General features: G+C 40.2%; 4 protein-coding genes, 1 long non-coding RNA gene, 1 other non-coding gene and 1 pseudogene across 7 annotated transcripts; 4 read left to right on the top strand and 3 right to left on the bottom strand.

The window, feature by feature from the left end:
* The first annotated feature begins 5,938 nt into the window (after window positions 1-5,938).
* LOC121769691 lies at window positions 5,939-12,831 on the top strand (annotated as a pseudogene).
* A 40,134-nt stretch (window positions 12,832-52,965) lies between these two features.
* Window positions 52,966-73,950, top strand: LOC121771368. Its single transcript, XM_042168154.1, has 2 exons — window positions 52,966-53,745; window positions 73,738-73,950. Exons 1-2 carry the CDS (start codon window positions 52,977-52,979, stop codon window positions 73,842-73,844), a joined length of 876 nt encoding a protein of 291 aa, XP_042024088.1. The 5' UTR covers window positions 52,966-52,976; the 3' UTR covers window positions 73,845-73,950.
* Window positions 73,951-85,220: 11,270 nt separating this feature from the next.
* Window positions 85,221-86,570, bottom strand: LOC121772738. Its single transcript, XR_006044390.1, has 2 exons — window positions 86,002-86,570; window positions 85,221-85,822 (listed from the first exon to the last, which is right to left on the bottom strand). It is a non-coding gene; the product is annotated as an uncharacterized LOC121772738 (long non-coding RNA).
* Window positions 86,571-91,211: 4,641 nt separating this feature from the next.
* Window positions 91,212-93,512, top strand: LOC121770090 (probable serine/threonine-protein kinase PIX13). 2 transcript variants are annotated; one of them, XM_042166893.1, is made up of 6 exons: window positions 91,212-91,519; window positions 91,737-92,053; window positions 92,277-92,412; window positions 92,481-92,641; window positions 92,751-92,874; window positions 92,951-93,512. In XM_042166893.1, exons 1-6 carry the CDS (start codon window positions 91,435-91,437, stop codon window positions 93,307-93,309), a joined length of 1,182 nt encoding a protein of 393 aa, XP_042022827.1. In that variant the 5' UTR covers window positions 91,212-91,434; the 3' UTR covers window positions 93,310-93,512. The 2 variants fall into 2 exon arrangements, with proteins under 2 accessions (XP_042022827.1, XP_042022828.1); XM_042166894.1 differs by having other exon boundaries at window positions 91,213-91,519; window positions 92,499-92,641.
* Window positions 93,513-99,552: 6,040 nt separating this feature from the next.
* On the bottom strand, window positions 99,553-106,277 carry LOC121770403. Its single transcript, XM_042167136.1, has 4 exons — window positions 106,110-106,277; window positions 105,546-105,956; window positions 104,418-105,020; window positions 99,553-99,903 (listed from the first exon to the last, which is right to left on the bottom strand). The coding sequence occupies exons 1-4, from the start codon at window positions 106,275-106,277 to the stop codon at window positions 99,553-99,555; spliced, it is 1,533 nt and encodes a 510-aa protein (XP_042023070.1).
* An 11,228-nt stretch (window positions 106,278-117,505) lies between these two features.
* Window positions 117,506-117,611, bottom strand: LOC121773101. Its single transcript, XR_006044674.1, has one exon. It is a non-coding gene; the product is annotated as a small nucleolar RNA R71 (small nucleolar RNA).
* Window positions 117,612-118,044: 433 nt separating this feature from the next.
* On the top strand, window positions 118,045-119,373 carry LOC121770402. Its single transcript, XM_042167135.1, has one exon. It carries the CDS (start codon window positions 118,045-118,047, stop codon window positions 119,371-119,373), a length of 1,329 nt encoding a protein of 442 aa, XP_042023069.1.
* The last annotated feature ends 24,806 nt before the right edge of the window (window positions 119,374-144,179 follow it).

Below are 144,179 nucleotides of genomic sequence, written 5' to 3'. Positions count from 1 at the left end.
CACAATACATACCATAAAACTAAAGTAGCAAGCCAAATGTTCAAAAAACACCAAATCTAAGTAAGATTTGAATCATCATAAAAACAACCAATCAAATATGCGTAAATGCATAAATATATATAGGGATGTATTCAGGTTAGAACGCTAAGTATTGTCAAAACGTCCGATTAAAAATGTCATAATTGATTTTGATTTTGGGCGTACAATATACCAAACCATGTTCTTTTTTTTTGTCAATGGATACTATTGTTGAGGGGTTGTTCGCCAAAATTAGGTGTTGTCTTGAACTGTACAGAGCATGTTTATGGTACATTTTCGGTCTAAATTGTTTGTGTTTTATACACTGGCTTCTATAAATCATTGGATTTCTGTATTGTTCTACATTATTCGTTGAATGTTGTTGGATTCGGCTCATTTGATGTTTGTTTAGGTTATTGTTCAGCATTCATTCTTGTATGTTCGACGAGCTGGGACATTATGATTCTAGAACTGTCCTATGCTGTAAAAATGGAGAATGAGAAGGAGAAGCATATGGGCAAGAGGAAATTTTGATTTCTCTTCGTTTTTTAGACTACGTTTTGAGCATACATTATTCAGTTATTTAGTTTTACATTGTTTCATGTGGGTTGTACATTATAATTTTATCGCACATGATATTATGTTAATTCTACATTAATATGTGTCAAAGAGTTACATTACCATTTTATTGGGTCAACTTTATTTGGGTACATTATGCTACTACTGTGATACATTATTTTGTGTTGTAGTATGTTCTGTAAGCTTAGTTCACTTGTTAAGTTACATTATATGCTTCATAATGAAAGATTATCTCCTTACATTAGACTGTGATGCATTATTTATGCAAATGTTGACATTATTTTATGATAAAGTGCCACATTATTGTTTGCTGCAATATGATCTCTTAGATTGATACATCTATTCAGTTATATTATCTATTTTTTAAGGTTACATTATATGCTTACATTAGGCTTTGATACATTAGGGTATGTAAACAAATTAGCATTTTATGAGTTACATTATCTGCTTCATACGGTTCCATTAAATCTGTTTACATTAGGCATTCAGACATTATTTAAACAAACTTTTACATTATTTTAACAAATTTTTACATTATTTCCATTTGATATGCTACATTATGGTGTGTTTGTATACTCTGTTACATTAATATAGTATATGTGTTACATTATCTTCTTCATGATGTTGGAGTATACTGCTTACATTAGGCACGTGCACATTATTTAACCAAAGTTTTAAATTATTTGATGTGATAGATTATTGTGTGTTGTACATTTAGAATGCATTAATACACTTTTTTCGAGTTACCTTGTTAATGTAAGATCTAATTCGTTGGTAATGTAATTTTGTAGTAACTAGTAATGTACTATTTTGACTAATAAATGTATATTATATGAATAGATACAAAGAGGGCCAGAGTCGATTATGATGACGATTTCAACGATGATATGTCCATTGCATTATTGCACTGGCTGCGGCAAGAAATGCGTGAAGAAATGGAAGAATATTTTCATTGCATTAGCGCACCGGCTGCGGCAAGAAATGCGTGAAGAAATGGAATAACCTACAACTTCTCGTAGGGAACCCTAGTGGATCGAACTTAGTTCCCATTCCCTGGGGGTAGGGCATGGTACCAACTCAGACATCAAAGTTCGTGTTTAACTTAATGTATGAGCATCACTTAAATAATGTAGCATTTCTAAACAAATAATGTATGATATTAATGCCAAATTTTACAGAAATACGCACTTACTAATTTGCAAACATGCATCTAAATTACATTATATACTGACTTCAATTCTTCAGAACTTTCATGTACAGCAAAAAAAGTAAAAGAATACTTGAATAAGTTTGACATAAAAAAATTACTAATCAAATAATATACATTATTATGTAAGGTTATCATACATTATAACAAATAATATGGAAAATTCTTTGCAGTGAAAAATGAAAATCTATTGTGGAAAATATATTGTGAATTGAAGCATCGTGGTTTTGAATGTTTTTTAGTTAAGGAAAAAAAATCAATCAAATATATTATGCAACCATAAAAGAGTGAAACAAGGAATGGGAATAAGCGTGTAAAATATTAACTCCCAACAGTTCCCCCCTTTCAGTTTTTATAAATATTAATTTCAGTTACACCTGGCACAGTAAGGGACCATAAGATTATAAAATCCAACTAATTGGGAAGTGTTTTATGCTTTAGCATTATTTAGCATAAAGATGTGAATACATCCTTTCCCTATATGCTGATACCAAATTCATTCTTCCTAAAGAGGTGACGTCCAATTCTTCATAAACAACCAAAATAAATTCATTGTTAAGTGATTTATCAATTCACTATATTCATAAACCCCAAATAAACACAAATCTAGGTCTGCGTGAATTATTATTCCCAAATCCGTACTCAATACAAAAACCTAACTTGCGGCGGCTAGAATACATATACTTTAATTTGAAAATTTAAACCTAAAATCAAGGAATTCGATTCCTTGAATTCCAAAGCACGAACATGATAATAAATCCTTAATTTTCCTTTCTCCAATTATCAGATAATCAGAATGACTCTGATACCACTTGTTAAATAATTGAGTGAACAATTACATAAACCTCTCCATGATGATTAATCAAGAACTACGAAGAAGGAGCAGAAACTGTAGAGCGGAAGCATACTTTGAATTGAAAGGTGGATTGCTTTGCAGCGGCTATGTATCTTCTAGACAATCAGAGACATTCTTCGCAATAGTCGGCCGAAAGAATACATAGATATCGAATGTTCTTCTGATGTCGGGACCATAACCTAATCTTATATTTATATAAATATAAGACTCTTTTATTTTCTATTCGGTCCCTAAACAAATAGAAAATCGCAAAATGGTAGCTATACTTATTTCTATAACAAATAAATACACTTTAGCCTAAACTTTAATCTTTATATGATCAATTAAACTTTAATTGGACAACTCAAAGATAGACGCACATTAAATTAGTTAGGTGGAAGCCCAAATTTCTAACAAATACACTATCGGATTTATTCATCAAATTTCCAAAAGTAAATCGTCGGAAAATTCTGAAATTTGATCTTGATTTGTACTTTTTCAATTTTTTCAGAAGATTTAAACTGAATGAAATTGTTCTAGTGTTATATCTAAAAAATTTGACAAGATTAATACCATTTGTACAATTTTTTAACACACAATTAGCAAATACTCAATCCGTCAACAAAAAATTTTCTATCCAAAAAAAATATTCTCATTTATAGATGGTACGGGTATTAATAAGAAATTTAAGTAAAAGAAAATGTGAAAAAATAGATAATGTAAATCAGATAATTGAGAAAAAGTGAAAATAGAACAAGAAAGAAACTTTTCGATTTTAAAATTTAGAACGAGAAAGAAACTTTTCAATTTTAAAATTGGTACTATTTCTTATGGATTCTCATAATAGCAAAATGAGACCATTTTTTTTGGATGGAAAGAGTATGTCAATTATGTCATCAATATGAAATATGTGTGTACAAATAGAACATTAAAAATTTCATTATTTGACCCGACACGTGTTTTAAGAAATGTAATAGAAAGTGGTTGGAAAAAGTTAGTTGCATGTGAGTTTTTCATTTATATATTAGTAGTTTTATAATAAAATATGCATATATATTAGTAGTTTTATAATAAAATATGCGTGAGAATGATAAGTGACAACTTTTTAGAAACTATGATGGCAGTATTATTTCTTTTAGAGCATCCGCAATGGCGCCCGTCCCAGCGGACGTCCGCGCGAGACGTTCGCCATTGCGTTGACTTCACGGACATCCGCGCGAACGTCCCGATTATTTTATTATTTTTTTTCAAAAATTCTATAAATACGGCTCGTTAAATTTCATTTCCGCTGGGACGGGCGCCATTGCGTTGACTTCACAGACGTCCGAGCGGACGTTCCGATTATTTTATTATTTTTTTTTCAAAAATTCTATAAATATGGCTCGTTGAATTTCATTTCATCCGCCCTACTTGTATTTACGAGTATCTCTCTTTCTAAATACTTTTCTTTCGAAGATAAATGGAGCACCACGATAGTGATTCCCCCGCCACGAGCGAGTCACAAGGACCGATCTTTCCCATTGGCGGAAATACCCCAATGTCCGCCACGATGTCCGGAATGGCGGGGATGATGCCCCAACCCCAAATGACGGCGGGGATGATGCCCGGGTACTACAACATGTACCCGTCTTGGTATGGGATAATGCCCCAAATGCCCGGGGTGAGTGCCGGAATGACCCCAATGCCGGGGATGATGCCCGTAATGCCGGGGATAATGCCGCCCCAGATGCCTGGGATGATGATGTTGGGAATGATGCAGGGCTCGTTTGTCGCTGCGGGGGAGAGTATGCAAAGGGTCCCCCAATCACCGGTGGACAATGTCTATCGCCCCTATATGGATTTACTGTCGACGGAAAACCCCCCGAGTATTCCTCTCGAGACTCAGTTCACTGGCATCGAGACGTTCTCGATGGAGGAGTTGGGGCAATCTCCGATCCGGGATTCTCCCACAGAGGCACCAACGGCGGCAGGGAGGAGGGGGAGGACAGGGAGGGGGAGGGGCAGGGGACGGGGCACTACCTCGCCTGCGGCGGGGTACGATGGTGAGGCGGTGGCTGCTGAGGTGGGGAAGGGATACAGCGGGAAAAAGAGGGTCATCTGGAGCCCAGAGGAGTGCATCGCACTTGCGAAGGCGTGGATCAATATAGTGGAGGATCCATATATCGGGGCTAACCAGCATATCGACAGGATATGGTGGCGCATTAGCCAAAGCTACCTCCAATTCAAACCGCCAGGGAGGAAGCCTCACAACGGAGAGCAATGCCAGAAACAGTAGGAGCGGCTGAAGAGGCAGCTCAGCCGATTCGCCGGCATTTACACAAACAACCTCCACTCGGCAGGCAACCAGCGGCATGTCTGCCGAGGATGTGAAGTTTCTGTCTCACCATCAGTTCATAGACGCTGCGGCGGGTTTCGGGGAATTCAAATATTGGGAGGTGTATCTTGTGGTGCAGTCTTCGACCAAGTTTACTGCGGGTGTTGAATCTGGCTGGCCGAAGCGGACGAAGATCAGTGCCTCCGGGGAGTACAGTAGCAGTGCTGGTTCCCACGAACTCCCCCCGCCAAGGCAGAGTTCCCGACACCTTCATCGTCGGCCAGCCGCCGTCGCTCGGTTGGGCAAAAGTCCGCGGCGCGGATGGCGAGTGGAAGCGCCAGTGGGTCCGCCGAGGCCCAATCGGCAGGTCCTACCCAAAACGATCCCGAGCTCCCCTCACTCGCCCGCGTCGCGCAACATGAAACCTTGTTACGTGCAATGGTTGAATGGCGGACATCGACCGATCACCATTACAGGTAGTCGCTGAAGGATATCATCAACAGTATGCGGGGCGATTTGGGGTTGGGAGACATGGCGGAGAGTGGCGACGAGGGGACTACCGGCGGGGGCGACGAGGGTAGCGGCGGGGAATCCGAGGAGTGAGACGACGGTTTTTTTTAACTATGTAATTTATTTTTAATAATTATGTATGTTTTTTTTGTATTGTGTATGTTTTTTTTTAAAATAAAGTGGTTGCAATTTCTCCGTATTTGTGTCGAAATTGTTTAATTCCGTAAATTGTTTAATTTGGTGAATTTGTTAATTTTTTATTATTGTGGGAAGTCTGTCGGGATGTCCTTGGGATGTCCGCCACTGTACAGTGGGATGTCCTTATGACGTTGCAGTGCAGTGGGAAGTCTTTATGACGTGGCAGAAGGAGTTTTTGGGATGTCTGACGGGACATCCGCACCATCGCATGATGTGCTTTCCAAAATATGGGGTCAAAGTGAGGGTGTATTTCAGTAATAAATCCGCCAACGCCGAATTGGTTATTGGTATATTTCCGGCTTATAATTTCCCCTCGCTTTCTCTCGTCGAGATAAAAAAAAGACTCACTTTGATCCGACGTTTCTACTCTTCACAACAGCGTATTCAATTCTGTGTTCGCCGCTGCCATGTACGGCCACAGGGGGTGAGGACCTTGTCAATTTTCAAATTATTTGTATAAACGATTGCCTATCTCTTGATTTATATGCGACTGATTTGCGAATTTATATTCTCTGGGTGTTTCCGTTGTGAAAAAGGATTAGGGTTTATTTTGATTTTGTTGATTTATGATCGAATTGTATTGGCTTCTAGTGAAATACTCCGTTTTCCTTTTTATAGATGCAAGGGTTTTTTCCCCCCCAATTCTGGTGAATTTGGGTTCTGCTTTCGTATAGTTGTACGTTTAATGGTTTGAATCTGGATACAAAAGAAATTCGATTTTAGGGCTACTCAAGTTGAGGATACCTATTGATTTTCTAAATCCGATTGCACTGCTGTTTTTGATTGATATGTATCGATATAAATATGCAAAAGATGTGTTTCCAAGTGCTTCCTGAGCTAGGTAAGATGCATTATCTGAACTGGTGTTTTGCTTGGTGAATCATTGCTATCATGTATGTTTAACTTGAAATCCTTGCTTTTCAATATCAATAATATCTATTTCTGCGACTGGGTTCATGAGTTATCGTTATTCTTTAAGAGCTTGAGATGCAAAAGAAAAACTAGAAGGGTTGGGATTGGCTTTTATTAACGAGGTTGAGTGGGGGGTTTTTCCTTCCTTGGGTATGGATAATTGAAGGGCGATGTTTGGGAGCGGGGGGGTGTCGTACGGGTACGAGATCGGCTCAAAGAGACCAAGAATGATGGAATCGAGTCCCTACTTCGCAGTGAGGAGCAGCGGCGGTTCAGGCAGTTACCAGCCACAAGGCTACGACAGCAGATATCCGCCTTCTTCCACTTTCCCCGTGGTTCGTCTGAGGGGCCTCCCGTTCAACTGCACCGATGTCGACATCTTCAAGTTCTTTGCGGGACTTGATATCGTGGATGTCTTCTTGGTGAACAAGGAAGGGAGATTTTGCGGGGAGGCATTTGTTCTCTTTGCAGGGCGTATGCAGGCTGATCTTGTGTTGCATGTGATCTTTTAAGCTTGCAGTGACGTGGCAGGGAGTTAGTTGAGTTAGTTAATAAAACTTGATCGACCAATGAGAGGGGAGGAACACGTGTGATCAACCAATAGGAGCAGAGCTATGACGTGTACAACAATCCGACGTGGAAGAACCGAGGCGAGCTAAGATGAGCTAGGATGCGAAGTATAAATAGCCATAGTTACTCTTCCTTTTGTTCTGTTGTTAGAAGTTGCTTAGTTGAGAGTTAATCAGCTCAGATCGTGGATCTGGAGCTCCTCTATGCTTGTTCATTGCGATTGTGGACATTTTATCAATTCATTATCAATTCAATCATTTTTCATTGATCATTCAAGTGTTGTGATTGCGTCTTATCGCGGAATCTCGGTGGATCTGAGCTAAGATAGGGAGGTTGCGAAGTAAAATCGTAACAATTGGTACCAGAGCAATCGATCTCCGGACGTGGGGACGGTGACTCGAGGTGCGGAAATGGAGAAAAAAATGATGGAGATGATGGAGCAAAAGATGCAAGAGATGAGAGAAGAACATGCGAGCCAGATTAGGGAGCTGACACAATCAATTGCTGCGATTAATCTGCAGAATCAAAAAAATAAATCAATGGAGAATAGCGAAGGTAGTAGCAGAGGATATCAAGGTGATGGAGAATGGGGAAGATCGACGCGTTATGAATTCCCCAAGTTTGATGGCGATGGATTCGAAGGCTGGATGATGAGAGCTGAATACTTCTTTCAAGTAGCTAAAGTACCTGAAGAGGAGAAAATCAGAGTAAATGCAATCCATCTGGAAGGGAAAGCATTGCAGTGGCATAGAGGTTTTGAGAGTCTGCATGGAGATATGGCTTATGCCGACTGGACGTGCTATAGTTCATCGTTGGCTGCACGTTTTGGTGCTCATGCTTATGAAGATCCGCTAGCTGATCTCAGAAATCTCAAACAAAAAGGTACGCTACAAGATTATATGGACACTTTTGATGAATTATATCCTAGAGCTGGAATTAGAGAAGATCAAGCTCTAAGTTTCTTTTTATCGGGATTGATTGATGAATTGCAAATGCCTGTGCGTATGTTTCGACCTAAGACTGTAGCTGAAGCTTACTCCCTAGCTAAGCTGCAAGAACTTACTGTTAGAGCCTTAGGAGTTAAGGCCAAAGGAAATCAGAACACTATGCAAGCTAATAGTGGCTATTATTCGAGTAGCAGACCAATGTCAGTAACTGCTACTAATAAAGTGGGAACTATGAATAACTGGAATGGAGGAAACAAGGAGAATAACAGAATTGGAGGGGTTAGAGCTAGTACCAATTTAACTCCTAAAGAAATAGATGAAAAAAGAGCAAGGAAGGAATGTTTTTGGTGCACTGAAAAGTTCACTCCAAATCATCAGTGTAGCAAAAAGAAATCATATGTTGTGAAGCTATTAGATGTAGGTGAAGTAGAATGTAATGAAGAACAAGGGGAGACGGATGAAGAAATTGAGGAGGAGAAGTCTGAACTACAGCTTTCATTACATGCGGTTTGGGGTAAGGATGGGCCTCAAATAATGAGGATTAGAGGAAAATGTCAGAAGAGGATCTTAAGAATTTTGATAGATACTGGCAGTACTCATAATTTTCTAAGTGCTAAAATGGCTAAAAGAATTAGCTGTAAGTTACTTCCTGTTAACTCAAAGGCTGTGGAAGTAGCCAATGGACAGATTTTGCAATGCACTCAAAAGTGTAGTAAATTAGAATGGGAGATGCAGGGGTCCAGATTTCATGCAGAAGTTTATCTTATTCCTCTGGAAACTTATGATCTTATCTTGGGTGGAGAATGGTTGTCTACTTTGGGTGAAATCAAATGGAACTTTAATAATCTCAGTATGAATTTTTATCTCCATGGAGAGGAAGTGAAATTATAAGGAGAGAGGTGGGTACCAAAGGCTGAGCAGTTGAATTTTCTACACATAATGAATCCAGAAGAAGAGGATGTAAATCAAAGAAAATTGAATCAGTGCATACCTGCTGTGGAATTTGAAACAGACTACTGCTATGAAATCAGTGTTGAGGAAATTTGGCCAAATCTCAAATTGATTCTGGAAGAATTTGCTGAAGTATTTGAGGAGCCAAAAACACTACCACCACAAAGAGAGCAAGATCACAAGATTATACTGAAGGATGGAGCTGAAGCAGTGAATATGAGGCCCTATAAATATGCAGCACATCAGAAAAATGTTATTGAAGCAATGATTGAGGATATGCTTAAGGCTGGGGTTATTAGGCATAGTGAGAGTTCTTTTGCAAGCTCAATTGTGTTGGTAAAGAAAAAAGACTCTACTTGGAGAATGTGTGTGGATTATAGAGCCTTGAATGCCATAACTGTCAAAGATAAATACCCCATACCTGTGATTGAAGAGCTGCTGGATGAGCTAGGAAAAGCAGCTTGGTTTTCTAAAATCGATTTGAGGTCTGGATATTGGCAAGTGAGGATGAAGCCGGAGGATATCCACAAGACTGCTTTTAAGACTCATTCAGGGCATTATGAGTTCCTAGTTATGCCATTTGGCTTAACAAATGCTCCTGCAACATTTCACAATCTGATGAACACTATTTTCAGGAATTATTTGAGGAAATTTATATTGATATTCTTTGATGACATTCTAGTATATAGCAGTAGCCAAGCAGCTCATGAACAACATTTGAGAGTTGTCATGGAATTGATGAGAGAACACAGCTTGTTAGCAAAAAAGAAGTAAGTGTACTTTTGGGTGTAAAAAGGTGGAATATCTTGGCCATGCTATCTCTGAAGATGGAGTCTCAACTGATGAGGGAAAAATAGAGGCAGTGAGAAATTGGCCTCAGCCTAAATCTGTGCAACAAGTGAGAAGTTTCTTAGGTTTGACTGGTCATTACAGGAGGTTTGTGCAAAATTATGGGGTGATAGCTAGGCCTCTGATAGAAGTGATTAAGGGCAATGTGTTCAAATGGACTGGAGAAGCACAAGAAGCTTTTGATAAACTTAAAGCAGCTATGACTACAGCTCCTGTGTTGGCTCTACCAGATTTTGGCAAAGAGTTTGTAGTAGAAACTGATGCTTCAGGGTTTGGGATTGGAGCTGTGCTAATGCAAGATAAGGACCCCATAGCCTTTATTAGTAAATCCCTATCTCCTAAATATTAGACTCTATCAGTATATGAAAAAGAACTGCTAGCTATTTTGATGGCTGTGAAGAAATGGTATCACTATTTGCAGAGAAAAAAGTTTATCATCTTGACTGATCACCAGAGTTTGAAGTACCTGATGGATCAGAAATTAACTACTCCTACTCAGCAAGCTTGGATGACTAAGCTAATGCACTTTGACTATGAAATCAGATATAAGAAGGGCTGTGATAATTCAGTGGCAGATGCTCTCTCCAGAGTTCCAGAAGTGATGACTTATACCTTGACTTCTTTTGTGATTCCTCTTGAGTTGATTGCAAAAATCAAGGAGTCATGGAAGCAAGATCCTTTGATACAAAAGATTCTACAAGCAAAACAGCAGAACAAGGATTCCCACCCAAAGTTCAGTTGGAATAAAGATGAACTGAGAAGAAAAGGCAGGTTACTGGTGGGAAATGATGTGATTTTAAAAGCTCAAATCTTGTCTACTTTTCATGGAACTGCTCTGGCTGGTCACTCAGGAGTCTTAGGCACTTACAAGAGGATATCTGCTCTCTTATATTGGCTAAAATTAAGAAAGGATGTCAGGGAATTTGTTCGATTATGTGTTACTTGCCAGAGATATAAGCCAAGTAATTCCTCTCCATCTGGATTATTACAACCTCTTCCAGTTCCTACTGCACTTTTTACAGATCTCTCTATGGATTTCATTGAAGCACTGCCAAGTTCACAAGGTTTTGACTCTATATTTGTGGTAGTGGATAGATTGAGTAAATATGCACATTTTATGGCTCTCTCACACCCTTTTACAGCAAAGAAGGTGGCTGAGGTATTTCTTGACTCTGTTTTTAAATTACATGGGATGCCAATTAAAATTGTAAGTGACAGGGGAGCCATCTTTGTGGGAAATTTCTGGAAGGAATTCATGAGTTTACTAGGAGTGGAGTTGTTATATTCCACTGCTTATCACCCGGAGACTGATGGACAGACTGAGATAGTTAATAGGAGTCTACAATGCTATTTGAGGTGTGCTATGGGTGAGAAACCACACACTTGGGTCCATTGGTTAGGATTGGCTGAGTATTGTACAATACTGCATATCATTCTAGTATTCAAATGACTCCTTTTGAAGCTCTATATGGTTTTGAACCTCCTTTACATGTTCCTTATCTACCGGGTGATTCTAATGTTGAAGCAGTAGATCTGGCATTAAGAGACAGAGAAGAAATGCTGAGCATACTTAAAAGAAATGTACAAAAGGCTGCTGATAGAATGAAAAACAAGCTGATCAGCACCGAATTGATAGAGAGTTTGATGTGGGGGAATGGGTTTGGTTGAAGTTGAGAGAGTATAGACAAAGATAAGTACGAGGGAAACATCATAAGTTCGAGCCTAAATACTTCGGTCCTTATCAAATTACAGACAAGATTGGAGCAGTAGCTTATAAGCTTAATCTGCCAGCTTCAGCTACGATCCACAATGTGTTTCATGTGTCCTTGTTGAAGCCCGCCTCTCCACCAGCAGGTCCTATTATTGATCTTGTGTTGCATGTGATCTTTTAAGCTTGCAGTGACGTGGCAGGGAGTTAGTTGAGTTAGTTAATAAAACTTGATCGACCAATGAGAGGGGAGGAACACGTGTGATCAACCAATAGGAGCAGAGCTATGACGTGTACAACAATCCGATGTGGAAGAACCGAGGCGAGCTAAGATGAGCTAGGATGCGAAGTATAAATAGCCATAGTTACTCTTCCTTTTGTTCTGTTGTTGAAGTTGCTTAGTTGAGAGTTAATCAGCTCAGATCGTGGATCTGGAGCTCCTCTATGCTTGTTCATTGCGATTGTGGACATTTTATCAATTCGTTATCAATTCAATCATTTTTCATTGATCATTCAAGTGTTGTGATTGCGTATTATCGCGGAATCTCGGTGGATCTAAGCTAAGATAGGGAGGTTGCGAAGTAAAATCGTAACATCTTGCTCTCCGGAGGGACCGGCAAAACATGGGGAGACGATATGTGGAGGGTTTTAGGTGCAAGAAGCAGGACTGTTACCACGCAATAGCATCCGAGGTTAAAGAAGGATCTTATGGTAGTGTTGACCACCGTGGTTCTCCACCACCTGCCCGACGCAAGAGGTCTCCCGAGAAGGAGAGGATGGAGTATACAGAGACTTGAAGATGCGTGGCCTTCCTTACTCTATGAAAAAGTCGGAGATCTTGAAATTCTTTGAAGATACGGTCAGTGTGAAGGAGGAGAAGATTCACATTGCGTGCCGATCAGACGGGAAAGCAACTGGGGAGGCGTACGTGGAGCTTGGTTCGGTCGAAGAGGCAAGGAAAGCCATGTCTAAGGACAAGATGATGATCGGATCAAGATATGTGGAGCTGTTTCCTTCAACACCTGAAGAATTGAAGCGAGCTGCATCAAGATCACGTTAGTGAATTTTAATAGAGTTCATCCTCTTTGGCTCTGTTGTTAAATTGTTACTACATTGAAACTTGAGGTTTGAGTTAATTGTGTTTTCCCCAATTCATTGAAGAGATGCTTGAAAATTATCAACACTGCCATTTTACTCTGTGAGATGTATCTATTAAATCAAATTTTTATGATATATCGTCATAAGGAGAAAAACACCATTAATATCATTGATTATTTGTTTTAATGACATTTGTCGATTTGATTGTTGATTTATGTTTATTAGGTAACAAGTAAAATGTTTTCTTCTAGTTATAAAATAAAACATAAATTTATTACAGTATATTATTGTAGTAATATTTGAACTCTGGGACAGGTTTTGATCTGTAAAGCAAAGCTTCTAGAATGTTAAAATCTTTTATTCGAGGGTGTCTTAATATTCAACGTATTATAACAACTTTTGATCATTCACTAGTGATTATTTTATGTATCTTAATCATTAATATGAATTCAGTATATAAAAATATACAAATGACTACCTTCTGAAGTCTTTGAATATAATTTGATGAAAAACATGGGAGCATGTCGTTAATAGAATATTATTAAGTCAATATATTTTCGTTAACTTCATAATAAACAGTAGTAATTGCATACATATTGACTACATCTAAATAGGCATGCACACGGTTTGAAAACCGCCGGTTCCGACATGCACACGGTTCGAAAACCGCCGGTTCCGGGCATGCACACGATTCGAAAATTGCCGGTTCCGAACCGGAACCGGCGGTTCATGGTTCAAGATTTCCTTGAACCTGAACTGGCCCACCAAGGTCCCCGGCGGTTCCGGTTCCGATTCCGGTTCAAAAAATTGGCGGTTCCGGCGGCGGTTCAAAACCGCCGGTTTTTTGCTGAAACCGCCAGTTCCTTGCCAGTTCGGCGGTTCGTAATTTTTATTTTTTTGCATTTTTTTATTTATTTATCTATGAAATGTGCGTAAATAAAATTCAAAAATCACGATGAAAATTGCAATTTTATTGAGATTACAAGTTACAACAATTACAAATCACAAAAAACTTGAAGTCTTGAAGTCTTAAACAAAAAATTTAAATACAACGAGACTACTAGTCTACAACGAAGCTAATTAGAAATTACAAAAAAAGACTTGAAATTTTGAACAATAAATTTATAAGAATATATACTCTTAGTCGGCGAAGGAGATGTTTCTACATAATTAAATTGAGGACACCTTTAGCAATTCAACCTTAAATGTTGAGTTTAGTTTAACAATCAACCATTATAGTAGAATTGTCAAAAGTTTCCCGGATTTAGCCTTATAGAGAAATCTATTTCACATACTAGAGTATATACAAATACAATTATTTAATTGTATTTGCATATTTTTAAAGTAGAAACAAATGGAAAAAAAGAAATAAAGGAAAAAGGACTTGAGCTCAACTTAAATTTAAAATTTAAGTTGAGGTGTCTACGTATCCTCAATGCTTATTTGCATTAGGGAATCAAAGCCCACGTAATTCTCTTACCTTACTTACCTATTTGGGTTGACCGACGATTGACAGTTGGCCTACGATTCATCCCCGGTGAATTCTTCTTGTGATTCCTCCTGACGAGCATCCCAATCATTTTCTTGTTCTCTGACGTCAGGTTTGGCCCAATCATCAAGTAACATCATGGCTTCCATATTTTTTGCGGAGAGCTTACTTCTTGATTCATCCAACACACGTGATCCAACACTGAAAGCGGACTCGACGGCGACAGTGGAAGCCGGAATCGAAAAATCTCCTTGGCCATTGACGCAAGTATGGGAAAATCTTTCTTGTGTGTTCCCCACCAATCGAGGACGTCGATTTGGGCGGGAGGAGTATGACCTTCATCACCAAAGGAAATGAGTGAATTGAAATATAAATCTAACTCACTTACCATACCTGAGGACGACCATCCGCCGGTGCTGTAGCTGTATAGGTCGGCTAATTGGGATTGCGCGTCGGGGTTATCATAATCGGTTTGAAATGCGAAGCCAAAGTTATGTTGTTGAGGAGGGGTAGGTCTTCTGACTTGGTGGGTACTGTTATACTTGGTTTCATATTCGGTGTACAGAGCATGCAAGTTAAACTTGAAGGTTTGTTGGATAATTGACCGGTCCGGGAGGTTTATTTGAAATGTTTCGGTTAGGTTTACTCCTCATTGGTCATTGGTATCTACTTGCAATGCTTGAAGTGGAACAAGATCAATAGAACTCAAATTATTATAGTAAAAATCTAAAATCCTGGAAGTACCGGCTAATTTCCATTTTGGATCCAAGACCTTTGGAATCAAAAACACCGTTGGAATCTCACCAAAATACTTAAGCCATTTTTCAATCAATAATATAAAACACACATCAATTCAGGAGAAGAGGAAGCATTTTTCATCGCAGTTTTAAAACCAAGTGATATATACATGCAATGCTCTAAAACACGAACAATAGTGCAATAATAAACACCCGATAATTCAACAGTTGCATTTTTGAAATATTTGAACAATTTAAATAAAGCCACGCTATGATCCCAACAACTATGCGACAGATATAAATCAGAAACGGGACTGGTTCTAAAAAATCACACAAAGATTCTTTATGCGTCAAAGTAGAATTCAGACAATCATATGTCGAATTCCATCTATGAGACACATCCATGGTAAAATTTGTATATCTTACCTTCTTTTGATGGCAATACTTCTTCCACGCTTTGCCAATAGGCGGCTTTTGATGGATTAATCTAACTGCAGTTCTAATAGGACTAACATGCTTTTTTCATAATTCAAGCGCATCTTGTACACATAAATTCAAAATATGACATATGCATATTTGATGAAAATACTTACCACCAATAACTGGAGCACAAGCCGCAATCAAGTCATTAATACTTGCAGTGTTAGCAGTTGCATTATCAAAACCAACATAAAATATCTTATTGCATAATTGAAATTCATTCAAAACTTGAATAATTAAAGAAGCAATTTCGGGTGCAGTGTGTGGTGTCTCAAATTCTCTAAAACCAATCAAACGCTTGTTCAAAGTCCAACTATTGTCTACAAAGTGAATCGTAATGCACATGTATGAATGTATATTAAAACAATCAGTCCATACATTTGAGCAAATGTTCACTTTGTGTCCCAAGTTGAGTAAATAACGTGATAATTCAATTTTTTTCTCCAAACATTGTCGAACGGTAGATCATTGAACGGTCATACGACCTACTCTTTTGACAGCTACGTTCAAACCACTTTGCATAGTAACCTCAAATTTTTTGTCATCATAAACATTAAAATGAAAATGCTTCATTGCAGCCCATCTAGTCATAACGTCAGCAAAAATTTTAGGATCATATTTAAAAAGAGGCCTACCCGACGAACCTGAACCACCTGGTTGGAAGTTTAGTTAAGTTTGGATAGAGGCAGTGCCACATTCTACCGGATGCTTTGTCACCAAATGACAACGGAGGGTGCCATAACCCCCACCACTCGCAAATTTGTAGACTTTATCACAATAGTTACAATATGCATGAAACGCCGATGTCTCTTCTTGAGAGAGCGGGTCATTAGGACTTGGAATTACCACCGGGACCTTCTTGTAGTGTTTAACAAAAATATCAGATTTCAATGCTTTTTTAGTGGATGGAGGGGGAGGCATGTCCTCATTTCCGCCGGTGCTAGAAGGAATATGAGAATGAGATCTATCATCATTGTTGTCCGAGTCCGACGATATAGACACGTCGTACTCGTCATCTTGTTGTTGGGAACTACCACCGCCCCTTCCCCCACCTTGATGCATTTCAGTGAGTAGCATGACCATCCTATGTTCTTCTTCTATCTATAAATATTATATAAGTTGATGTTTTAATTAGGAACACAAAAAAAAAATTAAAAAACTCAATCTTATGAAATTATGAATTGTAAAAATAATTTTATTTTTTAGAACTTACTTGCATGTGTTCAGTCGCCACTAGGGAAACCACTTCCATAACTTCTCGACGACTAGGTCGCTTTGATCTTTGGGGACGACTACTTTGATCTTGGGCAATTCCTTTGCCCCGATCACCACATCCCGGTCCACCACGAGAAGAAGGCATAATGCAAAATGAAAGTAGTATGGAATATGGAGTATTGAATAAATGGTAAATTACGAACACAACAACAAATATAGTAGTAAACAACTTGAGCAATTAGAGAGAATGAGTATGGAGAATAGAGAAATTGAGATTGAGAAGGAAATCTTTGTTAACACAAGAATGGGGTGAGTAAAAATCATGGGGGAAGTGGGGTATTTATAGGAGTAAAATTGGAAGAAATAAAGAAAAAAAATTCAAAATTCAAATTTCGGTCGTTTTACCGCCTGAACCGGCGGTTCAGTCCACGGTTTCTGACGAAAACCGTCAGTTTCTAGCCGAAAACCGGCGGTTTCTGACCGATTTTCAGGCCTATACACTGCCACCTGAAAAAGGTGTTGAACCATCGGAAATCGGCGGTTTACGTCAGAAACCGCCGGTTTTCGGCAGAAATCGTCGGTTTCTGACGTAAATCGCCGGTTTTTCTGCACACCTTGCCTGAAACCTACGCTCTAGCCGCAATCCTACCGTTGGAACCATTGAACCGCCGGTTCAAACCGGCGAACCGCCAGTTACGGTTCACGCTTTTTTTGAACCTGAACCGGCCCGCTTGAACCGCCGAACTGCCATCCGGTTCGAACCGTCGGCGCCGGTTCCGGTTCCGGTTCAGTTTGTGCATGTCTAGAAATGTCTTAATCTTAAGGATGTCAATAGGATGTCAATTCAATCCGAATCTGATGGCTAAACTGGTTATATCGTTAAAATTAAAGAGTTGGGGCTGAAATATTATTATCTAATTAGAAATCGGCCTAGCCCGTTCAAGCTAGAGGGTTGGCGCGTTGGCCCAGTGGGCTGCACAAAAAAACAAATATTTTTTACTTATTTAACGTTTGCCTTGTGTCACACCATTTCATTTAAATCATTCCTTCATATGTTCTTCTTCTTTAAAAATTATTAACCTTATGAAAAAAATGGACGAAAAAATTACAATTGTCTCAAACTAAAAAAGAAAAAAACATACAAATTTTTTATATAAATATATGTGCTTGGGAAATAATTATATTTCCTTGTGTTCTTACGAGTTTAATAGTACTTTTTTATATTATCTATCTTAGATTTTTATTTTCTATTTTTAATGTGCTAACTCTGTTTTTATTGTTGATTTTGTTAATGATGCATATGTATATAATATTTATAAAAAAATAAAGAACCTTTACGATTAATCAACGGTTTGTAGCTCAATTAGCCAAACTCGAATAGAATTGGCCCGAAATATGTTGATGCAAACCGGTTTATCTTTACTTATTTTGTTAGTAGAAATTTAGAACTCCGCATTAATACGGTCAACTGTCCGTATTGTCAGAAAATCACGAAGTCTGCAATTCTAGTTCTATCCAATCGCAAGCCTTCAATTTTAGTTCTCCTTATGACGTTGGTGAGTTGGTGATAAATAGTATTATTGTTCTCCTACCCCAACTAAAAGAGTAATTTTGGAATTTTGTTAAAAAGGAACACAAGCTTGTGTAGATATGCCCAACAACTAATTAAAACATTATTTATGTCGAAATTTCATATTATGGCTGACTTTCCAGAATTTTAGGTTAAATTTACTCATCTTTCATGATATGAAAGATATTTCTATCTTTTCCTTTTTTTTTTTAAATTCCTATACTTATTATTTTCCCTCCCAAGATATATGTTACCTTAAAATACCACATAAGAAAATATTAACATCGAATCTTTTATACAAAGTATATAAAAATAGCTATGTTAGATATTGGTCTCTAACCCAGAAGTTTTACTCGAGTTTTGATATCTTTCATAAATTTTGATAGTGATAGTAAACAAAATAGCACAAACTTTATGAATGGTGTTATTTTGTATAATTCGAAACCAAATACGTCATCCGTGCCATATAAATAGACACTTTTAATTAAGATAATACGAGTTTTAATGTAAATTTAGTAAAGTATGAGAGGAATATAAAGAAAACATGATTGTAGTATTGTTTAGAAAGAAAAATTTACCATAAACAGAACGACTATTATTATGGGACTTATCAAATTGAAAAAAAGTGTCTATTTTTATGGGAAGTATAATCTTTCAACCAAATTTACCACATGGCTAGCCGTGAACAATGTCATTTTACACCCTAAATATTCAAATTACAACTAATTATGCGAACACTATCATTTTACGCACTAATTACTTTTTGTAACTTCAAATTCCTCTAGCTTGAAAGTCCCCTTCATCTTAGCAATCTCTTTTCTTCATCGTTTTTTGTCTTTTCACCTCCACCGCCACCACCGTCGTGATCGCCCTGATCAGTGGCGCTCTTGAAGCCGTGCTCGGTTAAATTTTTCGAGGCAGAGTCTTCCTGTTACACACTTCTTAGCAGATTCCAGACTGAAGAAAATTCTTAGCATATCCTTTCTGTGTATAGACAAAGATATATCCTTTCTGATATGATGAAGGAGATGTCATTAATTCCTAGCAATATTCTTAGATAAAACTCTAGAAGCTAAAATAATATAGACGAATCTAACGAAGGAGATTGTCCGAATCCTTTATGTGCACGCACGGATGAGGCATCGCGTCAAATTTTTTTTCCGTTCATCAATAAATGTCTTATTTTACTTTTATCAATTTTGGCAATGAACCTCACATTCTACAAACTTACTCTACTCACATTTTAATATAAAATTAATATAAAAAAGTAGGATCCACATTCCACTAACTTTTTATACAACTCTCTTTTATAAAGTCAATTAATTTTTAAAACCTGAACCGGCCAGAAATGGGACATCTATTGGCAGACGGAGGGAGTAAGTTGTGATACCTAAGAGCATCCCCAACCCTAACTCCATTCCATCTCCAATTCATCTCATCTCTACACTATTCATGGGCCTCACACCACTTTTTATTCTATCTCTTCATCAAGAGATAACACTTGCAACCCTCCATCTCAAAACCAACTAATCTCTAAATATTCATGGGTCCCACTATTTCTATTCATATTCAATTTTTTTTCAGACAAATATAATTAAATTGAGATGCAATTTTATTTTTTAAAATAATATTCATATTTTTTAATTGAAAATTTCGAAAATTACATAATTAAAATCCTAAAATTACAATCTATTTAAAGCGAAAAAAATAGTTGCCAAATCCTAAATTTAAATAATTTAAATCTCAACAGTTTCCAAATTGAGTTCACATGTAACTTTTGGGAAATTGGAAAATTTCAATAATTTTGGTATTTCTTTTAAATATTTTCTGATTTTTTTAAAAAAATAAAAAACGATAATAATCGACATCCACTCGCGGGCTGGCAAGTAGGTGTCACAACCCAATCAAAGCTGGCCATGTGAGAGTGTGTGGGTGGGGGGGTGCGAGCTGTCTCCAAATTTATCCCCCGGTGAGATTTTATGGAGCTGGGAGACTCCCAACCCGGTCTCTTAGCCATTTCGTCGCGGCGTTGGGGGTGCTCTAAGAAGCCACCTACAATGAGTTGTGCCAAATAGGATGTAAAATACAAGTGTTGGAATAATTGAGTGAACAATTACATAAAATTCTCTATGATGATTAACTGAGAATGACGGAGATGGAGCATAAATTGTACAGCGGAAGTGTACCTTGATCCATCTAGAATAGAACAACAGAATTGCTTTGCAATAGTTATGGATCTTCCAAACGATCAGAGACGTTCTTCACAATAGTTTGTAGAGGGAGTACATAAATATCGAATCGTTCTTCTGACGTCTGAGGATCATAACCGTAACTTATATTTATAAATAATATAAGTTCCTTTATTTTCTATTTGGTCCCTCAACAAATAGAAAATCACAAATTGGCATCTACACTTATTCCCATAACAAATAAATACACTTTATCCCAAACTTTAATCTTTATAGGATCATTATAATTGGACAACTGAAAGATAGCCATACACATTAAAGTAGTCATGTGGAAGCCCAAATTTCTAACAATATCCCGCTTGGGCAACACATGACACCAAATAAATGTGTATAAATCCAATGAGCGCTCAAATATGCTATCGCGTAGTGTATTCCCGAACAATCTTATTATCAACCATATCGACATAGGACTAAAGAGGCAGTCATCATATTTTTTCATGATTATACCCATCAGTAATCACATATGCAAATACAATTAACAACATATCAATTATGGAGTGTAGCATGGAAATTTCATACAAGGTGATCATACATGCCTATTTCCAACTGGTCCTCCAAAAGTGAGATCAAACCAAAACCAAATTACACAAGTAATGGGAAAAACACAATACTTTATTTCTGCAGAGAATAACATGAGTTTTATAGCTTCATGTTTTAAAACACAATATAGAGCAATAACCAAAACTACTCCCACTAAACGGAAGAATCCTCAAATGACATAACACCCCCATTGTGGCTACATGCCCATGAAAGACCACGGGTGATAGTCCCTTAGTGAGCAGATTTGCTATCATCAAATTCGTCTCCTTATGCTCTACATATATTTGTCTATTCCAAACCCTTTATTTAACAACAGGAAGCTCATGTTGTTTTAGAATAAAATATCATAGAGTTATTGTCACAACATAATATAAGTGGTCTTTCAATACCTTTAACAATATGCAGCGTATTGGCAAAATTTTGCAGTCATATTCAATAACTAGATGCCAAAAACAAGTTACGAATTCTGTTGTCATGGCAGAAGTAGCTACAAGTGTTTGCTCAACACTTCTCCACGAAATGACTCCACATCCAACAAACAAATGCTTCCTAATGATCCATATCGAGTTATTGAGATATCTGCCCAACATATAAAAAATTAAAACCAAATTGGTTCTAATACATTTTTGAGCACACATTAGGCTCCCAATAGCCAAAGCATATGAAACCTTCTGCATTTTCTAAATCTCAAGATTTATCTTAGGGCACTGAATGAGACTAAATTAGTCTCCCTTAGCCATAGGGGTAACTCTTTACTTGCAATTATGCATCTCAAACATTTTAGGCACTTTTTCAATATATCCCTTTTGTGACAACCGAAGAATATCTCGAGAGCTATCTCGATTTATTTTGATTCCAAATACAAAAGAGGTTCCCTAAGATCTTTCATCTCAAATGTCTTCAAGAGAAAATTCTTAGTATTAGTGCAACATATGCAACATATCTTTATCATTAATGACAATCAATATGTCATTGAAATATAATACCAAGAAGATGCATTTACTACCACTGAACTAGGGATACACAACCATCAATAGCATTCTTTTTGAATCCAAATGAAAGAACTGCTTCACAAAATTTATGGTACCATCGACGAGAATCTTGCTTGAGGTTGTTGAGGTTGATTTTGGATGACCTCATTAACATGAGATTGAATGTTTACAACATTACCATACTGAGATTCTTGATCTGTTTCTTCTTCAATGATAGAAACTGATCCCTAAACATTTTCAGAAGCAGTATTAGGTGTCAAAACAGACTCCTCCTCAAAAGTAATGCCCCTTATTACATTCTTCCCCCCAAACTCAACATCCTTAAAGAATACTACATTTCTCGTCCCAAACTAAGTTCTTTTTGTGGGATCACAAAATTTAAAAAACCTTTAATTCTTCTATATGACCAAAGTGAGAATATACGGTACAGTCTTTAATGCCTCTCCCCAAAGCGAATGTGACAAGGAAGAATGAGAAATCATACTCCTTCACATATCTTTAAGAGTTCTATTTCGTCTTTCAGCTACACCACTGATGCTAGGCAATAATGGCATGGTGTACTAAGAGACGATCTCACACTCTTGTATATAGAGGGCAAAAGGTCTTTGACATTGTTCGCCTGTGCAGTCATTTCTGTCGTAGTATTCACCACCACGGGCCAGATTTGACTTTCTTAATGCCTTTGTTGAGTTAAAGCTCAACATCAGCCTTGGATATTTTAAACTTGTCTTACGCCTCAGACTTTTAATAGATTAAATGTAGGTGCCCAAAAACAAGAATATTCGTCTATGAACGATATAAAATATTGCTGATCATTCCAAGAAACCGAAGGGAATTAACCAAAAATGTCTGCATATATCAATTCTAAAATGTATAGCTCCATTGGCACCTAATTTCTTAAGTTTGGTCTGCTTTCTTTCGATACATTGAACACACAAATCAAGTTCTGAAAAGATAAGTGTATTCAATACAACATCTGACACAAGTCTCACAATCCTTCATTTTGAGATATAACCAAAACACTTGTGTCATAAATTAACCAAATTTTTATTATTTAATATGCTTAGTCCCTTTTGGTTTAATATGTAAAGCTTCTGAATATGAAGTAATATAACTGATCATGTAGAGATTGTTATATGCACTTAAGGAAATAGTGCCCACAATACTAGAATTATTTGAAGGAAGAACCATAATATTTTTGAATGAACAAGAGAAACCAAATTTGTCTAAAGCATAATAGAAACCAAATTTTGTCTAAAAGACAGTAAAATAAAGTATCTTTCAAAACCAAAAAAAACTTCTAGTCTTTAATACTCCCTCCATTTTATAAAAATAACAACTATTTCCATTTTGGGTCATTCCTTAAAAATAGAAACTTTAGAATCTTTCTATTTTAGGACTTGGACCCCACAATCCACTACTACTTTCACTACTTTTTCTCTTCCCCTCTCTTATTTTTACTCATCTTTCTTTTCCTCTCTCTTACTTTACCAATTTTTTTCACTTAATTTACCAATTGTGCATTAAAACCCCCGTCGTTTCAAATGTTTCTATTTTTTGAATACGGAGGGAGTAACAATCAATAATGCCCAATAGTCTATACTTCCACCGATTTGTCATATCACACATAGATGTATCTTTCACCATTAATTGACTTTCGGCAGTTCAGACAACCTTATAACTTTATGTGAGTAGCAGTATCAGAATATACCCACCAAAATATCATTAGGGACTGAAGCCAAATTAACTCCCGAACAGACCAAAATAAGAATTGTAACTTTCTTTGCACGCCATGCGTGATATTTACCACAATTCTTCTTTTTATATCCATGTTTACTACAAAAGAAATGACTATCATTATCCTTATGTTGTTTCTTTTGTGATGAACCCTTATCCATAGCATCATTCTCAATACATTTTTTCTTAATGCCCTTTACATTATTTCTTGAGATATTGACCAGATGTGCAACACCAAATGCACAAGCAAGTTAGAATTCAAGTTTAAGTAAAGCAACATGAGACATTTTCATAATGTGCCCCCTTATGTTGCCCTTGCCTTTATACTTTATTGAGATCAAGTACGCTTGTCTCAGCCTTATCATTTTTCGCAAAACGTTCCTTAATTTTGGCAAGGTATCCACTGACCTTAGTAATATTCTCAGATGCAGTGCCTCGAAAAGGCTTCTAGGATGCTATACTTAATGATCATTAGACTTACGCGATTCGAGTGTTCCTACTTCTCATAGTTTCTCCTTATTAGAAGTACTATTGTCGATAGGAGAAGTAGGTTGCTCAATCCTTAACGTGTAATCTAGACCATGCAACATTAATATATTGTTTATATTTTCAAAATATAATATTTTCAATCCTTAAAATTTGACCCATTCAACATTAATATATTGTTTATATTGGAAGAAACTGTAGAAGCAGACATCATAACTGAATAGAGAACAAAAATTCAAATAAGAAGGTAACATCTCTAGGTACCGGCACAATATCCATATCATGTCTTTGGACCGTAATATGAACTTGTATGTGGCAACCTCTTTATAGTGATCAAAACACTGACATTAAGATCATGTCAAGTAATGTCCACCTTTGGGCATCACAGTTACTTACACGAAAATTGGATAATTGTCACCCATTTATCACCACAAGTATATGTGGTATATGTGTATCTCGTGCCAAATATTAATCTTCCTTTGGGCCGACTAATATCCGCATTAAAATTCACACACACCATCGTCCTAACATTCGCAATAAAGAAATCTAGACAAAAGAGGTTACTTTTGCAACGTCTTGCTTCGACTAATTGATAAGGCCCATTTCATGAATCGGTTTAGGGTTAAAATATACGCTACTTGATCGGTTTTATCGCGCAAGGCAAGTGTTAAATGTGCAGAAATGCCGCTTGACCAAGGCAACAAGGCCAAACTGATCAAGCAAGTACAATAGGCGAAAAAGGCCAGAAAGCGGGGGAGTTGATCAAGGGGGGTAATCAAGCAGTCAAGGAGGGGACCACTGGCTTCTAGAAAAAGGACATGTGAGGCAATGAGCTGGATGGTGCGTATCATTCTGTTATCAAGGACAACGTTCTAGAAGGGGACACGTGCTGATATATGAGACGCAAGGACGGAGCTGAGTCATGAATCTGTTACTGAAAAGTGTCGTCATTCTAGAAGGAAAGCACGTAGCAATCGATGAGTCGCTCACTCTCAGCGTGAGTGAATATTCCCTGCTAAGATCGTTATCCAGCTGGAGGTCGTTGCCGAGCTTATAAATAGAGGATGTGCCACCACAAGAAGAAATCAGATATTTTACTTTCCGTCTTTAGTTTAGTTAGTTCTCTATTTTAGTCCAGTCCTCTAGATAGTTTAGATAAAGTAATGCTTAGTTAGAGAAAAGGGCGACCGAAGGGAGCGCTACAGAATACTCTATGTCTGTCAGCATTGTCTCAAGTTTCCTGCCGAGGATCTTCTCGGTTTACTTACTTTCGTATTTTCCAATGTGTTAGCTTAGTTTAATTTCAAGTTGCTTTGTAGTTAAAGTTTCGAGCTTTTTGTATTCCTCATGTTCGCTGCACTCGTTTGGATTCTGAATATAAAATCGAAGTTGTTCAGTTTTCGTCATCATGTTTACTGTTTCAAGTAGTTAATTTTCATTCCAGTCTGAAATTCAATTGACCCAGTAGTTAAAATTCCCTTGAGCAAGTAGTTAGTTACTTTTATGTCTATAGTAAAATCAGTAGTTAAAAAACTCCCAAAAGTTAAAGCGTGGCAGCAGCCAACCCCCTGTTCACTATTCATACACTTGATACATGAGCTTCTCTGTGGGATAGACCCCGAACTTGCCGCTTTAATGTTAAAGTAGTGCAAAATTGGGAGTTTATAAATTACATTGGTGGCGTGTGAGAGCGAGATCAACTTGATCAAGTAGCAACGACATTTGCTAGCTGATCCATCCGGTTCAGTTATCTCTTCCATATAACTTTAATCAAAGAAAACCGCAAGTCCGCCAAAATGGCGTCGTTGCCGGGGAAGCATGGTGTTATTTTATGTTTGTGTGTAGCGCATAGGTGTATATAATTTTGTTTCGTTCTTTTCTCATTTGTTTTTCTTTCTGTTCATGAGAAGGTACCAACGCGGTGGACACGAATCCAGGAAGCCGGTGTTGCTAACACACGATACCAAGCCACACTAGCAGCAGCAGCAGCAGCCGCCGCTGAACAACTGACCAACGAAGAAGAAGGAGAGCAGAACATACCACCCCTGCCACCACCACTTGAACAAGCAAAAGCAGAGATGGCCCTCGTCGACAACGACTCAGAAATTGGCTCTCTGCAAGCTCATGACGAGAAGGAGCCCACACATTCCATTGTCGTTACTCCTGGGATGTGGACCATCGCGATCAAGTCAGGAGTACTGGCTGTTTTATCTCATTTTTACGGCCTTTCAAAAGAGTGTCCGTACGCCTTCCTGGAGGAATTTTGCCGATACTGTGATATCCAGCCCGTACCGACTGGATCTACGTCTGAAGGTTATAGGCAGAAAGCCATCCCCTTCGTTTTGAAGGGTGATGCTGGAGTATGGCTGTCGAGACTGCCAGAAGGGTCCATCAAAACATGGGTCGAGTTCCGAATGATAATCTTTGATCGCTTCTTTCCAGCATAAAAAATAAGTGCCCTCAAGCAGGAGATTACAGAAGCCAGACAGAAGTATGATGAGCCCTTCGGCCAGTACTGGGATAGATTCCAAGGGCTGCTTCAAGCACCTCAACTCTCGACACAGAAGATGCAACCCTCTAAGGGGCAACCCAACTAGCCAGCCCGAAACTAGGAGATGACAAATAACAGAGGGATCAGAATGTAGGGAGGACAAACAGGTTGGTCAAGCGGACCTCAAGGGAACTGGTCCAGTGGAGGGCAGCCAAACTGGTCAAACGGACAGAATGAGGGAAACTGGGGGTACAGACAGTAAGGCCCCCAGTCAAGCAACCAGGGAAGGCAACCGAACAACCTAATGGTGAGTTATGTCCCGCCACACCAGAGAAGCAACCAACAACATACCCATCCGCAATACCAGCAAGAGCATTATGGGCAATCTGACTACCCGCAGCCCAACCCTGGTGGGGGACCACCGAATTAAAGATACAACCGACACCCCAACGATGGCCAATGAGATATGATAGTACCGCACCATCCTAATGATGCGATGCAGGAAATCCAAGAAGCCCAGAGAGAACAGAGGGCTGCACTGGAGATGCTGACGAAGCAGTTATCACAGGTCGCCATGTCGCTGGGTGAGCTGAGGAGAAATGAAGGAAAGATTCCAGCTACAGTGCAGCAACCTACTGGGCGAGAGAATGTCAATGCAGTATCTCTAAAATCAGGAAGAGTTTAGCAAAGCCCATCTGCGAGTTCTCCAGCACCCGGAGATGGACCCAATCATGAAGAAGGCTCTGAGTCCAGCGCCCTTGATCAAGTCACAAAAGAAGGAGAGTCTAGTACCCTTAAACAGGACACTGAGGAGGGAAGGATAGTCGAAGCAGAAAATGTAACCGTGGCAACCTAACCAAGCGATCTTCCACCAAAGAAGACTGACCTTGGAGTGTTTATGCTCCCAATTTCCATCAGAAACGTTTTAATGGAGCGCGCAATGTGCGACCTAGGGGCTTCCATCAATGTTATGCGATATTCTATATATGAAAAGCTGGGTGAAGCTAAGCTTGTCAAAACCGGTATGATGATACAGCTAGCAGACGGGTCTTACATTCACCCAGAGGGAATTCTGGAAGATGAAATCATCAAGGTAAACAAGTCCATGTACCCCGCTGACTTCTTCGTCATAAAGATGACAGAGTCAGGAGCGGAGGAGTCTATTGGAGTCCTTTTGGGAAGGCCATTCCTATCTACAGCCAGCACAGTCATTGGCGTCTGCCATGGGACGATGAATCTGGATTTTAATGGAGAACAACTTACATTCGACATTGATGAAGCTGTGAAGAAGCCACAGGACAGTGAGAGCATACAATCGGTAGATACATTGGACCTTGAGAGCAAAGGTATCTAGGAAAGGAACTCTTCAAAAGACCGTCCACTAATTCCATTGAAGATGAACAGCTTAAGAAGGAAGCAGCTGAATGGTTCGATGCAACGATGACTGGGGAAATGGATGATCAAGCCATTGAAAGGGCAATTATGGATTTCTGTAAGCCGCCACGACCAGCTGAGTCCAAAGAGATCACTCAACTGGCAAGGGCCAAAAAACCACCTGACCAAGCCGCCCCTTTTAGAAGAATGCTGAAGGAGAGTCCCGCGCCTAAAAGGAAACTATTGTCTTTACCTGCATCGCTAGTTACCCTCAATAACCTGTCCAACCAGACGCATCAAAAACCAGTCAAACCACTCTGCAAGGACAGGGAGGACAATTGATGGAGGAGTTGAGGCTGGGTCAAGAGGTAGTCAAGTGGAAAACAACAGACTTGATAGAGATTAACCCAGATCTGTGCATGTATCCCGCCATGTTAGAAGAAGGAGTGACACCCCACCTTGATCGATAACGCAGACTCGACCCCTCTTTGAGAAAAGAAGAGCTCATAGTGGGGCAGAAAGAGCTACTCTTCCAGTGTCAACTCAAACTGAAACCCAGGAGGCGGAATTCAAAATGGGCAGACTCTCGTACCATCATGACAATGCACACACAGGAGGCAAACATACTCCAAGGGGACCCCCAATTCGTTCTCCCTCATGGTAAAGATTCATCGGGTTGAGCCCTACAGAGACAAGACCGAAGCGGGCATAGTGGAAGAAATTCCACTGATCCTGCATAATCTTATCCAGTGAGCAGGTAAAAGGAGTGATCGGGTACTCATGGGTAGTTTGCTTGATCAAGCAACAAATTCTTAATCTATTAAATTGATCAAGTGACATCCCAGGGGAACTCGGTCAAATCCTTTGTAGTTTGTGTAAATAGTTTTTCATGTTTTTTATTTTAATTTTAGAAATTAAAAGTCGGAAGTAAGAACGGAAGCTGATCAAGTGGAACTATTTGAGTTTTCATCTGGAATTAATTGTCCACTTGATCAGAACAATTCGAGTTTAATTGGTGGTACAGTACTTTCGTTGATCAGGGCAGGTGATGAAAGGACGTGCGCAGTGACTGAAAAGGTGTCAGGAAGCGCCAACTACCGCATTGGATAGAACGTCCTGGGGAGAGGAAGGAAGCCTATCGGATAAGCTAAGCCAACTGGCACTCTGAAAAGGAGCGTCTGTACTTGAAGAGTCGCAGAGATTTGAACAGTCGCAGGGATCTCAACAGTTAGGAATCCCAACAGCCGTGATATCAGTATGATAGGCAGATCTCAGAAGTCGTATTGCACTTTTAACCAAAGCAACTACAGTGCATTCCATCTACTCTCCTATATCGCTCCAAGTTACAAACCCTTGCCCAAATCATTATCATCTTCTCCACCAAGAACCACCCCAGTAAGAATGTTGATCGAGCAACTCCCAACTTCATCTTCATCCTTCGACGCCGGCACCAAGAGTGGTGACTGGGAAACTCCAACCACCGCTTCACCACAAACCAGCACCGCCACTCAACGTTCAGAAGTGGATAAAGAGGCTCTGAGGCGCCTCGATAAAATCCTCCGGAGTATACCCTCCGAGATGGACAATGTGACGGCCTACGCCACACTTAAAGCTAGACTTGGGCTGTCCCGCTTTAAGGACCCTGCTCCTTCCTTTTCCCCTAGAACAGAAACACCATCCGCTCCTCCTACATCACATACCCCAAGTCCTACACCACGAAATTCTCCACCATCTCCTATAGCCCAACCTTCGCCTCCCTCTCCAACACTTACCCATATCCAGCTAGAGCAACACAGCGGGGAAGCCTCTGAGGAGGAAGGATGGAGGGAGGACTATGAACAACCGTTTGCTATTCCGTCACCAGTAAGGGGTGGCGGCTCCATTTCAATCCATGAGCCGCATTTGTCTGAAGGTAGCGAAATCAACGACAAAGAGGTGGAGGATTTCTACCCGTTGTTCGTCTATGAGGAAGATGAGAAGGAGAAGGAGCCGCTGCACCGTCAAACACGCCGTATGACAATGGACCGAATCTTGGAGGAAGCAGTAGCTCTAAAGACCAGAGAAGAAGGGGAGACGATAGAGCAGACGCCCCGCGTAGTACGGCGGCTGGTGGACGAGGAAGAGCCAGAGTATCAAGGGGTCAGGGAGGCTGAAGAGGAGACGGAGGCTGAGGAGGACAGCCTAGTCAGGGAAGAGAGAGAGAAAGAGAAAGGGGAAGGGGAAGAGTGTTCTTCCTCCTCCCAAGAAAACCGCCCTACTAACATAGGGATCGTCATTGCAGATGCTTCCAAACCCAACTCCCCACTGCCAAGAGATAGAGATGAGGGCAGTGATACGGAGGAACAGGAGTTGCGATGGACACCGGAAGCTCAGACTTGGAAGACAAGAGTGTGTCCTTTAGGGTGTTTGGCCAGGACCAACTGATGAGCCTCAATGAATTCTCCATCCGGATGGACCTCTACACAGAAGGCCAGGTGGATTATAGGGACTGGCTTGGGCGCGATATCGGTCTCCCTCATAGGAAACCTGATTTTGATCAGCAGGCCGTCTGGATGGCCCTATGCAACGGACGTGCCCCTACCTTTACAGCCTCTAAATCCAGAGGTCACCACATTGCTGATCTTGCCCTCCGCCTAGCCCAGATCTACCTAGCCTGTAATCTTCTCGGACAAGCCAATACGCATTCAATCATTACTATATCCGAACACTACCTTATGTGGAGTATGAGAGAGGGGAGGAAGGTCCATCTGGGATTTTGGTTGGCTTACTCCATAAATCAAGTTGCTACCCACGTTGCCCGTCATCTAAGCGTCTGCCACCTCCTCGGAGCTTATTTGAGGAGGAATTGGATTATGCAGTGTACCGGACGTCCCACCCTTTGCCCCAGTCCTGAATTGTTTAACCTTGATTTCTTTGTTAGAACTCAGGTACTGGAGAAGACGCAAGGAGGGTGTCTTCAACTTTATGCCGCCGGTCGGCGGGAGCAACAATGAAGCCAACACAGAAGGAGAACGAGGCCTGAGCAAACCCCAGCGACCCCTGAAGAAGAAGATGAGGAAGGTGCAGAATGGGTGCCCCACCGAGGATGGAGCGTAAGGAGGCTGCGCGTGCTGAAGATGCATGGAAGCTCCAAGTGGAGCGAACTTTGATGCAGCTAGTGGAGAATTCAAATTCTCAACTGGTCCTACTGGCCAGGTTGCTGGGAACCACCCACAATCAAAGCCCTGCCAGCCAACCACCACCTCCCTCTACAAGCTCTCCTCCGTCTCGACGCCAATCATCCTCCCGGCCACCCTCACATCCCCCGGTCAACCTCCCCGGAAGCATTAAGTACAACCCCCCATCTCAGCTCATTTCAATCTCAAAACAATTTTAATTTTATTTGATTTTGGTTTGTGTAACTGATTTTCTGCTCCACCCCATACTTAGACCTGTGTTGGGTCTAAGTGTGAAAAGTTATGCATGTTGTTTTTGTTTGTGTTTGTTGGTATGCCTATATCTGTTTTGATTTTTGTTTTTCTGTTTTGGTTGGCATGTTTGACTGTTGGCACTATTTCACACTTAGCCTAGTGTCTGGTCTAAGTGTGAGAAGTTTTCCTTGTTTTTTCTGTCGTGCCATTGCCTGTACCTAACCCTTTTCCACTACATCCAGTCCCTCGAGGACGAGCTCATATGCAGTGGGAGGGGGAGAGGGTTAGTTCCAGAAAAAAAAATCATACATGTTAAAATTTTGAAGTTTGAAAACACAAAATATCAGTTAGTAATAAATAGGCAATATGCATGAAATTGGATAAGTGGAAGACTTGATTACTTTGGGAAGAGTTAGAGAAAGGAATCAGTATGTTTACATGCAGAAACTTGATTGCAAAAAAACTTGATCAGTTTGAACGACGCAAGTATGATGAAAATGCTCAACTTTTAAACTTACTGTGAAGCCTCTCTATATGTGAGTTATAAGCCAAAGTAGAACACTTTCTACTATTTTTACAAAAAAAACAAAAATTTACGAGAGGCTGAATTTTTTATATTTAGATGAAAATTGCACAAGTAGTAAGGACTAAAGGCATTAGGACTTAACCAACTTGAGCCTTCTCTTTTTTCGCTCCACGAACCCGCCTCGTCAAGCAAGGCAGCCCTTAGTTAACCAAGTTGAGCCCATACACTTTGACCCGTTCTTTTAAAACCAGAACCCATATCCATACACTTTTCTTTTTCTTTTACAAACACGTGAGGAAAAGAGGTCAAGAGATGAGTCATTTCAAAGTAAGGGGTAGTACGATACAAAGTAAAAATAAAAGGGTAGCCGGGTTGAGCGAGTTAATCAATCAGGTTGATCAAGTCAGAAATCAAGTAAAAAAAAAGAGGGCAGGAAAAAGTTGTAACCTGACCCGGTAAGTAGAATGTTAGAAAAATAAGCCAAAAATTTAAGGCTAAAAGTCGCCACTTGATCAAGTGAGGTATCTAGTGGCAAAATAAAAAGTTCAAATCTTTAGTCTCTTGACTCATGTGTTTTTTTTTTCTTTTTACAGTTTATATTTTTAAACTTAGAACCCCTAGGACCCTACCTTGATACACCACTACCCTTAAGCCCCATTACACCCGAAACGAAGACCTTAAGGAACTATCTTGTGCAATCTGATTCGAGGTATTAAATTTGTGGCAATACCGAGTGAACAGTCCTAACATCTCTGGTGAGAAATGAGTGACCGAGTGAATCCAGCAGTGGTTTCAAAATTGAGCAATCTTGTCGAACTGACACCTTGATCAAGTAAAAGCGAAAAGGAAGAAGCATAAGCTGCTGGCAAATGGATTGACCTCGACCTCGGGTATGATTATTGAAAATTTATTCGATCTAATGCATCTATGTGAATATGTGTTTTTATTTCGAGTCTTGTTTTCTTTTTCATCTTCTTTTACTTTCTTGAAATGAGTAAACCATGCCTGAAATTTGCCTTATCTTTTTCTTTTCTTTTTATTTATACTTGGGGACAAGTATGTTTTAAGTGTGAGCAGTTTGATAAGGCCCATTTCATGCATCGGTTTAGGGGTAAAATGTACGCTACTTGATCGGTTTTATCGCGCAAAACAAGTGTTAAATGTGCAGAAATGCCGCTTTACCAAGGCAACAAGGCCAAACTGATCAAGCAAGTACAATAGGCGAAAAAGGCCAGAAAGCGGGGGAGTTGATCAAGGGGGTAATCAAGCAGTCAAGGAGGGGACCACTGGCTTCCAGAAGAAGGACATGTGAGGCAATGAGCTGGATGGTGCGCATCATTCTGTTATCAAGGACAACGTTCTAGAAGGGGACACGTGCTGATATATGAGACGCAAGGATGGAGCTGAGTCATGAATCTGTTACTGAAAAGCGTCGTCATTCTAGAAGGAAAGCACGTAGCAATCGATGAGTTGCTCACGCTCAGCATGAGCGAATATTCCCTGCCAAGATCGTTATCCAGCTGGAGGTCGTTGTCGAGCTTATAAATAGAGGATGTGCCACCACAAGAAGGAATCGGATCTTTTACTTTCCGTCTTTAGTTTAGTTAGTTCTGTAGTTTACTCAAGTCCTCTAGAAAGTTTAGATAAAGTAATGCTTAGTTAGAGAAAAGGGCGACCGAAGGGAGCGCTACAGAATATTCTATGTCTGTTAGCGTTGTCTCAAGTTTCCTGCCGAGGATCTTCTCGGTTTACTTGCTTTCGTATTTTCCGAAGTGTTAGCTTAGTTTAATTTCAAGTTGTTTTGTAGTTAAAGTTTCGAGCTTTTTATATTCTGCATGTTCGCTGCACTCGTTTGGATTCTGAATATAAAATCAAAGTTGTTCTGTTTTCGTCATCATGTTTACTGTTCCAAGTAGTTAATTTTCATTCCAGTCTGAAATTCAATTGACCCAGTAGTTAAAATTCCCTTGAACAAGTAGTTAATTACTTTTCTGTCTAAGGTAAAATCAGTAGTTAAAAAACTCTCAAAAGTTAAAGCGTGGCAGCAGCTAACCTCCTGTTCACTACTCACACACTTGATACACGAGCTTCTCTGTGGGATCGACCCCAAACTTGCCGTTTTACTGTTAAAGTAGTGTAAAATTGGGAGTTTATAAATTACATTGGTGGCGTGCGAGAGCGAGAGCAACTTGATCAAGTAGCAACGACATTTGCTAGCTGATCCATCCGGTTTAGTTATCTCTTCCATATAACTTGAATCAAAGAAAACCGCAAGTCGCATCCGCGGTCCGCCACTAATCTACTTTAAATATTAGTATAACATCTTGAGGTACCGAGCACAACATTCACATCAAGTCTTTTGACAGTAATATGAACTTGTAATTGGTAACCTCACTATAGTGATCAAACACTGACAATAAAATCATGACAAGTAATGTCCACCTTTTGGCATCACACTACTTACACAAAACTGAATAGTTGTCACGTATTTATTACTAAAGGTATGTGTGTATCTCGTACGAAATATTAATTTTCCTTTTGGCCGACTAATATCCGTATTAAAATACACACATCAATAAAGGAAATGTGAGATGCACCAAAATTATTGAATTTAAAACTTTAATTGAATTCTTAAAAGAATTCTTAATCCCCAATTAATTGGGAGACTTTATGTGAATTGATTATTCAATTCATAAACTCAACGTTAAAATATAACGTACACAATAATACGCATTCAATTGAATCATCAATTCCTTTAACTTTTAACGTTAAAAAAACGTCCATAATACACCATCAATTGAATCATCAATTTCACATTCCATATTATAATATGTATGCATAAAAAAAATATTATGGAAACAGAAATTTCTGTTTTATTTCTCTCTAATTCAATTAACGAAAAGCGTACAAGCCTATAACTTTTAACGTTAAAAACGTCCATAATACACACCATCAATTGAATCATCAATTTCACATTCCATATTATAATATGTATGCATAAAAAAAATATTATGGAAACAGAAATTTCTTCTAAATCCGACTAGAATTAAAACTCAATCAATAAAATATGCAAATAGGTATTGGAATGCGTGCAAATCATGATAAACACAATTCTTATTGAAACATGTTCTCGGCAACTTAGAGCATCCGCAACGCGTCTCGTTGCGCTCTCTATCTCGTCTCGGAGAGACGAGACGGACCGAGACGGCGTTGCATGGGCGCGTCTCGGTCTCGTCTCGGCGGGTGTCTCGTCCCGGAGGGACGGCTGGCGCGCTCTGGCGCTAGGCGTGACGCTCATTCGCTGACCCACGAGTGGGCCTCGTCACGCTGACACAATAAATCATTTTTTAAAAAAAAAATCGATTTTAATTAAAAAAAAATTAAAAATATAAACGGTAATGTTACAGTTTTTTTACCGTTTTCAACGGTATTTTCTTTTTTAATTTATTTTCTTTTTTTACTCTATAAATACTCCTCTTTCATCCTCATTTTATACACACAAACACCCATCTATTCATCTCAAATCATCTCTCTTTCCTCTCCAATTTTCATCTCACATCTCCAATTTTCATCTAAAAAATGTTCGGAGACGGAAACGAGGGCGGCTCCGGCAGATATGACTTGAACGCGTTGGCGACTGGGGGGCATGTACAATGCTGTAGCACCCCAGAAAATTGTGACTTTTTTTTATTATTTTTATTTGATGGCTTATTTTATTTTAATTAATGTGGATGTTGAATGAGAATTTCTTTTGTGGAAATTGAGTATCTATGTGTTTGAGTTAATTATGTGAAATTAGTTGTTGTGAGTTATGTGAGTTAATGTGATTAAGCTTCCAATGTGTGAATTAACTCAAATGGGATAATGCATAATCATTCTAGCCATTTTATATGAAATTTTCGGCCCTCCTATTTATTGGAAATTGGCGAGGATTAGGCGAACGACAAGTGCGAATTCAGACCAAGTTATATGGAAAGATAACTGAACCGATTGGATCAGTTAGCAAATGTCGTTGCCACTTGATCAAGTTGATCTCGCTTTCGCTCGTTTACCCACCAAAGTAATTTATAACTCCCAATTTTGCACTACTTTAACAGTAAAGTGGCAAGTTCGGGGTCGATCCAACAGAGAAGTTGGTGTATCAAGTGTGTGAATAGTGAACAGGGGGTTGGCTGCTGCCACGCTTTAACTTGATAGTTTTTAACTACTGATTTTACTCTAGACATAATTAAACTGACTAATTTGAACAAGGTAAATTTAACTACTGGATCAAGTGCATCATAACGAAACTGAAACTAAAGCAGTAAACGCGAGGATGAAAACGAAAACAACTTCGATTAAACTAAGCTAACACTCTGGAAATTACGAAAGCAAGTAAAACCGAGAAGAGCCTCGGCGGGAAACTTAAGACTTCGCCGATAGATAACAAGTATTCGGCAGCGCTTCTTCAGTCGCCTTTTTCTAACTAAACATTACTTTATCTAAGCTAAGCTAAGCTATTCTAGAGAACCGAACTAAGCTAAACTAGGCGGAAATTAAAGGATCAGATCTCTTTCATGTGGTGGCACATTCTCTATTTATAGGCTCGGCACGACCTCCAGCTGGATAACGATCTTGGTAGGGAATATTCGCTCATGCTGAGAGTGAGCGACTCATTGATTGCTACATGCTCTTCTTCTAGAACGACGACGCTTTTCAGTAAAAAAATTTGTGACTCAGCTCCGTCCTTCCGTCTCATATATCAGCACGTGTCCCCTTCTAGAACGTTGTCCTTGATAACAGAATACTGCGCACCATCCAGCTCTTAACCTCGCGTGTCCTTCTTCTGACCTCCAGTGGTCCCCTCCTTAACTGCTTGATTACTCCCCTTGATCAACTTACCCCGAAATCTGGTCTTTTTCGCCTATTGTACTCGCTTGATCAGTCTGGTCTTGTTGCTTTGGTCAAGCGGCATTCCTGCACATTTAACACTTGCTTTGCGCGATAAACCGATCAAGTAGAGTACATTTTACCCTTAAACCGATGCATGAATTGAGTCTTATCAAACTGCTCACACTTAAAACATACTTGTCCTCAAGTATAAAGAAAAAGAAACGAAAAAGATAAGGCAAATTTCAGACATGGTTTACTCATTTCAAGAAAGTAAAAGAAAATGAAAAAGGCAAAACAAGACTCGAAACAAAAACACATATTCACATGTATGCATTAGACCGAATAAATTTCCAACAATCATACCCGAAGTCGAGGTCAATCCATTTGCCAGTAGCTTATGTTTCTTCTCTTTCGCGTTTGCTTGATCAAGGTGTCAGTTTGTCAAGATTGCTCAATTTAAATCACTGTTGGATTCACTCAGTCACTCATATCTCACCAGAGATGTTATGACTGTTCACTCGGTATTGCCACAATTTTGATACCTCGAATCGGATTGCACAAGATAGTTCCTTAAGGTCTTTGTTTCGGGTGTAATGGGGCTTAAGGGTAGTGGTGTATCAAGGTAGGGTCCTAGGGGTTCTAAGTTTTAAAGATATAAACTGTAAAAGGAGAAACACATGAGTCAAGAGCCCAAAGAATTAAACTATTTATTTCGCCATTAGATATCTTACGTGGTCAAGTGGGGACTTCTAGCCTTGAATTTTTTACTTTATTTTTTAACTTCCGACTTGCTGGGTCAGGTTACAAATTTTTCCTGCCTTCTTTTTCTCAAACTTTTCTCAATATACAAATATATATATATATATATATATATATATATATATATATATATATATATATATATATATATATATATATATATTTTATTTTGCTTGATCAACCCGGCTACCCTTTATTTCGACTATTTATTGATATCCCCCTTTTCCTTTGAAATTGACTCATCTTTCTGACCCATTTTCCTCACGTGTTTATAAAAAGTATATGGATGTAGGTCTTGGTTATCAAAGAAAGGGTAAAAGTGTATGGGCTCAACTTGGCTAACTAAGGGGTGTCTTGCTTGACGAGGCGGGTTCGTGGAACGAAGGAAGAGAAACGACTCAAATGGCTAGGTCCTAGTGCCTTTAGTCCTTACTACTTGTGCAATTTTCATCTCAATATTAAAAGTCAGCCTCTCGTAAAAAAATATTCTTTTGTAAAAATAGTAGAAAGTGTTCTACTTTGCCTTATAACTCACATATAGAGAGGCTTCACAGTAAGTTAAAATTTGAGCATTTCCATCATACTTACGTCGTTCAAACTGATCAAGTTTTTTGCAATCAAGTTTCTACATGTAAGCATACTGAGTGTTTTTTCTAACTCTTTCCAAAGTAATCAAGTATTCCATTTATCCAATTTCATGCATATTGCCTATTTATTACTAACTGATATTTTGTATTTTCAAAACTTTTGACATGGAACTTTTGACATGTATGATTTTTATTTTTTGGAACTAACCCTCTCCCCTCCCACTGCATATGAACTCATCCTATAAAGTCGCAGTGTGTCGTCTTTCTTCTTCAAAAATATTATTAGTAATCTCTAAGGTAAAACATTGAGTCATACATATCTCTTGTCTGACAAGTAACTGTTTCTTCAACTCCTGAAATTCTAATGAAGACATTTGATAATGGTGAATATAAATAAATGCACTACCTGGTAGTAACTCAATAGTGAAGTTTGTCTCTCGATCAGGTGATAAACCAGAGAGATTTCCACTTTGAATAAATTGAAAAGTCGATGTAGCTAATATAAGACAAGTTGCAATTGGTCGATACCATTAAATATCACTCGATCTCGTCTCGATGATTATATTACCATTTCTTTAACATGACAAGCTGCCTTAGTTCGATGAAGTGACAACCAATTTATACCCGTGATAATATCAAATTCGTGTATGAACAAGAGAATCAATATTCGCTGGCAGCTCAACTGAATTAACTCGCACCACGTAGTCTAGATAAACCGTGTATACTGAAACAATGTCAGCTCGTAATCAACAACAAACATAGTTCCTTGTTTAGAGACAAAAACTCTCTTTACTTCTCATCACAATACACTTCTTTACTTCTCATCACAATACACTTCTTGCATATATTTATCATTAAATTCTCTAGGAAAATCGTTTGAACTAAGTACCAGAGGTTGTATCATAGCTTGTGGGACTGTTTCTCACCAATAGTAAGTATTGCTTCAAAGAAGAGACACTATGTAATCAAAACGCTCATCTGACATACAACTCATCTGATTAAACACATATTCTATCCTTTTCAACCATATCTCAGTCACGGCTGGATCAGTAGTCTCATAAAGTTAACAATTCTATTTTTCGGTGCTATTTAATGTTTCTACCTCTTTGATTCATCCTTGGTCCATGTACTTTTTGTTCTAAAAAGCCTAGATATCCCCATACATGTATATGAAATGCTTCTACAATTAATTGACGATGCAGGGCGGCTGACCCTTCTCTCCTCAGTGAGATATGTTCATGACAATACAAATGCAAATGAAACTTATAACATATCATATGATATACATGAATACTATGTCCCAGCGGGATTCTATCCCCGCTCTGATACCACCTAAACTGTCACACCTCAACCCCTTTGACGTATGCACTTACTAATAAATAAATCCCTTATCATAAAAGCAATCAAATATTCATATCATATTCGACTATCAAAATCAAATAATTCATAATCATATCAATTTCACACCATATAATCCATTAATTCACTCCAATTCAACATATAACAATCAACCACATAACACATGTAAAACTAAAAGTGTGATTTATACACACCTTTACGATAATTAATCTAGTCGGGAACTTGTTCCTGCTTCTCGCTCCACAACACGTGATGCTATTTGCCGAAAGCTTTCTTCCCCTTCTCGTTCTTTTTGTTATTTTTTTCCTTCCACTGAACTCTCCTAAAAATCGCCTTTCTTTTTATATATATTTATGCATAAATGTGAATAATAATTTACAAACATTCACGTCGGTCACTTGCCGACTCATGCATATAAGTTTGATAGTTTAACTCCAAATGGCATGTTCTTAGTTAAGTACTAGTGCTACTGTGTCACTTATATAATTAGTGATGAGGTGAAGATTACTAAAAAAAATATCATTTCATATATTATATATAAATATATAAACATATCTTAGTAATTAGAAAAGTACTCCTAGTTTAACACGTACATATACATAAACATCTAACACATAAATCCATTATTCTAATTTAAAACTCAAATACATGTAATTATGTGATACATAATTGCTAATATCATGAAAGTATATTTCTAGATACAAAAAATTATAATTAACTTAACCTCTCATAGTTTACTAAACACCATATGATATAGCAACCCACTCAAATCTCTATAATATTTCATGTAATTATGCAATATGATGTATGATTTGGGTTCGAGATGTCACATTAGTACTGTTATTCTAGACTAAGGTTTTGAAGGAAGGTTCTTGGGTCCAGAGATAAAGAACGGTGCTCTAATACCACTCTGTCACGACCATAACTCCCTAGTAATAGAAATTATAACTCCCTAGTAATAGAAATTGTAGCTATTTCGCTACTAACTTACTAAAAGGTATCAAGCCCATCATAATTAAATACTCAATTCAAGGGAAGCATAGTCTAAATGTGAGAAGGGTACAACCACATCGAAATCAGAGTAGTTCACTAGCGCATAGTCTTTTCTAAAGCAGTTCTTAACTTTGCAGCGGAAGGTGCCAAGACGAAGTAATATGTGTGAAGACATATTAAATAAGCTACCTCACTACTTATTTAATTTACTTTCCCCAACACCTCCTCTGCTCCGACCACGATCAACCTGCACATTAAGAAAACAATATGCAGGGCTGAGTACTTGGTATACTCAGTGGGCTCATTGCCAAAAACTTTTCTTATTTAGTTGTCAGCCAAACTTGAGTGAGCGCGGGGTTTTCTTGAAATAATTCTCGGTCACTAAAATTTTTCTCTTTTCAAAAGGTTGACTGCGCAGTCACATAACATCTCATGAAATACCATATCTAATCTGTGTGAACTGGTAATGTGGCCACATTCCACGACAGTCACTGGACCGGCCAACTCTAGCGCTAGCACACGGTCCCTATGTGTACACTAGTCCGAGTAGGGTTTGCGGCCCTACTGGGACCCGAATTCGATTTAACTTGCTTGGCATAGCCAACAGATAGATAATCATAAATAAAACAAGGCATGACAACTCATCTCAAAATATTCACGTTTTCACATAAAATCACGTTTTGAAAGAAAAGCCCACCTGATAGACTTATTATTCAAACTCAATTTCTCGGTTTGGCCTCACTTGCCCTTGAGCAATTTATCCCTTATCATTAAATAGTGCAGTACACTAATTAGTACTTGAAATTATTTCTCTTGCGAAATGAATGCATGCATCCTATTGGATAGCACCGTTATCCAAGTCTCTTCTTATATGACTTTTCTAATTCCTGACTTGGTTTCACAGCTATGTAGAACGTATTTATTCACTCCACAAACTTTGGAGGGATTTTATTTTCTTTTAAAAAATAATTACTTGGGCATTTGTTATTGATTCTTGTTACATATATTTTTTTGAAATTCCATTTCTAAAGTTCTTTTCTTCGGGTTTTTCTTAAGGTCGTCCATGGCGTCGCGGGGCGACGTCGGTCTGCCCATTCGCGTCTCCAACCGTAATACTTTTCATCTTCGGTAATTTATCTTTATCTAGGAATTAAATTAATTGAGCTCCAACTCAAATCTTTAAATAAATTTCATCCAAGCATAATTACTTTGACCCTACTCTACAATGTATGATTAGTGTGGTTCACGCCACATAAGTAATCGGCCTGCTTTCATTACTAAATTAAAATCTCCTTACTTTCTCTAATTATTCTTTATCTTATCACTCCAATAAAGAATAGTACTTGGCCCAACTATTTAAATTTCGTCGGCCCAAGAGAAATTAATTGAGCATGGCCCAGATTTTATTCTTCTTTTCTTCTTTTTTTTAAGTGGGCCTAATTCAGGGAGGTCCAATTCATTATTTTCTCTTGTGGCTAAAAAATAAACAAGAAGAAGGTGGCCCAAATTTTAAAACAAATCTGGCCCAATTACTACTCCAAATCCGTCGCCCCCCTCCCTCTCTCTCTCATTTCATTTTCAAAATCAAACCCCAAACCAGAACCCTAGCTCCTCCTTCTCTCTCTCTTCTCTCTCTCGATGGAGACCACCGGCGCTGCCATCGACCAGTCCCAGTGCCGCCACGAGTTCACCGGCACGCATTTCCTCCCTCACTTCTCACTCCGATTCTTCTTCTCACCTTAAATTTTATCCCCAAATTTCACAATTAGACAACCTTAGTTGGGGATTGCACAACAACGGCGATCCTTCCGTCTTGGAGTGAGGAGTCGCGGCGGACTCCTCTCCATCGAGCTCTTCCGTCGAGTTCCCCTTATTCCAGTGACTTCCGCCAATCTCCGAGGTTATCGGGCGTCTCTCTCGGCACCACCGAGCTGCCGGCCCTCTCGCCGCGTCGGCTCCATCGCCATCGGAGCAGAAAAGAGGCATCACCCCTCGGGGCCGCCGTCGAGCTTGACTCGGCTACTGCCCGGCGGCTTCAGGCTGCTCTCGCATCTCTGGCTGCTCCCGCCGTCTCCGGCGCTGACTTGTACTCATGAGAAGAGTTTTCCCTTTCTTAAGCCTACTTTAGCTTACTTATTTTTGCAGATTGCAACTTTGAGAAATTCTTCTTACTTGTTGGAAGTTATTTGGTTGTTTATTGGAATGTGCTTTGTAAACCGATACTTGACTGTGAGTGTTGAGCTTTAAGCTATAGAAGTTGCTACTGTCATGCTATTGGCTTTTGGTATTGTATGCTCTACTTAAGTTGCTGAGTTTGAGTGGAAAGGCAGCTATGTTCTGTTCCTTTGTTTACGTTGTATAAGATGGCTCTAAACTTCCTTATACTTGTTTCTTTCTATTGGCTTGCTTGGAGTTTAGCATGCTAATTGTGGTCCCTAATGATGTTGTGGTTCATGCTTGAGTTTGAGGAGAAAGAAAAGAGTGTGGAGGTTACCTTCCTGCACTGCCCTTGATCTCCACTCCTAGCCTCGGTCTCTCTCACACTCTCTAACTCACTGGTTGCTGACTGAAAATGTTGTGTGGGAAGGAGTGAAAGACGAGGGTGGTAATATATAGAGGATATATAACTGAAAGCCTGCAAGACTGCTCATGTGTGCAGACACTGGGGTCCTTAGAGCATCCACAATAGCGCCTAGCGCACCGCCTAGCCGAGCGCCGGCGCTAGGCGGTGCGCTAGGCGAACTATTGCAGCCGCCTAGCCGATTTCGCGGAAAAAAACCGCCTAGCGCTCGGCGGTTCCGCGGCGCTAGGCGGTGCGCTAGGCGATCCGCTAGGCGCTATTGCAGCGTCCGGATCGCCTAGCGCACCGCCTAGCGCGAATTTTTAATTTTTTTTTTCCGAAACACTATATATACGCGACTTGCCCGTCATTTTCATTCGCACCACTTGTATTAACGAGTACTCTCTCTATCTTAATTTCTGTACAAGATCAACACCTAGAAATGAGTAACGCCGGTGGTAGTGGTGGGGATGCTGAGGAGTACGAGTGTATAATGAACGAAGCGCTAGAGGCCTATACGAACCGTGAGATTGATCAATGGATGCAGATGGCCTTGCAGCCGGCGGTACCTCGACCTCGACCAGTGGTACATCGCCGAGCGGTGATTGATCGTGATCACGTAGCTGCACATCAGCGCCTATACGAAGACTACTTCGCACAGGAGCCGCGGTTCAATGTCAACCTTTTCAGACGTCGTTTTAGGATGCGCAGGTCCCTGTTTATGCGTATTGTTAACGGATTGGAGCAACGATATCTGTATTTCCTCTTTAGGCACGATGCGGCTGGCAGACCCGGCCACACTCCTATTCAAAAGTGCACTGCGGCAATCCGGCAGTTGGCCTACGGAGGCGCTGCAGACATGTGGGACGAGTACCTCCACATCGGTGAGACGACTACCCTGGAGTGTATGAAGTATTTCTGTCATGGCGTGATTGAAATATTCGGTGATCAGTACCTTCGAAGCCCTACCCCCGATGACTGTCGGGATCTGCTGCGGATGCACGGGGAACAACATGGGTTCTCAGGGATGTTAGGCAGCATAGATTGTATGCATTGGGAGTGGAAGAACTGCCCCGCCACCTGGAAGAGATGTACACTACCGGCTACAAGGGAAAGAATCTCACGATGATCCTCGAGGCCGTAGCTGATTACCGGCTGTGGATTTGGCATGCGTATTTTGGGATAGCTGGTTCGAACAACGACCTCAACGTCCTCAACTCGTCGCCACTTTTCAACGAGCAGTGTCAGGGTGTCGGTCCGGCCATCAGTTTTGTCGCCAACGACAACCGACATGATATGGGCTACTACTTGGCGGATGGGATATACCCTAGGTGGCCCGTCTTTGTGAAGACGATCCGATGCCCAGGAGATGAGAAGATGGCCTACTTTGCAGCACGGCAGGAGTCGGCGCGCAAGGACGTGGAACGCGCATTTGGTGTGCTCCAGGCTCGATGGGCGGCAGTTAAGGGGCCAACGCGTTTGTGGCACGTCGACTGCATTGCTGATATAATGTACGCCTGTATAATCATGCACAACATGATTGTCGAAGATGAAGGTGGACAACTGACTGATTGGGCCAACGACGATAATGAAGCTGGTCCAAGCCACGGCGTAGCCGCCCCTAACGTACGGAGTGGGGTACCCCACGATGAAGACGGCCGCCTCCAAGCACATGCCGACATGCGCCAAACGTAAGCTCATATTCGACTCCAAAAGGATTTAATTGAAGAGTTATGGGCGCGGAGGACTGCACGACGTTAGTTTTTTTTTAATTATGTAATTTTTTTTAATTAATGTATTTTTTAAATTTTATTAATATTAGTGAATTTTCTCGTTTTTGTGGCGTAAATTTAATTCTGTATATTGTGTGATTGTTAATTATTTCATTTTGTATATATTTGTTAATAGTGATTTGGATAGTATTATTAATGTTTCCCGTATATGTCTTGTAAATTAAATTCCGTATATTGTGTGATTGTTAATTATGTCATTTTATATAATTGTTATTAGTGATGTGGCTATTGATGTGGTTGGGCTATTTATGATGTGGCTAGGCTATGGCTGGGCTATTTATGATGTGGCAGGAGGATTTTTAGTGCTGATGATGTGGCAGTGGCTAAGCTATGGCTGAGCTATTGCTGGGCTATTCCTATTGTGGATGGCCTTAGGCAGATCTTGATGGTTATTCCCCTGCAATAATGCAGGGTGTGTACTCGTGACATTAATGTGGTTGCTTTATTCTTGTATTCTCTTGCTGCACATTTTCACCGCACTTGGCTCTATGTGGGGGTTTAGTACTTGATTCATTTATGAAATTTCGTCCCATATAGCAGGTGCACAAAGAATGGCAGGAGTTTGCCACTGAAAACACTGCTGTGGCCGTTAGGAGGAGCTGTACAGCTGCTTTGCGGCCGCCTCTATTCAGCCTGAGACCACCTCCATCTGTGACAATGGATGGAGGGTCACCCATATAGGACAAAAAACAAATAAATAAAAATAATTCTAAATTATATTAACCCAACCCAACCTCCCCTTCCATTGTCAACCTGCCGGCCCTTCCAAAAAGTGGATGGCATGTACACATGGCACAATCCTATTGGTTAATATTGAAATACTTTTACTTTTATTTATTGATTTTATTACTAGTTGTACAAATTTGGTTATTGTATAAATTTGTACTTATATTTTTATTGCAATAAGAAATATGTTTATCCATATATAGATTTACATTTTTAATCTTGAACATTTTACACTAAATTAATTTTTGCTTTTTTTATTACTTTTAGTTATGAATTTGTTTTATTCAATTATTATTATATTTATCCATATATCCTTCCAATACTCATTGTGAAACGTTCTTCCAAAAAAGCCATTTGAATTAATTTATTTTAGTTATTTATTTAATTTATTTAATTATTATTATTTTGTCTTTATATATCATTTCAAAACTCACGTGAATTATTCTTCCAAACATTCATGTGAGCCCCTCTTCTGAAAAATTCACGTGAACTAGTTCATTTTATTATGATTAATTATTATTTTTTATTATTTCTTTATTATTTGCTACTTTTTTATTGTGCTTCATTTTTTCTATATATATCCCACTAAGCATTGCAAAACTCTTCACAAACAAACTAACTTTTTTTTCATTCTTGTTTTGATAAATTTGTTTTCATGGATCCAAATTATCCAGACTATAGTCCTTTTTTACCAAACTCCCAATTTTTTTCAAATCCGGAGTATTCACAAAACCTTGAATTTTCTCCAAATCTAAGCCAAATTCCTACATCTACTGAAATTCCCACGTCTGGAAATATCACCCGCAATTTGTTCGGAGATGTCCAACAAGCGAACAAAAATCAGAGGAGCTCAAAAAATGTGAGTTGGGGTGTGAGGTCTATGCAAGTGAAGATAGTGTGCGTGGTAAAAATCAGAAGGGAGATACATTATGGCTAAATGTCCATAAATTGTATCATGAATGCCAAGCAGAAAATCCAGATGTAATTAACAAAAGAAATATGGACTCTTTGAAGGGTCGATGGAAACGACTTAACGGAAACGGCAACAAATGGGTGGCTGCTTGCAGAGCTGCCAATGCCCGAAAGAGGAGCGGAATGAGCGACCAGGATGTTGAGAATGAAGTTCATAGCATCTACAAAGGCGACGGAGGCAACGACTTTCAAGATTTGATAGTGTTTAATGAAGTCATGAGTAAACATGAGAAGTGGAGTGTTCATGCTGCAACACAGGTATTTCCTGACAATGAATATTTTGCTAATGAACAGGATGATAGCAACTCAAAGAGGACAAAGACTTCTGAATCCGGCGAGTATACTATTGTCACGACCCCACTTCCTAAGGATAGAAAATACGGTGGATCGCGACTAATGGGGGAATTAAGAAGCGGGGAAGAAAGGGGAAAACAATCAAAGGGGTACGAAATGTAGATCAAAAGACGAACTTCATTAACAAATCATAGTCTTAAATCATGAAGCAACATAGTTCGAATAAAAATTTTTGCTTTTTTTATTACTTTTAGTTATGAATTTGTTTTATTCAATTATTATTATATTTATCCATATATCCTTCCAATACTCATTGTGAAACGTTCTTCCAAAAAAGCCATTTGAATTAATTTATTTTAGTTATTTATTTAATTTATTTAATTATTATTATTTTGTCTTTATATATCATTTCAAAACTCACGTGAATTATTCTTCCAAACATTCATGTGAGCCCCTCTTCTGAAAAATTCACGTGAACTAGTTCATTTTATTATGATTAATTATTATTTTTTATTATTTCTTTATTATTTGCTACTTTTTTATTGTGCTTCATTTTTTCTATATATATCCCACTAAGCATTGCAAAACTCTTCACAAACAAACTAACTTTTTTTTCATTCTTGTTTTGATAAATTTGTTTTCATGGATCCAAATTATCCAGACTATCGTCCTTTTTTACCAAACTCCCAATTTTTTTCAAATCCGGAGTATTCACAAAACCTTGAATTTTCTCCAAATCTAAGCCAAATTCCTACATCTACTGAAATTCCCACGTCTGGAAATATCACCCGCAATTTGTTCGGAGATGTCCAACAAGCGAACAAAAATCAGAGGAGCTCAAAAAATGTGAGTTGGGGTGTGAGGTCTATGCAAGTGAAGATAGTGTGCGTGGTAAAAATCAGAAGGGAGATACATTATGGCTAAATGTCCATAAATTGTATCATGAATGCCAAGCAGAAAATCCAGATGTAATTAACAAAAGAAATATGGACTCTTTGAAGGGTCGATGGAAACGACTTAACGGAAACGGCAACAAATGGGTGGCTGCTTGCAGAGCTGCCAATGCCCGAAAGAGGAGCGGAATGAGCGACCAGGATGTTGAGAATGAAGTTCATAGCATCTACAAAGGCGACGGAGGCAACGACTTTCAAGATTTGATAGTGTTTAATGAAGTCATGAGTAAACATGAGAAGTGGAGTGTTCATGCTGCAACACAGGTATTTCCTGACAATGAATATTTTGCTAATGAACAGGATGATAGCAACTCAAAGAGGACAAAGACTTCTGAATCCGGCGAGTATACTATTGTCACGACCCCACTTCCTAAGGATAGAAAATACGGTGGATCGCGACTAATGGGGGAATTAAGAAGCGGGGAAGAAAGGGGAAAACAATCAAAGGGGTACGAAATGTAGATCAAAAGACGAACTTCATTAACAAATCATAGTCTTAAATCATGAAGCAACATAGTTCGAATAAAAATTTTTGCTTTTTTTATTACTTTTAGTTATGAATTTGTTTTATTCAATTATTATTATATTTATCCATATATCCTTCCAATACTCATTGTGAAACGTTCTTCCAAAAAAGCCATTTGAATTAATTTATTTTAGTTATTTATTTAATTTATTTAATTATTATTATTTTGTCTTTATATATCATTTCAAAACTCACGTGAATTATTCTTCCAAACATTCATGTGAGCCCCTCTTCTGAAAAATTCACGTGAACTAGTTCATTTTATTATGATTAATTATTATTTTTTATTATTTCTTTATTATTTGCTACTTTTTTATTGTGCTTCATTTTTTCTATATATATCCCACTAAGCATTGCAAAACTCTTCACAAACAAACTAACTTTTTTTTCATTCTTGTTTTGATAAATTTGTTTTCATGGATCCAAATTATCCAGACTATCGTCCTTTTTTACCAAACTCCCAATTTTTTTCAAATCCGGAGTATTCACAAAACCTTGAATTTTCTCCAAATCTAAGTCAAATTCCTACATCTACTGAAATTCCCACGTCTGGAAATATCACCCGCAATTTGTTCGGAGATGTCCAACAAGCGAACAAAAATCAGAGGAGCTCAAAAAATGTGAGTTGGGGTGTGAGGTCTATGCAAGTGAAGATAGTGTGCGTGGTAAAAATCAGAAGGGAGATACATTATGGCTAAATGTCCATAAATTGTATCATGAATGCCAAGCAGAAAATCCAGATGTAATTAACAAAAGAAATATGGACTCTTTGAAGGGTCGATGGAAACGACTTAACGGAAACGGCAACAAATGGGTGGCTGCTTGCAGAGCTGCCAATGCCCGGAAGAGGAGCGGAATGAGCGACCAGGATGTTGAGAATGAAGTTCATAGCATCTACAAAGGCGACGGAGGCAACGACTTTCAAGATTTGATAGTGTTTAATGAAGTCATGAGTAAACATGAGAAGTGGAGTGTTCATGCTGCAACACAGGTATTTCCTGACAATGAATATTTTGCTAATGAATAGGATGATAGCAACTCAAAGAGGACAAAGACTTCTGAATCCGGCGAGTATACTATTGTCACGACCCCACTTCCTAAGGATAGAAAATACGGTGGATCGCGACTAATGGGGGAATTAAGAAGCGGGGAAGAAAGGGGAAAACAATCAAAGGGGTACGAAATGTAGATCAAAAGACGAACTTCATTAACAAATCATAGTCTTAAATCATGAAGCAACATAGTTCGAATAAAAAATAGTCCAACGGATTAAAGAAAACATCAGAGTTCTAAAACTTGACATAGCGGAAGCATTTGAGAGTTAGCTACTACTATGTATGAAGACATAATAGCAACCGGAACATTTATTGAATAGTCTTTGTCCAAATGCTCAACATCCTCCGTCCTCGTCAACGCTCAACCTGCACATAGGGAAAACATATGCATGGGCTGAGTACTTGATGCACTCAGTGAACTCATGCCCCAAAAACATTTTTATCATTTAAGTTATGCCAGCCATCGTTAAGTTAAACTCGGGTTTTACTTTAAAATGCCGAGAACCACTAAAATCATTTCCATCAAAAGGTGCATGCGCATGCAAACATCATCATCATTCCCCATCATGTACCATATCTGAACCATCATATGTGAAACGAGAATGTGGTCACAAACTCGATCACTGGACCGGCCGACCACAAAGAACGGCTCACGATCCCCATCAGTGCACTAGCCTAAGTAGGGACTCACTCCCTAGTTAGACCCGAATTCGTTAACCATCAAAGTCTAGTAGGGACTCACTCCCCAGTAGACAATCAGATAGGCATTTCAAAACATAAAATTCGGCATGACATAACATTTGAAACCACCCTTATCTCTCCATTTCATATACATGCAAATAATAGAGTTTAAAGAATAAAGCCCACCTCGAGTGCTTAATCCGAAAACACTTTCTTTCCCTTGCGATCACGATTCACTTGCGATGTTTCACCTTTAAAAATTTACATAGCACATATATTAACATATTTTCCAATCACATAAATCACATCATAACATACATCTTTGCATATCCTATCACTTCATCACATATATAATTTCATTTGAAAACTGGCAGCACTGCGCAACGATTTTATAAAAATCATTTAAAAATCATCCGACTTCCGTTGGGGCTAAAACTTTACCACAATACAGAAGACTCATCAAAGGACTTCCAGTTAAAATTTCATGTCCAAATACCCCTTTTAGGTCAGTCAAAACAACCACGTAACCTACTGGTCGAGAAAACATTTTCGGCAGAGTTGCGCAGTTAACTTCAAAAATTCACCAAAAATTCATCTTTAATCCAAAAGGGTTGAAATTTACACACAACGTAGAAGACATCATGAAGTTTACTCAGGAAAAAGAATTGGTCAAATCGGAGTTCATTTGGTCGGTTAAAAACGTGTCGGAACTTACTGTTCGGAATTCGTCGAGCAGACGAGCGGTGCCATCGCTGTTCGGCCCGTTGCTGCACGTTGTTGCTGTTGTTGGCTGCTGCACAGAGCCGGGAGACGCTGCTGTACGAACGTTGCTGCTCCGCCGTCGCTCCCTTTCCTCTTTCGACCACCATCACTCATCTCTCTATCAATTCGTTTTGTTCCATCACTGTAAACTCTGCAACTCACGGTCCAGATCGGTCGTCGTCGGCTACTGCCCGTTGGTCAGCCTGTTCGCCGCCGACGTCGCCGCTGCTGACTCCGATTCGTCACCCGTGTCCACCACAGACGCTCGGCGCTGCTGCGTCGTCGCTGCTGTGCAGTCGAAGGTCTCGCAGCGTCGCCGTCATTCGCAATTAGCCACTGCATTGTCTGTTTGCTGTTCGGACAGCCATCGTTCCTCACCGATTCAACCTCGAAACGACACGGCAGCCCCTGAAACATCTCCGAACAGCCCCGAACCAACTCCGAACCGCCCCGAAAGATAAGTTCTCCTTCAAAAATATGTTCTTTCGTTTCAGTTTTCAAAACGCAGCAAGGGGGCCACTGTTCGTCGCCACTGCTGGATCGTTGCCGCTGAACTGACGTTGCTGCGTTCGATTGAACCGGAGCCCTCACGCTTCTAACGTCGCCATTTCTCTTCCTCATCGCCGCTGCCTCACTCTTCTTCTCCCCTCATCTCTCGGTTTCTTCTCCTCTCTCTCTTTGTTCTTGTTGTAAAGTATAAAGTGAGAAGAGAAGTGAAAGGGTGGATGTTTAAATGGGGTGTCTTTTGGTTGTAGGATTAATTGAGGGAGTTGGAAGGTGGAAGATGAAGGGTGGAAGGTGTCGTGGGGTTGAGGAAAGGATGCATGTATAGAAATCATTAATCTCTAATTGGGCTTCAAAGTGTGGTTTCCAAATAAAATGAATTGGGCTTGGAAACTTAAAGTTCTTTGATGAAATTGGGCCCAACATGTAAATTGTAGAGTTTGGCTAAGTTGGTTAAAGAATAAGAAAATTTGGATGACCCAACACTCTTAAAATTAATAGCCCAAAGCCAAATTGTAAAATTATTCTCTCGACAAAAGAAACAAGGTCGAAAAAATTTTCAAGTGTACAAACGACGGTCCTTTCAAGAACACAATAAAAGAGTAGAAAAAGTCGGGGTGTTACAACTATCCCTTCAAATTCGGAAACTCCCACATCTGGACATTCAACTAGTTCCCGACCTATAGGCAGAGACAAGGCAAAAAGAAAAGGAAAAGGCAAGGTAACACAATCTGATTCTATTAATGCACAATGCGCTGCAGATCTTCATGCACTTAGGCTAGCTAAAGATAATGAGAACGAAATAGCAAGGGCTCGACTGCAGCTAGAACGTGAAAAGCTGGATAGGCCCGCTATGAAGATGTACCAAAAAATGTTGCTTAAGTTGTTGGAGACATGAAACGCAACCTAACAGCGATTGTGTTTGGAAAATGAATACTTTTAGTTTGAGATGAGTTTGGTGTGAGAATAAGTTATGTAATATTAGTTTGGTGTGATCTTAGTTGTAGTAATATTTGTATGGTGTGCTTTTAATTATGTAATGTTAGTTTTGTGTAATCTTAATTTGCTTCATTTGGTGTGATCTTTGTTTGCACTTTATGTAATATAAATTTACGTTATATAAATTAGTGTCACATGCATTTTCTGCAAAAGTTAGTGGGATGTCACAAACATCATTTTTGACCACATGCATTTTCTGCAAAAGTTAGTGGGATGTCACAAACATCATTTTTGACCACATGCATTTGTAGAAATGATTTTGATATCACATGCATGTACCCGTAAAAATAATTATTAAGGTGTTAGGAACATTACTTCTCTATCACATGCAAAATTAAGTGGGATAGTAATTTCTTTATCACATGCATTTTCTGGCAAAAGTGATTGATATGTTACAAGCGTAATTTCTTTATCACATGCATTTCCTAGCAAAAGTGATTGATATGTCACATGCATTACTGCAAGTGTGTCTATCACATGTGGAGGTGAAAATATGAATTCCGTGCCACTTGTAAACAGTATTTAGTTTATAAATAGCTTGTGAGTTCTTTTTTAAGATAACACCAAATACTCACTCTATTTCCAAAAAATGTCTTCCAGTGAAAACTCATCACTTTCATCAGATTCAAGTTCTGTTGATTCAAATACCACTGCAGTCAATCAATGGGAAGAGCGAGTTTCTCAACAAAATCATCAAATTTATACAACTGTTGAGAATTTGTTATCTAACATTCCCAATCTAACTGCAGGGGTCCAAGCTTCTAGAGTCAGAAAAAGGCATTGTGAAAGGCAACACGAGATTGGTGTTGAGCGTTTGATCAATGACTATTTTGGTCCCAACCCGACGTACGGACCAGAGGTGTTCCGACGCCGATTTCGCATGCACAAATCCGTATTCCTTCGGATAGTTGAAGCTGTAACTGCTAACGATGAGTATTTTCAGGAGAGACGCGATGCTGCTGGGAGACAAAGTTTGTCCTCTTTACAGAAGTGTACAGGAGCTATGCGGGTGTTGGCGTATGGGACATCATCCGATGTCGTCGATGAATATTTGCGGATGAGTTCAACGGCGACAAGAGATTCTCTAATGCATTTTGTTGATGGTGTTATTTCATGTTTTGGTGCCACATATCTTAGAAGACCTACTAAACAAGATATGGCTAAACTTATATATGTAGCAGATCAACGTGGTTTCCCAGGCATGATAAGGAGTATATACTGCATGCATTGGCAGTGGAAAAATTGTCCTAACGCATGGGCTGGACAATATACAGGGAGAAGTGGAAAACCAACGATCATTTTGGAAGCTGTGGCATCATACGACTTATGGATATGGCATGCATCCTTTGGGACTCCAGGTTCGTGCAATGATATTAATGTACTCCATCGGTCTCCTGTTTTTGATTATGTCTTAGAAGGTCGAGCACGATATGTTAATTACGTTGTGAATGGTCATCAATATAATAAGGCGTATTATCTTACTGATGGCATATATTCTGCATGGGTTACATTTGTCAAGTCAATCACTTCTCCACAAACTCAAAAGCATAAGTTGTTTGCTCAACACCAAGAGTCTATTAGAAAAGATGTTGAGCGAGCATTTGGTGTGACGCCCCGGATTTTTAATCCTTGTATTTTGATTAAGTCAGATTATTAGCTCGATTAATTCTCGTTTAAAGGGTGTAGAATTCTTCGTTGTAATTCCCGACGTCGGAATAAATTAAATATTGGGTGGAGAGAAACAATTTATGCAAAATAGGAAAGTGAATGGTATACTTTTCTTGAAGAACAATTTGTGGGATACAGATTGATGAAATTTTAAAGACATTAGTGGTACATACTACAAAAGTAATGGAGACTACACATATCTACACTACATCCTACATCCTATCAACTCTAGTAGGGAGAACTAGAAGATAGCTATTTTGGCAAGAGAACCAAGTAGCTATCAAGGAATCTTTTTCTTCTCTTCTTCTCTCCCTCTTCTCGATTTTTTTTCCTGCCCCAAGCTCCAAGAATGGACAGCTTTAGTACCTACACAATTACACCAAATTGGGGTTAGAGAGAGATTCTTAAATAAAGGGATGAGAAAGGCAAGCTAAATTAAGATGGTGGAAGTAGAGAGGAGCCAGGCTGGATGGAACAGCCGAGAGGCTGCCCTCCCTTGGCTAGGGAGGCAGCCATTTGCCACATTTCCATCTTACACCAAAATAGGAGCCAAGACTTAGAGATAGAGGAGAATGAGCCCACTGTTCATGCTCAAATTGGGAGGAATTCAAACCCCTCTTTTCCGTCAACAAGACTAGGGGAGACTGCCAAGTATGCAGCCCCAAAGCCTTCATCTTTTTGGCATAAATCACAGTAACACAAGCTGAGAAAGGAGCTGGGAAAACAGCCCAGAATAGCATCACAACTTCCCAAGGATCTGGCACAAAATGCCAATATTTAGGAGCTATAAAAGCAGCCCTCACCTTCTCCATTCCCTCCACCCTCTAGTCACTATAAGCTTCACCATATCAATCAAGGAATTTCAGCAAAGATCAGGGAGAGGGAAGGAGCAAGGAGGGCAGCCGCATAAACCGTCGAAAACGTCCAAACCAAGGTAATTCCCCAACACCATCACACCCTTTTGCATCATATAGAACAAGACCATGGGGGAATAGAACTTAGAATCATAGCAGATCACAGAATGAAACTTAGGAGCAATTGAGGCTCAGCAATCAAATTATCACATAACATTAGGGGCTGCTCGAACCAAGAACGATAGGAGAATTTCAAACACCGCAGTAAAGAACTTCACATCACTCCAGTAAGCTAAGTACTCCCATAAATCATAACTCATAGACTTTGAGTAAGAAATCAAGTAAGGGGAAGGGGGAGGATGACTTAGCTTAGTGTCTAGGGCTGCCCGACGGGAGCCGAATGACGACGGAGCCCCGAAAATCCTCGCCGAGACTGAAGGCGTGCGCATGGCGGCGATAACCCGGAGCTCCCCCATGCAGCGCCAGGAACGGCCAGCCGCAAAGGAAAAGGGGAAGCCTTCTGTCTTCCCGATCCGACAGGCTCCGCCGAGCTCGACGAGGGAGAGAACTCGTCGTAGATGGAGGGAGACGCTCCGGCTTGAATTCGTCGGAGGAATTGAGGGCAGTAGCTGCTGCGTTCTTTCTAAAAAATTAGGGATTTGGAATTTTGGGGGAAATTGGAGAAGAGGGGGAGGAGTGAACGGTGGAGACGGCGATTTCGCCGGAAAACGCGAGGGAGAGAGATGGGCGCCGCTGCCTCCATTGAAATTTCCAGAATTTGGAATAAGGATTTGGGGGGGGGGGAGAGTTCACGTCTGGAGAAAGAATGGGAAGGAAAGTGGCTTGGGCCACTTTAATTAATTTTGAACTTGGGCCACTAATATTTTTTTGTGTTGGGCCAATTCAATTCTAGTTGTGAGCCTATTTTTTAAATAGGAAGTGGGCTGCCTCACCTTGGATTAATTAAGAAAGCCAGGCCAGTAATTAATAAGTTGGGCCGATTAAATGGTAGCTGGGCCAAATTTGAATAATTGGTATAGTCCCCAATTAAAATATGAGCCGAAGGATTTTATTGGAGTGGGCCACTTATTAAAATTAGTGGACTTGGGAAATTAATTGTGAAGTGGAATTAATTTAAGAAATTGAGCTTGAAGCTTAATTAATTCCCGAATAAATTTTTGAGTTCCCGATGATGGAAAATATTAAGGCGGAGAAGCGAGGGCCGACCGGCGTCGCCCCGCGACGCCATGGGCGGCCTTAAGAAAAATCCGAAGAAAAAGGAATTTAAGGAGGGATTTTAAGAATCCAAAACTATTGAGAGAATAGAATTTCTCCAAAGGAAGTAAAGAGAATTATTAAGTGCTACAGAGCAGTAAAGCCGAGTTAGGATTTAAGAAAAATCCTATAAGCCGAGACTAAGAGATAGATGCTATCCTGTAGGATGCATGCATTCTTTTCAGAGAAATAGTTCAAGTGCTAATTAGCGTGTTACGCTATTTTCAAGGGAGAAAAATATTCAGGGGTAAGTGAGGCCCAGCGAGGAACTTAAGTGAAGATAAGCACAAGAGGTGGGCTTTCTTTTAATATCCAGCACTATAGTGTGGATATAAAGCAAATGTTTTGAAGTATGAAATATCTTTTTCTGAAAAATGAAAATGTGATCATCTCTTTTAAAGTTGTTGTCATGCCAGAAAATATTTGTTTTTGAGACCTGTCTGATAGGGCTATATGCCGAGACTTTTGGCGATGCCAAAAGGTTAGTAACGAATTCGGTTCCCAATAGGACAGCAAATCCTATTCGGAATTAAGTGCACAAGAGCTGTGAGCCATCCTAGAGAGAGGTTGGCCGGCGAGGGTGTTCGTTGAAGGTGGCCACCTTCACGACACACTAGTTTCTCAGACATGGCAGAATACAAAAGAACTTAGACTGCAGTCGGACTTTTAATATCACAAAAGAATTTAGTATGCTCGGGGCTTTTAAGAAAAACCCCCAGGTGATACTGTGGATGGATGACAACTTATATTGTATGTTTTATTTCGGCACGTGTTCACTGAGTACTCCTGTACTCAGCCCTGTATGTATTTATAAACGTGCAGGTTGAACGTCAGGATGGAGAAAAGATTGATCGGAGTCGATGCTATTAAATAAGCCTGTGGATATCTCGACGATTCGTGTCTTCATACACGAAGTCGTTCAGTTGGGACCTATTCCGCTGTGTTTTGTTGAAAGAGAATTGTATTTGTCTCATCATTGAACTCTGATTCAGTTGACATATCAAACATCCTATTTTGAGATTGTACCAAATACTCGACTGTTATTTTGGTAATATCACATTTGTCCTTCGACAAGTTCTTCAGATTTTACTCATTTTCTATCCCCGCTTCTTTAATCCCCCATTAGTCGCGAATCACCCATTCTTGTTATCCTTAATGAGAATTGGGTCGTGACAGAGTGGTATCAGAGCAACAGTTTCCTTCTTACTCTGAGATCCACACACTCCTTCAGTTAAGATCTAGACTTGTTCGCTAGATCCTTCCAAGCAATCGACTCGATCAATACTCCAGGACGTTCAACCAAGTTGAAAGCCGAAAGAGAAAGAAAACTCTTGAAATAACTACACAAAGTACGACGAGGATGCCCACCTCGTAAGGCAAAGGGAAAGGACTGGGAAAGGCTAAGAACTTTCCTAGAGAATGTAGTTCGAACTGGAACTACAAGGGATGAACCATAAATCCTATTATTGCTTTCCTGAGCAATTTGTTTTCAGAATGATAGAAAGACAAGGTTGAGTATGAAAGTGTGAGCCAAGGAAACACGGGTTTTCACCAGAAAAGCCAACGCCCAGTGCATAAGAGCACAAGAGGGGCAACGGTTGAGACAGAAAGTCAAGGAACGGCGCTATAAGAAAAAAATAGCACAAGATGGAATGGTATGAGATAGATCCTCACGGTGACCAAGTCACTCGTCTAAATCCAAAGAAATTGGTGTTCTTCACCACAAAAGCTTTATGGAACAATAGTTTGAGATGAGAACTTAGTCTGATGACTCTAGATCACGCAGTATAGTGGCCCTAGAGGATGAACCCCTTAGACTCGCATGCATCGCTTTACGTTGTGTTTTCGCGTTCTGTTCTCTTGCGTTGCCTTCTCTGACTCGAGACGTGTCCTTGTGTAGATGGCTCGTCGTCGTTTTACCGCCCGAAAACGGGTGAGGAGAGGTGCTAGCCCCGAGGAGTATGTGAGGGCCTACTAGACCTACCAGAGGTGCTATGGTGACTCACTGGGCGAGTTTTTGGCGCACTACCAGCGTCTATGGTGGGATGCGGCCTTCCATGGCAGCGTCACCGGATACGACGGCATAGTTCGTCTGCTGAGTCTGCTCCCCGATGGATGGAGAGAGTGGGCTACCATGGTGGCCGATAAGTACATAATCACTGCCTACCCTGCTTATGACTTGGTAGGGGATTTTCCTAGATTCCTGTTAGCAGTATTCACTCGCTTTGTGTGCTACGGGTCGGTTTCACCCTTGTTGATCGACTCGCCAGCACCTGAGGTACAGGACCGTCCGGCGCCAAGGGAGCCAGGACGTCCCAGCCAGTAGGAGTCCGAAGCAGGGCCATCTCGGCGACCAGTTGGGAGCAGGACTCCGAGGGCACCGCCGGCACGCCCACCTTCTATGCGGGACCCCACTTTCCCCATGGAGGCAGAGCGTGAGGCGCAGGAGGCTGCCCGAAAGGGGAAGGCCCCTGCGGCTGACTTAGAGGAGGATGAGGAGGAAGACCCGCCAGTGGTCGCACCAGTCGGAAGCTCCCGTCTACAGGCTATCACAGTTCCGAGCAGTTACTCGCACATCCGCTCGGCAACTGAGGCAGACCACCCAGACATGGGGAGGCGTATGGTGCGTGTGGATGATATATGGCCGCACCTCAGGAAGGCCGGGAATGAGGCCGTGCCCCCAGCCCTCGCTGAGGAGAGCAGGGAGGACCCGCACCTCCTCTGGGAGTGGGCGTGCGGAGAGGACGAGAACAACCCCATACTCGTCAACAGTGAGGAGGAGCGAGTGCCAAAAAGGGAGCGCTCACCGGACAGCGATAGCGACAGCGACAGTGATGATATCCGGGATTGTGGCTACTACACCCCTTCTGGGAAGTGGGTTTGGTACTAAGGAGTGGTAGGAGGATTGTACCATCAGAAACGTCCTAGTATGATGGCGTTCTGATGTAGTGTTTTCTTTTGGAGATTTGAGCAGACTGTTTTGATTAGCACGTAAGGCCCGAGCTGTTAGAAGGGCAGTGGCTAAGTGCTTTTGGTGATGTTCCGTGGTACCGGGACTTTATGATGCGTACTTGGATGTGCGTTCTTTCATAAAAAGACCTCTCGAGGCAAACTTCTTGATGATGTACTCGATTTACGATATATATGAAATCTCGTTATCTTGAAAAGCAGTGTTCATTTATATCTCGGAAAATCCACATTTTTCTGTTTAGCCATCGCGAATGTTGTGCATTTATTAAAGGAGTTTCATAAACCACCAGGATGCCACCACGAAGAGTTGGCAGGCCACGAGGCCGAGGACGTGGAAGGGGCCGAGGACAAGCCCAAAACAACCTTCCGGTTTATGAAGGGGAAGTACGAGAGGAATGGGATGAAGTAACACCACCTCCATCGCCAGTTCCACCACCGTCACCACCCCCACCACCACCACAACCACAGGATCGTCGGGTTGAGGAAATGTTTCTGAGATAGAACCCACCAACGTTTAACGGGTTGGGAGACCCAATGGTGGCAGAAACATGGATCCGTGCACTGGAACGCATATTTAACTTTTTACACTACACGGACCAGGAGCGGTTGTCCTGCGTGACTTTCCAATTAACTGGACCCGCAGATTTCTGGTGGGAAGCAAGGAAAAAGACTATGGGTCCAATGCATGTAGAGGAAATGACTTGGGAAGAATTTAAAACTGAGATCTATGAGAAGTATATTCCCAAGAGCTACAGGAAGAAAAAGGAGGTTGAATTCTATCATCTGAAGCAAGGACGAATGTCGGTGACAGACTATGACCGAATGATCTGTGAGATGGAACGGTACGCCATAGATCAGGTAGATACCGATGCCAAGATGGTTGAGAAATTCTGTACTGGTTTGAGACATGAGATACGCATGACGCTGGCTAGCCATGGAGGACTGTCCTACACTGAGGCTCTAGGACGAGCACTGGACATCGAGGCAGCCATGCCAGGGGAAAAGACTGCCCTAACCGTGAATCCTACTCAGTCCCAACCATCTAGGGACAAGAGAAAGTGGGAAGGACCACGAGCTCAACCTGATTTAAAAAGAGGAGGTTACGGACCAAGCAGGCCACAATATGGCGGATACCAAGTTAACCCTGGATCATTCCAAGGGAATGTGGCAGGACCCAGTCCGTGTCCTAGATGCAACAGGCTGCATGGAGGCACCTGCAAGGCATGGGCTGATACCTGTTTCAACTGCGGGAGAGCTGGACATTTTGCTAAGAACTGTCCAAGCAAGAACTCAGGGACAGGAGCAAGACCTAACCCGTCAGCTCAGCGCCCGCAACTGCGCGCAATGAATGTCCAGGATGGATCAAATTCACAGCAGATACCAAGGAATCAACAACAGAGGCCGAAACTCCCAACACAGGCTCGAGCTTATGCAATGAGGCAGAAGCAGCCTGAGCTGAACCAGAGAAATTTGGCATGCATGGGTAAGCTTCTCAACACACCCGTTATGCTTCTGTTTGATACTGGTGCTTCACATTCTTTTATATATGCTCATTGCGTAACTACTCTGAAACTCGATACAAAAGAATCTGAACATAGGATGAAAGTAGTTTCCCCAGTAGGAGGACGGATAGAAATATCTCGTACTTGCTCGAACTTAGAAATCTCTCTGGGTGAACTTAAGGTTGTAGCAAACAACCTCAGTGTTATGATTTTGTGGGACATAGACATAATCCTAGGAATGGACTGGCTGGCTGAAAACCATGCCACCATCTTATGCAAGGAAAGGCAGATTTCCTTTAGAAACCCCGAAGGAGAAACCACTCGTTTTCACGGAATCACCATGGGAACCCGAAAGTCTGTAGTATCAATGCTGCAAGCCAGCAAGTTGATAAAGAAGGGATGCCCGGCATACCTTGTATACTTGAACAGAGAAGGGAAAGAGGAGAGAAAATTGAATGAAGTCGAGATCGCCCGTGAATTCCCGGATATATTCCCCGATACTCTGCCTGGTATACCGCCAGACAGACAAGTGGAATTCACGATAGATCTAGAACCAGGATCCACCCCGGTGTCAAAAGCACCATATCGAATGGCTCCAAAGGAACTGGATGAACTTAAGGTGCAGCTGCAAGAACTCCTGGACCTGGGATTCATCAGACCCAGCGTCTCACCATGGGGAGCACCTGTACTGTTCGTCAAAAAGAAGAACGGAACCATGAGAATGTGTGTAGACTACCGAGAACTTAACAAGTTGACTCTCAAGAACAAGTACCCATTACCCAGGATCGATGATCTGTTTGATCAGCTCAAGGGAGCCAGTGTGTTCTCCAAAATGGACCTGAAGTCAGGATATCACCAACTGAAAATTAAGCCAGAGGATGTGCCCAAGACGGCCTTCCGAACCAGATACGGTCACTATGAATTTACTGTGGTGTCATTTGGACTAACGAATGCACCAGCAGTATTCATGGATTTGATGAACCGCGTTTTCCACCCATATCTCGACAAGTTTGTCCTAGTCTTCATTGACGACGTGTTGATATACTCTAAAAACAAAAAGGAACACGAGGAACACCTGCGGCTTGCCCAAGAAACACTACGGGCAGAAAAGCTGTATGCCAAATTCAGCAAGTGCGAATTTTGGCTCAAGGAGGTGAATTTTCTCGGACATATTGTGACAGCAGAAGGAATCCGAGTGGATCCTGCCAAGGTAGAGGTAGTACGGAATTGGAAGGCGCCGACAACGCCTAACGAGATCCGAAGTTTCCTCGGACTAGCTGGCTACTACAGAAGGTTTATTGAGGGATTTTCCAAAATCGTCAGGCCAATGACTCAGCAACTCAAGAAGGGAACCAAAGTCTCATGGTCTCCCGAGTGTGAGGAAAGCTTTTAGCTACTAAAGGAAAAATTGACCAGTGCACCCGAACTAGCCGTCCCAGAGACAGGGACGGATTACGTTGTCTATACGGATGCTTCCAAAAGTGGACTTGGGTGTGTGTTGATGCAGAATGGAAAGGTGATTGCTTATGCATCACGGCAGCTCAGACCACACGAGCTCAACTACCCAACACACGACCTAGAGCTAGCAGCAGTGGTTCACGCGTTGAAAATTGGAGACACCATCTATATGGAGTTAGGTGTGAGATTTTCACGGACCCAATAGCCTCAAATATTTCTTCGAGCAAAAGGACTTGAACATGAGACAAAGAAGATGGATCGAACTAGTAAAAGATTACGACTGTGGCATAAACTACCACCCGGGCAAGGCTAACGTCGTGGCAGACGCGTTGAGCCGTAAAAGTCAGCATCAATTAGCAGTCCTGTTCACCCAGGAAGAAGAACTGCTAAGAGAATTTGACAAAATGAGTTTGGAGATGGTGCAAGCGCCCGAAACAATGGGAAGTGTAATTTCGACTCTAGTAGTTGTTCCCGATTTAAGGGCCAGGATTGTGGAAGCCCAGAGACGGGACGAGACTCTAGAGAAATGGCGTTTGAAATCGAGAACCGGCAAACAAGAGAATTTCCAGGAGGAGGCAGACAATGAGCTCCTGTTTGAAGGGAGACTGTGTGTGCCCGACCAAGAGGGGCTCAGAAATGAGATAATGAGCGAGGCGCACGATACCCTATACACCGCCCACCCAGGGAGTACGAAAATGTATCAAGACTTAAAGAAGAAATTCTGGTGGGACGGCATGAAGAGAGATATAGCTTCCTACGTCGAGAGGTGTCTTGCCTGTCAACAAGTTAAGGCACTACACCAGCGACCATATGGAAAGCTACAGCCGTTGGAAATTCCCGAATGGAAGTGGGAACACATAGCCATGGATTTTGTGACGGGACTGCCAAAGTCTCAGAGAGGAAATACTGCAATTTGGGTAATAGTCGATCGTCTCACTAAGAGCGCTCACTTTATACCAATCCCTATCACGTACGGATCAGAGAAGTTAGCCCAGATATACGTGAAGGAAATCATTCGCCTGCACGGTATACCGGCAACGATCACGTCGGATAGAGATGCCAAATTCACATCCCGATTTTGGAAGAGCTTACAGAAAGAGCTGGGGACACAATTGAATTTTAGCACGGCATTTCACCCACAGACCGACGGACAGTCGGAGAGAACAATTCAGACACTCGAGGACATGCTGAGAGCAGTAGTGCTTGATAGAGGAAGCAATTGGGAACAAGTACTGCCACTAATAGAGTTTGCCTACAATAATAGTTATCAGGCAACGATTGATATGGCTCCTTATGAAGCACTGTACGGGAGAAAGTGTAGATCACCCCTCTATTGGGACGAGGTCGGTGAGAGGAAAATTTTGGGTCCGGAAGTAATTGAAGAAATGATAGAAATTGTCAGAAAGATCAGAGAAAGAATCAAAGAGGCTCAGGACAGGCAGAAGTCCTATGCAGATGTCCGACGGACTAATTTGCAGTTTGATGTGGGAGATAAAGTCTTTTTAAAAGTATCACCCTCAAAGGGGATAGCTAGATTTTGAGTCAAGGGAAAACTCCGACCCCGATATATAGGACCGTATGAGATCCTAGAAGCAGTCGGACCGGTAGCTTATCGATTGGCGTTACCGCCAAGCTTTGGAAACGTTCACAACGTTTTCCATGTATCACACCTTAGGAAATATGTGTTTGACCCGAAGCATGTGATTCATCAGGAAGAGATGGTATTAAACCCGGATTTGAGCTATGAGGAAAAGCCGAAGGCAATTTTGGACAGAAAAGTACAGCAGTTAAGAAACAAATCCATTCCTTCAGTAAAAGTACAATGGGAACACCACGGGCAGGAAGAGGCCACGTGGGAGTTAGAGAGCGAAATGAGGGAATGATATCCCGAGCTGTTTGAGTAAAACCGTGCAAATTTCGGGACGAAATTTCATTTAAGGAGGGTGGAATGTGACGCCCCGGATTTTTAATCCTTGTATTTTGATTAAGTCGGATTATTAGCTCGATTAATTCTCGTTTAAAGGGTGTAGAATTCTTCGTTGTAATTCCCGACGTCGGAATAAATTAAATATTGGGTGGAGAGAAACAATTTATGCAAAATAGGAAAGTGAATGGTATACTTTTCTTGAAGAACAATTTGTGGGATACAAATTGATAAAATTTTAAAGACATTAGTGGTACATACTACACAAGTAATGGAGACTACACATATCTACACTACATCCTACATCCTATCAACTCTAGTAGGGAGAACTAGAAGATAGCTATTTTGGCAAGAGAACCAAGTAGCTATCAAGGAATCTTTTTCTTCTCTTCTTCTCTCCCTCTTCTCGATTTTTTTTCCTGCCCCAAGCTCCAAGAATGGACAGCTTTAGTACCTACACAATTACACCAAATTGGGGTTAGAGAGAGATTCTTAAATAAAGGGATGAGAAAGGCAAGCTAAATTAAGATGGTGGAAGTAGAGAGGAGCCAGGCTGGATGGAACAGCCGAGAGGCTGCCCTCCCTTGGCTAGGGAGGCAGCCATTTGCCACATTTCCATCTTACACCAAAATAGGAGCCAAGACTTAGAGATAGAGGAGAATGAGCCCACTGTTCATGCTCAAATTGGGAGGAATTCAAACCCCTCTTTTCCGTCAACAAGACTAGGGGAGACTGCCAAGTATGCAGCCCCAAAGCCTTCATCTTTTTGGCATAAATCACAGTAACACAAGCTGAGAAAGGAGCTGGGAAAACAGCCCAGAATAGCATCACAACTTCCCAAGGATCTGGCACAAAATGCCAATATTTAGGAGCTATAAAAGCAGCCCTCACCTTCTCCATTCCCTCCACCCTCTAGTCACTATAAGCTTCACCATATCAATCAAGGAATTTCAGCAAAGATCAGGGAGAGGGAAGGAGCAAGGAGGGCAGCCGCATAAACCGTCGAAAACGTCCAAACCAAGGTAATTCCCCAACACCATCACACCCTTTTGCATCATATAGAACAAGACCATGGGGGAATAGAACTTAGAATCATAGCAGATCACAGAATGAAACTTAGGAGCAATTGAGGCTCAGCAATCAAATTATCACATAACATTAGGGGCTGCTCGAACCAAGAACGATAGGAGAATTTCAAACACCGCAGTAAAGAACTTCACATCACTCCAGTAAGCTAAGTACTCCCATAAATCTTAACTCATAGACTTTGAGTAAGAAATCAAGTAAGGGGAAGGGGGAGGATGACTTAGCTTGGTGTCTAGGGCTGCCCGACGGGAGCCGAATGACGACGGAGCCCCGAAAATCCTCACCGAGACTGAAGGCGTGCGCATGGCGGCGATAACCCGGAGCTCCCCCGTGCAGCGCCGGGAACGGCCTGCCGCGAAGGAAAAGGGGAAGCCTTCTGTCTTCCCGATCCGACAGGCTCCGCCGAGCTTGACGAGGAGAGAGAGAGCTCGACGAGGGAGAGAACTCGTCGTATATGGAGGGAGACGCTCCGGCTTGAATTCGTCGGATGAATTGAGGACAGTAGCTGCTGCGTTCTTTCTAAAAAAATAGGAATTTGGAATTTGATGCATGGAAATAAGATTAGTAGAATAAAAGCCGAAGACGAGCTGCCGAAGACGAGCTGCCGAAGACGAGCTGAAATGACACGTAAAAGACGAAGACGAGCTGCCGAAGACGAGCTGCCGAAGACGAGCTGAAATGACACGTGTACACTCGAGGGAAGCTGAGAGAAGATTGACACGTGGCATGAAGATTAGTTAGGCACGAGTTAGTTATAACTGCCAATTCAAGTAGTTAGCTAGCTCATAGCTTTATAATCTGTAGCTTCTTCAATGTGTAATTCATTCAGAAATTAATGCAATACTCTTCTTCTCCCATTCCCTCTTCACCTCCGACGAGTTCTATCTGTATTGGTGTGATTCCGGTCGCCGTTCTCAGCTCCGGCAACCCCAATTCCGCACCAAGTGGTATCAGTGGTAACGATCCTTCGCCTGTCATGGTGGAAACGCGCTCCGGCGACATGCGTCGCGTAGAGGATATTATCGCGACTGCGCTGGCCGACTTCTCGGCGAAAGTCTCCGAATCTGACCGCCGACGTGAGGAGAAAGATTCAATCCGCGATAATGCGGATAAAGCTCGTGATTCAGATGTGAGGGAACTACGTGAGGCTATTCTCGCTCTGCAACTTCAACATACGGAGGTTCTCAACCGATTCATACCGAATCCGCATGGAAATCAACCTGCTGGAGGTATTCCTCACAATCAATTTGGAGGAATTGGACCTCAACGCCAACCTTACTTCGCTACTCGACAATCGAAGGTCGGTTTCCCTATTTTCTCGGGTGATGATCTGGCCGGCTGGATCATGAGGTGCGACCACTTCTTCACCGTAGATCTTACTCCGGAAGAAGCGAAAGTTCGCTTAGCTGTCATCAATTTTGAAGGCCGAGCACTGCAATGGTTTCAAAATTGGTCACGATATCAGGATCACGCCATGGCTACCCCGTGGCCTATGTTTCTACAAGCAATGGAAGGACGATTTGGTGATCAACTCCTCGGCGATCCTATGACTGAGCTGCTTGCTCTGAAGCAAACAGGTTCTTTCTCTGACTATCATGACCGCTTTGAATTACTCTTAGGTCGTGTGTCTATTTCTGAAACCTATGCGGTGAGTCACTTCATCAATGGCTTGAAACCTTATGTGCAAAAAGCGGTTAGAATGTTCATGCCTCAAACACTTGTGCATGCTTATGCTTTGGCTCGGTTACAAGATATGGCTACACCGTTTAAAGATGGTAGTAATCAGCCTAGTAAACGGTTTAACACTCTTGATGCTAAAACTTCACAAGCATATAACTCTGCTCCGTTATTACCTACTCCTATTACACCTGCTTTTAAATCTAGACGACTCTTAACTGAAGAAGAAATGGCAGATAAGAGAGCTAGAGGCTTGTGTTATGGTTGTGATGAGAAATTTGAAAGAGGTCATAGGTGTGCTAGGAAGCAACTCTACTTGCTTGAGATAGACGATGGCATGCTGTCGGGTGAACTTGAATCTGATGAAATTACTGAAGATTTAGGAGATGAGGAGAATCCTTTGATCTCTATTCATGCTATTAATGGTTCATCTGCTAGAGGTTTCAGAACTATGCGTGTCACGGGCAGAATTGGTAGAAGACCTCTCCATATTCTAATTGATTCGGGGAGTACTCATAATTTTCTTGATTTACAAACGGCTAAGAAGCTCGGCTTATTCCTCACTGCAGTGAACCCGGTGTTTGTGGATGTTGCCGATGGAAATAAATTGGAATGTAAGGCAATGTGTAAAAGTTTAAAATGGTCATTGAGAAGCACTACCTTTATCACTGATGTGCTCCTCTTACCTTTGGGTAGCTGTGACATGGTTTTGGGTGTTCAATGGTTGGAAACTCTTGGTGATATCCAATGGAATTTCAAAAATCTGACTATGGACTTCACACTTAACGGCAGAAGACATGTACTGAGGGGAGGTAATAATGAGCAGGTGGTCCAGGCTGCATCTGAGAAAGAAATGAACAAAATTCTTAGCTACAATGAAGGGGTCAAGCTTTACTGTATTCAGATAAATGGTGCAGATTCCCCTGAGTTGTTTACGGTGCAAGGGAATATGGAAGACCAACTTAACCATTCTGACTCTATTCAGCAATTTCTGGAGACTCATCAGTCAGTATTTGCTGAACCTACCACCTTACCTCCTCTGAGATCGCATAACCATCGAATCTCTCTAATACCTGGAGCTACACCAGTCCATTCCAGACCTTACAGACATTCAGCCTTACAGAAAAATATAATTGAGAAGCAGGTGGCTGACTTACTGCATCAAGGCTTCATCCAACCAAGTTCAAGTCCCTTTTCTTCACCAGTGGTGCTTGTTAAAAAGAAAGATGGAACTTGGAGAATGTGTGTGGATTATAGGCGATTGAATAAACTTACTATCAAGGACAAATACCCCATCCCTCTTATTGATGAACTTTTAGAGGAACTGAGGGGTGCAACACTCTTTTCTAAGATAGATCTGCGGGCCGGCTATCACCAAATTAGAATGGAAGCACAAGATATACCTAAAACAGCTTTTAAAACTCATGATGGACACTATGAATTTGCTGTTATGCCTTTTGGACTCACAAATGCTCCTGCTACATTTCAAAGTCTAATGAATGACATTTTCAGGCCGTTCTTAAGGAAATTTGTGCTCGTTTTCTTTGATGATATATTGGTGTATAGCAAGGATATTGACTCCCATTTGATCCATCTTGAGAAGGTCTTTCAGAAGCTCCATGAAAATTCTCTCTTTGCTAAAGCTAGCAAATGTGAATTTGCTAAGAGGCAGATTGAATACTTGGGACACATCATATCAGAAGCTGGGGTTTCTACAGACCCTAAGAAAGTGCAGGCGATGCAAACTTGGCCTATTCCCTCTGATATTTCACAATTGCGAGGCTTCCTTGGTCTAACAGGATATTACAGAAAATTTGTTAAAAATTATGGAGTTATTTGTAAACCACTTACTGATCTACTCCGAAAGGATGCTTTCCATTGGGATTCTACAGCTGAGGAGGCTTTCTTGAATCTAAAAAAGGCTATGATTTCTCCACCTGTTTTGGCATTACCTGACTTTTCTTCACCTTTTGTAGTGGAGACTGATGCTTGCAGCTACGGCATTGGAGCTGTTCTAATGCAGAATAACCATCCTATTGCTTTCATTAGCAAGGCTTTATCTCCCAAAAACAGAGGACTTTCAGTATATGATAAAGAACTATTGGCGATTGTTTTTGCTGTGACACATTGGAGCCATTATTTGAGCCACATGCCTTTTGAAGTTAGAACGGATCATAAGACACTGAGTCATTTGTTAAAACAGAAACTCTCCACTCCGGGGCAACTAAATTGGCTCTCTAAATTGATGGCTTTCGATTTTGAAATCACTTACAAGAAGGGGGTAGAGAATAAGGTTGCTGATGCCTTATCTAGAGTACACTCATCTGAAATTTTTTGTATGGCTATCACCACTGTGGCTACTGATATCTATCCCTTAATTCAAGCTTCTTGGGAGTCTGATCCAGATCTACAATCAGTCATCACTGAGCTCAAACAGAATCCTAAGTCCACTTCTAAATTTTCATGGCTGGGAAATCAATTAAGAAGAAAAGGCCGTTTAGTAGTGGGAAAAGATGAAGCTTTGCGCTTGAAAATCATTCAGTTATTTCATAACTCAAGCTCTGGAGGTCACTCAGGTGTTCTTGCCACCTATAAACGATTATCCTCTTTATTCTATTGGGCTAACATGGAGAAGCAGATCCGGAATTTTATCAGAGAATGTGATATTTGTCAACGCTTTAAGTATGACAATAGTGCATCACCAGGGTTACTTCAACCTATACCCATTCCCGAAGCAGCTTGGTCGCAAGTAAGTCTTGATTTTATTGAGGGACTCCCACTGTCACAGGGGAAATCTACTATATTAGTAGTGGTGGATCGGTTAACTAAATATGCACACTTCATGCCGCTTACTCATCCTTATTCAGCCCTCACAGTTGCTCAAGCTTTCTTGGATTATGTGTTCAAACTCCATGGTCTCCCAGTTATACTAATCAGTGATCGAGATAAGATTTTTCTGAGCAAATTCTGGTCCGATTTCTTCAAGTTACAAGGCGTGGAACTTCACATGTCGACTGCCTACCATCCTCAATCCGATGGTCAGACCGAGGTTGTCAACCGTTGCTTGGAGACTTACCTTCGTTGTATGTGTGGAGATCAGCCTACGACTTGGAGCAAATGGCTTAGTCTTGCAGAATTTTGGTACAACACTTCCTTCCACACGGCTATTGGTACAACACCTTTTGAAGCTCTTTATGGATACCCTCCCCCGTTGCATATTCCTTACTTTAAGGGGGATTCGACTGTGCATGATGTAGATGAAAGCCTGGTCGCTAGAGAAGCTATGATGGATGTTTTAAAATTTCATTTGGGACGAGCGCAACACAGGATGAAGCAACAACATGACAAGCATCGTTCGGACCGCAAGTTTGTTCTTGGTGATTGGGTTTATTTGAAACTCCAACCTTACAGACAAAATACTCTCCGTGATAGACAATTTCACAAACTTAGTCCACGCTACTTTGGTCCTTTCAAGGTGATAGACAAGTTCGGCGAGGTGGCATATAAACTTGCTCTACCACCGGATGCTCGAATTCACCCGGTATTTCATGTCTCTCAGTTAAAGAAGAAGGCTGGACCACTTTCTCAACTACATGGCACCTTACCGGTCATTGGAAACTCGACTTTTTTGGAACCTGTCAGAATCTTGGATCGTCGCTTGGTTAAGAGGGGAAATCATCCAGCTACGCAAGTGCTAATTCATTGGGCCAATTCCTTTCCCGAAGACGCAACTTGGGAGTTTTTGCATGATATTCAGGAGAAATTCCCTCATTTTCAACCTTGAGGACAAGGTTAATTGAAGGGGGGGAGATTTGATGCATGGAAATAAGATTAGTAGAATAAAAGCCGAAGACGAGCTGCCGAAGACGAGCTGCCGAAGACGAGCTGAAATGACACGTAAAAGACGAAGACGAGCTGCCGAAGACGAGCTGCCGAAGACGAGCTGAAATGACACGTGTACACTCGAGGGAAGCTGAGAGAAGATTGACACGTGGCATGAAGATTAGTTAGGCACGAGTTAGTTATAACTGCCAATTCAAGTAGTTAGCTAGCTCATAGCTTTATAATCTGTAGCTTCTTCAATTTGTAATTCATTCAGAAATTAATGCAATACTCTTCTTCTCCCATTCCCTCTTCACCTCCGACGAGTTCTATCTGTATTGGTGTGATTCCGGTCGCCGTTCTCAGCTCCGGCAACCCCAATTCCGCACCAGAATTTTGGGGGAAATTGGAGAAGAGGGGGAGGTGTGAACGGTGGAGAAGGCGACGCGGTGGAGACGGCGATTTCGCCGGAAAACGCGAGGGAGAGAGATGGGCGCCGCTGCCTCCATTGAAATTTCCAGAATTTGGAATAAGGATTTGGGGGGGGGGGGAGTTCACGTCTGGAGAAAGAAAGGGAAGGAAAGTGGCTTGGGCCACTTTAATTAATTTTGAACTTGGGCCACTAATATTTTTTTGTGTTGGGCCAATTCAATTCTAGTTGTGAGCCTATTTTTTAAATAGGAAGTGGGCTGCCTCACCTTGGATTAATTAAGAAAGCCAGGCCAGTAATTAATAAGTTGGGCCGATTAAATGGTAGCTGGGCCAAATTTGAATAATTGGTATAGTCCCCAATTAAAATATGAGCCGAAGGATTTTATTGGAGTGGGCCACTTATTAAAATTAGTGGACTTGGGAAATTAATTGTGAAGTGGAATTAATTTAAGAAATTGAGCTTGAAGCTTAATTAATTCCCGAATAAATTATTGAGTTCCCGATGATGGAAAATATTAAGGCGGAGAAGCGAGGGCCAACCGGCGTCGCCCCGCGACGCCATGGGCGGCCTTAAGAAAAATCCGAAGAAAAAGGAATTTAAGGAGGGATTTTAAGAATCCAAAACTATTGAGAGAATAGAATTTCTCCAAAGGAAGTAAAGAGAATTATTAAGTGCTACAGAGCAGTAAAGCCGAGTTAGGATTTAAGAAAAATCCTATAAGCCGAGACTAAGAGATAGATGCTATCCTGTAGGATGCATGCATTCTTTTTAGAGAAATAGTTCAAGTGGTAATTAGCGTGTTACGCTATTTTCAAGGGAGAAAAATATTCAGGGGTAAGTGAGGCCCAGCGAGGAACTTAAGTGAAGATAAACACAAGAGGTGGGCTTTCTTTTAATATCCAGCACTATAATGTGGATATAAAGCAAATGTTTTGAAGTATGAAATATCTTTTCTGAAAAATGAAAATGTGATCATCTCTTTTAAAGTTGTTGTCATGCCAGAAAATATTTGTTTTTGAGACCTGTCTGATAGGGCTATATGCCGAGACTTTTGGCGATGCCAAAAGGTTAGTAACGAATTCGGTTCCCAATAGGACCGTAAATCCTATTCGGAATTAAGTGCACAAGAGCTGTGAGCCATCCTAGAGAGAGGTTGGCCGGCGAGGGTGTTCGTTGAAGGTGGCCACCTTCACGACACACTAGTTTCTCAGACATGGCAGAATACAAAAGAACTTAGACTGCAGTCGGACTTTTAAGATCACAAAAGAATTTAGTATGCTCGGGCCTTTTAAGAAAAACCCCCGGGTGATACTGTGGATGGATGACAACTTATATTGTATGTTTTATTTCGGCACGTGTTCACTGAGTACTCCTGTACTCAGCCCTGCATATATTTATAAACGTGCAGGTTGAACGTTAGGATGGAGAAAAGATTGATCGGAGTCGATGCTATTAAATAAGCCTGTGGATATCTCGATGATTCGTGTCTTCATACACGAAGTCGTTCAGTTGGGACCTATTCCGCTGTGTTTTGTTGAAAGAGAATAGTATTTGTCTCATCATTGAACTCTGATTCAGTTGACATATCAAACATCCTATTTTGAGATTGTACCAAATACTCGACTGTTATTTTGGTAATATCACATTTGTCCTTCGACAAGTTCTTCAGATTTTACCCCTTTTCTATCCCCGCTTCTTTAATCCCCCCATTAGTCGCGAATCACCCATTCTTGTTATCCTTAATGAGAATTGGGTCGTGACATTTGGAGTCCTACAAGCACGTTTCGCATTTTTGCTAAGGCCGTGTCTTGTATGGGATAAGATTTTGATGGGAAAAATTATGATGGCTTGTATCATCATGCATAATATGATAGTAGAAGATGAACGTGATACATATCAAAATTATTATGATGCCACTGAGTTTATTCAAGATAGGCATACAAGAGTACATGAAGAAAATGTTGATGCCTTTCGCTATTCCACTCAACGGATCGGGAGCTTGTCATCATATATGACTAATTGAGCTCAACTTCGCAATAGAGAAGCTCATATTGCTCTTCGAGAAGATTTGATTGAGCACATTTGGATTAAATTTGGCACAAACAATTAAATATGTACTAATGTTTATCTTGTTTAAGCTAGCTTTTTTTTAACTCTTCATTTGTATTTTGGTTTGTTTATTTCTATTATCGCCTTGTATTTTTTAATGAGTGTAATTTATTATTATATTATTCTTTAATTATTTGAATATCTAATATTTTGTGTTTTAAATTTGAATCATATTTTTTTTATTATAATTTTTAGACATTATTTAATATATCTAAATTAACTGTAAATTAAAATATTAATATAAAATATATGAAAAAGAAAATATTTAATTGGGTTGGGTTGGGGTCAGTGATGGAAGTAAAAAAGTTGATGGGGGTTGAATTGGGGGAGAGTTGTGTATGTGGAGGATAGAGAAATGAATATTTTATTAAAAAGTTGATTGGGGTTGGGTTGGGTGAGTGTCACGGATGGAGATAGTCGGAGGGATGTTGGAGGCACAGCCCCTCATACTTGCCTAATTTGGGAATTCTTTGGTCTTTATCAAAAGTGGCATTGCCTCCTTTCCTTAATTCAAAAATTTCCAACAAGCTCTCTTGTCTCTAGTAACTCATATGATCTGTCTTGGTTTGTAGGTGGGGCATTCGGTTGCCATTACTGTTGGGCTGTGAAGTGGGCCTACTATTCTAGGCCGAGAATCCGTGCTAAAAGAGGCCCGAAGCTAGTTTTCTTTCCTCTATAGTGTAATAGAGTAGTTCTATTGTAATTTCCCTTTCTTCTTCTTTTTTTACTATAGTTAATGTATTTCGTTTTCTTTGTTTTCATCGTCAAACGATTGTAACCTAACACTTAGCTTGAAACTTGTATAATGTATTCCGTTTACTTAAGAAATAAACATTACACTTTCGCTTCATTTGATCCATCCTCGTTCTTTAAATTTTCTTGTTTTGTATCCCTTCGAAAACGTTTTCTTTTTCCTCAACCACAGTTTGAGCATCGTATTCTCATTGTACACAAATAAATTGAAAGGATGTGGTTGTTCTTCGTTCCAACTTTATTTCATAAATCTCGAAATTTTAGCTCGCGGCTATTACATGAATACAATAAAAAAAAATATATAGGCCAAAATTATTTACTTTTAGCCTTCGTAAATTCATACTCTCTCCGTCCCCAAAGAATATGCACTTTGGGTTCAATGTGGGTTTTAATGCAAAATTAGTAAAGTAAGAGAAAGGTAGAGAGAAATAGTAATTAAAGTATAGTTAGTGGGAATGAGTCCCACCAAATTAGAGAAAAGAGTTTCCATAATTGAAAAATATATATTCTTATGGAACGGAACTAAAAGGAAAGAATGCATATTATTGTGGGACAGAGGAAGATATACCAAAATACGTTTAGATACGAATTTACATGTTTCTTAGTCAGATCTTCTCAAAATACGTTTAGATACGAATTTACATGTTTCTTAGTCAGATCTTCTCATCTTTCTCTCTATTTATTCTTCAATTCAAAGCACTAACTATATCTTCAACCAATGAATCATTATGTCCCTATCTTTCGTCATGGCTAATATTAAGTGACTATAAATTTCTAGTGCTATCAAAAGAATGCTTTTGCCTCCAGAAAGGCTAATTTGTAGAGAGCAATTGCATAATATTTGAGTGACATAATTTCATTGATGTCTACTCAATAATGGTAGGTTTAGTTCCACCCATTTACTTATCATTATTATTGCATACCAAATGCCAAATTCTTCATCTATATACAAACAAACAAAATTTCTATCTATTTTTTTGACATAAACTTTGTAATGCATGGAAGGAAATGCATGGATATGGAGTTCACATAAGATTAAGTGTTGCATGGAGTGTCTTTTTAATTACTAAAGGTTAAATTGATCCATGATTTTTCGAGATTAATTTTGTTATGGGGGAGATCGAGATTCATAAATTAAACCTTATCTCTCGCCATGTTTTTCCAAATTGAATAACAGAAAAATTCACCTAATGTAACAACATTCATAATATTCATTCATGTTTAATTATAAAAAACCATGATAATATTACCTAGTTAAATGCTAATATATCATAAAAACTGATGCTCTATGACCAACACGCTTACAAGATTATGACCAAATTGTAGAAAGTCAAATATTTATGAATGAAAAGAAAGTGACACGTGGTCCATTATAATGGGAAGACAGTTCCACATACACGTAAAACTAAAGTTGGCAAACACTTTGACTAACATTTGTTCCACTATATGTTCACATATGGGATTGACTCACGACTTCTTTTTGTGTCGCATATATATGATTTAGAGTTACTTTTCAATTAATATTCAAATTTCTAACATTTTTTTTTATTTTTCTCTTATTATTTTTAAAATATGAATACACAAACTTTTCATTTTTTTTATTTTTCCCTTAAAAGCATATCCAATGAGTGAGGTAATAAGAAGTAAAGTTTTATAACTACCACATTTAACTTTTTTTATGAAAATTCATTATCCGATGAAAAATATATTTGAGAAGATATTATACGAGCATCTCCAAAAAAAAATGTAAATTGGAAGGTATATTTCTCATTTACCTTCTCAAAAAGGTAATTATACCTTTTTAAAAAGTATTGAACTTCAAGAGAACAAGGTAAATTGAAAGGTAAACAGAATTAACTAGTTACTTTTTACCTTTTACGTGAAGAAGAGGTAAAAATACTTTTTTAAAATTAAAGAAGGTATAATAATACCTTCTCAAATACCTCTTCCTTTGGAGAATGAATTTCTATGAATGAGAGGTAAATATGCTAGTTACTCCTCCTTACCTCTTCATTTACTTTTTCCTTTGGAGATGCTCATAGGTATCTTTACCTCTACATCAATGGAAAGGTAAAATTTTATAACTATCATATTTACCTCTTTTTCTTGAAAAATCATTCTCCAAGGGAGAAAGTATTTGAGAAGGTATTATACATTAATGTTTTGGAATGCATCTTGTACTATTTTTTATAATAAAAGATAATTTACCTTGGAATGGTATATTTCCTTTTTTAGAAGGTACATAAATGATATATATTTTCTTTATGACCTAACCCCTTAGAGATGCTCTTATTTAAAAAATCAAACATTGTGTAGAAAATTAAAGATTATGTGACTATTAAAACGATATAGTTTTATTTTATTAATTCAAAAATAAAATAATTTTTTTGCGACAACTATCTCTCCCTATTTCTTTCTCTTTATCTTTATATTCAAAAACTAAATTGAAAGAAAAAATTAATAATTAGAAATCCATATATTTTTAAGTAAATAATTCTATAATTTTTGGATAGTTTTTAGTGGGTATGAGCTGATAATTATGATCATAAGCAATAGTGAGGTAAATAATAATTAGCCGAGCAATAAGCATAGTGCATAAGATATGAGCTAGTTTGGAATTGGATATAATTTGACACCAAACTTGATAACTCATTAATAATATATAAATTTCAAAATCTAATACTCCATTTGTTCCAATTCAAGTGATTAACTAATTAATTCAAGTGATTAACTAATTTTTGATACGTGTTTTAAAAAATTTGTTCCAATTCAAGTGATTAACTAATTTTTAATACGTGTTTTAAAAATGATAATAAAATAGTTAAAGTAATTAAAGATAAAGTAAAGTAAGAGAAAAAAATGATATAGAGGAAGTCCCGATGGACAATAGAGTTTTTACACTTGCAAAATGCAAAAATTGCTTCCCATATGCAAAATATCTGAAATTTAGATTCATCATATATTTTCTTGTAGGACGAATGAAGTATTTAATAATGTTCATAAAGTTTGTTGGTGCATGCATTATTATCATAAATACAAAGGATACTTAGTACTTAGAAAATAAATTAGGAAATTTGGAAACAAAATAAAGTTAAAGCATATTCTAGTATAATTGGATCGTTGTCACTATTTAATGTAGTCAGTGCATGCATTATTATCATAAATACAAAGGATACTTAGTACTTAGAAAATAAATTAGGAAATTTGGAAACAAAATAAAGTTAAAGCATATTCTAGTATAATTGGATCGTTGTCACTATTTAATGTAGTCAGTACGAGATCATTCCATATAAAAAGTACCTATGATTTCATCACTAAAAATAAAAGTATACTAACTCTTTAATAAGAGCAACTTGACCACATATAATCAACTGGGACGATGGAGTAATAAATAATACTCCATTCACCCGCAAAAATAGACTATTTTTTTTTATTTTGGGTCGTCTCTTAATACTTATTAGACAAAGTCTAAATAATGAAAGTTTTAAACTACTAATAATGTAGACCCCACAATCCACTAACATAACTTCCACTACATTTTTCCCCTCCTCTCTTAGTTTACAATTGCACATTAAAATTCATGTCATATACAACTTTGTCAATTTTTTTAGGAATGGAGGGATGATAAGGCTCATTTCATACATTGGTTATGGGGTTAAATTCTATAATTTCAGTGAACTAATAAGTGTTTGTAAGTTTAGGTGCGTGAAATATCTGCTAGGCCCAGGAAATGCATACAAATCAACCGGGGTAGACGAAAATGAGGAAAGTGAAGTGAAAAAGCGCCAGCAATTTACTTGACCAAGGAAATGATGAAAACGCTGGAAGGAAGCAAAAGTGAACAAGGAGCAAATTCTAAAAGATCCTTTTTCGTAGGGGAAAATTGACAAATCATGAAGAATGGAGTGCTCTAGGGGTCTGAGCCTCAACTATAAAAGGGGAAACTATCTTGAAGAGGATTATCATTCTACACCAGCTTTCACACACTCCTTAGTTTCACTTTTAGTTAGCTCATTTCACACACGCACTTGGCATCAATGGGGTAATTCTGGGCATAATTGGGTCGGTTTAGCTTATTCTGTGGTGTAACACCGTCCCCACGGGACGAAGATACAATCATTTTACTTTTCTGTCGTTTTATCCTCGCCGTGAACTTCTTTGCCTGAAGCTCGACGACTGCTTTTGTGTTTGAACCTATTTTCTGCAGCTATGGAAGTTTGTGTTTTCTGTTTATGTTGGCTTTGATGATGGATGTTGGTTTTTACTGATTTGGATGCTTTTCGCAATTGGTTATGGCTGTTTTTACCGTTGCTTTCGATTTGCTCGACCTGGTAGTTCAAATCTGGTAGTTTTTAGCTTAAACGTAGTGTTCGAGGTCCGATCTAAGTTTGCTCTGTTTTCGGTGTTTGATGCTCTGTTTCGTTCATGTTCATGTCAAATTTGCTGAAGAAGATGAAGATCGTTGGTAGTTAGACGCAGATCTGTTTGTTTGTTTGCTTTTGCAGCTTTATCCATCGTAGTAGCTAAATCGAGAAATCTGTCCCATTGCCTTTTCTTACATCTTTGTCTTACTGTTTTGGAAAACATTTTTACTTGACCTGGTAGTTTGCTTAATTCTTTCTTAGTTAATTTTACGTTTGACGAGTCATGCATGTGTACGTGTTTTTCTAGTTTCTTAGGTCTAGTAGTTAGTTTAGTATTTTCAATTCTCTTCTCTCCAGTAGTTTTAAAGAAATCTTAACCCATGAGTTGCGTGGCAGCAGCCGACCTTTCGCAAACCCTCTGAATGCTTGCTAACACCTCCGTCTCTGTAGGATCGATCCTTACTTCCATATACTAGCCAATAGTATGATGGGTTAAGGTTTTGAAGCGGAAAAAGCATATCCAACGACCATTTCTAATAGACTCGTGATCTCCTAGACCCTGTGATCTAGTGAATCCTCTAGACCTATTGGATTGTGAAACAACAATTGCACTCGCTCTTTCTAGCTACTTCAAGGGAGTATATCACAAAAAACATTAAACGTTACATATAATTAGTTATATATATATATATATATATATATATATATATAGGGTAGTGATCAAGATATAACTAATCTTAAGTGTATAACTAGAGAACAAATCTCAGCCACACATCTTAATGGAACAAATATTATTTATTTTAATTATATAAAATAGGCCAAGGGTATTTTGGAAATTACAATATGAAATTTAAATCTGCGTAGGTTTCCTTTCTTTCTCCTTCAAATCTGCGATCAAATATCCATTGATTTCCTTCCAAATCTGTGTAGGTGCAGCTGCTGGCGTAGCCGCAATGCTCGCCTTGCTTCCGTGATCGCGGGGGTGGAATTCGTGCGTGGAGAGCATGACGGCGGGGTGGCGATCGCGGCGTGGCCTATGCATTCCGACCAGCCGAGCAACGCCGCGCTGGTTGCAGATGTTTTGAAGACGGAGATTGTGGTGAGGGAGTGGAAGGATAGGGCGGGAGTAGTGAAGGCGTCGTTGATTGAGAGTGTCGTGAGGAGATTCATGGCGTTGGAAGAAGGGTGTCGGATTAAGGAGACGGCGGAGAAGCTGGGCGCCGCCGTGAGGGAGGCGACGGAGGCGGGCGGCGTTTCGAGGATTGAGTTGGATTCGTTCATTGCTCATGTCATTAGATAGGATGCATGCCCCATTACATGTCTAAGTAAAATCAGAACAAGAGTGATGTGTTTTGTAAACAAGAGTGAAGTAAAATCATAATAAGAGTGATGTGTTCTGTGAACAAGAGTGAAGTGTTTTGTGAACAAGAGTGAAGTAAAATCATAATAAGAGTGATGCGTTTTGTAAACAAGAGTGAAGTAAAATCATGGTAAGAGTGATGTGTTTTGTAAACAAGAGTGAAGTAAAATCATGCTAAGAGTGATGCGTTTTGTAAACAAGAGTGATGTGTTTTGTAAACAAGAGTGAAGTAAAATCATAATAAGAGTAATCTGTTCTGTGAACAAGAGTGAAGTGTTTTGTGAACAAGAGTGAAGTAAAATCATAATAAGAGTGATGCGTTTTGTAAACAAGAGTGAAGTAAAATCATGGTAAGAGTGATGCGTTTTGTGAACAAGAGTGAAGCGTTTTCTGAACAAGAGTGAAGTAAAATCAGAATAAGAGTGATGTGTTTTGTGAACAAGAGTGAAGTAAAATCAGAATAAGAGTGATGTGTTTTGTGAACAAGAGTGAAGTGTTTTGTGAACAAGAGTGAAGTAAAATCAGAATAAGAGTGATGTGTTTTGTGAACAAGAGTGAAGTGTTTTCTGAACAAGAGTGAAGTGTTTTGTGAACAAGAGTGAAGTAAAATCAGAATAAGAGTGATGTGTTTTGTGAACAAGAGTGAAGTAAAATCAGAATAAGAGTGATGTGTTTTGTGAACAAGAGTGAAGTAAAATCAGAATAAGAGTGATGTGTTTTGTGAACAAGAGTGAAGCGTTTTCTAAACAAGAGTGAAGTAAAATCAGATTGATCAAACACCTTCTAGCATCAGCATTTACAAATTTCTCTCTGATCAAATAAATAATTAAGAATGAAAATTTAGCCGAATTAGAAGAGGATGAACTTCAATTACTATTATTACAAGAATTTCCGTAGCTCAATTCGCCGTATTTATAGCTGAAACCGATCGCCACCTTTGCTCGGGCAAATTCTAGCTTTGATGAACAGAGCTCCGAATTCTTCAATAATTCTTGAATTCACATACAACATTCAGCAACCTAAGAGTAATTAAACTCAATTTCGAGCCGGAATTCCCATACCGGATGATGATTCCGGCGAGCAGCGACTTGTCGATCACCGTCTTCAGCTTCACATTCTTCAGCCCGGTCAGCTTCTGCGTGCGCTTCGCGATCTCCGCCAGATGCTGCGGCTCCAGCTCCACCACCGACGCCACTGTCGCCACCTCCGTCTCCGACAACCGGTTCGCGATCAGCTCGAACTCCGCCGCGATCTCCTTGATCAGATCCACTCGCTTCATGTCCGTGAAGTTAACCTTCAAATGAAGTAAAAATTTACATAATCTAATTTTTTTGTGCAATGACAATAATACCCCTGACTTGTTATTATGGAGTAAATTTGTGATTGAGGGAGCTAATATCTCATTAAATTCGAAAATTAATATTAGCCCTTGATTTTTTTGATCTTGTGGCTATTATTTGTTCTCTAGTTATATGATTAAGAGGTGTTTGCCATAGATCACTACTATATATATATATATATATATATATATATATATATATATGATTGTGATCAAGATAGAACCATTCTTAAACGCAGAACCATTCTTAAACGTAGAACAAATGCCAAACGGAGGTCGTTAGATCTTTTAATCCAATGGTGTTGATTTGCACAGCAACTTCCCATTACAACCAAAACTATTATTAATGGGTGAATGCAGAGAAGTGAAAAAATAAAGCATGCATGGACTCTTCTTCGTTTCATTCATTCTTCCATCAACATGTGAGTTTTTTCACATGTTGAGTCCGGAATGTCGTGAAAACATAGTCTAATATGTATGATTTTTAATCTTGACCGTCATTTTTTCCTCATCCAATGAATAAAATATATAGAGTTCTAGGTTCTACACTTAAGAATGGTTCTATCTTTAACGCAACCCTATATATATATATATATATATATATATATATATATATATATAGGGGAGCGTTATTCTCCTTTTCACATCTTAGATCCTTTTTCCTTCTTAATATTACGCGTTAGATCTAAGGCATCAACGGATCAGATTGATTCTATAAAACTGGTTCCGTGTTGCATTATAGAAGGTGGTTGTATGCATTACAGGGTTATTATTGACATTAGACGGAAAAGTAACTGCCACATTTTGGTATCTGCGAATAATGCACCACATGGTCACGAGTAATGCATATAATTGACTATATAATGCACAATATGTGAACTGCAATGCATACGAATAAGATGTACCATGTTATGATGTTTGGACACATGTTTCTTGTTTCCCCTAAGGGTTTAATAAGCTTAGGGGCTAGGGTATAGTACGTAGACACGTATGTACTCTTCACATGGTAACGAGTAATGGATATAATTGACTATATAATGCACAATTTGTGAACTGCAATGCATACGAACAAGATGTGCTGTGTTATGATGTTTGACACACGTTTCTTGTTTCCCCTAAGGGTTTAATAAGCTTAGGGGCTAGGGTATAGTACGTACGCATTAATAACAAATTATAAAACGATACGAATAATTCACCAAATTGTCACGAGTAATGGATGTTATTAACTATATAATGCACAATATGTGAACTGCAATGCATACGAATAAGATGTACCATGTTATGATGTTTGACACACGTTTCTTGTTTCCCCTAAGGGTTTAATAAGCTTAGGGGCTAGGGTATAGTACGTAGACATTACTAACAAATTGTTGTTATTGGAATATACGTATGTGCATTATTTGGTTTAGGTAGTGCATTATGTAGCTCTTAATTGTCATTATCTCAATATATTATGCATTATTAGAGGTATTGTGTATATGAGTTAATCAACGGATTGAAGATTACATACGTGCATTTAGTAATGTCTACGTACTATACCCTAGCCCCTAAGCTTATTAAACCCTTAGGGGAAACAAGAAACGTGTGTCAAACATCACAACATGGTACATCTTATTCGTATGCGTTGCAGTTCACATATTGTGCATTATATAGTTAATAACATCCATTACTCGTGACAATTTGGTGAATTATTCGTATCGTTTTATAATTTGTTATTAATGCGTACGTACTATACCCTAGCCCCTAAGCTTATTAAACCCTTAGGGGAAACAAGAAACGTGTGTCAAACATCATAACACATCACATCTTGTTCGTATGCATTGCAGTTCACAAATTGTGCATTATATAGTCAAATATATCCATTACTCGTTACCATGTGAAGATTACATACATGTCTACGTACTATACCCTAGCCCCTAAGCTTATTAAACCCTTAGGGGAAACAAGAAACGTGTGTCAAACATCATAACACAACACATCTTGTTCGTATGCATTGCAGTTTACATATTGTGCATTATATAGGCAATTATATGCATTACTCGTGACCATGTGGTGCATTATTCGTAGCGGTTTCCAGCCATTATTAGATTACTATTGTACCCTCATAATGCACAAAATAGGACAAATAATGCAACACAGGATTAATTACCCAATGTTGATCTTGACCGTCCATTTCTCTAATCTAATGGCTGATATTAAGAAGGAAAAAGGAGGAAATATAGGAAAAGGAAATGAATACATCCATATATATATATATATATATATATAAAGAGATAGTAATCAATTGCAATGCAATTGTATCTTTTGTACAAATTATAAATTAAAATATTTAGCATTAGATTTCTAGATTTGACGGTATTAATGGATGGAATGGAATGTCTCGAAATCGATCCCTAAAAGTATATCTATAGTTGGGGAGAGACATCATGTCAACAAATTGACGAAATTCATATTTTCGAACAAACTCAGCAGAGTGTTGGATTAGTCGAAACCAACTCAAAGGGTCGTTGTGCGCGTTTTGAAATTCCTATTTTATTTTGGCAGACCATTGGGTTGGTCGTACAGCGAACCTTGCGAATTGCTGAAAATTCTATGTGCCCTTACCGATTTGGCTGACCATTGGGTTTGCTTCTATGGACTCAGTAGACAGCCCAATTTGTAAAAGTTGTGATTCTGATTTCAAACTCGGCATGTTTCGTTGTTGTCCTCTTTTAATAGCATCTCCAACCATTTACGCTAAACTCAAACTCATTCTAGTGTAAATATCCTATCAAATATGATTTTACTCCTACCATTTACACTAATGTCACGACCGCATTTTCTAAGGATAGAAAACACGGTTGATCGCGACTAGGGGAGGATTAAAGAAGCGGGGAAGAAAGGGGAAAACAACACAAATCGACCATAGCTCGAAACAAACGGGAATAGCTCGAATTAAAATCAGAGTTTTGAACAAAATAGACTTGAGTCTTTTAAGATGCACAACGGAATCAAATGAACGCGGTTCCATGTATGAAGACATGAACCTCCGAGAGTCAAAATATGACTGAATTAAATTTCTTGTCTCAATAGCACTTCCTCCACCACTTCGCTGCTCAACCTGCACATTTAGAAATATATGCAGGGCTGAGTACAAAAAGTACTCAGTGAACACATTGCCGAAAATTACACATATACATTTGAAAATATTGTCAAGCCATCATCATAGTAACACTCGGGGTGTTGTTGAAAAGACCCGAGCTTACTAAAAATATCACATTGGACTGCAGTCCCTTTATCCTGTACTTAGCCATATCTGATCACATTGTGCCGTTGAGATGGTGTTCTCACACGGTCACCTTACATACATGTGCCGGGAAGGTGGCCACCTTCCACGGTCACCTTCTCTGCCCAACATGTCAGAGGTATCCTTGTGCCGGGAAGGTGGCCACCTTCCTCGGTCACCTGCTCTGCCCAACATGCAGAGGGAGCTTGTGTACACTAGTCCGAGTGGGGACACCACCCTCACTGGGACCCGAATTCGACTTATATCATCATTCATAATTCACTTAGCCTTAGCCAAACAGATAGGCATCATACACAAAACATTTATGGCAAGACAACATCTTTAAAACATCCACGAACATGTGTTTGTGTTTTCACAAAATACGATTTGTATTTTAGTATAAGAAAGCTCATCTTGATCGCTTAAATTCCTTAACTTGAATCTTTCGTTCCGACTTTACTTGCGAACGTACCCTTTTGAAAATATCACAATATAATAATACACTAATTAGACTCAAGGACAAAACTACTTAAATTAGAATGCATGCACCCTCATTAAAGTCTTTTATCTCGCTTCTCGATTTTCACGTATTTTATTTATTTATTTTTTTATTATTCAGCGGCCGCCCAAGGCGTCGCTTGAGACGCCGGTCGGCCGCTTACGCCCATAATTCCTCCGTTGGCTCCTCGTATTTCCCTCCACGATATCGAAATAAAATCCTCAAAATAATTTAAAAGTGCATAATTAAATTATCGCAACCATTTCCCCTCGAGCTATATTTATTTCGGACTTAGGATAAAATTATTTATCCTTCGAAATATTCCGGGATTAATTAAATAATTCCCAACAATTAAATTATCGGTCCAAGTATTAATTAATTTGACCCAAGATAATTGTTATCTTAGCCCACCTTATTTCTCCAATTAAAACTTGAGCCCAACACAAAATAAAAGAGATCCCAAAACATAAGTAAATTTCGAAATTGGACTTCCCTTCATTTATTTACTGCACCCCAATTGTTAAAAGGAATTGGGCTCAAAATTAAATTCTTCCCCTCCCTTAGCCCAAGTAACTAATTTATTAGTCCAACAAAAAAAAACAAAACCCACATACTCCACCCCCACTATCGGTTTCTTCCTCTCTCAACACTATTCACACTTCTTCCCCAAATTGGACAAATCTCTCTCTCTCTCTCTTCTTTCCGTCACTCTCTCTCCGGCTCGACGCTGCCGTCGGAGCTGCCGCGGAGGAAGTCGCCAGCTGCTGCTGCCTCGCCGCCTCTGTCCGTCCGCTGTCGCAGAGTCGCCGGGAGAAGCTGCTGCCGCAGCGAGGAGGAACGCCGCTGTCGCCCGCTGCAGCTCGCCGTCGGCCACCGCTCCGGAGTGGAGGAATCTTTGTAGTCGCGGTCCAGATCCTCCACCATCGCGTCGATCCTCACACCGGCGGCCTCTGCTGTTTCTCCGTCGCCGTCGGGTTCGGCCACAGCGGCTGCGGTCAGCCACTGCCCCGAGTCGTCGCCGCTGCTGTCGGCTTCTCCGCCGGTTCCGTCGCCCCGATTTACCTCGAAAGATGAGTTCTTTAACCAATTTTTATGTTAATTCATATCTTCGCTTAATTATGATTGTTGATTTAATTCCGAGTACAGCGTGGGAGTGATGTATGATGTTATGTTGAGAGCAAAAGCATATGTTCAAGATTTGAAATTGAGAATGGAACTGAGTAGTTTGAGCTTTGAATTTGTGAAAAGGAGTATACCTTGAACAGAGTTTGAGAAAACAACCGATAGCTCCGTGTTTCAAGTTTGGTTCACGGTTTCTTGAATTTGATTGAGATAAGTCTTGTTCTTGTGAGTTCTTGTTGCAGAGAATTGAAATTAGGGAAAAATCGATTGTGAAGGAGTATTATAGAGAGAATAGATGGTGTGATGGTGATGTGGGTGAAAGGAAATGAGTGTGATATCTACGTAGATGTATAAAAGATGGAGGTGAAAGTGGCGTGGGTAGCAAGTTGTACATATTCCTATCTCAAATTAAATGAAGCATTTAATGTCTCTGAAAAGTTGATCCTCTAGGATCTGCTCTATCCCTTTGTTTTTTTTTGTTTTTTTTTATTTAATTATTTAAATAATTAATTGGTATTTATTTAATTGTTTATTTAATTTGATGTAGATATAATCGGTTCAAGTTCGTGGCTGGCCGCGCTGAAGTACCCAATTTGCTTAGAACGTACGATGTATAGATTAAATTTTGTTGGACTTTTGTTGGATGTATCGGACATCAAAATTTTAAATTTTGGGATCTTATTTATTTATTATACATATATTTTTTTTATATATACTTGACTGACGTTAGAAACAACAACGACACTCGATCGTAAACAACCCTCTATCGTAGTTCGAAATTAATTACGCAAAAAGTCACTTATATGTGTATAATTACGCCAACATTATTGTTTCTAATAATATTGTTTTAGCGGGTCGTTACAACTAAACTCAAACTTAAAAGAATATTCTCTATATTATGTATTTTTACTCACAAAATTTGAAAAACTTTTGGGTTTGAGTTTAGTATAAACCTAAGGATAGACATTTTTTTCCCAAAAATAAAAATGATAGTATTAGTTTTGCAGTACTATTGGAGCTAATTACTTATCCCATTTTAGATTTTAGTATACACTTGTAGATGGTCTGAATCATTTTTTACTTTTAAAACTCCACAAATTCAGTAATAAATCAATTGCTAGTAATATAGAAAAAATGACGCTAAAATTACACAATAATCAGTCAAAATAAATCAAGTCTAACCCTAAATGCATGTAAAATCCATGTTTTATCACTTCTTCAAAGTATCAGTTTGTTAAAAAAAACGCCATTATGTCAAAATGAAAATACAATACTCCCTTCGTCTACCCCGGTTGATTTGTATGCATTGGTTGATACTCCCTCCATTCCTAATAATTCGTCACCATTTGACTTGACACGAGTTTTAAAAAATGTAATAGAAAGTGAGTTCAAAAAGTCGGTGACATGTAGGTCCTACTTTTATATAATAGTTTTATAATAAAATGTGAGTGTGAATGAGTTAGTGGAATGTAGGGTCCATTAAAAAAATGGTAAAAGTGGAAGGTGACAAATTTTTAGGGACGGACGAAAAAGGAAATAGGTGACAAATTTTCAGGGACGGAGGGATTAATTTTTTTGTTTTAAAATTTATGTATCTTAAATATATTATATTAAATAATATAAAAGTTATACCAAAATATATAATTTTTCATCCTCTATAAATAGATACCACATTTGCTATAGTTTGCATTAAAAAAAATCATTTTTTCTCCTCCTATAATCCTTCTTCTTTCATATAATTTCATATTCCTTTAATTTCTTTTGTTGCTAACTATAGAGGAGGATTAGAATAATAAATGTTTCATGTAGTAATTCTATAATTGAAAATTGATATAAAAATACATATATAATTGTTTTTAGTTTCCTTGCTTACCATGAGAATGACGAGAATAATACATTCTTCGATTCCCAAAATTTCAATTTTTTATTTGTTTATTTTTATAAATTTTAGTTTGTCATTTATTGTGTTTTTTTATAAATGTTATTTTGCAAAAATAAATATTTCATGTAATAATTATTATTAAAAAATAATATAAAAATAAATATATAATGACGTAGTTGGGTGGTCATTGATAAACCATTAAAAATGGTGTGGTTGGGTTGGATGAATGTTGATGATGTGGAAGATGATGTGAAAGAGATATAAATAAATTAAATATTAAAAAAGTGGGTGGTTGGGTTGGGTTGGTTGGTTGCTGATAAAAATAGTCATAGTGAATAGTGAGATCTACATTATTAAATTGATATAACTTTTAAAAATGAAATGAACATATTTTTGTGGGACGGACGAAAATGGAAAGTGCAAATATTTTTATAGATAAATGAACGTATCATTTTCCCTTACTAAAAGTATCATTTTCTTGAGAAACATCAGTCTATCGAAAATAACAAACAAAATATCGTTTTTCCATTTTCCTTCTACTCATTATTACTGAAGACCAACATTATTTTCGCACTTTTAGAATATCAATTCAATAAGAAACATAATTCCATTAAAAGCACAACACACTTTAATTTTTTGTTGAACTCAATATCATTTTCCATCCATAGGAATATCATTTTCTTAACATCACAAACATCATCAACATAATATCAATACGATATCATTTTTTTAAGTTTTGATATTATATCATGCAATTAGAATTTTGTTATAATTCATATAAAATTATCTGCAATTAGAATTTTGTTATAATTCATATAAAATTCTCTTTAGTTTTATGAATACTTTCAAAAAAAATTATTTAAATCAAAAAGTTATGCAATAATTTAAAAATATGAGTTATCCTAGAAGAGAGGGGTATTGATTTTCATAATATTTTTATATGAAAATAATTGTATGAAATCTTTATAGTACTTTCATTTTTATTAAGAAAAAATTGGTAAACCAAACTTAATTATGAACGCTGCATCGCAATGATAAGTTATAGTACTTTTATTTGAGAGCCATAACTTATGTATTAGTATGATTTTGTTTTTCGTTTCTAAACACACATGGAAGAGAAACTCCGCTATTTAAAATCATATTTAAAATCATATTTTATTAATGTGTATTTACTGATGTTAATATGTAAACGTAACTGATATTACCCTCATTAAAATTGATGTTTGATCTGTTTTTTAAAAATAGAAATTTTCTATTTTAATTTTTTTTTATAAAGTGAAACTTATTTTTCTTCTTCAACTACTTTTCTTTTTATATCTCTTTTAATTTATTAACCATGTAATAAAATTTATATCGAATCAAAAGTTTTTTCTATTAAGAAAAGACAATACTATATGTTTTTGACTTTTTTCCGATGACTCTAAGCTTTGATGACCAATTACAAATTAGTAACGACACTGAGTTTTACAATATAGATTAACAAGTCCTGCAATTTCACAATAAATAATTTTCTTTAGTATCTGAGAAATTAATGATAACAGCTGGCAAATCTCTTTGACATATTCACAAAATTTTGTCTCAAAGAGAAAATCAATAGGAATTTGAATCAGTCAAAGAATAGCAATATGTATTCGTTTTTTCTTTTTATATGTTACCCACTAGATATAAATGTCAATCCTACCAATGAGAATTCTTTTTTGGATTAAAATATCAAGACTAACCTAAATGCATTCGATTTCGAGTTAGTCCATTAGATCATAATATATAAAAAAATATTGATATATATTAATTTTACTATAAGTACTCCATTTTATTGCATGCTTCAATATGAATTTTGCCAAGAAGTATATAAAACTCCAAGACGTAACACACGATCCTATTCATCTATAGTTTTTTAATCGCAAAATACAATCATTATATTAATATATTTTATTTTATTAAATCATTTTATTTCATTAGAATCCTTTATAATTTTTTGTTTGTTAAATCCTCACCCTAATGCATTTGAATTTAAAATGTTTTGATACTTATATTTTTAATTTAATTGGATCTATGTTTAATACAAATTTAATTAACTTTTCTTGTAGTGGCAATTTTTTTCAAGTTTTTTAACTTGAAATTAATTATGCAGCAATATCGGCTCAAGAATCACTACGAAAATAAAAATTTATTGATATTTACCATTATCAACTTGTAAATTTATCATTTTTAAATGATTATTGACTACATATTGCATCTAAATAAATTTTAAAATAAATAAGAAAAAAAGAAAAAAAATAATTAACACAAGAGATTTAATTAATTTATGAAAACCGTTAAACAGAGATTCAACCAAAAACCTATTAAATAAAAATGCATTAATTTAAAATCCCCATGAAACAAAAAAATTTATAAAAATGAATTAAACAAAATATTGGTACAAGAGCCTAATGAATCAATAATATTGTATAATGACATCATCGACATTTCTTATAACACGCTAATATATATATTCTCTTTTTTTAAGCTCTGAATTACTCTATTACTCCAACGAAAAATAATCATAGCAGTGGACAACATAAGTTTAAATGTAATATGATAAAGTAAAAGATAAATAGAAAAAAAATATTACTTCCTCGTCCAACTGTCCATTGTAGTAGAGACACTTATTTTTTAACACTCGTTTTGAAAAAAATGATGACAAATAGTTAAAGTGGAGAGAAGAAAAAGTAAGAGAGATAATATTGTAGAAAAGACTGATATCTATTACTCTATTAAATCTCCACTTTAAGTATTTATTATCATTTTTCCTAAATTATTGCTCAAGATAAAATGTCTCTATTACAGTGGGACAAAGGGAATATTAAAATATTACTATTAAAAGTAGACTCATCCGAAGAATCTATTATCAATAATTGAAACTAATTTGGATGAACAAAGCAATAAAGAAAAGACTATTTTTCATGGATATAGGTAGTGTAAATTTCACAAGAAGCCCTCAGCTTAGAGCGGCGGCACCATAAAATAAATGCATTTTTAAAAGATATTGGCGCGTACAAAAATACAATACATGCTTAAACAGGTTATGGAAATATTCAAAAATACCATACGTGCTTAAAAGGGTCATGGAGATATTCATTCGAATCATATAAACAACATCGAAATTTCCTAGCAATTGATTATAAAAGTCCAACACTTATTTGCATCTTGTAATCGTTCATGTATCTCTAATGTAATTTATTCTAGTAAAATATTTCAAATATGCATTTGTATTAGCCGGATATAATTTTTGTAGTTCACTTTATTATCAAATAAAAAAAACCGTTTTTTTATGGAATGAGCGTGTAAATTTCAGAGGAATCCCTCAGGGCAGGCCGGCAGCGTAAATGCATATTGGCGCGTACAAAAATAGTGTATATGCTTTAAAAGGTCATCGAGAAATTCTTTATAAATTCATGCACGAGTCATTGAATTAGAAACATCATCGTCATTTCCTAGCAATTGATTTCAAAAGTCCAACACTAATTTCCATCCACACCCTTTTCCAATTTATATATATACATAAAAATATCATCTTTATTCCAAAATCTGTAATTCCTTCACACCAAATTTCACTCTTTAAGTTGGAGGAGCTAAGTCAATTGTGAGGGAGGAGGAATTGCTTAATCTTTGAGCTATTGTGGGAGTTGGGAGTCAAGTTATTCAAATGGGAAATTGCTTTGGATCTCAGCCAGCTGCGGATCCAACCCCTTTTCCTGCTATTAATAATTCCAGTGGACCATCCACTCAAGGTTTTACGCTCGTTACTCTTTCTGGGCTTTTGAGAAATTTGTTGGGAGTCCTCAATTTTGGGTAAAAGAGGGGAAAAAGGGAAACTTTGCTACTTTTCTTGATTTCCTGATTTGGGTTCTTGTTTTGGGATCTATTTTTGTTTAGTATACAAATGAATTGCTGCTCTTTCTTGATTTGGAAATGGTGTGGTTGACTTTGGGGTATTTGTGATTGTAGCTACTCATAGCAACGGTGGAACGACAGACAGCAGCAGAGGGTTTAGCCAGATTTCGAATGGTGTGAGTGATGATGGAGGTGTTGTTAATGGAGAAATACTGCCTTCTCCTAATGTCAAGGTGTATAGCTTTGATGATTTGATGACTGCTACCAGGAATTTCAGGGGTGATATGAAGTTGGGGGTTGGTGGTTTTGGGACAGTTTACAAGGGATGGGTGGATCAGCATACTCTCCTCCCGTTGCGACACGGGACGGGGATGATGGTTGCCATCAAGAAGCTCAACCAGGAAAGCACTCAAGGCTTTGATGAATGGCAGGTAATACAACTCAACTAGGTTGGATTAGGTTGTTTTGCTCTCATTAATCACATGATATGGAGTGTTATGATTATTAAGAAAGGAATAATATTGACAAACTAGGCTTTGTCTTTTTGTGTGATTTGTACATTTGATGATTCTGATCATAATTCATGTGTTTGCACTAATGAATTTACAAGAAATTAGTCAAATTTCATTGACTGTTGTTGATCTGAAAATGCAGGCAGAAGTGGACTTTCTAGGCAGGCTTTCACATCCTAACTTGGTGAAGCTCTTGGGATACTGTTTGGAGGATCCGGAGCTATTACTCGTTTATGAGTTTATGGAGAGGGGGAGCCTCGAGAACCATCTTTTCAGAAGTAAGAATACAGTTTGAAACGAAGAAAGTGAGAAAAGAAAATATACACTATTCCATTTCAATATCTAGCCTTTTCTGGAATTGCAGGAAATGCTGCAAATGAGCCTTTATCTTGGAACATACGGCTCAGAATAGCTATCGGAGCAGCAAGAGGCCTCGCCTTCTTGCACTCCTCTGAAAAGCAAGTCATCTACAGAGACTTCAAGGCGTCCAACATTCTGCTCGATAGCGTATGTTTCTCTGCGATTGTGCTTCAACTAGCCTGATTTTATTGCAAAGTTAAAAAACCTACACTTTATTTCTTATGCATTTGGTGATGATTTGTGTTGGCGTTTGTAGAATTACAACCCAAAAATATCTGATTTCGGACTAGCAAAACTGGGGCCTGCAGGCGAGAATACTCATGTAACAACTCGGATCATGGGCACACACGGATACGCTGCACCCGAGTACATTGCGACGGGTGAGTCAGCGTTTCGTTTATTTGATTATTATCATCACAATGTGATATATAAATACATGATATATACCACCAACAGGGCATCTGTATGTAAAGAGTGATGTGTATGGCTTTGGCGTCGTGCTGCTCGAGATGATGACTGGGCTGAGGGCGCACGACACTAGACGGCCTACTGGGCAGCAGAGCCTGGTTGAATGGTTGCAACCGGACCTCTCCCATCGCCGGAGGCTCAAGGCACTAATGGATCGTAAGATGGAAGGGCAGTACTCGTCCAAGGCCTCGTTTGAGGCTGCAAAGCTCACACTTAGATGCTTGGAATCGGAGCCCAAGAAGCGACCCTCAATGGAGGAGGTCGTGGTGGAGTTAGAACGTATTGCAGCCATAAGTACTTCTCATCGGCCACCGAGGACTCATCATGCCGGCACCGGGGGAAGATGACCACCATTGTCCATTGTGATTGTGGAATGGTTGGTTGACAGTCTGCATTGGTTGCACCATTTTGAGTGTATAATATATAGTGTATGGAATTTTGTTTGTTAGATTGAATTTTGTTTGTAAGCTTGTAAAAACACATCAAAATTGAGATTTAAGGAAATGGATAAATATTCAAAATACAGGGGAAAAGTAATTATGGAAATAAATATGGTCCCCTTGGCTACAACTGCAAACTTAAACTTATTATAACATCATCACTAATTTCATTCCTATATATCACTCCTTATAACATCATCACTAATTTCATTCCTATATATCACTCCTTAGGTTGGGTCCTTTTAAGTAAATATCACACTTTCATTTTTAGAAATATCATATAATTATATTTTCCTTTTCAGAAAAAATTCTCTCTCGTGTCAATATATAAAATATATTTTCTCCTTCAATTAACAACAAATAATATCTGCTAAAATCTCATATCGTCACTCACGTATGATATCGATGAGACGGAGTGAGTACTAATATAAGACACAATAGACTGTAATTGACTAAATTCTTATTAAAATCCGTGCCCACACTAAATATGATTCCTATTCGGAGGCGGTAATTATTAATTGTCGAGCCCTACAGGCGGTCCGAGTTGGAGCTTAGCTACGGCGGTTCCTGGACACTACGACGTCACCTTCCAAGAATTAGTTAGGGTTGGAATTAATGAAATATTCAAAGAATAGAATGTTGGGATTAGCCATATAACAGAATTGTGCATGAATCCGAAATTAAGGTTAAAAATCATCCACTTTGAAGAGAGTACATGTAGAAATTACATTGAATATATAAAGTATAGCCATTTTGTGAAAGAAAATACATAGTAAAACAGAAAAAACAATTTCATCTTCTCTGGTTTCATCTTTTCTGCAATCCCATTGGGATTGCATGCCCCTCTCTCACTCTCATAACTCAAATCTGTATAGTTTGATTGTAGCATTGTGTGCACGGTTTGCATTGTGTCCATGTTAGATGGCTTCCCGTGTCGCCTACGGCTAACTTCTTAATCGTCATCATAGCACAGCAACTATGGCCTCTGTGGATGTCGAATGCAACGAGGATTTTGTTGCCATTGCCGGATGATTCAACTGAGTAACAAATTAGTGGAGCATTTGTGTTTCAATCTTCGATAATCAAATTCAATTATGAGAAGCATCATAGTAATTTCACAGATAATTTGCCATCAAAACAACCATCACTCATCAGATAGCATGATCATAAATTGCTAATGTATTAAAAAACTAGTGTATGTACAATGGAAGGATCAATATATTGGATTGGTCATTTTCACTTTTTCAAAACATATCAACCTAACCTTGATAACGTCCAAGGCGCTCGACTGCTTGTTGAAGGTTGCTTGCAGTGGCAATCAGTGCTCGGATGTTTTCTATGGTATTGGAGAAGCCCATTTCCTGTAAGCGGGCGAGTTGAGTACGTCCGTATTCATGGGGATCTGCGATAAATCACCAAAATAAAGCACCGGTCCTGAAGAATCACCAACTAGAGTTATACAGAGATGTAACCTGCTCGAGGAAAAGTTGGAATCATGCCAGCACTTATTGCAAGGTTAGTGTAACATCACATTTCTAATCCGAGGGTTGGAAGCAAGCACGCTCTTTAGCCTTGGGGTGAAGCCAAAGAACTAAGATCCATATAGGAAGGAGACAGATGAGTTTAATATATAAGTATCAAAGTTAAAGAGAGAGAGAGCTAGCTAACCTGAATCAGAAATCGAGGATTCTGTAACATGTGTTGGATCGCTTCGTCAACCATGGGGTCATACTAGAATTCGTAATAGCTAGTATAGACGCTGGCAACCCCTCCAGATCAAGTACACCAGATGAGTTTCGATTCGTTCTTCCATCTGCAAATTGCATTTATAAAAATGATAAAGATATTTAAAAGAACTCAACCACAATTACAAATTTGAGAATATCTAGAAAACCATGTGATAGAGATGCAACCTGCTTGACTTGAGCTTGCAGTTGGAGGAAGCAAACCAGCATGAGTTGCAAGATCACGAAACATGTCTATCAGCTTCTGCAATGTCTCCAAAGAAGTCATTTCACCCTCACCTGTTATTTCGTATGCAATTGGTTACTTCAATCTGTTTTCTATGAGCAGTTTTAGCTGATTGTGTCGAGTAAAGTCATTCGCAAGGCAAAATTAGAAAAATGAAGTTGAACCAATATAAAGAAAATAGCTCTTCAACAATCGTGTTTGTATGTAGTACGAGTATCAAAGGGACGAACTGTCTTTTGTACCTGTCCATCCATCGGATCTTTTTCTATCTTCTCTGCAACACACAGCTTATGAAGTGAATTAACCAAGCCACAGACTTATGTTGAAGTAAAGAAGCAACTTTTGATATAATTTTTCGTAGAAATGAACCAAGGAGCAAAACAGAAGACTTACTCGCTCGCCTGATTATATAAAGATTTTTGACAAACCAGGATTGCCTGAAAGGAGATAAGAGTACAAGTAGTCAATGTGATAAACAGAGGGTTAATGTTTCAAAACTGACTTTTAAAAGGACAAATCACAAATGACTTTAAACTCAATCTTCAATTCCAGTAGCTTGAATATAGTGAGGGTCTAACATCTTACATTCACAATATGAGGGGCAGATAACCGACGAATAAACTCAGGATTTTGCATCACATATCGAATCAGAGGGTCGGAATCAATCACATTCCTTAGCCTTGCGTTGACGCCAAAAAACTAATATCCATATACGAAACAGATAAGTTCATCACAAGTAAAGTAAACAAGGAAAATAGTCCAGCTTGATACGGGAGAGAGAGAACTAGCATAACTTCGATCAGATATTGAGGCATACGATGCATACGGAGAATCGTTTCTTCAACCATTGGACATTACATATACTCATTAGAAGAAGCATAGGAATTTGGAAGTGGATTGGCCACTGGACCAAATCTTCTATGTGTTCTTACAGCTGCAAAGTGACCAAGACTGCGAAAAGTGGGCCAAAATTGAGAGCTGTTCCAGTTTATAGGAGCAGAAGCATAGGAATTTGTATTTGTAGCTTCATGTCTAAGTAAGGCCTGTTCCAGTTCCTCAGACAAGTCTCTAAGATTGGCGTCAGCAGATTCAACCCTTCTGGCTTTGTCCATTGCCTCACGGATCATCTCATGCATGATATCACGGTTTAGTGCTGCGTTGTAGGATCATTAAGTATGAATGCCACTTCCGGGTTATGATCCAAAATATCGCTCAATCCCTGCTTATTCATGAGCATGTTGCAGACACTCGGCGGATCATTGAATAAATCCCGAATAACGGGTATGTAGAACATATATCTAACCAGTATAACATCATCAACCATCTTTTGCAACTCTTCACGCAATATATCAAGTCCGCTATCTAGAATGAGAGGCTCGGGTGCAGAACCTCAAACCACATAAACAGTTTGATTATGATCCAAACCTATTACAAAGATTACCACAAACAACATTCAAGAAAACCACAAATTGATAATTTCTTTGGAATTCTTTCGAAATCATTTAAAGAAATGAATGAGAGCACATTACCGTAGCTGCTTTGGGTTTGATCGTCCTTCATTACGCGGCCTTTGTGGATGAGACGCTTAGCTAAAACACCGCATTCCCGAGAAACGATTGACTTGAAATCCCGAACAGTCGTATTCAACTTCACACGGATGTAGATTTTGGACTCGCTCGTGCCACGGATTTTTACCGTCACCTCGCGGTGGCTGGAACTGGCGCCGTCGTCGGCCGTTCCAGTAGTGATTGTATGATCTCAAAATCTCAATCTCACAGTGGGAAAATGAAAGATCGTGCAACAAATCCTTATCTCGCTGCTTTGCTATCATGAATTCAAACTAAATTTCTGTGCTCTGCAACTCTCTGAGCTGAAAATCAGTTGAGATTTTGTATAACCAAGTAACTGCTTGTTTGTACCCGCGCAAATTCAATTTCAATTCTTCTTTATTTAATTGACCTTTCAGATTCCATTTTCAAATATATTCGTTTCAGTTTTATGTACAAACTTACTACAACTTCCGTCCCTCATAAATACTCCCTTCGTTTCTGCGATAACAGAGATATTTCTTCGACGCGCAATTTAAGAAAAATTATGGTAAGTGAGTTAAATGATACTCCCTTCGTTCCATATTAATGGAGGCGTTTCTTTTCGGCACAGAAATTAAGAAAAATTGTGTTAGATGAGTTAAGTAAAAGGAGAATAAAGTGGATAATGAAAAAGGTAGAGAGATGAAGAGATAAAAAAAAGTAAGAGAGAGTAAAGCAGGTGTGAGAAAATGTGTTGACTTTTACTAAAAAATGAAATGACTCTATTACTATGGAATGTACCAAAATGACAAAATGACTCTATTACTATGTGTTGAAAGGCTTATTTTTATTCATTCAACTGCTTGCTTTACACAGTGAGGCGGAGGCCAACTAAATACACAAAACAATCTCTATACATGGTAAAGATTTGCCCTAGTATCAATTAGCACTAAAGGCTAAGTTCCCTAATTTATGAGATCATATCAATATTGATTGATTTCTTTCCAACACTCCCCCTCAAGTTAAGTAATGAGATCACCCATTCTTAACTTGTCTAATACTCCATAGAAGCTTCTTGAATCTACAGCCTTTGTGAGGATGTCTGCCAGTTGGTCTTCAGATCTAACAAAAGGAATTTCCACTATCTTAGCTTCAGTGTTATCTTTGATGAAGTGTCGGTCTACCTGGACATGCTTCGTTCGATCATGCTGGACAAGGTTCTTAGATATACTAATTGCCACCTTGTTGTCGCAGAACAGTTTACATGACCCATGTGACACCAAGTCCAGCTCTGTCATCAACCTCTTCAGCCATAGGATCTCAGTCAGCCCACTCCTAATCCCTCAAAATTCAGCTTCAGGACTCGACAGGGCCACTACTTTTTGCTTCTTGCTCCGCCAAGTGACAAGATTCCCCTACAAAGGTAAGATATCCGACAGTCGACTTTCTATCATTCGGATTTCCAGCCCAATCAGCATCAGTGAAGCCATGAATTTCCAGATGTCCATGTTTTTCAAACATAATCCCATGTCCCGGTGTTCCCTTTAGGTAACGAACGATCCTCAAAGATGCTTCCCAGTGAGTCGCTTGAGGTGCATGCATAAACTGGCCAACCACTCCTACTGCATAAGCAATGTCAGGTCTGGTATGGGACAAATAGACCATCTTCCCAACTAGACGTTGGTACCTTGTGCGAGGGGTTGATTCGGCCCCTTCGATTATTTGGAGACCATGGTTCTGCACCATAGGAGTGTCGGCCGGCTTGCAATCAAGTAGACCCGTTTCTGCCGGAAGATCGAGCACATACTTCCTCTGGCTGATGAAGATCCCTTTTCTTGACCTTAGTACTTCTATCCCCAGGAAATACTTGAGTAAGCCCAAGTCCTTCATCTGAAATTCGGCAAACAAATTCTTCCTCAACTGATTGATCTCATCCTCATCCTCTCCCGTGAGTATCATATCATCAACATAAATGATTAAGCAAGTGATCTTCCCTTCTCTTTTGTTCAAGAATAGTGTGTGATCTGAGTTGCTTTGCTTGTACCCATATTTCTTCATTACCTCCGTGAATCTCCCAAACCAAGCTCGAGGTGACTGTTTGAGCCCATACAAAGTCTTCTTCAGCTTACACACTTTTCCTCCCTCGAATTCTCACATAAAACCCGGCGGTGCCTCCATGTAAATAGGCTTCGACAATTCCCCATGTAGGAATGCATTTGGTATATCAAACTGGTGTAGTGACCATTCACTGTTCGCCGCTATAGAGAACAATACCCGAATAGTACTCATCTTTGCAACAAGCGAGAATGTCTCAGCATAGTCAACTTCGTATGTCTGGGTGTATCCCTTTTCCACCAATCTTGCTTTATACCGTTCGATCGATCCATATGGCCTCCTTTTTATGGTGAAGACCCACCAACACCCCACAGTCCGGACTCCATCCGGTTTCCGGCATACTTCCCATGTTTTATTCTTCATTAGAGCTTTCATTTCCACTAGGATCGCCTCTCTCCAATGGGCAACTTTCATGGCTTCTTCCGCTGTTCGAGGGAGCTCCTCTCTTCATAAAGGGCTGCTGCAAACTCCCTCGCCATCTCACTCAAATTAGCCTTAGCCAGATTCGCCACCGAATATCGGCTTCTCGAGCTACTCATCTTAGGGCTGTAGCGCTTAGCCGGTATCCCACGAGTGCTTCTTGGTGGAAGTATGTACCGCCTGTGTCACAGTCAACTGCTGCATTTTCCTTTTCACCTGAGTCGTTAGGAATAACAATTGTACTATTTGAGCTGGTTTCAGGAATTACCTTGGATATCACTGGAGGAGGACTTAACTGCGGTGTAGCCGGCTGAGGAGGCTCCACAGTAGACGAGATAGGCTCGGCGGTGACACTAGCTTGCTCTGTTAGTTCCACTGTTGAGTTGCCTAATTGTGGTGACGCAGCCCAACTAAGGGGTCTAATGCTATCACTCGAATTCTCCCCATGGCTATCAACACTCTCCCCCTAAACCCGAGTCTAGGCTTGGAAAAAATATTCATATTCTAGGAAATTACAATTCATGGTTGTTATTATTTTCCTAGAAACCGAGTCATAGCAGCGGTACCCTTTCTGGTTAATCCCATACCCCAAACAAACACATTTAAGAGAACACGCAGAAAATTTACTTCTTTCATGTTTGGGAATATGCACATAAACAGAGCAGCCAAAGACACGGAGGGGAAGCGTGAGGGGTTCGGGAATTTTAGCTAGGGCTGAAAGAACCTGTAAGGGGGTTTTCATTCCCAAAATTTTTGTAGGAAGCGGTTTATTAGATACACGGCAGTGGCAACAGCTTCTGGCCACAAAAGTTTTGGAACATTTGAATCGAAAAACAGAGCACGAGTGACTTCCAAGATTAACCTATTTTTTCGCCCTGCCACTCAATTTTGTTCAGGGGTATAAGGGCAAGTTGTTTGATGAACTAAACCTTTACTCCTAAAAAACTCAGCCATCGGCTTATTAACAAACTCCCTACCGTTATCAGATCGAAGAATTTTAATAGGAGTTTGAAATTGTGTTTGAATCATAGTGAAGAATAGGACAAATTTTTCAAAAACTTCAAATTTATTTTTTCAAAAAATATATCCAATCTAATATCGTGCAATCATCCACAAATATGAGAAAGTATCTAAAACCGTGATCACAAATAATAGGCGCATAGCCCCACACATCAGCATGCACTAAAGGAAAAATATCTTGAACTCGAGTCTCACTAGACTTGAAAGACTGCATGTGGCTTTTCGCCAAAACACAAGATTCACACAAAGTGTCTTTAAACATATAAAATTTGGGAAAAAGAACTTTAAAATAACCCGAGGAAGGATGTCCCAATCTGCGGTGCCACAACCAGGCTTCTCGGTTAGCAGATCCGTGAGCAAGTATCACGGTGCCACCTTGTTGAGTAATCTCATCCACGTATTAAAGACCTTGATTCTCAGTGCCACGCCCAATTATCCTCATCGTCCTGATATCATGTAACACATATAAATTAGGATGCATCAGTAATGTACAATTGAGCTCTTTAGTCACATGGCTAATGGACATAAGTTTATGGAATAATTTGGGCACATAGAGGCAGTTGGAGAGTTTTAGGGTCGGCGAAATTTCTTTGGTCCCACTCCCACCAACGACAGTTAATTCCCCATCGACGGTCTGGATTGAACTTTTAGTTGCCTCATCCAACATTGAAAAATCATTTTTATCATATGACATCGTATCTGTAGCCCCACAATCAAATATCCATCCACTCTCCTCAGGGTCGGTTCTACTTTGAGCCATACAAGAAATTGAAATTTTTTCTAAGGGAGCAAAAGGATTTGGGGTGACATATTATATTTCAGGCAATTTGGGGACTGATTTTCGAGATTTAACATGTTGGTGGCCAATTTCGACACAAGGTGTTGTACATGGGTCAGATTGGACATTTATCACTGAAGGGCTACGATCTGGTAGTAGTGTGGTTTCACACGGAGTAAGCAAGTGTGCACAGAGAAAACTAATGCAAGTGCTCGGTCAAGACACCACGCTCCTTAAATCCACTGGATCACCAGGTCCAGGAACTCAAGAGAACACAGAGTGTTTTTGTCGTTGGACACACTCGACTCCCCTTCAAAAATAAATCCCTCAATCTGAATACTATAAATTAGCATAGGGAAGCAGGGTCGATCCCACGAAGATGGATTCGTGAAGTAGTGCTTAGAGACTCTGGAAACAAGCGGCTGCTGCCACGCAAAAGGGTTGAGAATTTTAACTACCTCTAGATCTAGGCACGAAATGTAAATGCTAGACCTAAGACACAGAAAATGTAATAGAATCAGACTTCAATACTGAGAGACACATTTTACTTCCTAGATTAAGTAAACGACTAACTAACTAAGACTAGACAGGGAAAATAAAACAGTGGGGACCATGACTCCAAATATAGCAAGTACGGCTAAAGCTGCAAATAACAAACTCATGCTCCAACTAACAACGGCATGCAATTTCCTAACCGATTCAAGCACGCAAATTGAGAAAACAGAGCATATATCTAGATTCGAACAGAATATAAAGATTTGGATGCCGAAAACTTGCTATGAACCAGAAATACATCAGATATACGTAAACTAGGCGAAATGAAATGAAAACACGTAAACTAGGCATAAAATTAAATAAATCTTGCTCAGATTCACGTCGGGTGCTTAATCCACTTTGGATCCAAGCGATCCGAACCCAACAACAAACACAATCGACTCCATAACTCCGGTTTTCACAGATCTGCTCTGATCAACTCCGAATTCAAGCAATCACAGACAACTCCACAACACCAGCGAACTCAACCCTCCGATTCATCCACAAACAGAATCCGATCACCCAGATCCAACCACAAACCTGCATAAATTCAGAAAACAATTGCGAAACGCACCCAACTCGAACAATCCAACTCTAAAATTCCGAAAATCAACATACAGACGTAACAGATAATCAAACTTGCATTAAAATAAGAGAATATGCGGCAAAAGCAAACAGAGGTCCGAGCTTCGAACAACGAAGCTCGGCAAAATCAGCAAAGTATGAAAGCGGAAATTAAATTGTTTCTTCGCCCCCACCGAAGGACGGTGTTACAACCCAATCGAAAATATATGAAAGCTCAAAGTAAACCCCAGTGCATGACCCCCCTGAATCTCCCCACGAAAAGAACCCAAGTGTGTGAAAAGTGAACTAAGCTATAGGCTGTTAGCGAGGCCTCCAACCGAGAGGATCCCTCCAGCGTGCATGCTTCTGCCTTTTATAGACGCGGACATAGCCTTCTAGAGTCTTCGTAGAAATCTCTATTCTACCCTTCACCTCCGAGGCTTCCTCCGTCAAGCAATTTTCTGCGTAATATCCACTCATTCGCCTATTTCCTAGGTCCACGCAACTGTCCTCCTCCTTTACTGGACCTGGCGAAAATCTACACACACCTGGCTTAAAACGTGCGTTAGAACTAGAAATTTTACGAATTAAAACCTTAGACCTATGCATGAAATTAGCCTTATCAAACTGCTCACACTTAAACAATGCTTGTCCTCAAGTATAAAGACAAGAAAAAGAAATAAGGCGAATTTCTATGCACGGTTCCCAAGAACGACTCTACAAACAAGATACTAACACAAAAACAGACTCCTAAACCTAGACAACTACAGACTCAGAAAAGAAAAGAACACACAAAGAACACAAAACACAACAAATAAGCATGCACTAGTTTCAACTTTTAGGCGACTGTCCCCACAAGCTTAAGTTCTCTCTGATCGTCTACAGTCTTCAAATCCTCCTTCTTCCTTCGTCGACCTAAACGGTCCGTCAGTTTGTCAAGAAACCTATGGATTTCCTAGCGGTTAGGTTCGCTCGATCACTCATTCCTTACCAGAGATGTTAGGATCAAAACGCTCCAAAGTTAAAGTTACACCACTGATGCGTTGGGTTATGAGAGTTTCTCCTTTCTATCATCTCCTTTTTCCCTATCCTCTTTTTTTTATTCCTGGGTCAGGTAATTTTTTACTTCCTGCCCTTAGGTAGTTAACCGTCTTTTTCTTTTCTTTTTCCCAATTTCCCCCTGGACTTCGTCTAGCTTATACCTCTGAATTTTATTTTATTTCTCCCTTGGACTTCGTCCAGCTTATACCACCAGTTCCTGGACTTCGTCCAGCTTATACCACCAGTTCCTGGACTTCGTCCAGCTTATACCTCCATAACCCTTTTTTTCTCCTTTATACTGTACTCCCTAAGCATCAAGTGGTTGCCCATTTTTCACATGTTAGCTCAAAGCGTTTAGGCTTATAACTCACTTTTATAGTAGGGCTGCACAACTAGGTTATCTAAGGCATTTTCCATCGTCCTTACTTCATTCAAACCGCTTTTAGTTTATTAAGGAAAAATGCATCAAAGTTGACGTGCATCCTTTCTTCAATTGCTCTTACTAAGGGAATTTTTGCCTTATTGTATCCACTAGCTCATGCAACACGCAACACACAGAAATAAAAAAAACTGATGACTCTAAGACTCTCATTCACAGAAAAAGAAAAACAAAACAAAACAAATACTGCACCTATTCCCTCCCCCTCCCACTTCACTCAAGCTTGTCCCCAAGCTATCCTAGTGAAGGGGGAAATAGGGAAGTATAAACAACACAAAATAGACAATAAAACAAACAAACAACATTCTAAAAATAAAACACACTTCCCACACTTAGACCGTACACCGGGCTAAGTGGGAGAAAGCTCAACAACCAAAACCAAACATGCAAATATAGCACAACCCCTTCTCACACTTAGACCAAAGATTGGGCTAAGTGTGGGAAGGAGCAACACATAGATACAGAACGAAGCATGCTGGCACATATAATCATAAACAGAAATCAATAAAAGATGAAAAGTAAAAGTTACTTGGGTTGGGGGAAATCAATTCGGGATCTGGCCCCCTCGGGAGCCAGACTTGGGCGGCACGGCCTGTTGGGTTACTTTAGCTTTCTTTCTTGCCGGCGACTCCGGCTCCTCTGTCATCTCTTCTGTCTGTCTGGGTACGGTCTTCTTCAAGGTCACGGGTCTAGTGGAAGACGGGGTGGTTAGAGGCTTGGTGGCTTGTGGCGGCTTCTGGATAGATAGATTTCCTGGACCTAGCGCCATGGATCCGCCACTAGGTGCAGGAAGTGACTTTGGCGCGTCCGGGAATTTCTCGCGCAACCACTTCATCATTGTCATCATTAAAGAGATGGCCTCTCCCATCCTATCAGCGTGCCTCGACGACGCTGCCACCAGATCAGTGATGCGCCCCTTTAAGGCCAAGACCTCCTCTCTGCTCATCCCGATCTCTCTTTTCATCTCGTCTACCTCCGTTCTCATTCCGGCGACCTCTTTCCGTACTCTCTCAATCTCAACATTGTCATTTCCTTTACCCCGTAGGGCCACGATCTCTTCTCTCACCATTTTAATTTCGGATCTCATCCATCCAACCTCCGTTCTCATTTCTTCCACTTCAATCCAGCTACCTGCTTCCACACTCGCTGCTTCCTGTTCTACCTGCACATCTGACTTGCCAACTTCGTAAAAACAGACCTCCTTCCCCTGCGTGATTAACAGCCCCTTGTTGAAGAAGTAATCCATGTTGAAGACCTCCGGGGGTAGACACATCTTCACTTCCCGGCAAGACTTGTGGATCCTCATGATCACATTGCGCTGCAAATAAGCCCCCAGAAGATGGCATGTGTATAGGTGCCTGGAAAGGTTGGCAGTTACTTGGTGGCAAGCTTGGGCTAACCAGTAGCCCAAGTGGACACGCACTCCCGTGGCCATACACCAAGTAAAGTACAAGTCGGGGGTTGTCAAGGCGTTGTTGGCGGTGCCCATCAGATTATAGCTAATGAATGTCTGGGAAAACCTCAGGATCCTGTTCTCGATATGGTGGGCTTTCGAAAAGCTGGTCTTGAACTGACCCACCCTTGGATGAGTCACAAACTCCCATGCACTCTGTGTCTTGAAACCTGGCGTGAACTTCAGCGGACCAACCATTCTCTCGTTCCATAAACCTTCGTCGTCCTCTGTGCGCATCAGCAGACCCATCCGTAGAGTCCATTCACGGATGGTCATCACATGCTCTTCATTGAAGAGGCGGAAGTTGATGGACTCGGCATCCAAGTCAGTGGTGGACTTAAAACGGAAGGTCGAAAAGAATTCCCGTGCCAAATCTATTGGAACTTCGGAGGTGCTGTGCTTAAGCAACCAGTCAAAACCGATTGCGTCGATATACGATTGGAATTCATCGTTGCTCGAGATCTCCTTAAGCTCGGCCGAATCGTACATTTTCCTGAATTTAGCATACTTCTCCACGGCACTCTTTTCCTTATATATTGCTGTGCGTTTTGGGTCTGTGAACTTTCTCATCTTGTCCAACAGCTCCTTGGTGATCCAGATTTCCGTCGGCTCGAAGTTGAGCTCTTCTTGTTGTTCCTTTTCAGAGTCGCTGGACCCATCAGGGCTTCCGGACTCAGCAGCGTACGGTACCTTAGCAGGCGGAGGGAGAGAGGGTTCAACGGACTTCCCTTTTGCTTTCTTGGTCGAGGAAGGAGCAATCTGTTTTCCTTTCCTCTTCCTCTCGACCGCGTGGCGGCGCTCCTCCTCGTCGCTCTCCCCATCGCTAGGTCTAGAAGAGATTACCTGCTCAGGGGCTGCGGTCTCTAGACCCAGCGACCCTTCTTCTGTCTGCGGGACGTGTTCCTCGATGTCATCACGTAAACGCCGACGAGCTTGCCTCTGTGCGTCCCTTGCGTCAACCGGTGAATCGGTCCTGTCGGGGACATCAGTCAGATCCACCATCAAATTCATCCCGTCGCTAACGGGTTCCTGTACATCTCCAGAAACGAGGGCTTCTCCCTCCTCAATCAATAATGGGGTTGCCCCGCGATGTAAATAGGGGTTTCTACCCCAACCGAACCTTCCTCGTCGTGGGTTTTAACACCCACTGCTTTTACAGTGGTCACCCCCTCACTAACACTTTCTTGGGCTTCATTGCCCTTCAAAACAGTATCACAAACACCAGGGGTTTCCCCCTCTCCAAACTTCTCAAAAATAGGGGTTTCCCCCTCAATACGACTATCAGCAACAGCAGAATGATCCACACCCACAGATTCAGGTAGGGTTTCTCTCTCAACAAAATCCACAGTGGCAAGCACAAGGTTCACCCCCTCAGAGATTCCAACTACTTCATCATTTAAAACAGGGGGTTCCCCCTCAACGACAGAATCTAACCTGGGTTCACTTTTAGCCAATAGTTCCAGCCCTGCCGCCAGATCTGCTTCTGCTTCGTGTTTTTCTGCGGCGGTTGTCTCCGGGACGGCAGTGGTGGGTTCTGCAACGGACTCTGGTTGGGGTGTTGAAACCCCTGAAGTTTCCGGTGGTGGTGGTACGGCAGATGTTGAAACAGCCGGTACGGTTCCTCCCATCGCAGATGCGAACATGGCAAACGCCTCGATCGCTTTTTCCGTCCCCCCAAGTTTTTGTAGTAAGTCAGCCATGAACGCCGCCGCGTTAGAATCGACGGATCTTGAAGTGCTTCCGGTACTCTGTTTGTTGTCCATGAAGAATTCTGCAAAATTTTCACAGAAACTCAGATGGAATTTTCTTTTATTAGGGTTAGAGAAAGAAAACCTAGAGAGAAATTTGGAGAATTTCGAATGCAGAGAGAGAGTGAGTAATGAAAAATAAAAAGCATCACATGGTTATTAGCTGATAGGTATAGAAGAGGACGGTTTTGCAGGCATGACGCTAGCGACCGTACGCCTCTCCATAAAAGTGGCTTTTGAAATCCGAACCGGTGCCAACTCCCTCCAATATTTACTCCTCAATTCCCTGCACTAGTAGATACTTCCTGCAAAGTCACACTTAAAAAAAAAATCAAACTAAAAAAATGAAACGCCAGACTCCCCGGGTCTTGGGTATGACAGTATCAAAATCATGCCTAAGGAGTCTGGTTTTCCGAAAATATTTTTGGAAGATTGTTTTTTTCATTTGTTTGGATTTTTTCCTTAAAACAATTAAATATTTACAAATTGTGTTCAAGTGTTCTCAAAATTCCCTAGGTCAGGTCATGGTAAAACTTCTTGGATACTGGACCTAGGAAATCTCTAAGAACACTCACTTCCCTGACCGTTTAGACGATATCAGGGAGTGCGCGTAGTGGCATTTCGTCCACTACACACATCTCCGAGTTATCCCTAAATACCTTCACACGATGATCGTTGACAAGAAAATGAGTCGAGTTTGAAGTACTTCCCTGGATCTCTACTGCTCCATTTGCACGAAGACTCACAATAGTGTATGGTCCAGTCCATTTAGACTTCAGCTTACCAGGCATCAACTTTAGGCGGGATTGGAATAGGAGAACTTTTTGACCTACTCTCAATTCTTTGACCCGTAGGTTCTTGTCATGCCAGAGTCTTGTTTTCTCTTTGTACCACATTGCCGATTCATATGACTCCAGCCTTAACTTCTCCAACTCCTGCAGTTGCAATTTTCTCTCTTCCTCACAGGACTCGGGTCTCATGTTAATCTCCTTGACCGCCCAATATGCTCGGTGTTCTAATCCCACGGGCAAGTGACACATTTTTCCGAACACAAGCCTATAAGGTGACATCCCAATAGGCGTCTTGTACGCTGTCCTGTAAGCCCATAGTGCATCTCCAAGCCTCTTACTCCAGCCCTTCCTAGACGGATTAACCGTCTTCTCCAGTATCGCCTTTATCTCCCTATTGGAGATCTCTACTTGCCCGTTTGATTGAGGGTGGTATGGTGTGGAAAGGCGATGGTGAACTTCGTACTTTCTCATTAGAGCTTCAATAGTACGGTTACGGAAATGCGTCCCATTGTCAGATATTATAGCTCTGGGCACTCCGTACCTGTTAAAAATGTTAGCCCTAAGGAATTTCGCTACCTCTTTGGCTTCACAAGATGTGGTCTCCTTGGCCTCTATCCACTTTGAAACATAATCAACTGCCACAAGTATGTATGCGTTCCCGTATGAAGACGGAAATGGTCCCATGAAGTCCATTCCCCAGATATCGAAGATCTCACACACAATCACTGGAACTTGTGGCATTTCGTCCCTCCTGGAGATTCCCCCGGTCTGTTGACACCTCTCACAGTTCTGACAAAACTTGAAAGCATCTTTATGCAATGTAGGCCAGTAAAAACCGCTATCTAACACCTTCCTTGCGGTCTTCCTAGGTCCAAAGTGACCTCCACAAGCTAGGGCATGGCAATGATTTAGTACATCCCTCTGTTCCCACTCCGGGATACACCTCCGGATTACTTGGTCAGCTCGCATTCTCCACAAATACGGATCGTCCCAGAAATAATACTTGGCTTCGCTTTTGAGCTTCATTCTCTGTGCCCGGGAGATTTCCTGCGAACAAGGCACCTCTCCAGTGACCAAGTAATTTGCCAGGTCTGCGAACCATGGCTCATTGTTTAGATGACATTTACCTTTCTCAGAATCTCCTAGACCTGTTAACGCCATGATTTTTTCCCTTTGATATGTCTAGGAAATTCCCCTAAATAATACAAATGTTCCTCGGGGAATGCATCTGGTATTATCCTCGGTCTCCCCTTGAAAAATACGACTAAGGTGGTCAGCCACCTTGTTCTCAGTTCATTTATTATCCTTAACCTCCTAATCAAATTCTTGTAAAAGTAACACCCAACGGATTAATCTTGGTTTAGACTCCTTCTTCGCCAGCAGGTACTTAATGGCCGCGTGGTCGGTGAAAACGATCACCTTCGACCCCAGCAAGTACGGGCGAAATTTCTCAAATGAATATACCACCGCCAACATTTCTTTTTCGGTGGTGTCATAGTTCTTCTGGGCTTGATTTAGCGTCTTGGATGCATAAAAAATCACGTAGCTTTTCCCATCAACTCTTTGACCTAGCACCGCTCCCACGGCATAGTCGCTTGCGTCACACATGATTTCAAAAGGTAGATTCCAGTCGGGCGCTCTAATAATGGGAGCAGAAACTAACCTATCCTTCAACAACTGAAAATCTTTTTTGCTCTCCTCATCGAAAACAAACTCCACATCGTTATGCAATAAGTGAGTGAGTGGTTGAGCGATCCTTGCGAAGTTCTTTATAAACCTCCTATAGAATCCTGCGTGCCCTAGGAATCCTCTCACCTCTTTCTGATTCGTCGGGTAAGGCAGTTTTGAGATAACATCAATTTTTGCTTGATCTACTTGTATGCCTTTTTCTGACACCACATGCCCTAGGACAATTCCCTCAGGGACCATAAAGTGGCATTTCTCAAAATTCAAAACCAAATGCTTCTCATGGCACTTCCTCAGCACTATATCCAAACTTGCCAAACACGAGTCAAATGAATTCCCGTACACAGTGAAGTCGTCCATAAAAATCTCGATGCAATCTTCCAGGAGATCCGAGAAGATGCTCATCATACACCGCTGAAAAGTACCTGGCGCATTGCACAGGCCAAACGGCATCCTTCTGTAAGCATACGTTCCAAAGGGACACGTGAAAGTTGTCTTCTCCTGATCCTCGGGATCCACTTAGATTTAAAAATACCCACTATATCCATCCAGGAAACAAAAATATTGCTTGCCCGCCAACCTTTCCAACATCTAGTCAATGAAAGGTAATGGGAAGTGATCCTTCTTGGTAACCTCATTCAGCTTCCGGTAGTCAATACACATCCTCCACCCAGTAACAAGTCGAGTAGGGACCAACTCATTTTTATCATTCTTAACCACCTGTATTCCTGACTTCTTTGGTACCATATGTACTGGACTAACCCATTCACTGTCTGGTATGGAATATGTGATTCCTAGGGATAGCAACTTCAATACTTCCTTCAGCACTTCTTCCCTCATGTTCGGATTCAACTTGCGTTGTGGGTCCCTACATGCTTTTACTCCTTCTTCTAGGCGAATGTGATGCATGCACAGATCTGGACTGATCCCAACCAAGTCAGAGAGTGTCCACCCAATAGCCTTCTTGTTTCTCCTGATTACATTCAGCAATTCCTCTTCTTGTCCCTCGGTCAAGCTGCTGTTAATAATCACCGGGAAATTTTCATTCTCCTCCAGATACGCATACTTGAGCCCAGGTCGAAGCGTTTTCAACTCTTTCTTGGGAACATCTTTTTCCTGGGGCAAGGGATTTTTCTCTCTCGACTCGGTTGTTATTCCCTTCTTAGACTCAGTACAACTGTCCACGCTCGCCACATAAGGTGCCTTCCTTGATCTGGCTAGCTCCGGGTTCGTACAGAATTCCAGAATCGCTTCAGCTAGCTCATCATTTGATAACTCACTCGTGTTCATTGCTTGACACCAACTAGCTACTTCTCTATCAATGTCATGACTTATTTCGGAATTCTCGATCTGTTCCTGCATTAACTCTGTCTCAAGATATTCTTGGACTAAGGGGTTAATAACATCTATAGTATGCAAATTTTCAACGTCAAGAGGTTTTTTCATTGCCTCATCTATGCTGAATGTATATTTCTCCCCATTATAATCAAGGCAGATGGTACCATCAAAAACATCAATGATAGTCTTAGCGGTACGCAGGAAAGGTCTCCCTAAAAGTACTCCACCAGACTCTGCAGATTCATTATCACTCATTCTAATCACATGGAAATCTGCTGGGTACAAGAAGTCATGTACCTTTACTATCACGTTCTCAAGCACTCCTTCACGACAAATGCATGACCTGTCTGCCAATTGGATCACAACTTTGGTGTCCACAATGCCTACCCCTACTAACTTCTTGTATATAGACAGTGGTAACACATTTATGGATGCACCTAAATCACACATAGCATGCTCGATTTTTACATCACCAATAGAGATGGGTAAGGTAAACATACCTGGATCATTGCATTTCGAAGGCATCCTCCGCTTTTGAATCACTGCAGAGATGTTCTCGCCGATCAAAATTTTCCCACTAGGTCTAGCCTTCCCAGCTATAAATTCCTTGATGAACTTGCTAAACACCGGCAATTTCAAAGCATGTAAGAATGGTAGATTAATCTCCAATTTCCCAAAAATATCCATGAAATCCACCGGCTCTTCCTTCTTCTTCTTAGCTTCCCTCCGGCTTGGGAAAGGCTTCAGTCGCTTCCTTGCTCCGATAGAGTTTTCAGCTGAGAATTCTCCAGTTTCCTCCCTTACTGCCTCGTTCTCCAACTCCGGCTCTGGATCGAGGAAAAATGGTTCAGTTGACTTAAGCAGGGGTTTCTCCAAATCTCTTGTTTCAAGGTCATCCTTGACCAAGGAATTTTCTCCCTCCAAGTTCCTGGATCTAGGAATTGTATCCTCGTACTTCTTGTCTTCCTTGGAACCTGTCGCTTCCTTCGTTCTTACCACTGGACCTTCATATCCCTTCCCGGATCTCAAGGTAATCTGACTTATATTCGCTCTATCCAGTGGCCTTACTGAGGCGGGAATATTTTCTTCATTTCCCCTCATATCACTCAAAGAAGTGGCTATCTGCGATAATTGCTTGGCCAGCATATCCATGGCCGCCTTTTGCTCCTGTTGAACATCTTGAAGCTTGTGCACTACGTCATTGTTTGATTGCAGGTTGTTTTGCATATGTTGCTGAGAACTGACGAGATCGTGCACCATATCATCGATACTCTTTTGTGGCTTTGGCGGCTGACTGGGTCCTTGCCCTATATTCAGAGTCGGTCCACTCATCTGATTCTGACGAGCGTTTCCTTGACCTCCTGAAGAGTTGTTGTATTGATTTCCTTGACCCTGGTAATTGTTCTGAAAATTCCTTTGGTGCGGTGGTACATAAGAGTTCCCTTGATTGTTCTGATTTCTGTTTCCCCAGCTCGAGTGGTTTCCTTGGTTCCGATTGATCCAGCTGCCCTGCCCCTATTGATTCCTTCCTGACCAGTTACCTTGTCTTTCGGACTGAGGTGCAAACTGCTGACTTTGTTGTGGTGCTGGCTGATTCTGTTCATTGTCAGTCCATCTGAAATTTGGATGGTTTCTCCAGGGCGCATCTCTCTGTCTCCCTGGATTCCAGCTCCCATCGGGATTCCAACTTCCCATTGCATTGACCTGGGCCTGATAATCTCCTTCCTGGGTCCCGTAATGTTGCTGAATTTGATTTTCTCCTGGACCAGGAGATTTCTCATTCCCTTGTGAAACTGGTGGATTTGTTTTTTCAATTGCGTTCAATAGAGCTTTCTCGAGCCTGTCAATCCTTGCTTCTACCTTATCATCTTCTTGCTCTCTCACAGCATGCACCGATCATCTCCTCACTGCATTTCTAGGGTTATCGTACACCTTCTTAGCGTCGATCAACTTCCCCAGGATTTCTCTTGCCTCACTTCCCCTCTTCCTTGTGAAATTCCCCCCACTCGAGGAGTTCATTAAGTCCTTTGACTCAGGAGTTGCCCCTTCGTAAAACAGAGAGTAGGTCTCTGCCTCTATCATTCGGTGATTCGGGCATGCATCCAACAATCCCTTGAATCTCGACCAATACTGACTCAAGGATTCATCGTAATCCTGCTTACACTCTAGTATTTCTTTTTTCAGTGCATTCGTCTTGTTGGATGGGAAGAAATAATCTAAGAATTCCAACTTGAAGTCCCTCCATGTGCGGATAGAATCCGGGGGCAACCTCAATAACCACGTATTAGCTTCCCCCTTCAAGGTAAACGGAATTGCCCGTAGGCGATAATAATCCTCCTCTGTTGCTTCATTCGGCCTCTTCTGAATACCACACAACTTACTGAATTCATTTAAGAACTCATACGGACACTCATTTCTGCGCCCAGAGAACGTTGGCAAGATGCCGAGTACGTTTGTCTTGATCTCAATAGTCCTCTGGCGCTGGTTCATTACTATGGCTTGGGCCGGCTCTCCATCTAAATGAGCTATCAGCGACCCTATCTCTGGATCTGGATCTACCACTTGCGCCATGACTACTTCCTCTGCTTCCCCTGTTTCTGACTCTGTTTCTGATTCGGGTGGTGACTCTAGATCTTCGCGTCCTGACGGCGTCCAAGATTTGTTGCTAGTAGATTCACTCGGAAACGGATCTCCCTTGGTGAACCCTGATCTGGTGGTCACAGTAGAGACTGTATCCTTAACCTGCCAATTAAACTGGCCGTGCTTTCACCCAGATGAGTTGCTCCAGTGGGCAGATCTTGAGTCTCTGCTAATAAACTACAAATAAAAAAGAAAGAAAATAAATCAAAACTATTTACACCACAGACTCTGAACACTAACACAAAGCACGCCATCCATCCCCGGCAACGGCGCCATTTTAAGGGCTACGATCTGGTAGTAGTGTGGTTTCACACGGAGTAAGCAAGTGTGCACAGAGAAAACTAATGCAAGTGCTCAGTCAAGACACCACGCTCCTTAAATCCACTGGATCACCAGGTCCAGGAACTCAAGAGAACACAGAGTATTTTTGTCGTTGGACACACTCGACTCCCCTTCAAAAATAAATCCCTCAACCCGAATACTATAAATTAGCATAGGGAAGCGGGGTCGATCCCACGAAGATGGATTCGTGAAGTAGTGCTTAGAGACTCTGGAAACAAGTGGCTGCTGCCACGCAAAAGGGTTGAGAATTTTAACTACCTCTAGATCTAGGCACGAAATGTAAATGCTAGACCTAAGACACAGAAAATGTAATAGAATCAGACTTCAATACTGAGAGACACATTTTACTTCCTAGATTAAGTAAACGACTAACTAACTAAGACTAGACAGGGAAAATAAAACAGTGGGGACCATGACTCCAAATACAGCAAGTACGGCTAAAGCTGCAAATAACAAACTCATGCTCCAACTAACAACGACATGCAATTTCCTAACCGATTCAAGCACGCAAATGGAGAAAACAGAGCATATATCTAGATTCGAACATAATATAAAGATTTGGATGCCGGAAACTTACTATGAACCGGAAATACATCAGATCTACGTAAACTAGGCGAAATGAAATGAAAACACGTAAACTAGGCATAAAATTAAATAAATCTTGCTCAGATTCACGTCGGGTGCTTAATCCACTTTGGATCCAAGCGATCCGAACCCAACAACAAACACAATCGACTCCATAACTCTGGTTTTCACAGATCTGCTCCGATCAACTCCGAATTCAAGCAATCACAGACAACTCCACAACACCAGCGAACTCAACCCTCCGATTCATCCACAAACAGACTCCGATCACCCAGATCCAACCACAAACCTGCAAAAATTCAGAAAACAACTGCGAAACGCACCCAACTCGAACAATCCAACTCCAAAATTCCGAAAATCAACATACAGACGTAACAGAAAATCAAACTTGCATTAAAATAAGAGAATATGCGGCAAAAGCAAACAGAGGTCCGAGCTTCGAACAGCGAAGCTCGGCAAAATCAGCAAAGTATGAAAGCGGAAATTAAATTGTTTTCTTCGCCCCCACCGAAGGACGGTGTTACAACCCAATCGAAAATATATGAAAGCTCAAAGTAAACCCCAGTGCATGACCCCCCTGAATCTCCCCACAAAAAGAACCCAAGTGTGTGAAAAGTGAACTAAGCTACAGGCTTGTTAGCGAGGCCTCCAACCGAGAGGATCCCTCCAGCGTGCATGCTTCTGCCTTTTATAGACGCGGACATAGCCTTCTAGAGTCTTCGTAGAAATCTCTATTCTACCCTTCAACTCCGTGGCTTCCTCCGCTCAAGCAATTTTCCGCATAATGTCCACTCATTCGCCTATTTCCTAGGTCCACGCAACTGTCCTCCTCCTTTCCTGGACCTAGTGAAAATCTTCACACACCTGGCTTAAAACGTGCGTTAGACCCAGAAATTTTACGATTTAAAACCATAGACCTATGCATGAAATTAGCCTTATCAATAACATGATGGGGTGCTATTTCAATACCACAAATAAACCTAGGATCTGATTGCAAAAAAATTAGGGGATTAGGGCTGGTATACCCTAATTCGTTACCTCCAAATTGGGGCACCACCTCCTTTCCCCTCGGCTAGGGCTGCTTCTCTCCGATCACGTCCGCCTCTCCACGTCTGCCGCCCCCACCGGTCCGGGAATCACCATCTCACATTTGCCCCCTCCAACCGAGAATAATCCATGATGTGAATCAAATTGTACATTTTTATTCCCTAACTTTACATGATTATATAGTTTGATGCTTGCAAAAGTATGTTTTATGTGTAGGAAAAGGAATGAATGGTGAAACAAGGAATGAAGCTCGGATGGTGAAAAAGTTGTGCAAAATTTCCAAGTTGACAGACCGGGCAGAAAGTGCTCAAAATGAGGCACCCGGCCGGGTGAATAGTGACGTAGGGATTGGGAGGAAAAAGGTGAAAGGAAAGAAAGGAATTAAAAAGAGGAGAGAGAGATTGGAGGTGACGTTTTTTGGTGAGGAGCATTAATTTTGTTTGAAAATTGTGGAAAGAGAGTTGACTTGGGGGGCGAATTCAGAGGAACTCCATCAACATTCCGACGATCCGTCTCCATCCCCATTCCACACAACGAGAGCATGCTTCCTACGGTTTTTATTGCATATTTCACCATGTTTTTAGGCTAAGCTCTCTATGTTGCTCCAAGTTGTAATCTAGGCTTGTATGAATGTTTTCACACCATCGAATTCATGTGTTTTGATACCAACAATGTTTGCTTTGATTAAACTCTATGTTTTCTTGCTAAAGGATGTAGTGTTGTTAATTCCGTAACTATTGTCTCTTTAACATAGTTTAGGATTGTTTGATTGGTTGGTGTGCTATCGAATTAGAACTGTTCAGGGATAAATTGATAGTGGATTAGGTAAGTAATTATAGTAGACGACGTTTGTTCCCGCGCATCTGCAGGAATTAAATGTCGTTGAAAGTTGGTTCATGGAACAAGTGTTCAGCTGACTGTGAGCTATACGTCGTCGACATGTTCATTGCACGCGATTAGGTTGATAATTATAATCCCGTCGTATGTTTCATTGTAAATGGTGTAAAACAACGCAAGCTTAGAGAGCAAATTGGAGTGACTTTCTTTTTCTCGTGTTAAAAATCTCATTTTAGTAGCTTAAGTTAGTTAACCATCTCAAAATCAAAACAAAATCTTTATATGCTTTTGTGTAGTCATATTAAGTGTAAGCAATCTTGCCTCCCTGTGGATCGACACTTGAAATACTACTACGATACTGTATTCTTGCAGTAGTGTAGTATTATTAGAGTTAAAATAATTGAACTTGATAATCTTTATACATTGATTAAGAACTCTAAAATATCACATCAAGTTTTGGCGCCGTTGCCGGGGAGGCAATAGCTTGTTTATGCTTAATTGTTTTTAGTTTTTATTTTATTTTGTTTGATTTTTCTTTTTGAGTTTTATAGGTACTTTGTTCGTGTTCTACGGTGTGATAGCCATCTACCACGTCCGGACTTGAAGACGAAGGAGTGTTTTTTTTTTAGGTAAAATAAAAAAAAAATTAAAAGAGAAAGTCGTGAATGCACACGAGATCTCAGGGTACACCGCCTTTCTGATTACTCTGTTATCAAAGAAGGAAAGGGTCAGGAAGTTCAGCCGGGTTTGAAATTCAACAGGATTCGCCGAGTCCAATCAGAGATAACCCATTGTTTGAGAATAGTGACAGTGATCTGGAAGCTGAGTCGATGGCCGACAATAATAACAACAACGCTGTCCCACCACCCGTTGTGAGGTTTGGCGACACTCTTAGATCGGGAATTGAGTACCCCGGAGAGTTTGCTTATGCGAACAACAACATCAACATTCCACCTCACTACATTAGTTTGGTGAATGGGGGGAATCTTTTCCATGGACGGGATGATGAAGACCCGATGAGCCACCTCAATGCCTTCTACGAGTTGACGAACTCTCACAGACCCCCGAATGTGGAAACACAATCTGATCAAGAGGTTATTCCCATTCTCTCTGAGGGAGAAAAGCAAGAGCTTGGTATGACTCTATACCGGGCTACAACATTGAAACATTCCAAGAGTTGAAGACGTTGTTCCTCTTAGAATATAATTCCCCGATGAAGATCGAGAAATTGAGAGAAGAGATCACTTATTTCCAAAAAAGTATGATGAGTCCTTTGCAGAAGCTTGGAAGAGATTCACAGACTTGATAAGGAAATGCCCGAGCCATGGTCTAGCTCCGGGGCATGACCTTTTGAATTCTACAAGGGACTCAACAATGAAGGACGGGACTAGTTACTGCAGGCTCTAATGGAAACCTGGATGACTTAACGCATGAGGAGGTGAGAGAGCTTATTCCAAAGGTTGGCTAACAATCAACGGAACTGGCACAACCCAAGGAGAGAGCAGGAGAGCAGCGGAGAAAGGAGGAGACACATTCGGTGCTACAAAGGATGCAGAGAGAGTATCTGCAATTGAAGCTCAATTGGCAGAATATAAGCACCCAGATGTCTTCAATGACGAAAGCAGTGAAATCTCTTCAACTGAATCCTCAACCTCAAGCAGTGACTGTGATGAGTGTGGACTGTGCCAAGGTGGACACCATACGGATATCAATGTCCAAGTCTTCAAGGGCCACCAACGGAGGATGTGAACTACATTGGTAACAATGGCCAAGGGTTTAACCAAGGCAACCAATACAGCAATCAGCAGGAATTGGAGGGCCTCAGCAATCGAACTGGAATCAAAGTGGGTCCTAGCAACAACTCGGGGGAACCAATGGAGGACAAACACTCAACCCCCGGGTTATGAGAAGAAGCCATCGGTAGAAGATCAATTGGGACAGATACTCTCCTTCATGACCAAGAGTCAAAAGGAGAATGAGAGCTTCAAAGAAAGGACGGTAGAGAAGTTTGGTCAGATGGAGGCTACATTGAGGAATCTCGAGACTCAAATTGGGCAGATTGCTACAGCATCTCACACAAGAATTCCTAATGCTATCCCGAGTGATACGGTGCCCAATCCTAAAGGTTTTGAACAGTGCAAGGCAGTTAAGTTAAGAAGTGGAAAGGATCTTGAGTCTCCAATCATGCTAGATGCACAAAATGGCTCGAACATCTTGCACGCAGGGGCGGACAAGTTGTTTGGCTCACAAACCTCGCACGCAGGGGCGGACGAGGGGATTGAGTGGGCTACTACCGAAGCTAGGGAATGTCAACAAGAAAAAGAAGAGTCAACCATGAGTGATATCCACAAGAAGAATCCACTAAGTCCGGCAATGGACCCGAAGTGTCCATTTAATTTTCCAGATTTTATCCCGCCACCACCTTTCCCAGTCGAGAATAAGAAGAAGGGTAGGAAAATAATTCAAGAGAAAGGACTCGATTGGATGATGAACATTATCAGGAAAGTTAATGTAGATGTGTCCCTGGTGGATTTGTTCCTACACTTTCCTAAATTCTCCAAGTTTTTTAAGGATCTTATTGCGAAAAAGGAGAAGATACAAGACGATGGTGTGGTGATATTGAGCGCATTTTGCTCACAATTTGTGAAGGGAAAGATGCCGGCAAAGAGAAGAGACCCTGGAAGCTGTGTGATCCCATGTGAGATGGGAGATAAGGAGTTCCCAAAGTGCCTACTTGATCAAGGCTCGGGAATATCATTGATGGCTCTGAAAACCGCACGGTCAATCGGTCTAGAAGCGAGGATTGAACCAATCGACATTGACCTACAATTGGCGGATCATTCAATTGTGAAACCAAAAGGTATCATCGAGGATGTCTTGGTGAAGGTTGATAGATTTGTACTCCCGGTTGACTTCATTGTCCTAGAGATGGAAGAGGACAAGGATATGCCTATCCTATTTGGTAGGCCATTTTTAGCAACCGGTGATGTTGTGATAGAGACCAAGACAAATACGGTCATGTTTCGAGTAGATGGAGAGAATGTGGTGATCAAGCAAGAGAAGGCGGGGAAGCGCCTATTGGAGCCTGGATAGAGGTAGACAAGGATGAAGAAGGTCGAGCCAACGACTATAAACAAAGGCGCTGATTGGGAGGCAACCCAAGTTTTTTTTTTTTTTTTTTTGATTTCATATGTTGGAGGTTTTGTTTGCTCAATTCTTTCCTCCAACATTTATTTTGAATTGAGTGTTTCTTTTTGTAGTTTTTGTTCTTTTTGTAGGAGCAACTGGGAGTTAGGATTGGAGCTTAGGAGGAAGCACACCTGCAAAGGATTTTTACACCCACCCTCCCACCCGAATGCACTATGGACGTCATGCCAAGTTTGGGGGAGTTTCCTTTCCCTTTACTTTATTTTGTCTTCTTTGCATGCATTGAGGACAATGATGCATTCAGTTTGGGGGGGTTATGAATGATTTGTGATGTATGTTTTTGGGTGTTTTGCGTGATAAAGATGTTTTGAATCTATGTAGTTGACGGGTGCATTGCTTTATCTTCGGCTTTCTGGTTGGGAATTCGTGCTTGATTTTACTTTATCTTTGAAGCTTAGGATGAATGGAAATTCGTGCATGAATTTATTTGAAAGAGCATGTTGTGATTACAACGATTTCTTGAGTTGAGGAGAGTATGAAAATCGCTTTGTCTTGTGGAAATTATTTTGGATTGATTTGTTTTATCGATCGATTGCGTGCTTGTATTCATTGTGTCAACGATTTGGGAGGATAAGGCACTAGGATGAACTCCATGGCCAAATGATCACATGTCTAGTCCTACACATGATCCCCTAGAAGCCACTTTGAGCTTAATTATCCTATTTATTGTGTAAACACTTAGCCTATCACTTAGCCAATTAAATAAGCCTCATTTTAGTCTCATCGAAAGACCTTGCTACTATTTGGGTGCTAAATACTAGTTGAGCTTGGTGGTTGATTGTTGAGTGTTGGGTGGTGTATTGGAAAAGTGTAGACATTTTAGACTTGATGTAATGTATAAGTGAAAAGAATGAAGTTCTTAGAGAAGAGAAAAAAAAAAAAAAAGAAAGAAAGAAAAAGACGACCTCCAAATTGCAAGAGTCGGGGTCTTGTTTAGAAAAAAAATGAAAAAAGAAGAAAAAAGTTGTGAAATAAAGTAAGAGCTTCTATTTGTGTAATATGTAATCTTGTCTAGATTTGATCTCAAGTTTGGGGGAGTGAGAATATGGTTGTAATATTTTGTTGTTTGATCTTTGGAAGGAAGTTGTAGGAGGGAAGAATTTGGCACTCAAATGTGTAGCCTTTGAGCTCACTATCCATATTTATCTTACCTCATCCCTAGCCCCATTACAACCTTGAATTAAGACCTTGGACTTTTTGTTGATGCTTGTGGATGCTTTGTAAATAACTTGGTAGAGTTAATGAAGTTTGATTTGAAATCCGTGAGTCTATGTGGTAAGTAATGCTTGACGAGTCAATGATGACGGTTTGAGTTGTTTGATCACATGTTTGGACTTACTTTGAAATGCACCTTGACTTGAAGTTCTAAGTTGATAAGTGATGGTTCATGAGAGTGGGAAATCTTGATTGAAATTGTTGGGGGTCTCGACTTTGTCATTCATGTCTCTACGTGATTCATTCTTATAAAAAAAAAAACTTCTGAAAAAAACTTTTGTGAGTTGAGCTTCAAAGTGTTGTGTTTTATATGATCTTGCCCCGAGGACGAGCAAACAAATAAGTTTGGGGTATTTGATGTGAATCAAATTGTACATTTTTATTCCCCTAACTTTACATGATTATATAGTTTGATGCTTGCAAAAGTATGTTTTATGTGTAGGAAAAGGAATGAATGGTGAAAAGAAACAAGGAATGAAGCTCGGATGGTGAAAAAGTTGTGCAAAATTTCCAAGTTGACAGACGGGCAGAAAGTGCTCAAAATGAGGCACCCGGCCGGGTGAATAGTGACGTAGGGATTGGAGGAAAAAGGTGAAAGGAAAGAAAGGAATAAAAAAGAGGAGAGAGAGATTGGAGGTGACGTTTTTGGTGAGGAGCATAATTTTGTTGAAAATTGTGGAAAGAGAGTTGACTTGGGGGGCTGGAATTCAGAGGAACTCCGTCCAACATTCCGGACGATCCGTCTCCATATCCCAATTCCACACAACGAGAGCATGCTTCCTACGGTTTTTATTGCATATTTCACCATGTTTTTAGGCTAAGCTCTCTATGTTGCTCCAAGTTGTAATCTAGGCTTGTATGAATGTTTTCACACCATCGAATCATGTGTTTTGATACCAACAATGTTTGCTTTGATTAAACTCTACGTTTTCTTGCTAAAGATGTAGTGTTGTTAATTCCGTAACTATTGTCTCTTTAACATAGTTTAGGATTGTTTGATTGTTGGTGTGCTATCGAATTAGAACTGTTCAGGGGATAAATTGATAGTGGATTAGGTAAGTAATTATAGTAGACGACGTTGTTCCCGCGCATCTGCAGAATTAAATGTCGTTGAAAGTTGGTTCATGGAACAAGTGTTCAGCTGACTGTGAGCTATACGTCGTCGACATGTTCAGTGCACGCGATTAGGTTGATAATTATAATCCGTCGTATGTTTCGTTGTAAATGGTGTAAAACAACGCAAGCTTAGAGAGCAAATTGGAGTGACTTCTTTTTCTCGTGTTAAAAATCTCATTTTAGTAGCTTAAGTTAGTTAACCATCTCAAAATCAAAACAAAATCTTATATGCTTTGTGTAGTCATATTAAGTGTAAGCAATCTTGCCTCCCTGTGGATCGACACTTGAAATACTACTACGATACTGTATTCTTGCAGTAGTGTAGTATTATTAGAGTTAAAATAATTGAACTTGATAATCTTTATACATTGATTAAGAACTCTAAAATATCGCATCAATCCACAGCCTACTTTATGGAATGGAGGGAGTAGTATATAAGTAGGTAATGAAAAAATTAGAGAGATAAAAAAGATAATAAAATAAGAAATAATAAAGTAAGAGAGGTATGAGAACAACTGGTTTGAAGGTCGGCCTGCCTCTTTGGAGGGCGGAATATATGAATAAAGCCCATGCCACCTGAATAGAGTTTCAAAGAACGTCAAGATAAAAAAGTAAAACAAGCCCGTATTGAAAGACTACCCTACATTGGTATCATTTATTTTTTGTTTTTTTTAGTTTTATTTAAGTTCAAGTTTTGTTCTATATCTATTTTGAGAATTCGCAGATACATTGACTGAAGTCAGCAGACTGTTGAGGAGCCACCATAGCGGTCCCTGAATTCATCTTAGAAGCCCACTAAGAACCTACTCTCCTTCAACTTGAAAAGGAGTGCCCAGTGAATCTCATGGTATGTTTCTTTTTTTTATAATTTTCTCACGTCCCTATGAAATTTTTAAACTTGTTCTTAACTTTGTTTTAATAAACCCAAGGAAAATCTCTAAGTACTCATGCTTAGGGACATCAAACTGAGTTCCCTAGGATGAAAGTTTGTTTATATTTTCTTTGAGTTGACTTGATGTAATCAATGATTTGAAAAGTTAGTAAAAAGGTGCATTATCAATTAGTTGTTTGTTTATCTTGAATCATGCCCGATTTGAGCTTTTTAATGCATTCTGATGTGATTTAACTGCATTCATTTAATTACATCTAGAATTTGCTCATACTCTATCTAAATCTATATAATAATTTAACTTATAAAGGAGGACGTTAGGACATTCTTCTTGGATACTTTATATCCAAAATAATGTCATCTCTTTCATAAATTCCCCAGCTAGATACTTTGAGTTTGTAAAGCTTTTTTCTTTGGAAGCTAAATGTAGAGGAATATTCATACATTATTGGGGAACTATAGTTTATATTTTACTATAAAAGTTAGAGAGATGAGGTAGAAAGAAAAATAAGTAGTGGAACCTAAATGAAAAGATACATAGACATCTTGATTTGAAATCGAAAATTCAAAAAGAAATAGAAAAAATAAATAAAAGGAATTTTAAAAGTGAGAAGAATTTCTCTAAACCATGTCTAGATTTTTCCAAGATTTAGATTGTCTGGGTGATAAGTTTAATATAGTAGAAATTGATCACTTTTGTTAGATTTGGGTTTAGTCACTTTTAGTCATATGTTCTCATCTTACAAAAGAGCCTCACTATAACTAGATGAAAACACTTTGCGCAAACATATGGCATATTGTGTGTGATCTGAGAGAATATACGTTGAGAGAGAGTGATAAATACACATCCAAACACTTGTGAGAGCATGTACTTGAAGGTGATGCTTGTAATGAAAGTGTAGTATTCTTGTTTAACTTTTTATCCCTTCTTATAATTTCAATGCCAATTATAAAGTCTAATCCTTAATATTTATGTTTTTTTATTAGTTTTTTTCTTGTTTGTTTAGGAACAAACAAAGGTTATGTTTTGGGGGTTAATAAACACATAATTTGCATATTTTACATGCCTAGATTTGCATGTCAATTATGTTCCTAAATTGCATATTTTATACTCCCTCCATCCCGGCTTAAGTGGGGCGTTTCTATTTTGGCACAAGAATCTGTATATTATTGTTAGTTTAGTGAATTAAATTCTTAACAATATAGTAAGAACGATAAAGAGAAAGTAAAGTAAGAAGGAGTATAAAGTAGGAATACGTCTCACTTAGACAAGGATGGAGGAAGTAAAATTTTAATATTTTAATATGTTTGTTGAGAAATGATAAAGAAAAGACTAGAAAAAGGTGCAAAAAGGTCGAGTTTAGAAAACAAACCATTTGGGGTAACTCAGTGGTCCGCTAACCCAATGTCAACGGTCGCTAACCAGGTCAGCGACCATCGACGCCCAGCGGCCTGCTTCAGAAGCACATGGCTGAGGATCTCTCACTCAGTGGTCCGCTTGTTAGAATATTTATATTCTTCTCTGACCTATGTATGTATTAGTTTAGTATTAAGGATTAAGTTCATAATAAATTAAGGATTCTAATATAAAAGACGATATCGTGATAGACCGGTTTCGATTAAAGAATTAGAATCGGGTGTATTGATAACCCTCCTCTCTTACCTTATAATAAAATATTATATATACATGAAAAGATAATATATGTATGTATAGGGGAGTGATCAATAGCTAACTCACTCCTACAACTAATTTAAGTCAATAAGATTTTAGAAATCTTGTGGTCTAAAATTTGCCACGTGTAATTTTTGTTTTTATTAATTAAATCGAAAAAGATAAAAAACTACCAAATTTGGGTTTTGGATGAAAATATCAATATAGTGTTTTGAAAATATCAACACAATGCTTTGAGAATGTCAACACATTGCTTTAAGAATGACATTCTACATGTATTATATTGACATATTTTATATACTATGTTGACATTTGTTGCTGTACGAAAAAATTGAAAATTTTCAATTTCTTTTCAAATTATGACATCGGAACATATGCAAGTGAGATCTCGTTAGAATCCTTATGAAATCATCTTTAATTTGATATATGTTGTGCGAAAAATTAATTTAAATCGAGAAATTATATGCATTTTAAAGTTATGTGATATTTTTTAAAAGTTAGTTACAACTAAATCTAATTTGATGTAAATTGACCTTAATACCCTTATTGACTTTTTTTGTTGATCGTATTGACATTTCGGGGCTGATGATGTAGGCCCTTGATTTGAATATCTAAGGGCTATTATTTAATTATAATTAGCAATTAAATATTGAGTTAGCAATATAACACTCCCTCACCTGTATGTATAATAATGAATTATAAATATGTACTATATATTAAAGTAGTGATTATATGTTTTAATATATATATATATATGTATTGCCGTGGCTTAAAGTTGGCGGTTGGCTTATGATATGGGAAAGTAGTTATTTCAATATAACTTCTATTTGGTTATTGTTTTGGAAAGTCACGCCCCTTCAATTGTTAGTTAATGTTATCGGTTGATCATCTATAAATAGATGGAGATAACATGCTATAACGTACGAGACATAAAATATATACATGCAAAATGATATGCATAAAAGTATAGCATTATCAAATGCATGAGAAAAGCACAACACCTCTCGGCATGTACATACGTATATATATAGTCCATATATACATATTTATATGTACGTTGATGGGATACGAACTAAACAACTAAACAATAATTGCGAGCCCAATAGCAGTGACGGCCCATCAGCCCAAAACCCAAGGAAGAGTATCAGTTCGGCACAACCAATGAGTTCGGTCACAGCCTATAGCTCAGTAAAAGCCGACCAATCGAGCTCAACTCTCAGATCGGCAAAAGCTGATCGACAAAGTTCAGCAGTTCGGTCCAAAACCCAAGAAAGAGTATCAGTTCGGCACAACCAAAGAGTTCGGTCACAGCCTATAGCTCGGTAAAAGCCGACCAATCGAGCTCAACTCTCAGATCGGCAAAAGCTGATCGGCAAAGTTCAGCAGTTCGGTCTCAGTATTCGACCGAACAAGGAGATAGTGGACCCATGCAGGACCTCCACGACCTCCATTACACCCACGATCTATTTAGTGGTATTAAGCAGTTATCAACCCCCCTACCAGGACTGCAAACCACGATCTTAGTTCGAATGTATAAATAGAACTTAGATCAGATAGACCAGGGTTAAGCTCTCTAGATCCTGAATCTTATAGCAAATCAGTATTGTAATCTGTAAGCGAGACCAAGCAATACAAATTTGCCCTCTCTTCTTCCCGTGGACGTAGATTTACCTCAGTAAATCGAACCACGTAATTTTCCGAGTTGTGATCGTTTATTACTTGCATTTATTCCCATCAAAAATTCGCCACATCATCACTGGCGCCGTCTGTGGGAAACAGAGAACCAAAACTGTGATAAAAGCGAGTTTTTGATCCTCTTCCACCAAAAATGCGTACCAGATCACATAATACCCATACTTCCGTCCGTGATGAACGTGAGGAAGCTAGTCCAGCCCGTAGGTCTGGAAAACAGCCTCGGGAGAAATCTGCCTCCAGTTCTCACGGTGAAAGAACAAACCACTCAAAAAGTCATCGCACCGAGCCTCCCCAGCAGCTCGCTTTGAATGAGGCTGTCAAGTTGTTCTTGGCTGAGAAGCAGGATGAGTTCTTAACATTCCTGCAAAAGAGCCAGAAGCCGGAGAAGAAAACGGCGGATTCTCCCTCCCCCTCCAGACATGAAAGTCACTACCGCAGTAGTGTCGTATCTTCCAGGAGAAAGAATCCTCACCACCGATATGTTCCTTCTCCTCCTTGTTACCGAAATCACAGGAGAACTCCATCTCCACCATACCGTAGAGATGTCGGATTCGCTATGTATGGAGCGCTGAAGACTCCATTTTCGGATGATATCACCAGAACTCCGTTGCCACAGAATTACCGAACTCCGTCAGTGACTTATGACGGGTTAGTGGATCCTCATGATTTCCTGGGACGCTATCAGTATAATATGGCGAACCAAGGTCTCAATGAGGTTCATATGTGTAAGCTGTTTCCCGAGCTGCTCATCGGGAACGCAAGAAGGTGGTTTGATAGCCTCCCTCAAGGCAGCATTAGATCTTACAGAGATCTAATGGATGCTTTTCATAGGAGGTTCTTCCAGAAAGCGGAAACCCGAATCACTTCGGCTCAGCTGCTTTCTATACGTCAAGGTCGCGATGAAAAGATTAGCGACTTCATGACAAGATTCCACAAGGAATGCCTACAAGTAGATGATCTCAATGATCTACTTGTCATTTCGGCATTCCAAAATGGAATTCTGCCAGGAGCTCTCTACAGAAAGCTCGTTGAATGCAGTCCGCAAACAGCTCAAGAGATGTGGGACATTGCGGACCAGTTTTCTCGGGCTGATGAGGCAGACCGTCGAAAACGGTCTTTAGACAGCTCTTCCAGAGGAGACAAGAGGAAGCCCGATCATAGCGATCAGGGGCATCCTCGCCGAACTCCTTTTGAAAGAATTCAAAGGGCACCGGTACAAGACAGGTTGGGACCACGTCTCAATCTTGAGAAACCCCCCGCTCAGTTCGTACCATTGAACAAGTCGAGAGCGGAAATTTTCGAACTGCATTCTGATATGTTCGAAAAACCAAAGCAGATGACGAAATCGGCCACGCGCCGAAGTCAGGATAAATATTGCTCCTTCCATCAAGACCACGGTCACGATACCGAGGAGTGCCGAAATTTGGCAGCAGGTATTGATGTTCTTGTGAAAGCAGGGACGTTAAAAAATACCAAAGCAAGCCGGCGAAAAAGAATAAAAAACAGAGAAGTGCGAACTGCGCTCCTCAGGATCCTAAAAGGCAACAGGATCCCGAAGACGATGACGAGCCGCAATATGATGGAGTAATCCAGACTATTGACGCTATCCCAGCCGGGAAGACTAAATCGTCTCTAAAATCAGAGCGCAGAGGCTTCAACCGAGAGGAGCCAACACATAAAAGGCTGAAGAAGGAGGAAGTAATTACATTTTCAGATGCAGATCCCGTCCCGGCCATTTCTCCTCATCAAGACGCTATTGTCATTCAAGCTGGAGTGGCAAACAAACTGATCCACAGAGTGTTTGTGGATACAGGAGCGTCGGTTAGCATTCTTTTTAAAGAATGTTTTGATAAACTGGAAGTGGATCCAGCTCGGCTCAGTCCGGCCCCACTTCCTCTGAAAGTTTCGCCCAGGAGGACACCCGCCCTGAAGGTATTATCAGCCTTCCGATTACGGTAGGAAGAGCGCCTACTAGCTCTAGTACGATGATCGAGTTTTTTGTGGTAAAAGCTCGATCCCCGTATAACATTATACTGGGAAGAGACTGGCTCAACACAGTTCGGGCCATTTGCTCTACTTATCACCTCACAATCAAGATCCCCACTAAAGGAGGGATAGCAGTCATCCGAGGTGATCAAAAGAGAGCAAAAGAATGTTTGCAGATTGCGCTTAAAAGTGCCGAACAATCAGATCGGCACCATCAAGCATAGCAATCACAGCAGCCGGAGTCAGAGGCAGGCGAAATGAACGAAGTCACACCGGAGCCGAACTCGATGAAAGTTCAGTTATACGAAGATGATCCATCCAGAACGGTCAAGATCGGTTTCGCGGGAACACCTCTACTCCGGGAAAAGACCATCCAGCTCCTCAAAGAGTACAAAGATGTCTTTGCGTGGTCTCCGTTGGACATGACTGGAGTGTCTCCCGAGGTAATTACACATCGGTTAAATATTGATCCTTCAGTCCGGCCTATAAAACAGAAGCAAAGACTCTTTGCGGCAGAAAGAAATCAAGTCATCCATGACGAAGTCCGCCAATTACTGAAAGCGGATGTATTATTTGAAGTAAAATATCCTTCTTGGGTGGCCAATCCTGTGATGATCAAGAAAAAAGAAGGAGGATGGCGGATGTGCATAGATTTTACAGATCTAAATAAGCACTGTCCTAAAGATTGCTACCCCATTTCCCAACATAGATAAAAAAGTAGAAGCTTTGATAGGCTTCGAAATTTTCTGTTTTCTTGATTTGTATAAAGGATACCACCAAGTTTTAATGGATGAGAATGATGCTTCAAAAACGGCTTTCATTACTGACTTCGGTATTTTTGCTTATAAAAAGATGCCATTTGGTTTAAAGAATGCCGGAGCCACATATCAAAGGATGGTAGATAAGCTATTTCAGCACCTGATCGGAAAAGAGGTTGAAGTATATGTTGACGACATAGTTGTTAAAAGCAGAAGCACTTCGGAGTACGAAAATAATCTCAAATCCACTCTCGACGTGCTCAAAAAAGCCAACCTCAAACTCAATCCCCAAAAATGTACCTTTTTGGTAGATTCGGGAAAATTTCTGGGTTGTTGGGTTTCAAAGGAAGGACTCAAGGCAAATCCCCTAAAGGTTCAAGTTGTTCAGAACATGGCAATGCCGAAGTCCATACATGATGTGCAAAGGCTAACTGGATGTCTAGCCGCACTGAATAGATTCCTTTCCCAAGCAGCCGAGAAGCAAATGCCGTTCTTCAATGTTTTGAAGAAGGCACCAAAGTTTGAGTGGGGAGCCAAACAGAAGAAGGCTTTTGACGAACTCAAATGTTATTTAACCGAACTTCCTATTCTCTCTGCTCCAACAGATGCCGAAGTGATATTCTTATATTTAGCAGCATCAGATCAAACCATTAGCGCGGTGCTTGTACGAGAAGAAGGCCTAAAACAGCGTCCTATCTACTTTACAAGCCGAGCATTAAGAGGTCCCGAAACAAGGTATCAACCTCTGGAAAAAATTGCTCTGGCATTAGTAAATGCAGCAAGGAGACTGCGGCCATATTTCTATGCTCACAAAGTGTGCGTCTTAACCGATCTTCCACTTCGGCAAGTTTTGACTAAGCCCGAAGCATCGGGTAGAATTGCCAAGTGGGCCATAGAGTTGGGAGAACATTCAATAGAATATCTACCTCGGAAAGCCATCAAGGGACAAGCCTTGGCAGATTTTCTTGTAGAGGTAAAGTTCGATCAGGCAATCCCTACTATTGCCGAACAGAAAAATCCTACCAATGATGAACTAACACTGCCCCAGAAACCCGAAGTAGAGCCGCCGGACTGTTGGATTGGATTCGTGGATGGAGCTTCGAATAAGACAGGAAGTGGAGCTGGTATTCTACTTATCGCTCCCGACGGACACGAAGTAACTTATTCACTTCGGTTCTTATTCCCAACCACTAATAACGAAGCCGAATACGAAGCCCTTCTTGCCGGACTTCAGTTAGCGCAACGTCTACTTGTCAAATCTCTCAAAATTCATTGTGATTCACAAGTCATAGTGAATCACATGCTGGGTACAAGTGAAGCCCGTGATGAAAGGATGAAAAAATACTTGGACAAAGCGCAAAGTATTAGCTGAAATTTCTCTTATTTTCGGATAATCCGCATTCCCAGAGCAGAAAATAGCCGAGCAGATACTTTAAGTAAGTTGGCCTCATATCCGAGCTCAAAGGTGGAGGAATTACCGCACAGAAGCATTGATGAAGCTGAAGTACACTCAGTAACCAGTTCACCAAACTGGATGACGCCAATATTAAAGTATCTAGATCAAGGACAACTGCCCGAGGATAAGAGAGAAGCAAGGAAAATCACATGCCGAGCACGTCGGTATGAACTTCATGGAGGAGTCCTATATAGAAAGTCCTACCTTCAACCGTTATTGCGATGTGTAGGACCAGAAGAGACGGATTACATCCTTAGAGAAGTTCATGAAGGATCTTGCGGTAGCCACATCGGAGCTAGAGCATTAGCTAAAAAAGTTCTGAGATGGGGATATTATTGGCCAACTTTGGTACAAGAAGCAGTACGGCTAGTTAAGAAATGTACGAAATGCCAAATCCATGCAAATATCCCAAGGATGCCGCAGACTGATCTATGTGCTATGCAAAGCCCTTGGCCTTTTATGCAATGGGGCATAGACATAGTAGGACCACTACCACAAGCTCCCCGGCAAATGAAATTCTTGATCGTTGCCGTGGATTACTTCACAAAGTGGGTGGAGGCTGAACCATTAGCTACGATAACGAGCTCAAAGGCATTAGATTTTGTCTGGAAGAACAAAGTTTGCCGATTTGGCATACCCCATATCCTCATTTCGGATAATGGGACTCAGTTTACTGACAAAACATTCAAGAATTGGTGCCAAGAGTTGAATATTCAACAGCGGTTCACTTCGGTCTCTCACCCACAAGCAAACGGACAAACGGAAGTAACAAACCGTATTTTGGTGAAAGGATTAAAAGCTCGGTTAGAACAAGCCAAAGGACAATGGGTAGAAAATCTTCCTCAAGTCCTATGGTCTTACCGAACTACACCAAAAACCTCCAACGGTGAAACTCCGTACAGTCTAGTGTACGGCACTGAAGCCGTAATTCCGGTTGAGATCGGCATACCCAGCCCCCGAACCCTTAATTTCTCAACAGAACTTAATGACGACGGACTGAGAGCCGAACTAGATCTTGCCGAAGAAAGAAGAGAATTGGCCTTCATAAAAGAAGCCAAGTACAAGGAGCAAGTAACCCGGTATTATAACCAAAGGGTGAAAAAGCTGCAGTTTCAAGTGGGAGATCTCGTATTGAGAAACAATGAAGTAAGCCGAGCAGAAAAGCTGGGCAAACTTGAACCCACATGGGAAGGTCCGTATCGGGTGTCAGAAGTCCTGGGAAAAGGGTCTTATAAATTGACTCACATGTCAGGAGAACAAGTACCCCGAACATGGCATATTTCCAACCTCAAGAAGTTCTATTTGTAAGAGACAAGGTCCGGTCAGTCTTGTGTCTAGTTCGGTCCTAGGGTTATGTGCTTTCATATTTTTATTGTTCTTTATACTTGTCGTTTTTTAAAAGTTTAAAATCTTTTTCGTCCTTTTTATTTGTCTCTATGTGCGTTTTGTCTCTCTATGTGCGTTTTGTCTCTTATAAATGTTACTGAGGTATATTGATCATTAAAGGCTGATCCCCTTTTTTAGATCATGTATTAAAGACAATTGTGAGTCCAAGCTTCTAAGGAAGATACAAGACTCCACAATTCAGCTTAAGAAACAAGCAATTCGTCTGAAACGAACTGCAATAAGCCGAAAACCACTTCGGTTAACTAGGGAAAGTCCAATCCAAGCGATAAAACTCGCCAAATAAGGACACTAACTAAGTCCGGTCAAAGAAGAGTTTACTTCATAAGACCGAGGACGAGTACAGGGAAAGTCCAATCCAAGCGATAAAGCTCGCCAAATAAGGACACTAACTAAGTCCGGTCAAAGAAGAGTTTACTTCATAAGACCGAGGACGAGTACAGGGAAAGTCCAATCCAAGCGATAAAACTCGCCAAATAAGGACACTAACTAAGTCCGGTCAAAGAAGAGTTTACTTCATAAGACCGAGGACGAGTACAATAAATGAAATAAAAAATCGTTGAACTGTAAATACGCAGTGATAGAAGCGAAATGAAAAAATTTCATTTACTAAGTCTTGTGGGGCATACCATTCCGCTGCCCTACGAGAATGCGTTACACCATTACAAAGGACTACTCTACTGTCTACGGTTGCTAAAGTTGAGCCACCTATCCAAAAAGTCCTCATGATGCTGAGTTCGGGCGTTCCGAGCAGTTGAAGAATCAGTAGGTGGACGAGATGCTCTGATCGACCTACCGCCTCTTCTCTGAGTCCGGGAAGTTCTAGCACCTCGGCGGCGAAGAGTCTCTTCACGAAGCATTCGCTGATCTTGCTCACTCACATTCACCACTCCTCTACGAACTTCAGGGCGTTCCTGTCTTGACGTTTCCGGTTGCTCCTGAGTCCGTTGCTGACTTGGAGTACGTTCTTGTCTTGACGTTTCCGGTTGCTCCTGAGTCCGTTGCTGATTTGGAGTAGAATTTTGAGTAAGTGGATTAGAGGTTTGAGTTGGAGTGTGAGCATCTGTTAGCGGGAAACGGCTAAGGAATCTCTCGATTGAGGGACGCCGGGAAAGAATGATGTCGTACAGAGAAGCCAAGCGCCGCAATGATTTCACAACTTGTTGGCAAGCCGAGCTCTCCAGCACATTGTTCTTCCGGAGTACATGAAGCTCCTCCCACAGTTCATCAACTTGATTCTGAACTTCAGATATAGTCATTCCCCCGCGCCCGCAGATGAAATCTTCATATGCAGTCCTCTCAGCGATGACAATATTCAGCTCGGCCTCCAGATCTTTCTTTATGGACTCTAAGTCCTTATTGTTGGACTCCAGCTCCACTAGACGAGCCAAGAGTTCATCATACTTCATCTGGTCATCTATAGCTTTTTTCTCAGCTTCATTTAAAGCCAAAGAGTATAGCCGCTTCCAGTGAAGTACCTCCAGCTCTTAAGAGTTAAGAATACGAAGCAGCTATGTCAGTTCGGCATTTCAGTTTACCGAGCAGGCAGTAAACCACAATAGGAGTAAAAGAGATTAAGAAAAGCTATAAGGAAGACACGAGTGTAGAAAGAAGAATTTTTTTCATTCACAAGAAAAAATTTTACACAAGGAGGGCTTCAAGGCCATTTTACAAATAGAAAGAAAGAAACTAAACTAAGAGAAGGGAGACGAAATCATACTCCGCCAGTTTCGTCTCCGGCTTCCCTGTGGGTTTCAGCTTCTCTCCTTGTCGACCTCGGTCTCAGCCTCGGCCTCCCTCCTCCCTCCCTCCTGCTCGGCGCCCCCATCGCCGATCTGCTGCACCTCTTGCTCGGCGTGCCCGTCGCCGGTCTGCTGATCCTCCTGCTCGGTCTCCTTGCCGGCCTCATTTTCCTGCTCACCCTCTTTGAAAATTGAAGCGAGTGAAACAGGCCCCAAGGAGGCAAAGATGGCCTCCATGTTCTCGTCACGGTCAGCACGGCAATTACGGACTCGTTCAGCAGAAAGCAGGACCGATGAAGACGCAAGCTCCTCAAGGAGCGGCAGACTGGAGGCGCGCTACAATCTCTCGGCCATACAGCGGCAAAACGACTTCGGGTTCCTGCTCAGCGTTATCGGTCATCAATTTCAGCAGATCGCCGATAAGGGCCGAAAATTGATTGCTCAAAAAGAGTTTCTCCGTGTAAACACGGAGAGCCTCCCCCTGAGCAACCACGGCAGCAGCCTCCCTCTGTTTCGACTGCTCTCTCTGGATGATGAGCTGGTTTTTGGCACGCTGGGCTTCATCCTGAGCCGAGATCCTAGCGGCCCTTGCCTCCTCAAAGTCTGCCCGAGCCTGTTCGGCCTGGTGACGAGCAGCATTCAAATTCCTCTGCATCTCATCATAATCGCTGGACGCTTTAGAGAGTTCAACTGTGACGAGCTTGCAGAGCATATTGTTCCTCTGAAAATGGAAAAAGGAAAAAAGTCAACAGAGGGGCCACAAAAAATATAGGAAAGAAGCAAAACCAGAAAATCAAGAAGGAAATTCACCTCCACAAAGTCCTTTGGCCATAAAAAGGGCTCAGAGATATGTTCCGAAGTGGCCGCAACCGCTCCGGATCCACAACCCCCCAGGACAATGTCTCTCTGTGGCGCTTTTGGGGGTTTCTGAGTCTTCGCCTTCCCCTTTGCCGAAGTCGATTCCGGCTTTTTTGGATCCGAAGACTGACCCGAAGAGGTCTTCTGCCTCTTCGGATTCTTCTCGGCATCAGACGCCGAGCTGGTGGCTCTCTGTTTCTCCGGCTCCTTGGATTCGGAGGATTTGCGACCTAGCCTGCTTAGCATGTTCACTGCCAAAAAGCGAGAAAACAAAGTTAGTTTTCGCCGCTAAAGCAGTAAAGCATAAAAAAGAAATCCTCACCCTCAGTCTCTTCGTCCGAAGACGAGGAGTCGAACACGAAGTCACCCTTGACGAGCTCAAATTCCAAATACTGTTTCCTAATCATGGAAATCTTATTGAGCTCGCCCTCGAGCTCGTCCAACGGTTCTACCCGAGGATGAGGAATTACGGACTTCGGCCCTCTCCAGGAAAAGTCCGGAGCCGCTGTCATATTGTAAAAAAAGAAACGATTTTGCCACTTCGGCCATTTGGTTTTACAGAATGCTCTGAAGGGCTGTAAAGGGATCAAGTAAAACCAGGATCCCTTTCTCTTAAACTGAAAGAAATTAAGGATTGCCCTCAGAGACAGATCCTTTTCTAGTCTACGCAGCTCGGCAGCAAAGGCCGATAAGTGCCTCCAAGAATTTGGAGTCACCTGACCTAAAGGAAGTTGAAAAAAATCAAGAAGCTCTACAAAGGCAGGGGGAAGAGGGAAACGAAGCCCGCATTCTAAGCAGGCTTCGTAAACGGTGGCATAACCCTCCGGCGGCGAGTTAGCCCTATGAATGTCGTCGGGAATCACCACTAACCCCCCAGGAAGAAAATATTTTCCGTGTAAGGATATCACAGTATCCTTACTCAAAATGCTGTGAAAATATTCTACCGTCTTCTCCCCGGACTCTTTCCGGCCAGAAGATCCCTTACCCCCCTTCCTACCACTACCTGATTCAGAAACAGTTTCAGAAGAAGAAGACATGATTCTTACTCTTTGATGGTCGAAAGTCTCTGAAGAAATTCTTGAAGAAGCGGAAGAAAACTTTACGAAAAAGAGAGAGAATGCAAAAGAAATAATCGCAAAAGTGTCCCAATGATGAAGAAAGGAAATATTTATCAGATTCGCAGAGGCATTTCAAATTCGTCGCACCGTTTCAAATCCCACTTTTTCTGGATTCTCTGGCCGGATTTGCTGTCACATTTAATGCAGACACGTGCGGAGCACGTCCCCTGACGTCAGCCTCCCCCTTACACTTATCCGAAATGCCGAAGTGATTCACTTCGCTTTTCGGGGGGGGGTGGTGATGGGATACGAACTAAACAACTAAACAATAATTGCGAGCCCAATAGCAGTGACGGCCCATCAGCCCAAAACCCAAGGAAGAGTATCAGTTCGGCACAACCAAAGAGTTCGGTCACAGCCTATAGCTCGGTAAAAGCCGACCAATCGAGCTCAACTCTCAGATCGGCAAAAGCTGATCGGCAAAGTTCAGCAGTTCGGTCCAAAACCCAAGAAAGAGTATCAGTTCGGCACAACCAAAGAGTTCGGTCACAGCCTATAGCTCGGTAAAAGCCGACCAATCGAGCTCAACTCTCAGATCGGCAAAAGCTGATCGGCAAAGTTCAGCAGTTCGGTCTCAGTATTCGACCGAACAAGGAGATAGTGGACTCATGCAGGACCTCCACGACCTCCATTACACCCACGATCTATTTAGTGGTATTAAGCAGTTATCAACCCCCCTACCAGGGCTGCAAACCACGATCTTAGTTCGAATGTATAAATAGAACTTAGATCAGATAGACCAGGGTTAAGCTCTCTAGATCCTGAATCTTATAGCAAATCAGTATTGTAATCTGTAAGCGAGACCAAGCAATACAAATTTGCCCTCTCTTCTTCCCGTGGACGTAGATTTACCTCAGTAAATCGAACCACGTAATTTTCCGAGTTGTGATCGTTTATTACTTGCATTTATTCCCATCAAAAATTCGCCACATCATCATACGTCAAAAAGTTATTGATTATTTATCTATCAAAAGAATCATTAAAGGCTAGAGGTCAAAGAGGGGATAACATCATATGAAGTATCCAATCAATAAAAGGAAAAACATCAATTGATGGATTTCAACCTCTACATCAAAATGAAGAAAGTATGGATGGAGGTTGGTGATTTTATATCTACTTTATAGTATAAATGCTATGGTTGAATTAATTCAAATCTAGACATAGATTTCATTATCGAAATCATTAAAGCATTGAGATATGGCTTACACCGATGACTCACGCTCTGTGGTTGCCGAGCCGGCGCCTGGAAATCCAGACTGAAGCTAGCGATCCGGTGATTTCAACTCAGCGGTCTGCTAAGATTGGCGTGACTCCCATTTTGACCTGATTCGAGCAAAGACTTACCTTTCGCGGCCAGAATTGTTACCTAATTGGAGCAGGAGCCTCCAAGTTTATAAACACATCTGAGTATTCATCATTGAAAGAGATCCAGCTGCTCCACAGCCTCAGTCCAGTTCACAGTCCTAAAACTCCTCCATCTCCTACACATAATTCACCTTCATTCGCCATCCACCTGGAAGTTGTGATCCAATCAAGAGAAAACTGAAGACTCACAACTCAGCCTTGGGTTTTATTTGTTACTCTACGTCTAGTACTTTAATTTATTATTTTTACTACTTTTGTATTAGTACCTAACTATCAGAAGATTTGAAAGTAACACTTTTGTATAATTCAATTTTAATTCGAATGACTTCATTTACTTAGCGTGTGATGACTAGTATAGAAGATTTGTCGAGTGAAAACCCAACAAATAAGAGGGGCATGAGAACAACTGGTTTGAAGGACAACCTCCTTCTTCGGTGGGCGGAATAATGGAATAAAGCCCAAGCCACCTGAATAGAGCATCAAAGAATGTCACGCTAAACGTCCTTTTCAAACTTATTCTTAACTTTGCTTTGAATACTTTCGAGGGATGAAGTACTCATGCTTGGACATCAAACTAAGTTGCCTAGGATGAAAAGTTCGTTTATATTTTTTTGAGTTGACTTGATGCATGATTTGAAAGTTTAGCGAAAAGGGTGTATGATTAATTAATTGTTTGTTTACCTTGATTAGGTGAGATTTGAGCCTTTTAATCAGGTGAGATTTGAGCCTTTTAATACTTTCTGATCTATCCGGATCTATTTATTTATTTCTAGAATGTGCTCTCACTCTACCTGTCACGACAGCACTTCCTAAGGATAGAAAGCACGATGGGTCGCGACAAATGGGGGAATAAGAAGCGGGGAAGAAAGGGGAAACAATCAAGGGGTACGACATGTGGATCAAAAGATGAAACTTTATTTCCAAATCATAGTTTGAAATCACGAAGCAACAAAGTTTGTATGGAAATAGTCCAACAGACTAAGGAAACATAAGAGTTTTAAAACTTGGCGTAGCGGAAGCATTTGAGAGTTTGCTACTACTATGTATGAAGACACAACAGCGACCGGAACATTTATTGAATACGGCCTTTGTCCAAATGCTCAACATCCTCCGTCCTCGTCAACGCTCAACCTGCACATAGGGAAAACACATGCAGGGTTGAGTACTTGATGCATTAAGTGAACTCATGCCAAAATATATTTTTCTTTTAATAAAGTTATGTCAAGCCATCGTTGAGTGAAACTCGGGTTTTTCTTTAAAAATGCCGCGAAACACTAAAATCATTTCCATATATAAAAGGTGTCTGCGCAGACAAATATCATCATCATCCTCCATCATGTACCATATCTGAACCATCATGTGAAACGAGAATGTGGCCACAAACTCGATCACTGGACCGGCCGACCCAAAGGACGGCTCACGATCCCCATCAGTGCACTAGCCTAAGTAGTGCTCAGACCCTAGTTTGACCCGAATTCGTTAACCATCAAAGTCTAGTAGGACATTATCCTAGAAGACAATCAGATATGCAATTCAAAATAGAAAAATAAAATACGGCATGACATAACATTTAAACCACCCTTATTTCACCATATACATATCGTTGCAAGTAAAGGAGTTTAAGTAATAGAGCCCACCTCAAAAGCTTAGTAATTTCCTTAAACAAACTTCTCGATCCGACTTTAACGAGCGTGCGAACCACCTTTTTGAGAAAATTAAAGTACACATCAATCTCAAGAAAGAAAACATTTAGAATGCATGCACTCTAATTAATTTCTTTTATCTCGTTTCTCGGTTTTCGTACATTTTTCGATTATTCGGCGGCCGCTTGTGCCCATAATTCCTCCGTTGGCTCCTGGTACTTTACACCACGATGTCAAAAAAATTCCCAAAATTATACAAGCGCATAATTAAATTTTCCAACTATTTCTCTTCGCAATTATATTTATTTCGTACTTAGGATAAAATTATTCATCCTTTGAAATATTCAAGGATTAATTAAATAATTCGTCACGATTAATTATTGGCCTAAAACATAATTATTTCCCACCTTATATCTCCAATTTAATTAAGAAACCCCAAAAAAAGAGAGCCCAAAACATCAAATTTTAATTATTGAGGCCCAACTTCTTTTTTTTAAAACAACCAAGGCCCAATTTCACTCTCTATCCTCTCCCACGTCTTTCTCCCTCTTTCTCACTCTCTCTCTCTCTCTCTTCGGTCAAAAAGAAGAAATTCTCACTCTCGTCGACCCCGGCGTCCGCCGCCTCTCCATATCCGACTTCAATTCGCCGCCCGCGCCCTCCCGTTGACTGTCGTTCGCCGCTGCTGTCACGACGCTGTCGGTGCAGTCTCCCCACTGGAGTCGCCGTCGCAGGGTCAGGCCGCAGCCGCCGTCAGCCGCTGCCCAGAGTCGTCACTGCTGATGTCGGCTTCTCCGCCGGTTCCGTCCCTCCGTCGCCCGGGTCAGGCTGCTGCTGTCGCCGCCTGGTGACGCTGCTCGCCGGTGGTCGTGCAGCCCCAAAACGTCACCGCACCCCCCAATTTCAAATGGGACAGTCCCGATTCACCTCCGAACAGCCCCGAAACCAACCCGAAAGATAAGTTCTCTACTCCAAGTTATGTTCTTTTCCATATTTTCAATTAACAACCGTGGAGGTGTTCAATTCAGTTGGTTCGATTGATTGTGCTTAATTGAGTTATGTGTGGGAGTGATGGTGATGATATGCAATGTATAACAACGATCAAAAGGAAATGGGTTATACCTTCGTTGCTATGAATCTGACTGTGAAATTGGCAGGGAAAAGAATAACTCCTTGAATTGGCAGGTCCGTTTCTGTCACAGATTGTGCAGATGTTTTGAAACTGGAATGGAATTGATTAGCTTGAGTTATGAGTTGGTGAAAAGAATTTACCTTGGCTCGTATGAGACTGAAACAAAATGGCAGCAGTTTCTTCTACTCCCTCACTCTCTCGACTCTCTCTTCGTTGCTACAGATTGTAGATTGTGTTGGGGAAGGAGAGAAGTGAAGAAACTGATGTATTTAACTTGTGTGACCTTTGGTTGTAGAATGGAATATGGAAGATCACATTGGAAGATGGAAGATCACAGGAGTAGGCGTTCCATTTCTGAGAGGAAGAGCTTAGGCTAGCACAAAGAATTTCTATGAAGAAATTGGACTCAACATATTATTTGTAGAGTTGGGCTCAAGTTGGTTAAAGAATAAGAAAATTTGGATGGCCCAACACTCTTAAAATTTAATAAGGACATTTGGACTTTGATTTATATTTATTTAGGTTAGCCCAAGTTTTTTTGTTCGTTTTCTTTCGTTTAGACAAATTATTATTTGTCTCGTAGTAACTTGGTGTTATTCCAAGTACTATAAAATCCATCTCGACCATCTCGCTCAATCAAGCCAAGTATAACAACATCAACGTCATTACTTCAACGAGACTTTCAAACACGTCTCCTAGCAACCTCCATTATTTAAATAAAAGAGACGTCTCATTTCACACCAAGCACATAAATACTATACTCAATTACTAAAAAAAACGAGAAGCATAGCATGATGAAAAAATTTCACTTTAACTAATTCACGACATATTTTAATTAGTACTTAAAAAGTACGGGCGTTACATTCTACCCACCTTAACAGAAATTTCATCCCGAAATTTGCTCATCTCTAACGAACAACTCCGGGTACTTCTCTTTCATTTTATCCTCGAGTTCCCATGTAGCCTCCTCATGACCATGATTAGGGGTGTGCATTCGGGTTTCGGTTCGGTTTTGTGCCAAAACCGAACCAAAACTGAAAAACCGAATTTAGTTCAAAATTCAAACCGAACCGAACCCGAAAAACCGAAACCGAAAAACCGAAAACCGAACCTAAAAAACTGAAAAATCCCGAACAAAACCGAAAAACCTGAAAAAAAAAACTGAAAAACTTGAAAAACATAAATATAATATAAATATATATTTATATGTGTATTTTATTTTATTTTATATATACTAATAGAATATTTATATATAATATAAAATTAATAATACATATAATATATATTAGATAGTAGAATATATTAAAAGAATATATATTATATATAATATAATATATTAAATTAATAGAGTATATATATAATTCGGTTTTCCGGTTTTTTTCTTCGCCCGAACAGAACCGAACTGAAAAACCGAAAAAACCGAACCGAATTTCAAAATTTCGGTTTGGTTCAGTTCGGATATTCAGTTTTCGGTTTTTTTGCTCACCCCTAACCATGATGTTTCCAAAGCACTTTCACAGATGCAATTGATTTATTTCTCAATTCTTGCACTTTCCTGTCCAGAATAGCTTCGGACTTCTCCTTCAAAATCATTTCCTCTTGATGAGCCACATGTTTGGGATCGAACACGTACTTTCTCAATTGCGACACATGGAAAATATTATGCACGTTCCCAAAACTCGGCGGTAGCGCCAACCTATACGCTACAGGTCCCACCTTCTCAAGAATTTCATAAGGCCCTAGGTAACGTGGTTTCAACTTACCCTTCACACCAAACCTCGTTATCCCCTTCGACGGAGATACTTTCAAAAAAACTTTATCTCCAGCGTTAAACTGTAAATCGATACGCCGGACATCGGCATATGACTTATGTCTGTCTTGAGCTTCTTTGATCCTTTGACGAATTCGACGAACAATCTCAATCATTTCTTCTACTGAATCTGACCCCAGTATTTTTCTTTCACCAACTTCATCCCAGTAGAGTGGTGATATACACTTTTTCCCATACAACGCTTCATACGGGGCCATATTTATCGTTGCTTGGAAACTGTTGTTGTAGGCGAACTCGATTAATGGCAGTACGACTTCCCAATTTTCTCCTCTGTCAAGAACTACGGCTCTCAACATATCCTCGAGAGTTTGAATCGTTCTCTCGGACTGTGCATCGGTTTGTGGGTGAAAAGCAGTACTAAAATTTAATCGAGTACCAAGCTCTCGTTGCAGGCTTATCCAAAATCTCGAAGTGAATCTTGTGTCTCGGTCTGACGTGATTGTCACTGGCACTCCATGTAGCCGAATGATTTCTTTCACATAAATTCGAGCCAACGTATAAGATCCATGAGTTATAGGAATAGGTATAAAATGTGCACTTTTAGTGAGACGGTCTATAATTACCCAGATGGCAGTATTTCCTTGTTGAGTTTTTGGTAAACCCGTCACAAAATCCATGGCGATGTGTTCCCATTTCCATTCCAGAATCTCTAGCGGCTGCAACTTCCCATAGGGTCGTTGATGCAGAGCTTTTACTTGCTGGCAAGCCAAGCATTTCTCCACAAACGAAGCTATGTCCCTTCTCATTCCATTCCACCAGAATGACCCTTTCAGATCATGGTACATCTTTGAACTTCCAGGATGAGCGGTATATGGAGTCTCGTGTGCCTCAGTCAAAATTTCATTTCGAAGTCTTTCGTCATTCGGCATACATAGCCTCCCCTCGTATGTGAGAGCATTGTCAGCCTCGTCTCGGAACTTCTCTTGCTCCCCTTCCCTCACCTTTAGTCGAACTTTCGTCAAATCTTTATCATTTCCCTGACCCTCTATTATCCTCGTTCGCAGGTCGGGTGCAATCACCAAGGTGGCGATCTTTCCTTTTACGGTCTCAGGAGCTCTCACTACTTCCAATCGCATCTTGCTAAATTCACGAATCAAATTTTCTTCTTGAGTGAGAAAAGTAGCCAGTTGGGGTTGGGTTTTCCAGCTCAGTGCATCCGCCACTACATTTGCTTTGCCAGGATGATAGTTAATGCCACAGTCATAATCCTTGACTAGCTCGAGCCATCTGCGTTGCCTCATATTAAAGTCTTTCTGCTCAAAGAAGTATTTCAGACTTTTGTGATCAGTAAAAATCTTGCACCGTACTCCGTAAAGATGGTGTCTCCAAATCTTCAGAGCATGCACAACGACTGCTAATTCCAAATCATGAGTGGGGCAGTTTAGCTCGTGTGGCCTCAATTGACGTGAAGCATAGGCAATCACCTTACCGTCCTGCATCAATACACATCCAAGTCCAACCTTAGACGCGTCAGTGTAAACCACATAGTCTATTCCCAGCTCTGGCACGACTAGAATAGGTGCAGTGGTCAACTTTTCTTTCAACAACTGAAAACTGGCCTCACACTCCGGCGTCCAATTGACCTTAACCCCTTTCTTCAGTTGCTGGGTGGGTCATCGGCCTTGCAATTTTGGATAATCCTTCGATGAATCTTCGGTAGTATCTTGCCAGACCCAGGAAACTCTGAATCTCATTTGGGGTCCTTGGCGTCTTCCACTGTTGTACGGCCTCAACCTTCGCAGGGTCAACTCGGATCCCTTCGGCCGTCACAATATGTCCCAAAAAGTTCACTTCCTTCAACCAAAAATCACACTTACTAAATTTGGCGTATAACATCTCAGTTCTCAGTGTCTTTAGAGTGATCCTTAGATGTTCCTCATGTTCTTTTTCATTTTTCGAGTAGACGAGCACATTATCTATGAACACCAAGACGAACTTGTCCAAGTATGAATGGAATACTCGATTCATTAAGTCCATCAACACCGCAGGTGCATTTGTCAGTCCGAACGGCATTACTACAAACTCATAGTGGCCATATCTTGTTCGGAATGCCGTCTTGGGTATATCTTCCCTTCGTACCCTCAATTGGTGATATCCAGACCTTAAATCCATTTTCGAAAATACCCCCGCTCCTCTGAGTTGGTCAAACAGGTCATCTATCCTCGGCAGAGGATACTTGTTCTTGAGAGTCAATTTGTTCAACTCACGGTAGTCTATGCACATCCTCAGCGTTCCATCTTTCTTTTTCACAAATAGCACAGATGCTCCCCAAGGCGATACACTGGGTCTGATGAAACCCAAGTCCAACAGTTCTTGTAACTGAATTTTGAGTTCTTCCAACTCTTTAGGTGCCATCCTATAAGGTGTCTTCGACACTGGTGCGGCCCCCAACTCTAGATCAATAATAAACTCTAACTGTCAATTAGGCGGCGGTCCTGGCAAGGCGTCGGGAAAAACGTCTGGGAACTCACGTACTACAGCCACATCTTCAATTTTTCTTTCTTTCTTTCTTGTCATGCCATTGCAGATAAACGAGATGGACAGGATGCCCCTTTCTAATCATGGTAGTTGCTTGAAGTGCCGAGATTATCCAAGTCCGTTGGTTCATTGAAATCTCGTGGAAGGTAGTGGGCTCCTTCCCCGGGGTTTGTAACGAAATTTGCCTCTCTTGGCAGCGAATAGTGGCATAGTTTTCGGCTAACCAGTCCATTCCCAGAATAATGTCAACGTTTTTCCATTGGCATAACATGTAGGTTGTTAGCCACTAAGCTATGTTCTCCCACCACAAATTCTATGTTCGAGCAAGATTGTG

This window comes from Salvia splendens, chromosome 16, assembly GCF_004379255.2.
Source record: "Salvia splendens isolate huo1 chromosome 16, SspV2, whole genome shotgun sequence".
Lineage (NCBI taxonomy): Eukaryota > Viridiplantae > Streptophyta > Magnoliopsida > Lamiales > Lamiaceae > Salvia > Salvia splendens.
The sequence above is the reverse complement of the archived record's forward strand: the minus strand, read 5'-3'. Positions and strand labels throughout refer to the sequence as shown.

Excerpts from the sequence above, each read along its gene's own strand:
- LOC121771368 (XM_042168154.1), top strand. The coding sequence starts at position 52,977 with ATGTCTTCCAGTGAAAACTCATCACTTTCATCAGATTCAAGTTCTGTT. Across the intron at positions 53,746-73,737 it reads TGCATCCTTTGGGACTCCAG|GTGGGGCATTCGGTTGCCAT; the intron begins GTTCGTGCAATG and ends CTTGGTTTGTAG.
- LOC121770090 (XM_042166893.1), top strand. The coding sequence starts at position 91,435 with ATGGGAAATTGCTTTGGATCTCAGCCAGCTGCGGATCCAACCCCTTTT. Across the intron at positions 92,054-92,276 it reads AAGGCTTTGATGAATGGCAG|GCAGAAGTGGACTTTCTAGG; the intron begins GTAATACAACTC and ends CTGAAAATGCAG. Across the intron at positions 92,875-92,950 it reads ACCCGAGTACATTGCGACGG|GGCATCTGTATGTAAAGAGT; the intron begins GTGAGTCAGCGT and ends TACCACCAACAG.
- LOC121770403 (XM_042167136.1), bottom strand. The coding sequence starts at position 106,277 with ATGAATTTGATGGTGGATCTGACTGATGTCCCCGACAGGACCGATTCA. Across the intron at positions 105,957-106,109 it reads AGACCGCAGCCCCTGAGCAG|GTACCGTACGCTGCTGAGTC; the intron begins GTAATCTCTTCT and ends CCGCCTGCTAAG. Across the intron at positions 99,904-104,417 it reads CGGCAAGAAAGAAAGCTAAA|GGGGAGAGTGTTGATAGCCA; the intron begins GTAACCCAACAG and ends ACTCGGGTTTAG.
- LOC121770402 (XM_042167135.1), top strand. The coding sequence starts at position 118,045 with ATGGCCAAGGGTTTAACCAAGGCAACCAATACAGCAATCAGCAGGAAT.